The sequence below is a fragment of the Mytilus californianus genome, unplaced genomic scaffold (assembly GCF_021869535.1).
Source record: "Mytilus californianus isolate M0D057914Y unplaced genomic scaffold, xbMytCali1.0.p SCAF_8, whole genome shotgun sequence".
NCBI classification, from domain to species: domain Eukaryota; kingdom Metazoa; phylum Mollusca; class Bivalvia; order Mytilida; family Mytilidae; genus Mytilus; species Mytilus californianus.
In genome coordinates this window covers 85575447-85697342 of record NW_026262734.1, presented here as the reverse complement: position 1 = coordinate 85697342, position 121896 = coordinate 85575447, and the positions used below count along the sequence as shown (strand labels likewise).

The window sequence follows — 121896 nt, the reverse complement described above, 5'->3', positions numbered from 1 at the left end:
ATGTTTTCAATCCGCTTTTGAACAATCCTACAAGTTTAGATTTAAAACTGGTGAAACGTTTTTCAAAGTAGAAAATAATATTTGTTGGCCCTAACTGAGAGCGTTACAAAGATGAAAACAAAAAGGTATCACGAAAATATTGAAAACAATGGATAAAACAATGTCCAGACGTACACAAGTACTATATCAGGGGAATCTTTTATTTTTTTCGGATTCAATTAGGCTAAAACAGAAACTTTCAAAAAAAATATATACATGGATGAAATCCACTGGGAATACAGAAGAAGTAACAGGCCACACCTGTAAACTGATTAAACGAATACATGCACTTCCCCTAGCATTCTACTTAACATAGTACTTTGATTCAAACAATATCAAGTGAAATTTGGCGAACTTTTTCTACAAAAACTAAATATGGAGCTTATGTAATTGAGAACGAACAACAATTACCTATGTTATATTTACTGAGACTAAACAAACTTGTACATTTATGTATTTTTAATAGTTGTCTGTTAAGAAAGTGAAATATTGTTGTAGTAAGTGTTAAATGAAACCAATTTAGTTTAACAACATTAATGAACTCTTTGTGATTCAGGTGGATTTTATGAATATAAATAACATATCTTACAGTTTTCGTTTATTTTATTTGTTTATGACATATCAGTTTGTCCTATGTAATTCTAACTAAACGTAAAATATGTAATAAAATAGATCAGGTTTTTATAACCACGTGTTCAAAAAGTTTTCACGAAAAAAATCCTTTTCTGTGGTTCTTTGTTAATCAAACCGCAATTTCAAGATTTCAATAACAGAAATTCATTAGTCAAGGGAATGTTCAGCTACAGAAACACACTTTAATGAATTGGTACGTTCATATAATAGGTCATTCATTTTCAAAATTTATTTGTTGAATATACATTCCACAGAATCTAATTGAAGGTGTTCAAATTTATGTTTTTATTATTCACTCAATGTTTTGTAACCCCCATTTATTTCCCCATTTATGCTGTATTCTTCCAATTGAACCTCTTTTAAAATAATTTTAACAAGGTAAGTGTCAAATTCATTTCAGATCCGTTTATGATTTGTATACTTTTATAGTCCTTAGGATTAGTTCTACTTATATATTTGATATCAATTATCCAATACATATTTTTCGTCAAAAACTGATTTTAAAATGTTTGGTTTTTGGATATCATGTGTGTGTAGTGATTGTGTTTCATGCATTGACACCCTATTCTTTTGTTTCTTTTCAGGTTTTTTTTTACAAATTCAACCAGCCCATCCCGTTAATTTCCAATAGTGTTGGATGCATTATGCATTACTGCTTGATCTAGACTGAATTATAAAAGTGACGTTAATTTGAATTTCATTCATTATTCTGAATAAAATTATTGTGTGATTTGCCTTTTGTTATTATGATATTAGAAAGAGTTGTTTTATTATGATCCTTATTATTTCTAGGATGGGAACACTGCATTTGACATAGCGGCAGAAGCAGAACATTTCGAAATAGTCAAACTGTTATTAGGAAGAACAACTATAGATCCAAGAAGAGTATATGAGGTATGTATTGTACTGCTTGAGATGATTTTCAATCGTTGCTTAAACGGCTCAGACAATGTCAGACCCAGTGTTCACACATCAGTATGTGTTTCCACCTTATAAAAAAACGAAATACCGAAGAGGAAAAAGGACTTACAGTAACCAAGAAGAAATCAAAGGCATCTACATTATCTGATTCTTTCAAACTCAGTAGATGGTAGACAGTGGTGGTTTTATAAAGAAAGAGTCAGGTGGGATCATCTTCAATTGGAAACAATCAAGTTGAATGTCCACAAATTATTACTAACATAATTTCATTTAATTTATACAGGTTACTTTTATAAAAAAATATTAAGAAAAAAAAATATCTCAATTATCTTATCTGTAACTTCTTTGTTATTAAATGTTGTCTTTTACAGAAGATATGTGAGGCTCATGAATGTTTTACCTTTTGTGTAAGTACTGGTAATATAATAAGATTTATTTTTCAGGATGAAAACAATGTCTTACACAAAGCTGCTAGAAGAGGAGAACTCGAATTGGTCGAATTGTTACTTGAAATATCAAATATAGATCCAAATCAAAGGAATAAGGTATGAGATTCATGGATTTCAATCCGTCGTAAACTTGCACCGTGTGAAGTGTTATGATCATAAAATCGTCTATGACAATCAGTCGATCAGTCTTAACCTTTAAATTTAGTCTAGACTGGTCTGAATCGTCCCATCTACCTCAATTATATATTGATCCTACAAAATTCCAGGTTATTTGGTAATTTGATTCTCTGCTGTCAGATTAAAGGATTTAATTAATAGGTAAAAAAAAGCTAGAATTTTCAGTTCTGATTAAATTCAGATAGTCACCTTTAACTATTCTATAACTTTTTCAAATCAACTTGGATTTTCACACATCTTTACAGCTATCTTAATTATACATTAAGATTAGAGAATGGCAAGTGTATAACCTTTAGTGCGAATGCAGTATTCAATTGAACTTTTGTAGTATCTTTCCGATGAGTAAATGTATAAAATGCCATAAAGGAAAAGAGTTAAGCCAATTAGTTAACCCTTTCCTTTTCCCACCGGTACAGCTTACATATGAGGCAAGTTTGAAAACATTTTTTACAATAACTCTTGTATCATCGAAATTCTTTAACGTACAGATGTGGTAAAGGGCGCAAATTTATCTTCATAATACCCGCTTTGTGACTAAATGTGATTCAAACTTTCATTATTATCTGTTGATGGTCGATATACCTCTTACTGAAAAAAATACTGCAAAGAATACTGTTTTTTTTTGGTTTTTTTTAGGGGGGTAAAAAAGTTTATTTTTAACAACTGTGCAGTGGACTTTGGAAGACAAATGTCAGAACAATAGAAATAACTTGTACACTAGTAAAAAATGTAATTTCTAGTGTACCAGCGCAATTAGAAACCTAAGGTGCGCTAACAATTCTTATAATTTTTTACAGAAATTATTGAAAAAGTTACTAAAACCGCTTCAATATCCTGAAATATTTTTAACGAAGTTGAAATTTAATTTAACCTTATTTTACTGTCTATTTTAAAAAAGAAAACCAATTACATACAGAAAAACTTATATTTCTGTTTGTAGTCTTGTATGTTTTTTTAATATTTGTTTACTGATATGTTTTGGAGTTAAGTATGACATCAATTTCACTTAACTAGTATACATGTTTGTTAGGGGCAAGCTGAAACCCTCCTTCGGGTGCGGGATTTTCTCGTTGTGTTGAAAACCCATTGATGGCCTTCGGCTGTTTTCTGCTCTTTTGTCGGGTTGGTGTCTCATTGAAACTTTCCCCATTGTCCCACTCATTTTTATGTAAGTTTCAAAAGATAGTATGTACCCAGATGCTACCCCGCCCACCTTTTTTCCTTTTAGCTTGATTGGGCTCGGCTTTAACATGTTGAATGAACACGTTTTAGACAAAAATGTAACTAGTGACTTTTGGAAAGATATCACGTGGCCTACAAAAACCCGAATTATCTTAAAATTTTATTTTTTGGGAATATTCGATCAATTATCTTTCATATGAGTCCAATATGGCAAGTTTTTACACTTCTAATTAAGGTGCAAACTTCAAAAGTATTCGGACACATACTTTGATTCATACAGTTGTATAAATGTCTCATATCTTTTGTGTGCCCTAGTGTCCATGGTTATCAGCCGTATCTATATAATTCGCAAAATGTACTATCGACTGTCGAATTTGACTCCGACCACTAACCTATGTTTACACCGGAATTGGATTTCGGTCTTCTCGAATTCTCTTTAAAAAAAAATGTTTGTAGCAATTAAAGATTTGTTTATATAATATATATGTTCCTAAAACAGACAGAGTTGTTTCTGGATCATCTATTGTTTCTATTTCAAGACCTACTCATAACTTACACAGACTTATTAGCTAGTTTTTTCAATAAAAAGGTAAAGAGTAGAAAAACACCACTTCATGCAACCTTCATGCTACCGGAAGTCGTGAATTGATATAATTTATCATGGTAATAAAGGCTGAAAGTCTTCGTCCATTGGCATCTGATAATAAGCTATTGTCAAATCAGGTCCTGAATAAATTTCGGCATTAAATTTTCCTAAAGCATCAAATACATTATCTATAAGAGGCAGGGGATGCTGCTGAAAAATGATTGATTTATTAAGTGAACGAAAAGCAATACGTAATATCAAGATGTTGTCTCTTTAACATATGCTCGCTAGTGGGTTCGTCTGTTATATTCTATTCAAGAAGAAGTTCCTGCCTTTGAATTTCTTGTTTATTAGCTTGCCATGTACTATAAAGATGGGATTTAACAGGCGAGCCATTTCCGGTATTACATTAACGCGTATATCTCTGATATCTCTAAATTGATTGCAAACACATTACTATTTGGTTAAAATTTAATTTTTTATCTTTTTTTTTTGTTTTTGTTTGTCTGACAAACCAGCTTTTGGTTAACATGATAAATCAAATTGAATATCTCTTTGATTTGAATTGGTTTATATATAATTTAAGGTGGAACAGTGGATTTATGTTTTTCGATTTTTGATTAAACATCTATCTATTAGAAAAAAACTTGTTCTTAAATTATTTGAGTGGTTCCGATAAATAATGTAGATGCAGCCATGCGTATTAAAAACTAACACACACATTTCTGATCGTTTTTCGAGGAGTTCATGGATTTATGTAAACCCTAGCAAAACATACTGTTACTTTTATTAAAATGAATGTAATGAATCTTTAATTCAAGATAAACACTTTTTTTTTTAACAAAAACTGTTCCTTAGATCATTCGATGTCTTTAAGCTGGTGTAATATTTTTTTTTTTCATTGATAGCGTATATCGTCGAAAAAGTGTTCAGAAGTAGTTTAATTTTAATTTCACAAAAAAATTAACTGGGTTTAGACATTCATGCATATTTGTAACAAAGAGTTTATATAGTGTTTTTTCTCTCTCGATTTTCACGATTTGAACAACTGTTTTCAACAATGTGTGTCCTGTTCAAAGCAGAAATTAAAACAGGCCCAGATTGCTATTGTGGTTGCATTCTCATAGTAGATATACAAACTTTAGAAAAAAAATTGGATTGTGTTACACAGATATCAAACGATACCATTAACTGGTCATTGGACCCTATTTTAACAAAACCCATTGTAGTCAAAACATCTACGAAATGATGTTTGAGGCTGATTTTGATACGGAATTGGTTGTCAATAGTTTTGATTGGCATCTTATTTAATCTTTGACGTGGAGGCTGTTTTAGAGGTGCCCTTTACCTACTTGATTGATACATTGATTGATTTGGTGCTCTTATGGTATAATGAATTGTCTGTTGTTTGTAAAGACGTAGGATAATCGGATTGTCAGTTGGCCAACATTCAATGAAACAAAAGTAAAAATAAATATTTTACTAAAACTGAACTGAACAAAATCAAACAAAACTTAACACAATTACAACATGGAAATGAACACAAATAAATGTACATGCAAATGAAAGTATGATTACAAACAAACAAAAGTCACAATTCAAACATAATACACACAACAAAAATGTTACTTGTAAAAATTAAAACAAATCAGCAAAATGTTTCATTACAGCTACTACCATACACTCTGTTTGTGGTCAAGATCTAGGATATAACCTTTATCTTCCGGTTTCTCAAATAAAACAGAACTATCAAACAATGTACACCAACTTCCGGTATATCAAACACCAACTTCAGGTTAAGCTAAAAACAACTTCTGTATACGCAAAATACATAATTTCTGCAACATAACATAAATACTGGCTGTTGTATGATACGTTAAGCTAAACCTTGTATTTGGGAAGATCTGTGTCAATAAATGGGACGTACGTTGTCTAACTATTGTCGCTTCAAAACTGAGCATAAAACTGCATGGTCAAACCCCCGAGCAAATTCATTATATTGTCCTGTGAAACTCCATATCCTGAACCGACAATTTTGAGGTATCACCAAATATATTACTGAACTGCAGCAGACTAAACGTCTGTTCACATCAAAATCTAGGTGTGCTCTGCCTAACCACTTTACCTGTATAAAAAACCATGTGCCACCTGTCACATGATTTACCTGGCGCGTAAATTAATGAGTGGGGTGTAAATCAGGTTGCAATTTATACATACCGTTATAAGCCATGACTGTAAGATAGTGAGCTACATTCCATGAATTACAATTTATGAATAATAATTAATAAAGAATAAACATTACATAACACAGTTCGTCACATACGTCCCCCTTTAGAAGACTAAACTATGATTCAGTCCAGCCAACAACAACGAACTTCCAAAATTAATCTGAAATTGATACCTCAATATATACATAGATACAAAATATACACATCAGAAGCTAATAACTGCTCAGGGGTCAAACTTCGTCGCACCTAGAAAGCGCATCTACTGCTAGATCCCTGTGTAATCGTGTACCTAAGCTCTTGTGAAAATAAACTCCAGCGAAGTAAACGCTGGTTGCTGGTTTTCATCCTGTAAAGCCACTGCAAAGGTGCATGGTCACTGAAAATGGTAAATTCACTACCCTCAAAATATACCCTCAATGTCTCTACCGCCCACACAATAGCATAACATTCCTTTTCGATGACTGGATAGTTACATTCTGCACCACGAAGCTTCCTACTGATAAAAATAACTGAATGTCTGCCATCTTCAAATTCCTGCTCCAAATCAGCACCGAGACCAAACTGTGAAGCATCTGTCTGTAAAATAATTTTTCTATTTTAGTCAAGGCTTCTCAAAACTGAATCTTTACAAGTTGCATGCTGCAATGCGTCAAAAGACCTCTGGTGTATATCTAACCATTTGACCTTGTTAGGTACATTTTTCTTGATAAGACATAACAACCAGCTGCACAAATTGTGTTTAATAAAATCTGAACGAATCTTCTCTTATTTAGTACGATTTCCTAGGTGAAAATGAAGTTTTGCTACAAATGGAAAATTAATGTTCAAGTATGTGGATCAGGCTACACTTTAGAGGTATTCGTGATGCTCAGTCTTAAATTTTTATGTAGAGTTCTAAATGTTGTCGTTTGATTTAGTTTTATCCATTGTATTGTCGGTTTTGTATTTTCTGCTTCTTTTTAAAGTGTTATTTCAGATTCTTTTTTGAATTTTCATGCAATGTATATGTCATACTTCGATGTTATAGACCGAGGTATGTTACGATAGGTAAATTACGTCAAGTATTGTCATTTTATTAAACATCTGTACTAAACCATTATATTTGAGTGAAGTTCTATTTCTTTAACGGATTTGTTATTATACTCTTTTTTTCACGGATCGAGAATAAAGCAAAACTTGAAGGGTAGAGATCTGAAATAACAACTTAACATCGCCATATTTCTGTGTATCTGTTTCAAATCAGCAACCTGTAAAATATATGTCCCAAGTCACATGTGTTTATGTTGATCGTTTTTAGGCGTATGTTTCTGTGGTATATCTTTGATTGCCTTACCTGTGAAATTTATTATGATTTGACTAAACAATTAGCTTGGAAATATTGCCCAATTTTAAGTTTGACATATGGTATTGTTACTGTCAATATGTTGTTGTTTAGTTGCTGTTTCATTGACATATACACTGCTTCAATTTTAATCGTGTAAACTAATCTCAACATTATCATTCATTAATGATGAATTGTGTCGTATTTGTTGTGTTTATATTGGAAAACACATGTTTAAGTAATTTGATGGTAAAAGTAAGACCAGTGGTGACAGTTTTGTCTGCAAAAATTAGAATATAACTAGTATGGCTATGTAATGTTTGTAATGGAATCATGTTTGTAATGGAATCGTGTTTATAATGCCATATCTCAACAGTCACAAACAAGGAATGTTATCTTTGATTTTCCTAATGCTGATTATTACTCTATTAATTAATTGCCTTATTTAGAAAAATGAAGTAAATACTTGTGTATGATTTCCAATTATTTGTCATCATTTAAAAGGTAACTGGTGTGCGTGCATTGCGAAGCTTAAATAGATATAAGAAAATGTGGTATGAGTGCCAATGAGACAACTCTCCATTTAAGTCACAATTTGTAATAGTAAACCATTATAGGTCAAAGTAAGGCCTGTAACATGGAGCCTCGGCTCACACCGAACAGCAAGCTATAAAGGGCCCCAACAATGACTAGTGTAAAACCATTCAAACAGTAAAACCAACGGTCTAATCTATATAAAAAAAGAGAAACGCGAAACACTTATGAACCCCATCAACAAACGACAATCACCGAACATCAGGTTCCTGACTTAGGACAGGTTTATTATAAAGTAAATTATTATAAGGTTACATCTAAAAGAAACAGCCTTTTGATGTCCACATAATGTTACTATTATTATAGGTACCAACTCTTCCCAATATACATTTAAGGAAAAAAGGTTTATGCCTCAAATTCAAAAGATTGCTACGTATTCTATAAAATTTTCCAAATACATATTAATATTAAGATTTCTATTATGTTTAAATAAAAAAGAAGATAAGAAGCAGAAAATGCAGAAGTGATATATTTGTGTTATCATTATACCATATTTACACTCGACTGCACCTTCAATTTGAATACTTGTATGTAGTCTTTTCATAGCTGTCCATGTACTTTAACACAGAACAGTCATATAACTTATTTGCTACGATGTACAGTCTTCTGTAATCACCATATATGGGTTCTTTTTTTCATGTATTTTGGTTTGTCTGCCATCTCCTATACACAAAAACGCATTTGCTGAAAGATAGGTCTGCGTAAAATGCAATTTTGGGAAATTATACTTACGAGATTATCTTCACATCAAGTTTCGCTCCTACTAACAGCTGTACAGAAAATGACAAAATAAATTTCACTATCTTTATGCACACTTACATGACTTACGTTGCTTATGAATAGCTAAACATTTTTAAAACATTTCTTTTTCTTTACCAGTGGCGGATCCAGAGGGGGCGTAGAGGGCGTACGCCCCCCCCCCCTTTGCTTGCACTATTTTTTTGTTTTTTTTGGTAAAATTATTAATCAGACTATACTTCGTGAACTGTGCAATTTCCCGTGTATTTAATTTTTATGCGACAATTCTTTACTTATAAAGATATTTTTCGCTCGTATTTACTGTAATATATTATTGATTATGTCAAAGTCATGTGATTCGCTACGGTGGAGTTGACCAGTACGTCGAAAAAACGTCGCTCAGTTATTTTGATATTCAAATTACAGTAACACATTGCTTGGGCTGAGGATGACAAGCATGACGCCTTCAAAGCGACAAAGGATTGATCAAGAACGTATTGACTTCTATTTCACAATTCCACCCAACAGAAAGTAATACTCTAGTACACTCTCGCGAAAAAAAAGTTCCACAGCAATATTGGTTACCTACGTTACCTACGAAAAAATGTTCAACCCCACACGCCCAAGACCATTAATAACATTGCCGAATAATCCCCAGTCAGTAAGCTCTAGATAGATTTAAAGTCTAAGGTACGGACCATTTGATTTGATTTTTTTTTTGGGGGGGAGGGGGTTGCATGTAAATCCCATATCTGACCAGAATGTCTGTTTCGCCGAACTGTTATACTGAATACTTTTTTCAAGGCCCGACTGCAACCTACCTGCTGGGTGTGGTCTTTTTGTATCCATTTGTCGACCGTCATTCACAACTTCATTGTCATTTAAGCTCATTCGTAGCCTATGGTTGATTTGGAACCCCTCACTTCCCTTGCCAGTTGGGTGAAACATTTCAACTAAACATTTGGATATAAATTGCTTGCTTGTCTTTCTACGTGTCGGTCGTATTGTAAATTTCATTGAATAGCCGTATATCTTGTTTACCACAAGAAATCTGTGAGGTTATGCTAACTAACCATACAACAAACGAGAATTTTCTATGTCCATTTTTTACTGACAAATCCCACATCAAATATATTAGTACATAGCTTTGGATCCATCCAATCATTTTATAATAGACAATAAATGGGGAGAATACGGCATCAAAAATGTCCAACCTTTACACTTTAACTATAAAATATACATTTCAGGAAAAGGTCAAAAATTTTTTTCAAGTTTTCAAGTGTATGGATTTCTCTGAAATTGTACTGCAAGGTACCATACCACAAAGGGAAGGCTTGGATTGATTTTGGGGGTAATTGCCTCAAAATTTAGGAATTAGTTTTAGAAAAATGTTTTAAAAAACTTAATCTTCTACGCCCCTCCTTTCCAAAATCCTGGATCCGCCCCTGTTTACTATGCGCTGGCAAGTGTATACCGGGAATTCCTTTCCAATATTAAAAATAATTGATGCTATATAAAACAATGAAATGAATTCTTCTGTATTGTTTGACGCATTCGGTTAAGTTCATGCGATTTCTCCAGTTTGTGTTTTGTAACTTTGATTTGTGTTCTTAATCAATAAATTAAATTTGAACATCGGGAAGTTTCTGTTAATTATGATAGGCTATGGTATAAAAATGGGCAAAACAGATACATAATTACAATAATTTAATGAAGGTGAAATAACATAAACCCATGCATTTGTATTTGAAATTAATCATTTAATTCGAAAAGTATAATACAGTAAATCCTGACCGTATACCGAGATAATTATTTACCCAAGGAATTAGTTTTCTTTTACAAATTAACTATTTCAACTTCGATGGATAACACACTTACACATATGCATGTATCCCACAGCAATGGGACGACATTTACTCCAATTTGTGCGAATTAAGCAAAGGCGTTGAAAGAGAACAGACAAAAATAGAAATATAACACAAATTACCATGCATTGCAATGACGTTTGAAAATTCATATTTGACAACTAAATGCATGGAATACGATATCAAGCTAAGATAATTGTTTTTATTGATGGATTGTTCATGTGATACTGTTCGTGGCAATTGAAATAATTCGTATTCAAATTATAAAGAAAAAGGTACAGATATTGAAAAGATATAAATCAAACGACCGAGTTAAACAGCAATGTTTACCTCAATAACAAAAGAACCTACAATACATATACTGTAATATTTTGTCCGACCAACCAGTATTGTTCAGTGAATTTAATTTAAAAGTGTGTGGTTCAAGATTTTTGGAGTTTTATATTTTTGTCAAACAAAGTCGACAACAAATATAGAAAGCGGATAATTGTAATTATTTAGGTGAACATTCTTACAAAAGATTTACACTCCTCTCAAATATTTGCATATTTCAATAAATGCTTAAATCGATTTCTGCTATTTCACAATCCAAGATGACAGAAGAAACCAGATCTAAATTAGTTGTCTAAATTATTAACATGTGAATAAAAAAAATCAACTGAGACCCAAAGGATGACTTGGTGTTAGAAATATTGTTTGTTTGTGTTCTTCTTCCCGACCGGCAGTAACACCGTTGAACAAGTGGGGCATCAATGTTGATGTACGGAATAAATGAATTCGTTGCCACGTCTCGTTATAATGGGGACATGCAATCCGTTATTCTTGTGCTGAGAGAATGTTACGCTCTCTGCCTGTTAAAGAACATTTGTGACAACTCTTTGAGGGTGGCCATGTTGCAAAGCCAAATGAGTTTCCCTATATAGCATACTAAGTGGAAGTTCAAATTTTCAATTCTTATCTACATCGACTTATATTGCAGGACATTCATTGGATTAAGACTTTATCAAACCAAATTGACTTTATCAGACAAAAATCTGGCTACTTGTGGTGGGTGCTAGGATGACTCTCTATGTTTCCAAATTCTGACAAAAGTTGCAGGGTGAAAGTGATATAATAAATCTTTGACTTAACTAGAAACACAAAGAAAAACATCTTGGCCTCTTGTCGATTCGGCAAAAAGGTATTCCGTAGCATTTCAAAGCAAACGTTCTCTGAAAGCTGACCTCAAATTTTAATGTAAAAGAGATAACGTGTGAACATTCTCATTATGACTATTTAACACCCACGAATGAGTTTGCTGTGAACAATGACACCTTTCTTTTTGAGAACGGTGATACTCTTTTACACGCTGCTGTTCGTGGAGGAAATCACGAAATAGTCAAATTGTTATTACAAAGAACAAGTATAGATCCTACTGAAAAAAATTAGGTAAAAGGTGTAATATTTTCCTAAATTGCAATCCTATGTCAGCTGTTTTTTCAATTAAAACGCCTAAAAAACTTTAATGTTAACGTTCAATAAGGTTGTCAACATTCTATGTATACTAACTTTCCAATTTTATAAAGACTTCAAGGGTAAAAGGAAGCTTAGTTCCAGAACCAAAGAAATGATAACATATGTATATCGGGTCAACGTGTCCGTTTTTTTTGTAAGTTCTTTGAGATGTCATTTATTTACTTGAATAAATATGTAGATTAAGGTTGATAGAGGGAGGGGGTCTACATTAAAATCAATAGATTTTTTTTTTTACTAATTTGCCAAAAGTTTATATCATGATGTTTTTATATTTAAGAATACGAAGTTCTGATCTTGAGAATATTTTTAGTAAAGTGTGTGCGAAATAGTCAGATTTTGTAACGATTATATCTAACAAGACTAGTTTTTTGGAGAGAGAAAAAAAAAAGAAAGATAAGATATCAAAAGAAAACTCTTCTAATATGTTTTTAGAAAATAAAAATGACACGTGAAAGACTCGTTTTCATGCTACAAAATAAAATAGGTAAATTAGTACATATTTCTTTTTTAAAGTCAGACTGTTTGAGTAATCTTCCCTTATATGGCAAAATTGAAAACAATGAATCATACAAAAAATGTGTTAAACAAGGTCGAAAACAAATATATAAAACGCATAATTGTAATCATTTAGGTGAACATTCTTACAAATGAATAACACTCCTCTCTAAATATTTGCATATTTCATTAAATGCTTAAATCGATTGTCTTCTGCTATTTCACTATCCAAGATGACAGAAGGCACCCGATTTATCTTAGTTGTCTACATTCAAAGGAGGATTGAAATGAATTTTGAACCCTACATCTATATTTACTAAGTGAGATAGAGGTACATGTTTGTAAAAGCAACGTGAATCCATCAAAAAAGTTTTGCTTAACTATACAATGTAGACAAATTGGGTATACGTGATTTAAGTCTAATTGTATGTTATACGTGTACTTTGTCGTTGAGGGAGATGTGTATTAATTATGTTTTGATTTGATACATTTCATGATTGCAGACGCTATGTATGTTAAAATTGTATAGAATGATACGGTGTTTTGTTAATCTTCATTCGATTGCGTATTGGGGACACTATGCTTAATGTCCTACTTTAACTTTAACATTTGATTTGTTCCCCCTTGGTATCCTTTCATTTATTTATAAAGTACAATACAATAAATGTATTGGTCTGCTGAACTACTAGACAATTGATATCTAACTCTTACATGTATAACCTTAACGATGTAAACTCACTTGTAATGTTTGAACATGATATCTAGCCGAGAGCATTGTATCAGTCTATTCAAACACACTCCCACTTCTGCCAATCCAAAACTGGTTACCCTTTTTTTTAAAAAGCAAATTAGATCTTCTGCAGCTAATTGAATGTGTTACAGTCAAACCTGGGTAAACTGGACCCTGAATAAACATAATTCCTGTCTATTCCGGCCGAAAATAGAAGTTTCATTTTTCCCCTTTAAAGTCTTTGTAAAAAAACTCCTTGTAAACTGAACACTGTGTATTCCGAATTCCAGTCTTATTATGCAGTCCCAATACTCTTAATTACATTAACAATTACCTGTCAAAACCGACATGCAATCAAAACATATTTGTTTATACAAGATAGTTTTTCAGGATAATCAATTAGCAAGGTGTTAAACCATGAACCTACAGTAGACTCATTGAGCTTTATTATTAAAGCAGTATTAAGTTTTAATTAAAATAAACTAAAACAAACGCCGAATATATCTCTGATAGAACTTAACTTGTAACTCTAATAAATTTTCAAATCCCGGAGTAAGAAATTTACATCGTGTTTTCAAAATGCTGGGTTCCCTGTATTGAACCCCGAAACAAATGACCTGATAATGAAAAAGACCCTGATGACGACATTCCATTGTCGAGTTTATGGATATCGTACATTGTGCGACAATATTTCGATCATGATGAAATTTTGTTTGTTAAAATTCTTGCTTTTTAATTGGCTATACCAACATAGGAAATGAACGATGGAAGTAAAACGAAACTCTCGTCGAACAATTCAAACAATGCGAGGATTATGATGCAAATGAAAAGAAGAACTTAAAATGAAACTGAAACTGACGAGTCAGACAATGATGTTACCGAGGTCGATTTGACATACGAAAATATGTAAAAAAAATCGGAGGACAACCAAAATTTCTGAAATTTCTAAAGCCAATGAATGCAAAGACTCAAAACAATGATCATGCGTAGTTAAATGGTGAAAGACAGGAACACTTGTAATGTCCATGTCACAATGTCTTCACAGAAATCATGACATAACTTTTAATAAATAGTTTATTACGATATTTCTATTTATTAGTTTACAATTTAGAATGAGACAGAACTTTTACATGCAAGATATCTGACGTCACAAGTCAATAACAGAAACCTGAATAAACCGACCCACTGTCCAAACCGGCCCCTTTTCACAGTCCCATAGCCGGCCGGTTTATACAGGTTTTACTGTAATAAGATGATAAAAATAGAACACGAAAATATTGAATGCGTATGATGAAAAATGGTCTCGACGTACACAAAATATAGGGATCATTCTATCTATCCGGGAATATAGGGCTAAAATGAAGAAGAAAAAATAAAGTTGAAAGAGGAAAGCATCAGGATATATAGATAAATACAAATAATAATTTTTGTAAATTAAAATAAAAAGGGTCGATGTTGGCCAACTGGGGCGAAACATAAAAATCTTTAAATGTATGTTAAACAGTAAAAACTGCACATCTCTTATTTCTTTAAAGCTACACAAAACTTTTGTTGGTGATGATTATTATTTTGTATCTTTGATACCAGTGTTAGAAAAATCATAGATACACATTCCTTGTTTTTTGTAAAGAAATATTTGTCTTTGTGACAAACAACACTGATTACTGTTGGATTCATTTATTTTCTCGTGTATCAATTTTCGTAGATTGAGGAAAGCTTGCATTTTCGTGGATATTTATTTCGTGGTATTGACTATCTCTACAGACAAAGCCTATAGAACATTTGGTATTCGCTAAACATTTGAATTCGTGGTTCACCTGTACCCACGAAACCCACAAAAATTGGTATCTAACGAATAATAATGAATCCACAGTAATACAACAATTACACTTAAATCAAAATCCTAATATTAATGTACTTTTTTTAATCAATAACATGTTCGTTGTGTTAAGTAGATTGATATGTCATCAGACAATCGGTATTCCAAAAGGAACCAATGAGATGTCAGATTGTGACATTTCCCTCAATATGGATTTTCATGGCGGGTGGCCTTTGTATAACAAGAAATGCTTACTCTACCCGAAACACCCGATCTAGCTCCATTTAGAGTTGATAAGATTCTCTCATTTTTTTGTGTTTTATCTTGATTTGAATGTTCTTAATGAATGTATGATTTTTTTTAGCATCATTAACTGCTGTTTGCTTACAACTTGAATTTATATTTATCACACACGGAAGACTCATGAAAAATGCGGTTTTTGACAAATTTGAAATGCGAAATTTGCAATATCAACGTATTACCGAGATTACAAAACAGTCAAAAGATAACTGTCGACCGATAAAAGAAAATTGCAAAAAACACAAATGGATTCCATCTACTGTTGTAAAAGATTTGAAATTAAAACCGATACTTGCAAGCTTTTATTGGGAAAATCATAGACTAAGTTATTTATTAGAATTTTTTCTCTAATAATTATTGGCGACGCATTAAATATGATAGACTATTTACTGAAAAAGGAACAACAGATGCATAATTAGAATAATTTGATGAAGGTGAAATAACATAAACCCATGCCTTTGTATTTAAAATTAATCAAAGACATTTGATTCGATAAAGTATCACATAATACATCCAGACCGTATACCGAGATAATTCTTCTTACAATTTTATAATTAACTATTTCAACTTCGATGGAAAACAAACTCACATCAATGCATGTATCCCACAGCAACGGGACGACATTTACTCCAATTATTGAGAATTATGCAATGACGTTTAAAGAGAACAGATTGAATTAGAAATATTTCACAAATTGCCAAGCATTGCAATGACGTTTGAAAATGCATATTTGACAACTGAATACATGGAATACGATATCACGCTAATATAATTGTTTTAATTGATGGATTGATCATGTGATACTATTTGTGGCAATTAGAATATTTGGTATTCAATTTATAAAGAAATGGTACAGATATTGAAAAAGATATAATTCAAACGACCGATTAAAACAGCAATGTTTACCTCATTAACAAAATCAGCTACAACACACATACTGTAATATTTTGCCCGACCAAACAGCATTTTCCAGTGAATTTAATAAACATGGCATTCAAAAGACTAGAAATAAAACACAAAATAACTGCAAGAGTGCTGCATTTTACATAAACAAGAACAAATCAGATCATGTTATTGCATTTGCATGACAAAGTTAATTTGCTGTGCGGAAATTTTTTCAATAACTTATTGTTTCATCTTATTCGTATATATTTTTTTTTATCATCAATCGGTGCACAATCTTGTATGTACATAAACCAGACGAAAAATTTTAGAAACCCCAAAAAAAGGTCTAATGAAAAGATAACATATGTAAAAAGAAGAGAACATCTGTTGATGTCGAGTTTCATTACAAATAAAGCACCAACAATCACGTTTTCCCTTAACAATCTTTGTTGAATACTTAAACCGGTTTTACCTCTGATATATTCAGACGAAAAATTTAAAAACCCCACAAAAGTTCCAATGGAAAGATAATATATGCAAAAAGAAGAGAACATCTGTTGATGTCGAGTTTCATTACAAATAAAGCACCAACAATCACGTTTGCCATTTACAATCTTTGTTGAGCACTCCAACCGGTTTTACCTCTATAATATTCATTGATGTCAATTATGTGTGTTGTCAACAATTGATCGGCGTTATAGTAGAATTGAGTTAAAGGTCACGTTGAAACGTAATCTTACAGCACAAATCTTGTTAATTGTATGCCCTTTTGAAAGTTGGTTTCTTTTCTTTTCTATTTATGTTGACATAATATAAAACTATAGCAGTGTGAATAAAGATAACACGTGGATACTGATTTCCAGCACATGTTTCTATATATTTGCTAAAGCTAATTTAAAAAAAAATCCGCGAGTTTTTTTTTTTTATGGCATGCTAGTTTGTCCTATGGTATAATAACTATACTTAGAATATGTAATAAAATAGAAGCACGTGTTCAAATAGTTTTCACGAAAAAAATCCTTTTCTGTGGTTCTTTTTGATGATAATGATGTTGTAATTGAAAACATATCGTGACTTTAACTGACCGAGTATATAAGACAAACCAGAATATCGTGTGCAGATACTCGTCCCTACTCTGACCGTATTTGATGCAGATAAACATTGATAAATGCAGAAAATCATCGCGGACGGTACAATTTACAAATTCTCAATTTAATCTGCGAACAGTGATTAATACACGACTAAGTTTGTTTCTTCATCAGGCCACGTTAATATTGGGTGATTTTTTCGTCGTCAGTTTGTTTTGATTCACTTCAAAGGATATTTCGACGTTTGCTTATTTTTTTTGAAATAATATAATTTCATAACAGAATCAATGGTTTATATGTACAGTTCTAGGTTACTTTTAGCGTCTTCACCTACATAAACGAACAACCAACCAGTAGTAGTAACACGACATTTCATCTAATGACATTTTGTGAATGCATTCAACGTTCATATTGCAACAATTGATAACAGAAATTCATTAGTCAAGGGACTGTTCAGTTACAGAAACATACTTTAATGACTTGGACGTTCATATGATAGGTCATCCAATGCTAAAATTAATTTGTTGAATATACATTCTATAGAATCTATTTTAAGGTGTTCAAATTTATTTTTTTATTTTTCTCTCAATGTTTTGTAACCCCCTGTATTTCCCCAGGTATGATGTATTCTTCAAATTGAACCTCTTTTAAAATATATTTAAAAGGTAGGTGATAAATTCATTTCAGATTCGTTTATGTCTTGTATACTTTTATAGTCCTTAGCATTAGTTCTACTTATATATTTCATATCAATTATCCAAACACATATTTTTCTTCAAAAAACTAATTTTAAAATGTTTGGATTTTTGAATATCATGTGTGTGTAGCGATTGTGTTTCGTGCATTGATATCCCCCTCCTTTTGTTTCTATTCAGATTTTTTTACAAATCCACTTAATTTCCAATAGTGTTGGATGCATTATGCATTACTGCTTAATCTAGTAATTTTAAAAGTGATGCTAATTTGAATTTCGTCCATTATTCTGAATTAAATAAGTGTGTGATTTGCCTTTTATTATTAAAAGATTAAAAAGAGTTGTTGTCTTTTTAATATTATTACACCAGGGTTTTCGATATCACAAACTAGTCAAAACATTTACTAAATTTTATCATCGGTACATTGACATCATTCGTAAATATAAATCAACATGCAGACATCTTATACGTTCAGGTATTTCAAAGAAATGTGGTGACAGTTTTGTCTGCAAAGATTATTATATAACTAGTATGGCTATGTTATGTTTGCAATGGAATCGTGTTTAGAATGCCATATCGCAAGTGTATATACTATATACAAGTATTCGAATCGAAGGAACAGTCGAGTGTAAATATGGTATAATGATAACACAAATATATAACTTTTGCACCTTCTGCTTCTAATCTTCTTCTTTTTTAAACAAAATAGAAATCTTAATATTAATATGTATTTGGACAATCTTATAGAATACGTCGATATTTGAATTTGAGGCATAATCGTCTTTTCCTTAAATGTATATTGAGAAGTGTTAGTACATATAATACTAGTAACATTATGTGGACATCAAAAGTGCTGTTTCTTTTAGATGTATACCTTTTAATAATTTAATTTAAAATGCATCTGTCCTAAGTCAGGAACCTGATGTTCAGTGATTGTCGTCTGTTACAAATTATGACTTGGATGGAGAGTTGTCTAGTTGGCACTCATACCACATCTTCTTATATCTATTTAAGCTTCTCAATGCACGCACATCAGTTACCTTTTAAATGATGACAAATGATTGGAAATCATACACAAGTCTTTACTTCATTTTTCTAAATAGGGTAAATAATTAATAGAGTAATAATCAGCATTAGGAAAATTAAAGATAACATTTCTTGTTTGTGACTGTTGAGATATGGCATTATAAACACGATTTGTTACAAACATAACATAGCCATACTAGTTATATTATAATCTTTGCAGACAAAACTGTCACAACTGGTCTTACTTTTACCATCAAATTACTTAAACATGTGTTTTCCAATATAAACACAACAAATACGACACAATTTATCATCAATGGATGATAATGTTGAGATTAGTTTATACGGTTAAAAGCGAAGCAGTGTAAATGTCAAAGGAAACAGCAACTAAACGACAACATATAGACAGTAACAATACCATATGTAAATGCGTTTCCCTCGGTTTTAGTTTGTAACTCGGATTTGTTTTTTCCTCAATCGATTTATGACTTTTGAACACCGGTATACTACTGTTGCCTTTATTCGTTCCATTGATGTGGGATACATGCATATGTGTAAGTTTGTTTTCCATCGAAGTTGAAAAAGTCAATTTGTAAAAGAAAACTAATTTCTCGGGTAAAGAATTATCGTAGCTTTTACTAGCAGCTGTACATTTTGAAAAAAACAAATTCATATTTTTTATACACACTTACTTTGCGTACGAATACCAAAAACTTTTGAAAGCATTTCTCTACTATGCGCTGGCAAGTTTATACCGAAAATTCCTTTCCAATATTTATAATAATTGATGCTATATAAAACAATGAAATGAATTCTTCTGTATTAATCGACGCATTCGGTTAAATTCATGCGATTTCTCCAGTTTGTGTTTTGAACTTTGATTTGACTTCTTAATCAATTAATGAAATTTGAACATCGGGAAGCTACTGTTAAATGTGATAGGCTATCTACTAAAAAACGGCAAAACAGATACATACTTAGAATAATTTGATGTATTTGAAATTAATCATTTGATTCGAAAAGTATAACACAGTACATCCAGAACCGTATACCGAGATAATTCTTTACCCGAGGAATTATATTTCTTTTACAAATTAACTATTTCAACTTCGATGGATAACACACTTACACATATGCATGTATCCCACAGCAATGGGACGACATTTACTCCAATTTGTGCAAACTATGCAATTAGGTTTAAAGAAAACAGAATTAATTAGAAATATTACACAAATTGCCATGCTTTGCAAAGACGTTTGAACATACATATTTGACAACTGAATATATGGAATACGATATCAATCTAAGATAATTGTTTTAATTGATGGATTGATCATGTGATACTATTTGTGGCAATTAAAATATTTGGTATTCAAATTATAAATTTTTTTACAGATATTGAAAAAGATATAATTTAAACGACCGATTAAAACAGCAATGTTTACCTCATTAACAAAAACAACTACAATACACACTATAATATTTTGCCCGACCAAACAGCATTTTCCAGTGAATTTAATAAACATGGCATTCAAATGACCAGAAAAAAAAAAACACAAAACAACTGCAAGAGTGCTGCATTTTACATAAATGAAGGCAACAGTAGTATACCGCTGTTCAAAAGTCATAAATCGATTGATAGAAAACAAATCCGGGTTCCAAACTAAAACTGAGAAAAACACATCAACTATAAGAGGAAAACAACGTTACAACAGAACACTGACGTGTAACAAAAAACAAACGACAATGCAACATACATAGAAACGAACTATTAGATAACAACTGCCATATTCCTGACTTAGTACAGGACATTTTATGAAAAAAATGGTGGGTTGATCCTGGTTTTGTGGCTAGCCAAACTTTGCGCAATATTAAATATACTGCTAAAATGACAACACTACATGATGGGAATACAGTACAAATAAATGCAAGAACACTCAGGACAGAGAAATACATAAGTAAATACTATAATAGTACAATTTGACATGTTAACCACAGATTAAAAAAGAAAAAAATCATATCATATTATTGCATTTGGATGACAAACTAAGGTAATTTGCCTTGCAGAAATATTTTTAATAATATATTATTTCATTTTATTCGTATGTAATTATTTGTATCAGCAATCGGCGCCCACATCTTGTATCTACAAAAACCAGCCGAACATTTTTAGAAACCTCACAAAAAGACCTTTGAAAAGATAACCTATGTACAAAGACGGAAAATCTGATGATGTCGAGTTTCATTTCAAATAAAGCACCATCAATACGATTTTCCATGCACAGTATCATTTGGGCACTCCAAACCGGTTTTTACCTCTGATATATTTAGACATAATTTTTTTGAAACCCCACAAAGTCGAATGAAAAGATAACATATGCAAAAAGAAGATAACATCTGTTAATGTCGTGTTTCATTTCAAATAAAGCAACAACAATCACGTTTTCCATAAACAATCTTTGTTGAGCACTCCAACCGGTTTTACCTCTAATATTTCATTAATGTCAATTATGTGTGTTGTCAACAATCATGACAATTGTTCAACGTTATAGAAGAAGTAAGTTAAAGGTTACTTTAAAACGTTATCTTACAGCATAAAGCTGCTTAATTGTGTGCACTTTTCTATTTCTGTTGACATAATATAAAACTATAACAGAATGAATAAAGTTAACACGTGGATACTGATTTCCGGCCCATATTTCTATTTATTTGCTAAAGCTACATGTTATTGTTTTGAAAAAAAAAAAAACGCGACTTTTATTTGTTTATGGCATGCCAGTGTCTCTTATGTAATAATAACTATACTAAGAATATGTAATGAATAAGATAAGATTTTATGAAGCACGTGTTCAAAAGTTTTCACGAACAAAAATCCTTTTCTGTAGTTCTGTTTTAATCAAACCGCAAATTTCAATATTGATGTTGACAAGTAGATGAATATAATGACATGCTTGTAAATGTTGTATTTTAATACATATCGTGACTGTAACTGACCGATAATATAAGACAAACAAAAGCATCGTGTGCAGAGTGTCGTCCCTACTCTGACCGTATTTGATGCAGATAAATGCAGAAAGTCATCGTTGACAGACACAATTTAAAAATTCTCAATTTAATCTGAGAACAGTGATTAATGCCCGACTAAGTTTGTTTCTTCTTCAGGCCACGTTAATCTTGGGTAATTGTTTCGTCGTCAGTTTGTTTTGATTCATTTCAAAAGGATATTTCGACGTGTGTTAATTTGTCTAAAATAATATAATTTCATAACATGATCAATGGTTTACACGACAGTTCTTTGTTACTTTTAGCGTCTTCGTCTTCATAAATTAACATTCAACTTGTGGTAGCTACACGACATTTCATCTTGAGGTAGCTGCACGACATTTCATCTTGTGGCATTTTGTGAATACATTCAACGTCCATATTTCAACAAGATTGCATTGTAATGTCAAGTATCTGTCTTATGCCAGATTGTCATTCAACATCATGAATAATACCGAATAACAGAAATTCATTAGTCAAGGGAATGTCCAGCTACAAAAACATACTTTACTGATTAGGACGTTCATATGATAGGTCATTCATTGTTAAAGTGTATTTTGTGAATATACATTCTATAGATTCTAATTTCAGGTGTTCAAATTTATGTTTTTATCCTTCACTCTATGTTTTGTAAACCCCCCTTTATTTCCCCAGGTATGCTGTATTCTTCCAATTGAACCTCTTTTAAAATATTTCTAACAAGGTGGGTGTCAAATTCATTTCACATCCGTTATTGTTTTTTATACTTTCATAGTCCTTAGCATTAGTTCTACTTATATATTTTATATGAATTATCTAAACACATATTTTTCGCCAAAATCTAATGTTAAAATGTTTTGTTTTTGGATATCATGTGTGTGTAGTGATTGTGTTTCGTGCATTGAAACCACCATTTTTCTGTTTCTTTTTAGTTTTTTTTTAACTAATCCAACCAGCCCATCACGTCATTTCCAATAGTGTTGGATGCATTATGAATTACTGCTTGATCTAGACTACAATAATGAAATTAATGTTAATTTGAATTTCATTCATTATTCTGAATTTAATTATTGTGTGATTTGCCTTTTATTATTAAAAGATTTGTTGTCTTATTATGAACAACGGGGATTAGACAAACTATTCTAAAATCTGTATTTTTAGTGACGCATTAACCCAATTTCATTTCGTCATCAAACAGCGTAAATTCGTGGCAACAGACACATTCCGCCGGCAATAGTATGACTGTACATTTTGTACATGAACATCAATAAGTGTTAAATTGGCGAGGGTTGTTTTTAATATCCTGCTCTCTGGAATTTTCTGTAGCTTTCATTTGTTGGAGTTCCTCTTCAGTGTACTCTGGTTCTAGTGTGTCCCAAATTGACCGCACTCGTCAAAATCTGCCTCACTTGGGGGGGGGGGGGGGGGGGCTTGATACACTTTTAGTACTTTCACTCTTTGGACTAGATATTTTAGCTCTGATAGTATAGATTTATTTAAAGAGCCTTTAACAAAACTAGTTTTTCGTATAAAACAATCATTTCCAATCATAAGAAGACGAAAAACTTGAGAAAAATTTAATTGAATTGACATCTTTTGATCTCGAAAAAAGTAAGCTGGAAAATAAATATTTTTATAATATAATAAGCTTGCGTATTTATGACACATGTGATGCCGTTATTGAAATAACAGGTAATCGATGCAAATTAAGACTTTTTGTACGTGACTTTTTTGTCTGTGACTTTTGCCCTGTGACTTTCTGTCCGTTTAACGAGTCCGCACGCTGATTACACACGGATTAAAAAAAATAATGCATTTATCTTCGTATTTTTTCGATTCCATTCAAATAAGGCAATTTGACCTTAGATTATTTCTATAATGTTTTTAAACATCTTTGTTCAAATAGCTTAAGTATTTAAACGTTGTGATATAGGAAATATTTCACTGTTACAAAACAATATTTATCGGTCATAGTTTTTAAAATTTTCCTTTGATTTTTGATATTTTTGTGATAATTTTTCATATCAGGATATTCCAATGCTATATGGGTTTCGCGTTCGAGTAGAAAGATAATATCTGACGTTAAAAGCATACATCGATCATTTGTCGTTTACACCATAAAATAGCGATAAACATATAACATTTACAAATGGTATTAAAACTTTGAGTATTTACATCGGCTACATCTGATCTCAGGGCTGTCATGTTGTCTTCTTTGCAAAAAATACAATTTGGATTATTAAAAAGGACTTTTTTTAAAAAGTACTTGTACATTTAATATGTATATTTCTTGTACACTTTTATAACGGCAACACACATGCTCTTTTCGTGACTATCAAAAGCTGTTGGGATATCTCTGCTCAATCAGTTTTTTTTTATCTCAACATAAAATTACAACCCATTATTTTGTTACCCTTTGAATCTATATTAGTTCTATTGAGTGAATACATATCCTGAGATCCGCATAAACTATTACAGCAATAATTAAACGAACGAAGGAACACATGAGTGATAAGATTATGCAAATCATATAGATTGCATAGTTGCATATCAAAAATGTTGTAGAACATTAAGTTTTGTTTGCAACTTGCATAGAGAGAATGTTTTAGACTGTCTAATATACGGTTATTCATGAAAAACAAAAACATAAACTAATTAAGTCTTAAATATGACGGGTGTATTCTCTCTTTTGTGTACCCTTCCGGAGCACCTAAGACATCCACCAGTTTTATTTGGTGACGTTCGTGTTTCTCAATCTTTAGTTTTCTATGTTTGGTAAAACTGTGTTATTTTTTGTCAATTTGTTGTCTACGGCTATTGAGTTTGAATATCCATGTAGTATCTTCCACCTATGTTTTGAGTCAACACAAAGGGTGCATGACTTAACTCTTATTATGTTGTTTTCACTGTTGGTCAAAACGTCTATACATATCTTCCTATGGGACTAGTCTTAACCTTTTAAAAATTTTAGCTTGGAGTAGACTTGATGACAGCTTTCCAAGTTAACTTAGTTAATTTAGATCAGAAAACATGTTAACTTCATCAGATCATGCTGACTTTTACTAATAAATTTGGTGTTTACCCCAGTGGTTGTATCTCTTTTCTTTACGTAGTACATTCACTGGTGTCAAATTGATCATGATAACTGCAGTTACCACGATCCAACTATTGCGGAGGTAGAAATAAGTAAAATCGTTTTCTGCTATTTTCTCAATGTAAACGTGTTGTTTTCAAAAATTACTTAGCCGTCATGTTGATCTATACGGTTTTGTTGAGCGTGTGCGTTATAAATAGAAAATATGGCCTCGTTACCGAAATAATAGCCATTGAATATTTTAGGAAGATAATCGAAAAAGAACTCCAAGAAAAGATAATGGTAACGTTTGGAAAATTCACTTCAAAAACAATCGTAATTGAGAATATTTCAATGATAATAGTTGCTGATTTTGATAAAAAAAAAAAAGGAAAAAATTGTGTCATAACAACAACGAACGTGATAGTGCTACGTCATTTTTTTTTCCAACATACCTCAATAGACATCTTAATATGGTATGAAATTATTATGCACACAACTTTTCCAATCTTTCCAAAACAGATTTGATCACTTTATAAGCCTGAATTTAGATTGTTTACAAATTTATGCAAAGAAATGAATCAGACAGGTATAGTTGTTTAACTTTGCAAATAAAAATAAGAAGATGTGGTATTTTTGCCCATGAGACAACTATCCATCATAGACCAAAAGAACGTATATGCAAGCAACTACAGGTCATTGTACGGCCTTCGACAATGTGTAAAACTCACAGAAAGAGCTAGCGACAACCACTAAGTTACAGTCTCCTGACTTGGGACAAGCGCATACAGAATGTATCATGAATAAACATGAATAAGAGCGCTAGTCTCCTTTTTATGAAGAAGCATCTCTTTTAATCCCATATTTCGTTTTCTACTTATTTTTTTCTGTATGCTCTCTTCTAAGTTTTAATTAAACTTCTAATATCTACCTCTCCTCCCCCTCACCCCCCCCCCCTTCCAAAAAAAAATAAGACAAAAAACATCACAAGGGGGACTAGGTAATAGAAATATGGACACCCTTCTTCCGACCGGCAGTAAAAACCTTGTCAAAATTGGGCGTCAGTTTTGGCTTGCGGTATTTTTTTGTTCTCGTTCTGAACCAGCATGAAATATTTGCCACTGGATTTGAAAAGACCAACAATCAATAAATCAATCTTACATCAGCTGTCATTAAAGGCATCCAGTTTTTTTCACATTCAGCATTTTTAATCGAAACCGCATCTGAAGCAGAACAATTGGTACCGTCAATGTTATAACTACCTCCCGGCCGTAAGGCAGAAAGCTTTGTTAGTAGACTATCAGTCCCCGGGTATTTTACCTGCACAGTAGCCACTTATAAGTAACTAGCATTAAATTACGGATATTTTTTTTATTGCTTATACAAAAATTAAGAAACGAAATAACTCCTTCGTGCAAAGCTCAGATTCATTGTCCGTATTTGTCCGTATTTGAGAAAATTGGTGCAGTTAAACTTATAACTGCTACCGGGTCGACATCTCTGTTACTGACTGTAAGTCCAAGAGAGTATCACCAGCGAAGTTGCCAGTACTTTGGGCACACACAAACGGTTATTGATTGATCGATTATTCTTTCTTATAAAACTTTAAATTATTTAAATTAAGGAATACATGTACATTTTCTTTTTCTTTAAGTATACAATATACCAATCAATATTTAACGTAAATTTTAACTTGTGGAATATATAGAATATAGTATACAAAGCAAAAAGTAAATTAGCTGAAGATAATCATTTATTCACTAATTATTGTGACACTATCAAACTGTTAATCAATATGCAGATATAGACGCCGTCCCCATCAACAGATACAGTTGCGATAATGACTGATAAATTACTATTATCATGTCCAAATTACGACTATCTGATAGTCAAGTTACGATTTTCATAAAAAAATAATGTTTCATACTGTTTATGATGTCATTGCACTTTATCCGTTGGATGTGTACCGATTGATACTTTAATCAGGGAAAACAAGAGTTATGTATTAGTTGCAATTGGTATTTAACTACCTTTCAGTAACTGTAACAGTTCTTCGTGACTATTGTTATTGCGCAGTGGTTTATCAGAAAAGGTTAAAAGATTGATATATATTCACAAAATATAAACACATTCTATGATAAAACTGTTTGCGTAGGTACCAAAAGCAGTTCGGAATTAGAATAACAATGGTTTCATGAATGGGAATATGTTCTAGTAGTAGTAGAGGGTAAGCTATTCCTTTCAAAAATCAATTTGAATGTAAGTTTCATTACGAAACTATAGACCAGTTTTGGAATATTATTATGTAATATATCAATATTCATGACAACCGTATACCTTTGACACCGATGTATGGGCCGAATCATGATGTACACGTCTTCTTTGAGATCATTCAAATCAAAATGTTGCCTATAACAAATGTATCTATTGTTGTGATGGGAGATTAGAATGTTGGTTATAATTATGACATAGACATGCAAAATGTAGAAGTGTAAATAACTCCCTGTTGAAAGACTGAATACTGCAAGGTAATGCACGAATTTGATTTATTAGATGTATTTCGCATGTAGCATCAATTTAACATGTTTGATAAGAGGTATATCTGGCATGATCCAGATCACAACGTATTCGTTATTTCATCAGATACAAGGATAAGTTATAAATTGGACCATTCTCTAGAATCTTTTTTTCTATTTTAATATTATCAAGCCAGATTAGAGGAAAGGGTACATGGACATTTATAAACAGTCTTTTGAGGGAAGCTGGATCTGTTAACATCAAACCTGTTATTAAGGTTTATGAGAATGATGCATTCATTGATATTGAGGCAGAAGATAAACAGTTTAATATAAGCTACCAGCTAGATAGGGTCGTGATTTAGATGAAAGTATGTGGATCTGCAATCTCTTTTTCGTCATTTCAGAAAAAAAGGATGTAATAAAAAAGAAAAAAGAAATAAGTTCTCATTATTGTATTAAAAAATGTCTTGGAGAATAACTTGCAATAGGTCACCAATAAATGGAAGGGGTAAAACTATAACTAAAAAAGCAGAATACAAGTTAAAAGGATTCTTGCTTGAGCAAGGTTATGGAAAGAAAAGAAGGAATATGTTACTTATTGCTTTTGTGTTTTGGAAATGAAACATTGCACAGCAAAGTTTCCTAAACGTATTGGGGATAACGATTCTGAGATTACATATCAACGTCATATCAGAATAAACAAAAACAATCTTATACAATTCATATTATCGGTCTAACCCTGTTTTACTTGAATCTCATAGGAAATACATTTATTCTACATGACAATCCCTTCATTACTAAACCTCGTGATGAAGAGGTGTGTCAATTAAACGAAACACATACGTTTCGATCAAAAAAGTACAGCAATCGAATCATTTCATCTAAGAATATTTTAATCAGTGTTGTTCGTGTTGTTTGCCACTCAAAAAGATCTTTCTTTTCAAAAACAAAGAATCTGTATCTACGATTGTACGTAATCTAGTGTCAAAGATACAAAACAATAACCATCACCAGCTAAAGTTTTGCGTAGCTATCAAAGTTGAAATGTTGAAAATTGTCAGAGATATACAGTTTTTACTGTTTAACATGAATTTGAAGATTTTTATTCTTCGTTCCAGTTGACAACTGGGAAGTGGCAGTGTAGAATATTCTGCTACCAATCCCACCTTTTAATGAGAGGATGTAGTGCTCTATTTTTATCATATCTTCGATAACATGTTTTTTTTTTGTACGGACCAGTGTTTTTACTCAGCCTTTTGATTTGCAGCAATAAAAAAATATTGTTGGAAACTGTTTGTCGATTATTTCTAGTCGTGTTTTACTCGTGTAATTCATCCTTTTCTTGCTAGTTGAATTCATCATTTCACGTTGGTTACATGTATCTTGTATTGATTGTTGTTTGCTTTACGTTCAGTTTCAAATATATCATGCATCTTCAGGACATGATCATATTCACAATAAATGAAATAAAAAGGTGATGTAATGGGGGTCGATCGAAAAAAGGGTAAACAAATTTAAAAGCCACTAAACACAACGGTCTTTTGAATTTGGGCAGACGATATGAATTTCAACAAGCCACCTGTAAACCTTCAAAGAATTGTCGCTATAGTTCTTTTACATGCTAAGATCGTTGCACTCTCTCAAAAAGATTTATCGTCCAAATTATATTTTGATATGACTGCGACTTTATATATATTTCTGCACAGACAAACAGACGCCCTACCATATTTCTATGGCATAGTAATCCTTGTGGTCCTAACTGAATGTAAATAAGGGCAATAGTAGTATACCGCTGTTCAATAGTCATAAATCGATTTAACTGAAACAAATCCGGGTCACAAACCAAAACCGAGGGAAACACATCAACTATAAGAGAAAAACAACGGAACAACAGAAACACTGAACTGCTACAAAAACAAACGCCAACATACATAGAAACTAACTATTTGATAACAAATGCCATATTCCTGACTTGTTACAGGACATTTTAAGAAAAAAATGGTGGGTTAAACCTGGTTTTTTTGGCTAGCCAAACCTCCCGCTTATATGGCAATGTTAAAGATACCGCTAAAATGACAACATTACGTGACAGGAAAACAGTACAAATAAATGCTAGAACACTTTTACAGAGAAATACCCAAATAAACAACATAATAGTACATTTCGACATGTAAACCACAGAACAACAACGAACACCTAAACTTAATTTACGACAGTACACAAGTACAGCACAATAGAATTTTGAATTGTGCATCATACGTATGTATTCCATGTATCAACGCCACAAAACAAAAAGTGACGTCACAGGTAAATTTCTAAAAAAATGAATATAAAATTGGGATTAAGTGTGTAATGGTGTTATTTTATGTATTTTCTAACCATTACAAGAATATTAATAGATTTGTATAAGTAATGGGTTTTTTTTTATTGTCTAACCATGTTGGCTTTTCCTCTAAATCAAACTGTGTAAAAACAAATAAATACTGTGCATATAGTTGCTCCAAACTAAAAACCATAAAAATGAACTAGCTCATTAATTATCTTTACTTTTACATACATATAGAAAAAAAAATAGAATTAAACCACAAACAATAAGACTTAACACAATATCCAACTAGAATTACAAATTAAACATCATAACTAAATACATGAATGTTGGATGTATAAATACCGAGACACATCTAATAGCAATGCGAATTCACACTCAGGAAAACAGTCATATTCGGGAATAGGTCATCTTTAATTACCTGACAACAGTATCGTAACTATATCCCTTCTGAATAAGTCTGTTTAAATGTTTGGTTAGCTTTTGAGGGTGAATGACGACATTTTTGTATAGCATACTGTAATGCACTACTCTTAAACTTTAATTTACATTTGCCAACTACATTTCTTCTAATAGTAAAATAACTAAAGAATCCCTTTTCGTAAAGAATTTTTGAGTTCCTTTGGGTCAGTCGAGAAATTAAACAGATTCTTATGGTATTTTGACATTTTTTAATTGCTCAATAGCTCTGGCGTCCAAACATGAACATAAGTATAGATTTAAAAAAAAAAGTAGTCTCATATAAAATGTTCGTCAAGTGAAGTTAATTAGAATTCACTCATTGCTTTCCATTGATACGTTTCTGCATTTTAGTACTGTACATATTTTCGTCAGCATTGATTTGATATAAAGGCCCTTGCATGTATCATTTCCAACCCTCTTTTTTCAATGGACAATATGCCTTGCAAATGTTTTAGTTTTTTGTTTTGTTTTCTCATTTCATGTAAACGACCAACTATTGAACAGTTGAGTATCGTCAACAAACACATATTTTTCTTTATGATCACTGGTTCTATTAAGAAGTGGTATCCCTTCTATATAAAAGCTGTTTTCAAATGCTACTACTTGCACTATATACAACGTTACAATAAAGGATCATTTGGGTATCCGTTTCAAATTAAAAGAGCTATTGTTACAAATCTAGAAGTAAACCAATATGTTTCAATTGTATCTTATAGAATATAAACTCATCATATATACGAGGATTAAAAGTGTGTACGCCAGATGCATGTTTCGTCTTTAAAAGACTCATCAGTGTCGCTCAAAAAAATAAAAAATCCAAAATAAAGGAGTTGAAGAGCATTGTTTTTGAACAATAGTTTAACCCAACTCTCACAATTTAAATTTTAATAAAGACCAATATATATCCATTTCAACTCCGTCCTACCAGATGTTTTTTGTCGGTCCAAAAATAAAATGAAGCCGTCTCACCTTCTTATTGAGTATACTCTATTTAATCTTGGAGTAATCTATTGCAATGGAAAAGTTGCCCTTTTGTAAAACAATTAATGCATATGCAGTGACGACTTATTTAGGAAGTTTTGAGGAGAATGTTATATTTCCCTGGAAAGGAGACATGCACTTCTTTTTCAATCAAGTCTTTTTTAAGAAAGAGTTTGCTCTCATTGCAACAACTGTGCATGTCCCCTTTCTCTAAATATTAAAACATAAGTGTTATCATACCTCTGTTCTAAAAATCACAGAACACTTTTTGATAACTGTATATAAATAGAAACAATAAGCATAAAGTTCTTATTTTGAAATCATTTATATCAAAACAATCTCAAACATAATACTATGGTATATTCTATAAAATTCCATAAAATTATTAAAATACATTTAATTTAGATTTTTATTCTGTTGAAAATTAAAAAAAAAACAAATAAGGTGCAGAAGGTGGAGAATCTATATTTTTGATATAATTAAACAATATTTTCATACGTCTGTAACTTTAATTTAAAAAAATTTCAAAATAGATAAGTCATAGAATTGTTTAGCTAAAAGTTACAAACTTTGTATACTCACAAAATACGGCTGCTGTCCTTTCATGCATAATGGTTTGGCTCAACTCACATAGACTAAACCATATGCTGAAAGATAGGTCTGTGTAAAATGTAATTTAGGAAATTGAGCTTACGAGAATATTTCCACATCATTTTGTATAAGCAGATTAACTGAAATCGACAAAATAAATTCCAATGAAATTAAGCACACCTATAATACTTACGACTAGCTTAAACCTTTGAAAACATTTCCATATTATGCAGTGGCAAGTCTAAACCGGCAATTCCATGCCAATATTAATAGTAGTGCATGCTATCTAAAACACTGAAATAACTAAACTTCTTCTGTATAATTCCACGAGCTCCCTTTTGGTCCATCTGAAGTTCAAGCGATTCCCCCAGTTTTTGTTTGTGACTTCTTAATCGATTAATGATATTCAAACATTGAGAAGCTACTGTTATCTATATTTATATAGATTCGAGAGCATTTGTTGTTGTTACATTTGCCCGAGAGTGAAATCACTCTTACTTAAGCTGATGCGTCCGACGCGCTTTCGTTGTTTTATCATCATCAGAAAGGTCAAAATCAAACATTAAATCTAAGGATGCATACATACCTAGCCACCTGAGGAGCTATATGACCACACTTTTACTTTTATGAGAGAGGGTACTAGAAAGATCCTGTGCAGAATTTATAAATTAACAGCCACGGTTGGTTAGAACGGAGATGTCAAATGAAATGACTCGTGTTTAGAGCGTACCATGCTCTCTGCCACGCTCTGTGTGCGTTCAAGAAACCTTACCATAACTATTTGGGATTCCAACGCTAGTGACATTGTATCCATTATATCTGCTACAGAATAATTTTGGCATATTGTTTAATTCTGATACTTAAAACCAAAGAATTTACCTATAATCCCCCCCTCAAAAAAAAATACAAGCAAAAAAAAACAAATACCCTACAGTTTTATTGTCTAATAATATTTTCAAGCAAAACAGTGGATGAAGTTCGATTTAAATGATTCTTTGTACGGTTTCGTTCGTTGACGTTATATAAATACACAGCAATTAGGAACACTTCACTATTATCACGAATTGGTTGATCTATACGATGTGTCTGTGTCTAAACCAACTAACGACATTTAACCACGTCTTAGATTGTGGTTTACCATCTACGTCGTCTGGTCTGCTAAGTACTTAACGTGACCTATTCCCGAATATGACTGTTTTCCCGAGTGTGAATTCGCATTGCTATTAGATGTGTCTCGGTATTTATACATCCAACATTCATGTATTTAGTTATGATGTTTAATTTGTAATTCTAGTTGGATATTGTGTTAAGTCTTATTGTTTGTGGTTTAATTCTATTTTTTTTTCTATATGTATGTAAAAGTAAAGATAATTAATGAGCTAGTTCATTTTTATGGTTTTTAGTTTGGAGCAACTATATGCACAGTATTTATTTGTTTTTACACAGTTTGATTTAGAGGAAAAGCCAACATGGTTAGACAATAAAAAAAAAAAAACCATTACTTATACAAATCTATTAATATTCTTGTAATGGTTAGAAAATACATAAAATAACACCATTACACACTTAATCCCAATTTTATATTCATTTTTTTAGAAATTTACCTGTGACGTCACTTTTTGTTTTGTGGCGTTGATACATGGGATACATACGTATGATGCACAATTCAAAATTCTATTGTGCTGTACTTGTGTACTGTCGTAAATTAAGTTTAGGTGTTCGTTGTTGTTCTGTGGTTTACATGTCGAAATGTACTATTATGTTGTTTATTTGGGTATTTCTCTGTAAAAGTGTTCTAGCATTTATTTGTACTGTTTTCCTGTCACGTAATGTTGTCATTTTAGCGGTATCTTTAACATTGCCATATAAGCGGGAGGTTTGGCTAGCCAAAAAAAACAGGTTTAACCCACCATTTTTTTCTTAAAATGTCCTGTAACAAGTCAGGAATATGGCATTTGTTATCAAATAGTTAGTTTCTATGTATGTTGGCGTTTGTTTTTGTAGCAGTTCAGTGTTTCTGTTGTTCCGTTGTTTTTCTCTTATAGTTGATGTGTTTCCCTCGGTTTTGGTTTGTGACCCGGATTTGTTTCAGTTAAATCGATTTATGACTATTGAACAGCGGTATAATACTATTGCCCTTATTTACATTCAGTTAGGACCACAAGGATTACTATGCCATAGAAATATGGTAGGGCGTCTGTTTGTCTGTGCAGAAATATATATAAAGTCGCAGTCATATCAAAATATAATTTGGACGATAAATCTTTTTGAGAGTGTGCAACGATCTTAGCATGTAAAAGAACTATAGCGACAATTCTTTGAAGGTTTACAGGTGGCTTGTTGAAATTCATATCGTCTGCCCAAATTCAAAAGACCGTTGTGTTTAGTGGCTTTTAAATTTGTTTACCCTTTTTTCGATCGACCCCCATTACATCACCTTTATATTTCATTTATTGTGAATATGATCATGTCCTGAAGATGCATGATATATTTGAAACTGAACGTAAAGCAAACAACAATCAATACAAGATACATGTAACCAACGTGAAATGATGAATTCAACTAGCAAGAAAAGGATGAATTACACGAGTAAAAAACGACTAGAAATAATCGACAAACAGTTTCCAACAATATTTGTTTATTGCTGCAAATCAAAAGGCTGAGTAAAAACACTGGTCCGTACAAAAAAAAAACATGTTATCGAAGATATGATAAAAATAGAGCACTACATCCTCTCATTAAAAGGTGGGATTGGTAGCAGAATATTCTACACTGCAACTTCCCAGTTGTCAACTGGAACGAAGAATAAAAATCTTCAAATTCATGTTAAACAGTAAACACTGTATATCTCTGACAATTTTCAACATTTCAACTTTGATAGCTACGCAAAACTTTAGCTGGTGATGGTTATTGTTTTGTATCTTTGACACTAGATTACGTACAATCGTAGATACAGATTCTTTGTTTTTGAAAAGAAAGATCTTTTTGAGTGGCAAACAACACGAACAACACTGATTAAAACAGCAAATATTCTTAGATGAAATGATTCGATTGCTGTACTTTTTTGATCGAAACGTATGTGTTTCGTTTAATTGACACACCTCTTCATCACGAGGTTTAGTAATGAAGGGATTGTCATGTAGAATAAATGTATTTCCTATGAGATTCAAGTAAAACAGGGTTAGACCGATAATTTGAATTGTATAAGATTGTTTTTGTTTATTCTGATATGACGTTGATATGTAATCTCAGAATCGTTATCCCCAATACGTTTAGGAAACTTTGCTGTGCAATGTTTCATTTCCAAAACACAAAAGCAATAAGTAACATATTCCTTCTTTTCTTTCCATAACCTTGCTCAAGCAAGAATCCTTTTAACTTGTATTCTGCTTTTTTAGTTATAGTTTTACCCCTTCCATTTATTGGTGACCTATTGCAAGTTATTCTCCAAGACATTTTTTAATACAATATTGAGAACTTATTTCTTTTTTCTTTTTTATTACATCCTTTTTTTCTGAAATGACGAAAAAGAGATTGCAGATCCACATACTTTCATCTAAATCACGACCCTATCTAGCTGGTAGCTTATATTAAACTGTTTATCTTCTGCCTCAATATCAATGAATGCATCATTCTCATAAACCTTAATAACAGGTTCGATGTTAACAGATCCAGCTTCCCTCAAAAGACTGTTTATAAATGTCCATGTACCCTTTCCTCTAATCTGGCTTGATAATATTAAAATAGAAAAAAAGATTCTAGAGAATGGTCCAATTTATAACTTATCCTTGTATCTGATGAAATAACGAATACGTTGTGATCTGGATCATGCCAGATATACCTCTTATCAAACATGTTAAATTGATGCTACATGCGAAATACATCTAATAAATCAAATTCGTGCATTACCTTGCAGTATTCAGTCTGTCAACAGGGAGTTATTTACACTTCTACATTTTGCATGTCTATGTCATAATTATAACCAACATTCTAATCTCCCATCACAACAATAGATAAATTTGTTATAGGCAACATTTTGATTTGAATGATCTCAAAGAAGACGTGTACATCATTATTCGGCCCATACATCGGTGTCAAAGGTATACGGTTGTCATGAATATTGATATATTACATAATAATATTCCAAAACTGGTCTATAGTTTCGTAATGAAACTTACATTCAAATTGATTTTTGAAAGGAATAGCTTACCCTCTACTACTACTAGAACATATTCCCATTCATGAAACCATTGTTATTCTAATTCCGAACTGCTTTTGGTACCTACGCAAACAGTTTTATCATAGAATGTGTTTATATTTTGTGAATATATATCAATCTTTTAACCTTTTCTGATAAACCACTGCAGTTTATACTACCAACTATAGTCGACAAACTATAATAAAGTGGTTAGACGACAATTGCATATACAATATAAGTATTAAACCAGCATTACCAAAACATATATCTGAGCATCTATAGGTGAAATGTGTTCCACAATGATTAAATATTTTATGTAAAATTACAAAACCTTTTTGTCAAGAGCACCATAATGTAAGATTAGCAACTATGTTTGTGATGAAGCATAATATCAAAAGTAAAAAAAATGTATTGCAATATTTTGAACTTCATTTTCCAGATTTTTTCTTGTTGTCTTTAATACGTGTATCATGTGTATAAAAAGTAAGCAGATAAAGAAAAGTAAATAACAATAACAATGATAATAACAATAACAACAACAAAAACAAAAACACAAAAACAAATACGCAAAAGCACAACATTATATACTTCAACACAGATATACTTATATAACACAGGCAAACATATATACACACATGCACCAACACAAAGACACATATAACAGTATATATATATATATCTATTCTAAATTGAGGTAAATTATATGGCCTTCAAAATACCGTTTCGATCCCTAACATCACAGAAGAGACATTAATTGTCGAAATCCGGACATGGTGTATACATTTTTTTTGCACCTCATGTTAGCGATATACCATCTTTTCGCAAGTTTATTGTGTGGTATTAAAATTAATAATTAAGATCCATGTAACATCTGGTGATCAATTTTTTTGGCAATCGCTAATGGCAGTCAGGAGAGTTTAAGAACATCAGTTGTTCGACCTGATAGTCAAATGCGTTTTGTTTAAATATACTTTTCACTTTTTGGTCTTTTGGAAAATGTTGTTTGTGCTCTATTACAATCCCTCTACCAAGAAATTTGTTTTACATGCACACGTATACAAATTGCTGTTTTTATCGAACGCAATCATAGGTTTGAACGTTGTTTTCAATTTAGAGTTGTTTGTACTTTTTCGTTTGGGCTTGTATTATATTTTCCTTCAGGTTAATAGGATCCGTTCATCCTATTTCGACTCTTTAAAATTCAAGAGTCTATCCTAAATTGAGGTAAATTATATGGCCTTTCCAATACCGTTTCGATCCCTAACATCACTGAAGAGACATTAATTGTCGAAATCCGGATATGGTGTATACAATTTTTTTGCACCTCATGTTTGCGATATACCATCTTTTCGCATATTTATTGTTTTCTGCTTGGTATTAAAATTAATAATTAAGATCCATGTAACATCTGGTGATCAATTTATTTGGCAATCGCCAATGGCAGTCAGCAGGGTTTAAGAACATCAGTTGTTCGACCTATTAGACCCCTCCACCAAGAAAATTGTTTTACATGCACACGTATAATAATTGCGGTTTTTATCCAACGCAATCATAAGTTTGAACGTTGTTTTCAATTTAGAGGTGTTTATATTTTTTCGTTTGGGCTAGTATTATATATTTCTTCGGGTTAACATGATCCGTTCATCCTATTTTGACTCTTTAAAATTCAAGAGTCTATCCTAAATTGAGGTAAATTATATGGCTTTCCAAATACCGTTTCGATCCCTAACATCACTGAAGAGACATTAATTGTCGAAATCCGGATATGGTGTATACATTTGTTTTGCACCACATGTTTGCGATATACCATCTTTTCGCAAGTTTATTGTTTTTTGTTTGGTATTAAAATTAATAATTAAGATCCATGTAACATCTGGTGATCAATTTATTTGGCAATCGCCAATGGCAGTCAGCAGGGTTTAAGAACATCAGTTGTTCGACCTGTTAGTCAAATGCGTTTTGTTGAAATATACTTTTCACTTTTTGGTCTTTTGGAAAATGTTGTTTGTGCTGTATTTAGACTCTAATGGCCTAACCATTAAGCATAATCAACGATTGGGCTCAAGCAATAAGACTATCAGGTGCTGATAATTTATTCCCAAACCAATCTAACAAATGGTAAAAAGCTGAAAATACAAAATAAAATACAATTTTACAATGTGTTCAATTAATGTTATAACGTATGAATGTCAAGTGTAGACAATAGCAAGGTCCATAGAACGCGAAAAAGGCTGCAGTTATTAAAGGTGAAGTTTAAAGTATGTCACGGATAAAGAGTTCAATTATGTGAAGCACGATTTGAAGGCATCAAATACAAAGTTATAAATGTAACTCACTCTGTGGTTAGCCACGAATTGTGTCCTAGATGACGTTTGTACTTCTCCGGTTCTGGAATGACCTTGCAAAATTCAGTTCGAGATACGTGTAAGAAAGGGAAAGGTAACGATGATACGATGTTTAAAGTTCTTACAAGCTCTTATAAGGTTAAAGATGAATAATCCTCCTTAACTGGAACACATAAACAGATTAAGAATATAATCAAACGAACTATATAAATTGAGGAAAGGCGTAACAGAATACTCCCCGTCTGATGTCTATCTGATATCACTATTCCATAAATTAATCGCATATGAATATAAGATAAATAAATAAATTCCAACATAAATTGAATATGTACAGGTGAAATGTCAACTATTGGTCGTGTGAGAAATATCAGGTCTCAACTTACGACTTTTCACTATAACGTTTCCTGAATAAATTCATTCCACGTGAAACTGGGTTTGGCACAGTTTCGTGTCCTTTGGAAGAAGGATGTCTCGGATGAGATTGATGTGTTCTGTAGAATGTTCCATTACTGCTGTATCGATAATAGGAACTGTTTTCTCCAACGTTGTAAGACGGCGATATCCTTCGGTAAGTATGACGGGAGTTAGTACTTGGTCCTCGTCCGATTTGGCGAAATCTTTGTGAGTCTCAGACGAAATTAAGCGTTTCGTCCTAACGTTTCATCCTGCGGATCTTGTTGCCCTATCTGTAAAGTGGCGTTCTCGAAGTTTGATTTTGTCGTAGTAATGTCCCACAAAGGGTTTTGCTTTGTGATGGTGTCCAGATAAGACCACTGGTTCCTTTTCACTTATATCCAAGTTAGACTTGGCGATATTGCTTCCTACTCGGAGTAGATGTTGATTGTTTACAGGCAGATTGAAATTGGCAATCGGTCCTTCTTTCGTAATAGATTTGTAAATGCGACTGATTGAGTCTCCATGAACTTCAGGTCTTGTTGATTTCGGAATGAAATTTTCTTTATCCATAGAATTTTCTATAGAAGTCACATATTCTGCTTTTAGTGACACGAGTGCTGTCCCTTTAGAGAAATTCTTGAGTTTACCAGATTTGGCACTAGATCCAGTACACTCAAGGAATTGTATGGAGTGCATTTTTGCAACCTTTACATCTGAATTTAAGTTTTGGTAGTTTTCTTCACCAACGATTGGATTTTCGTCCTTGACGGATATTTCCGGTCTTGAGGCGTTGAAAAGTTGTTCTGGTTTCGTGATTGAAACGTTAGTTATCTTTGTGTTGACTTCAAGCGTAACAGTTTGCTTGTCAATGTATGTATTTCCAATTATGACCCAACCAAGTTTCAGTTTTTAGGCAAATGGAGTTCTGGATGGTCCTAGGCGTTCTTCAAGGACGTGATGTGCCTCTATAAGGTCTCTTCCAATTAAGAGTAGAATTTGGCAACGTTCCTCTATCGGTGGAATGCTTCCTATGAGTTCTTTTAGATGAGGATGATACATTGCGACTTCAGGAGTAGGAATTTCGTCTCGATTATTGGGAATATTATTACATTCAATTAATGTAGGCAGATCAAATTGTACGTCACCATGTACAGATTTGATGATGAAATATCTTCCTCTTTTCCGGGAAGTAGCTACTCTGCCGGAGCATGTTGTTAGAGAGTATTTTTCCGGTTTTTCCCGTACGTCGAACAGACTGAAGAATTCAGGCGAGGCAAGAGACCGGTTGCTTTGGTCGTCAATAATGGCTTACATCCTGATAATTTTGTCATTCCTGTCCTTGTGGTACACATCCACAGGTAATATCTTGGCATAATATTTCTCACTCTTATGATCCTTGTAGATCTCTGTGCAGGTAGAACTCACAGAGGTTAACTTTGTTTCAGCTGACTCTGTCTGCTCCCCGCCGTAGATTGTTATAGGCGAATCACATTGAGAAATGGTGTGTGGTTGCACCCTTGTTATGTTTAGTGCAGTAGCGTGTCGTTGACTTCCACATTCATTACAACTGATACTTGCGTTGCAGTCCCGACTTCTGTGTGTGGTTGACTCACAGCACTTGTAGCAAACATTATTTTGTCTTAACAGTTCCTTGCGTTCTTCAATTGATTTGGCTCGGATTTTGGTATTCGTTCAAGGAATGCTTTGTCTTGTGTAGGATACACAGATCTTGTTGTTGACTGCTGTCTTCAGGTTGCTGTTCAACAGCCGTCATATGGACGTTGACTTTAGAGTACGTCTGAGGTGTGAACCTTGGTGCAGCACCTTTTGTATTTGGTGTGACTTTTGACCCAAAGATGAAACCAGGATCGTTCTTAATTTTACTTATTTCCCTGATGAAAGCAGATAATTCTGTGAAAGGCGGAAAGGCAACTTCGTGTCTAGACTTGTATCTCGAAGCCCTTGTTATCCACTTTTCTTGGAGTCCGTATGGCAGTTTTTCCACAATAGGATTTATCCCTGATGAAGATTCGAAACAAGCTAGCAAACACCCCAGCTTGGGATTTTCTTTGTGATACTCAATTTCTGAGATAATATATGACAAATCGTACACGAGTGAGTTGTCTTTATTTGTCAGTGTTGGAAAGTTGGCAAGTTTGTTGACGAGAGACGCCTCCAACATTATTGGAGCACCATATCGGTCGTCCAGTCTCTCCCATAGTTTGTGTAGGCCCCTTGTTGGGTTGTTGGCATTTGATGCCCTTATACTCATGGCATGTTTGGCAGACTCTGGTCCAAGCCATTTATTAAGTAGGTCTATCTGTTCCGAGTCTGAAACTTGTAATTCATCTATGACGTTTTTAAAACTGGCTTTCCATGTATGAAAGGATTCTGCCTGGTCGTTAAAGCTTGTTAGCCGGGAGAACAGCAGGTTCTTGCGTAGGAGAAATTTGGTTATCTCTAACGTAGGATTGATTTGTTGCAGGTGTGCAGAAGGGGTTTCTTGTATAACGCCTTGTTTTTTTGTGTGAGACAGGGATCTTTTCTATAACGCCTTGATTTTGTTGTGAGACAGGGATCTTTGCTGAAACGCCCTGTTTTCCTATGTCAGTTACTGTTCCCAGATCTGGGAATACATTAACTTCTGCTGACTTAGCATGTGCAGGTAAGACAGCAGGTGTCTCTGACGGCAAGTGCAATGCCACGGATGGTACGAACTCAGGTGCTTCATGACTTAGCTTTACAGGAGTTTGTTTTTTTTCCTTAAAGGGCAGCAGCTTCTTTCTGCGCTTCAAGAATGTTAGATTTGGCTTTCAGCTCGGCTTTTTCCCGGCTGACACGTGCGGCGTCCTGTTTAATTTGTGCTTTCCTGCGAATGGCCTCTTGCTCTGCCTCATGTTCAATTTCAGCCTTTAAACGTGTGGCTTCCTGTTCAATTATAGCATTTTTCCGTACGGCTTCTTGCTCCATTTCAGCCTTTTTGCGTGTGGCTTCCTGTTCCAATTCAGCCTTTTTGCGTTCTGCTTCCTGTTCCATTTCAGTTTGTCTGAACAGGGCTTGTTCCTCTAACGTGGCCTCCTGTTGTAGGATAAGTGCATGTTGTTCGACAAAGGTTAGTTTTGATTTAGCGGCCTCTGCTTTGGCACGCTTCCTCCGTGCTTGGCTTGACATGTCAGACACGTTAGAGCTACCGCTATGTGAGGTTTTCTTACTCTTTGAGGTCTTTGTTTTAGTAGATTCAGCCTTTGTCAGGTCGAGCCGATGTTCGTGCAATATTTTAATGTTTCTAGGGCATAGTCCACTTTGGACAGACGAATATCCAATGTGAGATTGCATGCGTCTATGTCTTTTTGACTGTCCAATTTTCTGGTCCTTTTCAGAAAGTCCAGGTGCTCATCTGTGAGCCTACGATAATTCGTGCAGGTTTTAACAAGGTTATCCTGGGCTGTCAAGATATGCTGGATCTTGTTAGTAGGCGTGGTGACTTCCGATAACTGGGACTCTACATCTGATCACAGGGCCTCTAGTTCCTGACAGAACTTGTCACGTTTTTATGTGAAAGCTCCTTTACCTTTTTCCGTGAGGTCACGTCCTCGCCTCGTCTCGGGATTTTCATCTAAATGTGTGGTATAAGACGGATTCTCTATAAGTTCTTCAGGGACATCTCCCTCTGGGGGCTGAACCTCTTCTTGCTGTTCCGCTTGACTGGGATCCATGATGGCTCAACGTTGTTGGTTTGCTGCCAAAACACAAGCTGTGTTGTGTAGTGTCAAGGTAACAGCTACGAACGATGCTCCGTTGTTTTTCCTGATCAGGAGATGTGTAGACAAGTTGTTGTCAATTTACTGTACGTCAAGGGATGACGCGTTCTTGCAGGCAGGTTGTAGCTGTAGAACTGACGTGGAGTGGCGGTATCTGTGAGACACAACAGGCAAGTTGTAGACTTTTTACTGTAATGGCCTGACCATTAAGCATAACCAACGATTGGGCTCAAGAAATAAGACTATCAGGTGCTGATAATTTATTCCCAAACCAATCTAACAAATGGTTAAAAGCTGAAAATACAAAATAAAATACTATTTTACAATGTGTTCAACTAATGTTATAATGTATGAATGTCAAGTGTAGACAATAGCAAAGTCCATAGAACGCGAAATAAGGCTGCAGTTATCAAAGGTGAAGTTTAAAGTATGTCACGGATAAAGAGTTCAATTATGTGAAGCACGATTTTAAGGCATCAAACACAAAGTTATAAATGTAACTCACTCTGTGCTTAACCACGAATTGTGTCATAGATGACGTTTGTACTTTGTAGTTCTGGAATGACCTTGCAATATTCAGTTCGAGATACGTGTAAGAAAGGAAAAGGTAACGATGATACGATGTTTAAAGTTCTAACAAGCTCTTATAAGGTTAAAGATGAATAATCCTCCTAAACTGGAACACATAAACAGATTGAGAATGTAATCAAACGAACTATATAAATTGAGGAAAGGCGTAACAGAATATAGACCTTCTACCAAGTAATTTGTTTTACATGTACACGTATAAAAATTGCGGTTTTTATCCAACGCAATCATTGTTTTCAATTTAGAGTTGTTTATATTTTTTCGTTTGGGCTCGTATTATATTTTCCTTCAGGTAAATATGATCCGTTCATCCTATTTCGACTCTTTAAAATTCAAGAGTCTATCCGAAATTGTGGTAAATTATATGGCTTTCCAAATACCATTTCGATCCCTAACATTACTGAAGAGACATTAATTGTCGAAATCCGGATATGGTGTATACAATTTTTTTGCACCTCATGTTTGCGATATACCATCTTTTCGCAAGTGTTTTGTTTTTTGTTTGGTATTAAAATTAATAATTAAGATCCATGTAACATCTGGTGATCAATGTATTTGGCAATCGCCAATGGCTGTCAGCAGGGTTTAAGAACATCAGTCGTTCGACCGGTTAGTCAAATGCGTTTTGTTAAAATATACTTTTCACTTTTTGGTCTTTTGGAGAATGTTGCTTGTGCTGTATTTAGAAATAAATGCACACGTATAAAAATTGCTGTTTTTATCTAACGCAATCATAGATTTGAACGTTGTTTTCAATTAAGAGTTGTAAATATATATATATATATATATATATAAATAAGTCTAAATTGAAAACAATATATATAACTATCTATGACCACATATTAACTTATTTCCTACATTAAATTGTAATTTGTTGAGTGTGAAACTGACATTTTAATATCTAAAGTTGTTTTCGAATTCGAGTGTTAGCTGGAAGCATGATAGTATATGTTAGAATATATAAACGTGCAATAGTACTATTGTACTAGTTTTGTAAAATAGAGTACACAGAAAAACAAAAACAATTTAACACCAATTGTTCAGAAAACAATTGAATGTGTTTCCACCCGAAATGAAACATGTTTTGAGAAGAACATATTAATTTTGGTTTAAAATGTAAATTCTGGTGTCAGATAATAGAATAACTTACGCTGAATCCAAAAATATGTAGATTTCTATTAGCTTTTCCTCTTATTAAAGTAGTAAAAAAGGCACTTCCAGTTTACAAAATAACACTTATAGTTACATTTGAACCTGACTGCTCACTGCTTCCAAAAAATTAAAGTTATAGTACTTTTTATATAAAATTATGCAACAATGGTAACTTAAAGTCTACAAAAGGTCACTTCCTGTTGACCTTCTTGAAGGTCATATGTCTGTAACCCAACGTAGAAGACCCTTTGATTTTGGCATGTACCAATAAGAAGTTACAGCAAAGGTCAAAATCTAAAACTTCAAATTAAACTTTGACATTGGCTTCAATTTCAAGGTCATAAGCCAAGGACCTGCAATCAATAGACAGTAGATCTTTATTGTATATGCTTAATGAGTTATATTACCATACGCGTAATGTTCAATAGAAGGGTGGAGAAATACCTTACAACCAAAATATATGTTTTACAACAAGTCGCAACTAACAATTTATTAAAACATGTTGTTGATATCTTATACGGTTTTGTTTAAAAGAAGTGACAGTAAGCCAACATCAAAATTTGAATATACCTTTACCTTTTATCGTGACCTTATTTTCATTTTTTTTTGGACCAAAGACCTCCAATCAAAAGACCCTAGGTTTCTATCACTAATGGATTACCAGTTATAAATGCATTTCACTTATATCAAATGAATGAGGGAAATAACTCTCACATGGAGTGTCCGGATCGCTTAGTTCAAATTGATCATCCTTATCCTGAAGATATAACGAGCAATTTTGTAAAACAAAAATAATTCTGTTTCTTTAACGGTTGCAAAGGAGTAGTTGACATAAGAAAAACAGTGTTTAGGGAGATAACTTACGAAGAAAAGTGTTTGTTTAGCGGTGTCAGTTTCAAAGGCGTATACACTGTCATATGCGAAATTTCTAAGCGACACCTTGTGAAATAACTATTCTGCGCAAGAAAAATATGAGACGGAAGAATAAAAATTTAAAATTAAATACCAATTGTTCAGAGAACAATTGAAGGTCTTTCCACCCTGGACGATATATTTTGATATAAATAAATTATAATTCGGTTAAAAATGTCATTTCCAGTGTCACATGATAGCTTTTTGTACGCTGAATAAAAAATACATGGTTTCTATACATTTTTTGATTAAAATAAGGGAGATAATTTTTTAATTCCGGTTTGATAATGTCACTTCCTGTACTATTTGATAGTCTACTTGACTAAAATATATGGTTCTATATACAATGTAGTTTTACATTAAATAAATACAAAAATTAGCTACTTCCGATTTACACAAGGTCCTTTCTGGTTGTCTTGTACAAGGTCATATGGCTTGCAACCTAATGCATAAAGTCCCATGCTTTATCATGTATACATATGAAGTTAAAGCAAAGGTCAAAATCTAGAACATCAAATTTTCCTATGACCTTGACCTCAATTTCGAGGTTATAAACCAAGAACCTCAAATCAAAAGACCCTAGGTCTTTTTTATATATGGTTAGTGATTTATACCATCATACGTGTAATATTAAATTAAAGTTGGGAGAAAACTCCCCTTTTTGTCAACATACCTGTACGGATCACATCAAATAAAGTCGAGTATGCGGTTAGAATTATACGTATCTTTATTCATCAAAATAACATTTGGCAGTATATCGTAACAACCGATTCTCCACAATAAAATACAAATACACATTAACATACATCGTAAGTAAAATATATAAATTAAAACACTAAAAACATAATACTAAACAAACAATAGGATTCACTTTCTTTCACGCTTCATAAATAACTTGTTAAATTAAAAAGTTAATTGAAATAAATATTAATTTATAAGTTCTTTTACATTTCTTTATATTTCTTCTATAAATAAATATTGTTCTTAAAAATGTACATAAATAATTCTTACCGATTATAATCTCTCTATACAAAATACTGATGTGTCTCCGAATAAAAAATAACTTGCAATGAATAAAAAACTCTAGACAACGTAACGTACGTCAAAGACGAAACGTCATAAAACTTAAAAAAACGGGAAATATTACACTTTATATGAGTGCAACGTTACATATGCGCAAATACTCAAAAATAGTATCTACAAGTATTATAAATAAAATAAATAAATTCAGTAATAATAAATGGAAGAAACCCAACAATTTGGAATAACATTTCAAATCTAACAGTACCCTTTCCACTAAAATTTATGTGTTACGACATGTCGGAACTAACAATTAAGTAGACATATTTTGTCGGTATCTTTTACGGTTTTTATAGAAAAAAAAGTGATAATAAGCCAAAATCAAAATTTAGAATATGACCTTGACCTTAAACCTTGAGCTTATCATTACTTTTTTTTTGGACCAAGGATCTCAAATCAAAAGAACCTAGGTCTCTACCACTTATGCATGTTATGGATCACCAATTACAAATGCATATCACTTATGTTAAATACATAAGTGGAAATAACTCTCAAATGGGGTCTCCGTGTCCCTTCGGTCAAAATTATTCTCCTTATCCTAAAGATATAACAAGCAATTTGGTAAAATAAATATTTCGATTTCTTATACGGTTGCGATGGAGTATTCATAACAGGAAAAACAGTGTTTTGAGAAGTTAACTCTTACAAAGAAAATTGTTCGGTTAATCGGTGCTGGTTTCAAAAGCGTATTAACTGTTCAATATCATATACCAAATATCTAAGCGACATCTTGTGAAAATAAAATACTGCGCAAGAAAACAAAATTAGACGGAAGAAAACAAAATAATAACCAGAACAAAAGCAAAAGGTCTTTCCACGGAAATGTGGAAAGACCTAATAAACAGAACACAATCAAAAGATCTTTCCATGGAAAAGTGGAATGATCTAATAAGTTCAATACTCAAAAGCTGTAGTAACAGAAAACAACATATAGCATGGGCACATGTATAGACAATAAAAAAAATCATATAGTGTCAAAGAAGGTAAAATGTGTCTAACAATATTCATTTAATACAGATACTACTTTCATACATATACTACACATCGATATAGGTACAGAACGGATTGACAAAAAAAGAGTACTCAGCTGACGTGTGCAAACACACTAACAGATATACATTGAAGTACACATATGTGTATACATCAGAGTTGATACGCAACTACGATAATGCTCACTCTGTATATGTTATTGCTTTTTACAGTGCACATGTGGATTATAAGGTCAAAAACATATACTACATGTGCACGTATAATTTTAATCAGAAGGGTTTTACATGTGAATGCTGATTCTTTCCTTAAGGAATTGTTATGAACTATAGAGACTTAGTTTTTTCATAATAGTTTTTACAATGAGTTTGACACATTCGTTTGAAAATTCAGTTGTAAACACAGGACAGTTTCTGGTAAAATACATTTATGTATTAGGCTATAGAATATTTCTGTCAAGCTGGTTCATAACTTTAATTTTAAGTGTTCTGTTAAATGAGATTTGGTCCACGATGTATTATTCAGAAACTGTACAAAAAAAAAACATATAAAAAAAAACAAAAATCTTTTTGACAAACTGGTGTATAAATTGGCAAGAGTTCGCTTGCATAACGATACTTTAACAGTGGCTCTGTCGTTCAGGTCATGGACAATGAACAATTCATTTGAAAATAGCATAGTGTTATACGCCTTAAGTCCTAATTGGTTTTTGGAATTATTTATTTGCAAACTCTATGTGTGGTACGACCAATCTAAGCGACAATTTGATTTAGTCCCGGTAGGTCTTAACATAAACATTTGGGTACAGACGTCCGGCTGGGATTTAGAAAAACACCCTTTTTCATAAATTGAGTTATGCGAAAATCCCTACCCGTTCTTATATTTCATAGTAAATCAAAACCCATTTATATACATTTCCAAGATATTATGACATCTGATTTAGACGTTGACCACATTGGATCATTCATATTATTCGATAAAAAGATAAGAACACAGTTTTTACAGACATCTTAATAGAAGATGAACATTTATGACCAATTGACATATAAATTCCTACCCATTGTTATATTACTATCGTGAAATTGCACCTCATTGATATATTTGACATTCCAAAAAAAGTGACCAATACCAGTGGCAGTTCTGTGTATGCCTTTATATAGGAAGAGACCTCACCCGGGTTTAATTTTGATGTTAAAAATCGTTACGAAATCCCCTTTTCGTATAATAACGATAAGTAATCTAATAAATCAATGAAAAGTAACATGTAAAGGAATAAACCAAAACTTTTATTTGATTGTATTGTTGTTACTCTTGGGTTTACATGTTCTAATGTACTATTGTATTATTTGTTTAGGTATTTCTCCGTGCTGAGTGTTTTTGCGTTTGTGTGTACTGTATTCCTGTCACGTAGTATTGTCATTTTAGCGATATTTTTAACATTGCCATAGAAGCAGGAGGTTTGGCTAGCCATAAAACCAGGTTCACCCCACCATTTTTTCTTAAAATGTCCTGTACCAATTCAGAAATATGGCAGTTATTATCTACAGTCCGTTTCTATGTATGTTGGCGTTTGCTTTTGTTGTAGTTCACTGTTTCTGTTGTTTCGTTGTTTTTCTCTAATAGTTGATGTGTTTCCCTCGGTTTTAGTTTTTTACCAGTGTTTGTTTTTGCTTAATAGAATTATGACTAGTAAACAGCGGTATACTACTGTTGCCTATATTTTACAAGTTTTATGTTTGCAATGTTATGATTGCCTTAAACAATAGTTTGTACTCGATATTTTCTTCTAGCAGTTGTTAATTATTCAACTTTGTTTCTGAATATACGTTCGTTATGTTACACTGTCTTGTTTGTTGGCTTTCACTTGACATCTGCGTACAGAAATTATATCATCTACATTTACTAACTCTAGGTTGGTATCGGTCTTTGTGGACAGAATTAAAACTGTGTCTGTTTTTCTATCACCGATTTGACACTGTGTTTAGTTTTTTGTTATTGATTTTAGCACAATGCATAATGTTTTCTTTATGATTCGGCTAGTGTTTTGTGTTCTAATTATGATTTAGCTGTGTGTCTAATGTTTCATTGATGATTCGGCACTGTGTCTTAAGTTCAATTTATGATTTGACACTGTGTCTCATGTTTTATGCATGATTCAGAAGTCTGTCTAATCGGTTATAAATGATTTAAAATAGTGTCTTGTTTTCTATGAATGCTTAAGCACTGTGTCTTATCGGATAGGAATGATTCAGCACTAGACTAGTCTTACTATTTAATAATTATGCAGTATCGTGTTTTACGAGTAGTTAAGAGATTACCATAATTGTGATTTTCTTGTTTTTGTTTTTCTTCAGCAAAATGGCACTGAACCTCATAGTACATTGCAATTTGAATATCTGGCGAACTAGTGTCCAGTGATTCAATTTATTTCACTGTATGTCCAACAAGTATATACATATTACTGTAACATTTATCCGCTGATTGTTTGTTTTATTGTATTTCAGTTCAACAAAGCACCGTTTGATTATATACATGAAAACAGCAACGATTCGGACAAAGAAAGAGAAGACAAAAATGCAATTAAACGATTACTTAAGGTAAAGATGTCTGTTGTAGAGTTAATTGATTTAGTGAGATAAATTGAAATATTAAAAAAGATGAATGAGTCGACGAATGCAAATTTTGATGATTTCAGGAAGAGATATATTCATCAAATGTAAAATCATCTGTTAACGCTTTAACACTATCAAGTTTACTGCATCAGTTGAGCTTTTTTACAATTACTTTATCTTCCTTTAGGAAGTAGTAAATGTTCTCTTTGTTTTTTATTTAATTTTCGTTAATGCTTCTTGTCTCATAACTGAATGTATTAATGATAGAAAAAAGTCAACAAATTTATTAGGCTTATAACTTTAGCTTAACATTATAATAAATTAAAAATAAACTGCTTTGTTCAATTCATATTTCAATAACGAATCAAAACGTCTATGCGAATATCATGGTTTTGTTAAGTTCATTAAAAAAGAAAATACTAGTTTGTTTTCTGTAATGCTCCTTTATGAGTTTTTGAACTGACTACAATAAGAAAATAAATTGCAGAATGCAGGTCATCTTAGAACAAACACGGTGATAAGTCTAATTCGGTAGATCACATTCGGGGTAAATTGGAGGAGATTGTAGTTAATAAATTCAGTAAAAAAAGAGACCGGATTCGTCAACAGATTTGGTGTTTAAATCAATAAGGTTTAGTACAAGGCAAAAGTGAAAAGAAGACAATTGACTTCCTCGGTCCGAAAGTGTTTTCAAATTTCGGTTCATCCTACATGACAGATGTATTTTAAAAAACAAATGTATCTGCTAGCTTTAAAGCATCATTTAAGAACTTTTAGAAATTTTGTTAACTAGAAACTATTGTCTGATTGGTTGTCAGGGGGAATTTTTGAAAGTGAATAAAAGTTTAAAATACTTTTACGTATTTTGTGGAAGGGCAGACTAAACATTTGCAGAGGTTGAAGAGTAGTTACCCTAGATAACACACACAAAAATGCAAAAAGTCAAGGGCTGTTTGTAAAAAAAATCAAGGGGTGTTAATAAACGGTGTGTCCGACTTATTTTTTACACATTTTATGGATAAAATAATGAATATGCCTAAATGTATCCTTGAAAAATAAGTGAACTAAAGTAAGTAAGAAATACACATCCGGTTAAATCATTTGAAGTAGCATGAAGCTTTTCTTTTGTTTTTCAAACACACATAATCTTTTGTTATGACATATTAGAAAGGTGTTTCACATTACCCATATATTTCATGCTTTTGTACTGTGAATTTTGTAATGTTACTATATCAAATGCAGCCTAAATATTTAACAAAATGGATCTGAAGCAAAATGCTGTATCAACAAGTTTTGCCGATACGTTTTCAGAACAAAACAGTCAAGTAAAATATGCTTGAACGTAAAAAGCTGTACGCAATTTTCTCTTTTGATTATTGCCCATTTTTATTATCTTTTCCATCAAAAAATTACATGAAATGTAAATAAGTAATAGTAAAAGTTCAATGATAAGTTAATATTGATATTAAAAGACCTTCGAACAAAAAGGGATGTTGAGATCCCCGGGCCCGAAACTTTTACTGACATACAAACCGTCAAAAACATAAGAAAAGTACGCAAAAAAAAAAAAAACCACTTACAGAAGCCTTATTCCCCTGAATTGAACGAGTCTAAATATATTCAGCTTACATTATAGTTAAACAGTACTCAGACTGATATATACAAATAACAGTTACCTAATTGCATTGGAAACGGACCGATTAAATAGCAGTACATCATTTGATTATTTATTCATTATGAACTTTTTAGCATTAAAATAACACTATAGGATAGTTTTAAAAATTAAGGGGTAAATTTATATTTTTTGAACTTTTCAAAATAACGATTTTTTTATTTTATAAAAAATATGAAGTTGATTGATTGTTGTTTATTTTACGTCTAGTGGCAAATATTTCATGCATGTTCATGACGAGAACACATCAATTTTAAATACAATAGGTAGGTCTTGCAATAGGAGATCGACAGTGAGGTTGGACGTGAAACTTGGAATACCACTGGAAAATGAAGGTATATTGAATAAGGACAGAAATTTAGCCTTGCAACAGCTGGCCACATCCAGACCCCTCAAATAATTGGTGCAAGAGTTTTTAATTTGCAGAGAGTGTTGATCCGTGAAGTCTATTCTGAAATCGGTCATCGATATTTACGTGTAGTTTCCAATATCATTTAACGCATCTAATTTAGGTTAGATACTTTTAGCTCGCTTCAGTAAATATGAGAATTCTTTGACACTGTATTGTTTACTGTACTTCGGTTTTTGGTATGATATTCTATACTACCGCTCTCCTTTTTGGTCTCGTGGGAGTGTGTTCGCCTCGAAAGCGGGAGGTTGTTGGTTCGAATCCCAACCGGGCCAAACAAAGACGTAAACATTGGTATTTGCTGTTTCAATGCTAAACACGCGGAAATGATGAGTTAGAATACAGACGTGTAGGCATTGAGTTAGAAATGTGTCCGGTTAGGGTGACTTTTCTTCCTGCGATGCGAACTGTTAGCGAACTGTTAGCTTGTGAACTTACACGTTAAAAATACGGCTCAGCGTGTTGGTCTAGTACAAAGCAGGGCTAATATTCGTATTATACTAAATTTACATGTTTTCGTCCTGAATATGCATTTAATTTGCCTCTGAACGTCATCCATTACCATCATTTATTTTACCGTTACTATACAGTCTAATGGTTTATATTACACCTTCTTCAATTTCTACCGATCGAAATTAAAAAAGGGCAGGTGATATTTTTCAAACAAACACTTGTTCCTGTTTGGATATCTTTGACGGTAAATATTATTAAATTAACTTCATATTTTTTTAGTCATGGGGCGGTTTTGAGCTTATTATTCTGTATAGGCATCTTAGATTTCTATTACAAAATACTGTATGCTGACTCTTAATATTTTGATTTGTCTGTGTTGTTGGGTTGCTGTCAAATTAATGTATTAATTAAACCAAAGAATTGACTTGGGTATAGATATATTGACATCTCTAGACTTCTCCGGGACGACAGTATACCCTTGTTAAAGGGGTGCGTCCGTTTGTTTGTTCGGATGTATAAATACGCAGTTTCGTTCGGTCGAAATAGAAATGACGTATATCCGATGTCTGGTGTAGTGAGAGTTTCACGCTAACTATACGTTGAAGAACCATTTGAATAACTCTTTGAGGGGGAAATACGATCTACGCACTAGTCAAATGACTGAAATCTCTAAACAACAATAAAGGTCAGCCAAATCTATATATAAGTCGCATGGCTGAATTTAACACATTTTTGCGCCTTTTGCAAGGACAATTGTAGATGAAAATTAACTTTTAATAACAAAACCGTTCAGTAAGACAATATCTAAAGATAAATTGTTGCAAACTTTTTTTTTTTTTTATTATTCATGTTTTCTTTTATGACAGCTATACCAGATATAAAAAAAAATGACATTTGTCACCTAGACGAGACTGCCGTCGTTGCACGCTTAAATATATGAGTTATTGCCACTCAAAGAAGACTGATTATGTTCTACTCCCCTCCTCCTACTTTGGCTGAATAGGATTCAATGTAACCCCTGATGTGGACTACGTTAGTTAATGTTTAAAAAAAATAAATGCAAAGAGAAAAATGAGGAAAGACATGCTAGAATTTCGCTTCAAATATCAAATATGAATAAAAATCAAATATATAAAAACTGTTTGAGACAATTATCAACTGAAGACTAATGATTATACGTCACTAAATGAAGCTGATTAATTGATTGCTCCATTAATGTTCAGTGGCAAATATGTCATGCATATTCACGACGAGATGCAAAACGGATCGACCTGAAGCAAATGATAACAATTTTAGAGTGACGCTTTAAGGAGATAGAGCGTTGACTAGAGGTTAAATGTATATCGTACTAGAATAAAGTTGAACCATGACCAAAATCGTAAGTTAAGCTATTAGCGCCCTCCCCCCCCCCCCCCCCCCAACTCCCCCCCCCCCCCCCAACAACCACCACCCCCACCCCACACACACCCCTTTCAAATTTCTCCAGTTTCACTCACAGGTTCTAAAATTTGTTTTTCAAATCATTACTTGAAATTTAATATTTAACATTTTTATCATATTAAAAGTTTGTTTTAAATAATTTAACGCATACATTTCCATAAATTCAAAATTATATTCAGCGTTACGTGTTGCTGTTGAAGACATATGGATACAAAATTGCAAATTATATATGTTTTTCTCAAATTTTGCAATGAAGGATATCGATTACAAAAAATAACTACGTAGTGTTCGAAAGACAATACATAGCATTAATGTCAACATAATTTTGCTTTTGGTTACCGATGAACTTCCTATACATCTTAGGAATAAATACTAAAAAGCAAAAATTTACACAAATGGAATTTTATGATGTCCTTAGTCGTTTATAAGTTTGTGATATGTTTATAATTAAGCGATTATATTGTATAAAAAATGTACAAAAAGGGCTGTGGTATTATGAATCTCAGTAAAGAATGATCTATACCTTTTGAAAATAGCCCTGGTGTGAAAAAAATGAAGGATAATCGGCCCAACCTCTTCTACATGTTTTAGACTTTTACAGCGGCGGACGACGCTAATCAGAATGAAATGATTTGTATCCAATAAACATTTGAAATATTGAATATATTTACTTTATATGTAGAACTCTGAACCGCGATGATACTCCGAATCGCGATGTTCACGCTGAATTGCGATGGTTTAAAGCATAAGTCAATTTTCTATCACGCTGAAGTGCGATGATGGCGTTGTGACGCTATCTTGTTGATAACTACGTCGAAGTGGGTTGGTGGTACCGCTGAAGTGCAATGGATTACATAAACTATATTTTCATAGTTTTTCATGTTCACATGTTTATAAAGACGTCAGTTTGAAGAACATTTTCAGGTTTCATCGAGAAATGGCAGCAACATGAGATAGGAAGATTTCTCATCTAACATGAAACTAAGTTACATATATAATTTAAAATATATTTTTTTTGCATTTCAAATGTTGCAATTACCGTTCAAAAGGGTGTATATTAAAGGTATGAAAGATATAGATGAAACTATAATATTAGCAATGTACTAACAGATGATATTAAAACAGTATACGATTATCATATAATTTTGAGTTGGCTTTTAAGTCCAAAATACATGATTTTTTTATTAGTAACTTTTGGCTTTGAACTACAAATGTAGCCGTCAGTAACTGCAAGTACTCTTAGATCTGTACTTTGTGTTGTGATGGATGTATGAATACCCTGCCACGTCCGGTTTGTGTTTTTCTGCTTTATATCAATCTAATTATTTTCAACTGATTTTTATAGTTTGTTCTTATGTTGTACTGTTACATCACTGTCCAAGGGTAGGAGTAGGGTTTGTGAATCAGAGCCAAAAAAATAAAAAATTGATATTAATTAAACATCAGTATCAAGACCTATTCATCTTAAGTAAAAAGAACTACCAATACAATTACCAATTGTTTCCATAATAATAAAGTTGTATTATGTTAACAACCAAACAAATTTGGAAGATTCGTCTAAATTATCAAAGTACTAGACATATTCTAATACTCATGATAACGATGTAATCTTACTGTCTACAAGTGAAAGTGAGACATATTGGCTATTCCACTAAACAGTTTCACATATAGTTTATAAAAACCACGACGACAAGTTGTTGGTGACCGATAGTATTCACTCTGTCTATTTGTCCGTCCGTCAAAAATTGTGAAAGTCGTGATATTAGTTTAGATGTCTCGGCCAATTGTATACAGTTTTGAAATTTATTCAAGAAAGGTCCCTTTCTATTTTGTTTTCTACATATATACAATCTAGGGGTAAAAAATTTATTTTGTGAAAAAATTATAGAGATTTTCAGAAACTCCTTTTTGTGCTTGAATTTTAACAAAAATAGGTAATAATAATCTAGAGAAATTTGACTCCCAATATCAAACAAAGGGGAACAAATATGCTGATACAACGGATTATTCGTTTAAAGATCACAATTGTTTTGCTTTTTGTGTTTAGTTTTCAACAACAACAAAATTACTTATAGGTATAATATGTTATTCGAAATTATTTGCTATTGTCATCAAAAAAAGATATTTTTGTAAACAATATTTTAATGCTAGGATTTCAATCAAAATTGATATTTAGGTATAATATGCTATGCCTTATTGATTCTTTGTTTCGAGTATGGTAAAAGCTTACTTTTTGTTTAGAAATTCACAAAGAGTTGAAAAATCTTTCACCAAAATTTGATACAAAATCTGATATGTTTTCGAAACTTATTCACCATATCAAAGTTCTAAAAAACATAGTGTTGGTTAATACATTTATAAAATGAAATGGCCGACAAAATTTCTTCACAAAAACGGATTTATGTATATATTCCCCGAGCAATTCCTGATCTCAAAACTAAAGAAAATTGATAATTTATGAAAAAAATTGTATTGCTTGAATGAGTATTAATCATTATTTTTGTCTGTGCAAGCCTTTGCTTACAAGTCAGTTTTCTATAATTTACTTATTCGTTGGTTCATAGTTAATTTTGATTGACTATAATTAAAATATTTAACTGCTGTGAAGATTTTAAGGTACATGAAAGAGATGACAAGAAGACCTAGAAAGACAATTACGAACTTGGGATAACTGCATATATTATTGTTGATGACCCTCTTAATTTCTCGATCATTTATACCGAATAAAACATGCTATTGTTATCAAACGTTGTATGTGCTTACATGTGAAAAACAAATTTGTTATGATGGAATGATTGTACACCTCTTGTGTGTGCTTGCAAGGAGTAGCATTCCAATCATATTCAACCCAATCACATTTTTTGTAGCTCTATCCGAAGCCAGAGCTTTTAATTCTGTTGTTGTCGTCGGTTGCTGTCTGTCATCTATGTTTCTTTCGCTTATTGTTAATCATAAAGGGATGACCATTAAATATTTTGATTGGGAGATACGAATGGTAGACTGGTTTTGAAAATGAAAAGTCTGACCTCCTATAACTAATATAAAAAAAATAGTATTAAAGTAACCATGAAAAAGAAAAACGAAAGAATAGCAACACAGGTGAAATGTGCTATTGTTTTCTCTGTTAGACCCTCCAGATAACCCAAAAAGTGCTTTGCACTCAATAAATTTATAAAGTTTTCCCATTTGATCATTCAGTATGGGTTTTACTCTTTTTTGAAGGCTGGACGTTGACCTGCAGTTGCTAAGATCGACGTTATGTGGTCTCTGATAAATTGTTATAGGCAATCATACGTCCTCTCTTTACTATTATACCTATCATTTCAGGCCTGAACTTCAATAATATGCCAGAGTATGGCTACTTATCTTTTTTGTTATTCCTGGTGAACCGTTAGATAGTATTCTTATCCCTGATTTGAAGTGTGAACTTGCGGACTTGGTTTCAATTGATCTAGATAAGATATGAGAGATTGTCATCCTGAATCCTTGTGTAGTATTTGCTGATTGACCTTATTCATCAGTCCTAACCATCTTAGGTTACCAATCTTTCAAAACTGTAAAGTGTAGATCATGCACCCTCATTGATAAGATTGTTCTTTTTAATTTGTCGATTTTATCTCCGATTTAAATACCATCGATCTAATAAACGCTGTGTATTCTTTAACGGCCGGGATAGTTGTCTCATCAGTTAATGTTGTATAAGGTTTTGAATTTTAAAATACTTTGGCCTTGAGCATTACTGATACATTAATTATCGAACTTGGCCTATTGTGCAGTACAATTGGTACCGTTTATATAACTAAGTAGTAACCTCCCTTGTTAATGTGATATAGCAAAAATATATATATATTTATTTTTACTATTTTTATAGTATATTTAATTCAAATTTGTATTTCATTTAAAATTAAAATATTACATTTTTATTTCTTTGCTATAAATTCATGAAATTAAAACAAGAACGTCAGATAGTCATTGTATCATTAATCACCTTATTTCAAATCATAAAATCAGGCGGTCTATTTCGTCTACATTTAATTGGAATACCAAATAATGATATTGCGTATTTAAAACGAACCACGATGAAATAATTCAACTTTGATTACTATGAGACAAACAAAGAAAACATTATTAATGGTTAAACAAGAAATACTGGAAATTCAATTCAAAAATTGAATCCAAATGTCGTTTTTGTTTTTGTTTTTGTTTTGTGATATCAGAACCAAAAAAACGAAAACACTTGGAAATCGTTTTTTGTGTATTAAGATATCAAAAACGAAAAACTTAAACACTTTTGTTTTTTCGCTCTTTGTTTTTGATGTCTCAAAACGAAAAACGAATGGACTCAAATATACACGGACCTTCTTCTCGAAGCGAGCGAAACGAACCCGTTTAGATATATAATCACCACACGATGGTGCCAAGGGAACACAATCATCTATAAACTGATGATTAACAATAGAAAATAATATATCATCTCTTTTATCGCATATTGTAGTAGTACACTTCCCGTTAACGATATATATCAAGATTCAGGAAAGGGCAATGTGCGTTGTTAGCATAAGCTGTATTTAAACTAAGTTTAACTGAATAAATCTCTTTAGTGTAATTACTAGTACTGTAGTTGTCATTATTGAGAGCCAAACTATCATTCAGATATTTAAAATTGTATCAGATATTGTTCTGATTGGTCTTTCCTGATTTAAGACATACATTAGGATTCGTTACAATACAGAAACAGGTCTGCAATAAGTGGTGCACAGTAAGTCCCCCTTCAAATTTCGATAACTTGGCGATATAAGAAATTTTTTTCGAACACAAATGTTATCTAGTAAATGCAAGTGCAGTTATCATGTCAAAATAGTTACAATTGACAAATCTCTTGTTTCTGAAAAATGACCTAAAAGAGTTTGAACATATGTATTCACATTCTAGCTACTTAAATAGAAACAAGAAGATGTGGTATGAGTGCCAATGAGACAACTCTCCATCCAAGTCACAATGTGTAAAAAGTAAACAATTATAGAAAATACAAATAATTACACCATTACTAACACAATTCTATATTAATATTCTTATAATGGTTAGAAAATACATAAAATAACACCATTACAAAATGAATTCAAATTTTATATTATATTTTTAGAAATTTACCTGTGACGTTACTTTTTGTGGCGTTGATACATTCGTCCGACGCACAGTTCATAATTATAGTGTGGTGTAAATGGGAGGTGTCCATTGTTATTCTGTGGTTTACATGTTTTAATATACTATTATATTATTTATTTATGTATGTTTCTGTCCGGAATGTTCTTGCGTTTAGTTGTAATGTATTCCTGTCATTTCATTTTGTCATTTTAGCGGTATTTTTAATATTGCCATATAAGCGGGAAGTTTGGCTAGCCATAAAACCAGGTTCAACCCAAATAGTATGTTTCTATGTATGTTGGCGTTTGTTTTTGTAGCAATTCAGTGTTTATTTTTGTTCCGTTGTTTTCCTCTTATAGTTGATGTGTTTCCCTCGGTTTTGGTTTGTGACCCGGATTTGTTTCAGTTAAATCGATTTTTGACTATTGAACAGTGGTATACTACTGTTGCCTTTAAAGGTCAAAGTACGGTCTTCAACACGGAGCCTTGGCTCACACTGAACAGCAAGCTATAAAGGGCCCCAAAATGACTAGTGTCAAACAATTCAAACAGGAAAACCAACGGTATAATCTATATAAAAAACAAGAAACGAGAAACACTTTAGAACCACATCAACAAACGACAACCACTTAACAACAGGACAGGTGCAAACAAATGCAGCGGGTGTAAACGTTTGAACAGGCGCCAACCTTCACCCTAGCAAGTATAGTATAGTATAGTAGTGTAACATTACAACATAGAAAGACACACTATTAAATATCAATTGAAATGGCAATACTCAATCAAAAATACATATTAACAAAAACAAGTAAACATACACTGAACGAATAAATTTGATCTATGACACAATATAAAAACAATATTAAATAAAAAGGTGGGTGTAAAACAATGTCAAATAGACAACTATAACCTTGGCGAATTGCCCATTTAATAAGGTGTGTGCATCTTTTTGAATGTGATTATGAGACAAAGTGGTATATAGAGTAGAAAAATCAAAGCTTTGAACAGATTCGAAAGCAACAAACAAGTACTTGCAAGAAATGTTTGACATCATTACAATAGTATTCAATCCCACTATTTTAGTATACCTTATTCGAAAACTTTATTACCAAGTATACTAGTACGCAGAATCAAAAGTAAGGAGTGGAAAAATGGCTTAAATACGAAATAAATATATATTTGTAAGGTGTTTTGTGCAGCTTTCGAAGCAAGTAATTATTTATTTGGTTTTGCTTTTAAAGAGGTAGAAGATCGTTAATGTTTATGAAAGAAATTATTTTCCAAAAATTGAGTCAGTAGAAATGTAGGTCAATTTACGATTTCCTGCCAGGAAAAAAAATCCTTGTTGGGTTCTTTAAGCTTATATTCGATGCGAGAGATAGGGTAAGTATGGTTGTTGTAAGGAGTAAAAAAAAAATTAAATGTTAAGTGATAGTATCAACTATATGCACTGAATTGATAAATAATCTAATGATTTTTTGTCAGCTTTTTCTCGTTAAACCATTTCATTCAGTAAGTATGGAGTGAGGTCGTGGATGATGTCACTACACTCATTCCACTTTATAATTGACGGGGGACAAAAGTTAGGTACTTTTGTAAGGAATGATTTCAACTCTCGATCCTGGACTATGAACATAGAAACCGTGGGCCATGAATGTATTTAAGATACTGCTATTTCATGATATCATATTTTAAAATATGTTCTCTTGTTTCCATTTAAGCATTACAGTATGCATACAACTTTGTTCGATAAATGATATTTTATCTGCCTACAAAAAAATCGAAGAAGTTTGTTGGCCGCATTGTAACAAGACAAAACGTTTACTAACATTACATATTTTATTTCTATATTTGTACATTCTATACAGAGGGGTGCAGTCATAACCTGTACAGCAAATTAACTTGCTAACCAGTAATTTAGACTGGTCAAAATTACCCTGCGATAGGAGTTATGACTTCACTGACCAGTCCTAGGACCAAAATCGAGTTAACTTGAAAATTGGACTTGATCCTAGGACTGTTCTTATTACTGCCGGAAAAAGTTAACTTTAGACAGGCACTACTATAACGTCAACCCATTACATTCCCTTTAAAATTCTGTTAAAATCCCTTTGACCCATAAAAAGCCCTTTCAAAATTTGTAATGACATTTTTAATAGGTTCTAAAAAAAAACAATTATAATCCTACTTAATTGCCATTAAGTCAAGCTTTTCTAGTTAATGATACCATTAAATAGCCATTATTATAACTTCAACAAAACCGGTTTTTATATCTTTGCCAATATTGTTTGTATCAAAAAATAAAATAATGGTAATTGTATGCCAATTTTTTCTTACACATATGATATGATGGCCGATAAAGGAATGTCCATTATGTTGGTCTTTAGCGTAAACATTCAATGGCCATTAATTGTACAAATAATTAGCATTTAAAAAACAAAACGTATAGTAATGGCAATTAAAAGTGTCCAATTCTATAAAATTTCAAACTTAAAAATTTGATGGCCATTCAATTATTTCCTGTTAATACAATTATTAATTACTGACCAAACCATGAAACCTTTTCTTAAAGATGTAAATTCTGATTTCCCCAAAGTTCACATATGTGCCTTGCTTTTAATTGTCGTCCGGCATATAAAAGAACTTAGAAAAATCTCATATCATTGATAAATTGTCCATCGTAATCGTTATTTTCTCAATGTATCTAAAATATAAACAAGTCATTACCACCTGTTTTTTTGTGTGATGGTACTGAACAGTATTCGGTATTTCCGACACATGACAATACCGTCTTGAATAATGAGGCCACTAGTTCATCCGGATGAACCCTGTGCCGATGAACACACGTTCTTTTTATTCTAAAACGTTTTAAAAACTGCTCCAGCTGAAAGATGTTTTTCAATGGGACACCCCTGATATATTTCTCATACGGAGACGGATCAAATTCGGTCAATATCATATGGAGCATGATCGACAGCTTGACGTGAAAGTACTTTATAGATTACATCATCACATGTGATTATGCTGATGGAGATTCAAAATGGAAAATCGGATGCAAAGATGTTTTGTTATTCTATTTAACATATAATGATTATGAAATATATTTTGTTGAGGCAATATGAAATTTTTATGGTTTTATTTTGAGCAAATCAACATCAAAATGTCTGACAGCATAAACTGAAAATAGATATTTATTATTATACAAAACAATGAATAATTGTTGTCACATTCTTAACAGGCATAACTGGAAGATATGTAAAAATTAAAGTGAAATGTGTGAATGATTCCTTGGTAAAAATAATAAGTCGCCTGTTTTTTATCTTCAGGGGATAAAAAAGAGGGTTAATTAATTTGATTCAAAACGGCTTCAAATGTAATACATATATGCAATAATTATTCTATTGAATTTGTTGCTTCATAACGTCTGGAATAATTGATGTTTTGTACTTTTATGAGATTAAATTATTAAATGAGCTGCCAATAATGATATTAAACAGATTTCAGGCAGACTTCAGTTACCTTTATTAAGCAATTCTAGTTGAAAGTACAGAAACAGCAAGTTTAATTACAGAAAGGATTAGAATTTTACAATGAACATTACATTGAATAACAAATCGGAGGACTTACCTTGTTTGTATTGAATACCTAAGCTTCACGAAATACCGTACAAACAACGGTACATTGCCGGCTCATCTGCAAGTTCCACTAAAGAATTGTCCATTAGGTTGACTAAAATTGTGTCCGCAGTGAAAGAGGGTCATTAGAAACTGTTTACTCGCGTAGTGGTATTAACCATATGTGGATTCTTAAAAGTTCTAATGAACTTCTGGATAGTTTTAAATCTCGGTCTTTTTCTGAAATTAGTTCTATCAAAATTTTGATTTTTCAACCCTGCATACCACCATTCCCCATGTGAAATTGAAAAATCGCCTGAAAGAAATAATCCACAATGCCTTCAACATAAAAATGGTAGCATACGCTATAAATTTATTACTTTGGGATATAATAAGGCATATTTTGTTAATAGTGAAAAATAGGTAAAACATGTTACACAGAGGAACAAGTGATCAGTATGCTGGAGTTTCTTATCGACAACATATTTGTTGAATTTGGAGGTAGACTTTTTCAACAAATTGTCGGCATTCCTATGGGAACGAATTGTGCGCCTCTCCTTGCCGACCTCTTCTTATTTTCATATGAATCGGAGTTCCTTCAGACACTTGTCAAAAACAATAGATCAAAGAAGCCAGATTATTTAATTTCACTTTCAGATATATTGATGATGTTCTTTCCATTAACAATCCGAACTTTTCTGATTGGGTTCCATTAATATATCCCCCAGAACTAGAAATTAAAGAAACAACAGACACGGCTTCCTCCGTCTCATTTTTAGACATATACCTTTAATTTGACATACACAGTCATCTCAGTACCAGAATCTATGACAAACGAGACGATTTTAATTTTGAAATTATCAATTTCCCCCACCTTAGTAGCAATATACCAACTTCACCTGCATATGGGATGTACATTTCCCAACTTATTCGATATTCAAAAGCTTGCAGCTCCTACTCAGACTTTGTAAAACGTCACCAGTGTTTAAGCAGAAAGTTGATGAACCAGGGGTATGTCAAAGAAAGTCTCGTCCTTTTTCTAAAAAAAGTTCATCGGAAGGTACCAAGACCTTGTTGATAAATATTCCGTATCAACTTCACAAATAATACATGATGGACTTGATGTATAGATTCTGCGTACTGACGTTGCTTATCATCTTAATAACGTGTTATTTTGTTCTTTTGTTTGTCTTTGTTCTATTATAAATATTACTTTTACTGTTTGGTCTGTTTTCTGTGATATCCATTTGACGTGGCTCGGTACTTATACATCCCGTCAATGTTTTTGTATTATCTTTCATTTTTGCTTGTGTGTTTTGTACGTATGACTTTATGTGTTTCTTTGGTACATATGACGTGGCTCTGTACTTTTAAAGATCCCGCCATTTTGTTATTGTTCTATTATAATACCATTATGTTATTGTTCTATTATAATTTTGAAAATACTTTCAACGACAAAATTGTTTTACTCGCGTAGTGGTATTAACCATATGTGGTTTCTTAAAAATTCTAAAGAACTTCTGGATAATTTTAAATCTCGGTCTTTTTCTGAAATTAGTTCTAACAAAAACTGTTCATTTTTAACTCCGTATACCACCATTCCTCATGTGAAATTATAATTATGAAAATACTTTGAACGACAACATTATTTTATATTTCTTCCTGTGTGACGTTTACATTTTCTTTCGTCAAACACGCGACTCTACACTAAGAGTAGATGTGAATGCATTCACAGGATTTTAAATATTTCAATCCTTTATGGGTTGATTTAAAATACATATATAAGTAAGCAATGAATGTGGTTGTTAAATTTGATAGATGCTTTTTGTGCTTCTTTGTTAAATGTTTGTTTGTTTTGAGATTGTGACACAGTGATGACTGTTGTACCCATATTTTGACAATGTTACCTATTTTTTTTAGTCTGTTTTGTTCACCCATCGTTGTAAATATAATGGAATTTGATGCGACTGTCATACAAGTGAGAAGTTTAGCGCTATAAAACCAGGTTCAATCCACCATTTTCTACATTTAAAAATGCCTGTACCAAGTCAGGAATATGACAGTTGTCCATTTGTTTGATGTGTTTTATCATTTGATTTTGCCATTTTATTAGGGACTTTCCGTTTTGAATTTTCCTCGGAGTTCGATATTTTTGTGATTTTACTTTTTACATAAAAAAATTATATCCTTTATATCTGACACATAGTTTTAATATTAATATTCAGATTGGGGGTGAGGTTTAAGCTGAAATCAAGTCACTGTTTAATAATGCTCGCTGGTCAGTTTAAAATTTTTGTCAGATTTTCACTTTTGATCCGTTTGAATGATATGAGCCAAGGCACAGAGCATTTTGATTTTTCAAGGGGGGTTGGGAGTTGTAGCAAGCATGGTTTTTTTTTACCATGCAAACCACAAGCATTCAATATTTTTTTCAGTCAATCCAAAATTTTGATTTCATTTACCTTGTGTCAGTGGGATGAAATTTGGGTTTTTGTTACTACTGTCATAAAATATTGTATGTATGGAAACCCTTAACACACTTATATTTTTATTTGGCTGGTCTGCTCAACACTAAGTTAACTTGTGACCAGGACTGCTCTTCGTCGATTATTAAAATTTTTTTAAATCTGTTTGTTTCTTGATAAAAACAATACAGATTACATGCATTTGACCAGGACCGCTCTTCGTCGATTATTAAAATCTTTTTAAATCTGTTTGTTTCTTGATAAAAACAATACAGATTACATGCATTTGTGAATAAAGTACGCATAAAACTTTGCTTGTTTTATAAATTTCTCTGTGATCTGCCTTTTTATACATTGAAAACGATATTGGTTTCACTGCTAACGTGCATAGAATATATTTTTTGATAAATATCAAATTCTTCAAGTCGTTTATATTTTATATAAAATGTTTAAGTTCTGATCTATTTTAAAATGAAGAATTAATCTTTAAAAAAATGTTTATCAGATAGAATCGATTAACAATAGCAATAACGCATAGCACATATTTTGTTTGAAATAATCATGATAAATAAAAGCAATATTGGTGTACAGTTACTAATATTTATTGTCGGGTTTGTTCAGAGTGTCCAGTTTACTACTGTTTCTTTTTCTGCCTCAATTTAGAGTGCCAGCATGTCCTCTTTTTATCCAAATTATTGACTCGTCACAAAAAATCAGTATGTTTTTTTTTTATCTCAGGCTGGCTCCTTTAACAAAAATATTCGACCGTATCAACCAAAACTGACAATATTTGCCTTCATTATGAAAATTAATATAACTGCATAATAAATCAGTAAAATTTTAAACTCAGAATGGATGGTATTATACTAATGACAGCAATATTTGCAAAAACTGACTACAAAATTTTGTTGGTATCAATTTAGAGTACCAGTATTTCCTTTTTTTATTCAAAATATTGACTCGTCACAAAAAATCAGTAGTTTTGAAATCTCAGGCTGGCTAGTATATGAAAAATATTTGACCGTATCAATAAAAACTGACAATTTTTGCACTTCATTATGAAAATTTATATAACTGCATAATAAATCAGTAAAATTTTTAACTCAGGATGGATTGTATTGTACATGTTGTACAAATGACAGCAACATTGGCAAACAATGACTACAAAATTTTGTTGGCCACAATTTATAGTGCCAGTATTTCCATTTTTTAATTCAAAATATTGACTCGTCACAAAAAATCAGTAGTTTTGAAATCTCAGGCTGGCTAGTATATGAAAAATATTTGACTGCATTAACCTAAACTGACCATATTTGCACTGTATTATGAAAATTTATAAAGCTGAGTAATAAATCTGTAAAAGTTTTAACTCAGGATGGATTGTACAATACAATTGACAGCAATATGGGCATTTAAAGACTACAAAATTGTGTTGGCATCCATTTAGAGTGCCAGCATGTCGTCTTTTTATTCAAAATTTTGGCTCGTCACAAAAAATCAGTAGTTTTGTTATCTCAGACTGGCTCGTATAACACAATTATTTGATGGCATCAGCCAAAACTGGCCATATTTGCACTTTATTATCAAAATGTATATAGCCGCATAATAAATCAGTAATGTTTTTAACTCAGGATGGATTGTATAATACAAATGACAGCAACATTGGAACACAATGACTACAAAAGTTTATCGGCATCAATTACAAGTGCCAGCATGTCCTCCTTTTATTCAAAATATTGACATAATATATCAGCAGTTATGATATCTCAAGCTGGCTCGTAAAACAAAAGTATTTGACCGCATCAAGCAAAACTGACCATATTTGCCCTTTATTATGAAAATATGTATAGCGGCATAATAAATCAGTATTTACTTTATGTAAGGAGTGATTATAAAATACAATTGACAACCATTTTGGAACACAATGACTACAAAGTTTTGTTCGGCATCAATTTAGAGTGCCAGAATTTCCTCTTTATATTCAAAACATTGACTCATCACAAAAAACAGTAGTTTTGATATCTCGGAATGGCTCGTTTAACAAAATTATTTGACCGAATCAACCAAAACTGACCATATTTGCATCTTAATATTGAAATTTATGTACCTGCATAATAAATCAGTTTTTTTACTCAGGATGGAAATTATGATAATAATGACAATTATATTTGAACACAATGACTAAAAAATGTTTAAGGCATGAATTAAGAGTGCTAAAATGTCTTATTTTATTCCAAATATTGACTTGTAACTAAAAGTCAGTAGTTTTGATACCTCAGGCTGGCTCGTATAACAAAAATATTTTACCGCATATTTTATAATAAAAATTATGACGTGGACGGGTGGTATCATCTGGGAAACGTTTACTGATTGACCATATTCATGATCATTTGCACTTTATTATGAAAATTTTATAGCCGTATCATCAATCAGTGAACTTGTTAACTCAGGATGAATTATATTAAATAAATGACAGCAATATTGCTACACATTGACCATGATGACTGCATAATTTTGTCTGCATCAATTTAGAGTGTCAGCATATCCTCTCGGAATTCATCAAATTGAACCGTTACTTAAGTCAGTAGTTTTCATATTTCAGGATGGTTTCTATAACAAAAATATTTGACCTCATCATCAAACACTGACATGACTGACCATATTTGTACTTTATAATGAAAAGTATGAGAAGGTATCATCTGGGAATAGTATACTGACTGACTGTTAGTGTATTATGCCTGTTGATTGCTTGGTTGTTGATAGCTAATCGTCCAGGGGCAAACATTTCATCTATGTTCAGAACGAGTTTATTTTGACGGACCTCCCAAATATCATTTATAATCGGTAAGATGAATCTGCAGAAATTGACGAGATGGTTCATAACTATACAACACCTTACATATCCGGACAATATACACCTTTCGTATGAACATTTCGTCAACAATAGAATCGTAAATCCAAGGCAAAGAAGGTGAATTACGATGAAAAATCGATGTAATGCATAGAATTATATTTAGGAAGAAACTGTAGAAAATGGAAAACGCAGCAACGTTAACAATGATGTGTATATCCCATCATATAAAAATATTTTTCTTAAGCGTTGGATAACCCAAGGATTAAAATAGTAATACACTATATAAAACCTTGGCTAACCTTTTTATCCGCCTTTCAATTAAAAAGAAATATGTCCTTGCTTTAATGGTAGCTGCATGTATATATCATGTATATGTCGATCAACAAGTGTAACATTTTACAGCAATTATTTTATGTATATAAGAATATAAAATGAAAACAATCAAAACGTAGCCTCCAAGTTAACTTTCGACAGGTTTGGGAAGCACCCACCTATAGCAGTCTTTTATGCATTTTTTAAGCATTGGTTATCATAGCATCGATTAACAGTACCAATAAGTGTTATATTGACATCAAAAGTTTGATATTTTGAAAGTGGTTATCAGAGATAAATTGTTTAATATAAACATGATAAATCACAGGATTATTTATATAAAATCTTTTGTCAGCTTTAACTCAGAGTGCCAACTTTCATATTTGTTATTCAAAGTAATGAACGAGTACAACAACAAAAAATGATAGTCTTCATATCTAAGAATGGTTTGTGTGACAATATATTTTCCAACATCAATTGACACTGGTCATATTTGTACTTGATAATGAAAATTATATGCTTGTTTTAAATTTGGTAACTCTGAGCGGATTGTATAACAAATGACAACAATATCATTACAAAATTACTAAAAAATGTTGTCAACTGTAATTAACAGAGACAACATTCCAATATTTTATTCAAAATACTGAATCGGCATTAAAATCTGTAGTTTTGATACATCATGATGGTTTGTATAACACCAATGTTTGAACGTACCAATCAACACTTGCTATATTTGTACTCAAACAATGATTTATGTCTTTTACATTAGTTAATTTGGTAACTCAGAATGGATTCAAATGATAATATAAATGACAGAAATATCGGTACACATTCACTACAATACGTTTGTCGGTTGAATTTAGTACTAACATTTCCTATTTTAATTCAAAATACTGAATCTTCTTTTCAAATCATAAGTCTTGATCATGATGACATGTCAGTTTTGTTTGTACAACAAACGGTTTTGTCAGCATAACAAATCAGTAGTCTCGATATCTCTGGATACGTAAGACAGAGAGAGACATTTTATTGTTAAAATCTCTCATTTCAAACTTGATATTTGTCATTTCCATGTTCACATTTCTCAATACATTTTTCTCGCATACAAACGTACAATAGCTAATATAACCGAAATTAGCGAAGAAGTTCAAACGTTCCTTCAAAATACATAAAATACCTCACAATTATGGGCACTATACAACTTTTTCTTGAACACTTTGTTTACAATAGAATCGTAAATCCAAGGCAAACAAGCAAACTAAAGAAAATGAGTTAATCTGTGTTTCATCTTGTCTGCAACATTGTTTAAAGCTATTCTTTTTTTCCGATTTAATAAAAAAAAATAGATTCTAATAATTCACCTTTATGTTCAGACCTGATTATCCTGGCAATTGGAACTACGGTTTCGCCAACATAAGAAATTTGGCGATTTGATTTATTGACCATAATACGTATGAAATGTTAAAGATTGAATTTGACCTCGTATTTTCAGCATACATACAAAAAAAAACGGAATCCTTTCATAGATAACTGTTTTATAGTCTGGAATAAAACAATCACGGCATTACAAACGATCCCAGACTAATCTATAACATAAGCCCTTCAATGAAATTCCATAATAACAGTAGCAAGTATACTGATAACTTAAAGCATTGAGACATCATATATTACCTAAAAACTAACCAACAAACATGACTATTTTGATTCCTCTTTCATGCAAAAGAAATGTACAAAAGTAATAAATATCGAAATATGGAAACAACGGTTACAGAAACTAAAATACTATTTATAGGGGCAAATTTGCCCCAAAGATTTAGTGACTCGTGGTATTGAAAAAAAAACAAACACTTTACCACTAAATCATTAAGTCAAGAAAAAAAGATGCATTGTTATTCCCTTTATTGAAACATACAATTCGTACAACCCTATTGTAATACGTAATGCGAACAAACCTTCTTATACTACACAAAAGATAGATCTATAGACACTTTTCCCTGCAGATTCAAACTGAAAAAAAAGAAGGACAAAAACTTTTAAAAAAGTTATTTCTTGAGCACGTCTTGACGGCGCTATATGAACAAATGTTCTTCAAACTGCTATGGACCACAATTACATCGGCTCAATGGGCGCCAAGAGGAATAAGAACGTCAGAGAATATGTGATTTTGAACGTAGTACTAAATGTTGTCTCTTGCGAATTTGTTCATTTTATTCATATATATTTATAAACAGCTGAACTTACAATGTTGTTCTAGATATATATACACGCATATTGTGTAATTAAACTTTTCACAAGTTTTGAAATATTTGAAATTAAGGAATATATTTTCCTGATGCAAAGTTACGATTCCTTGCCCGGCATTGACTTTTTTTGGTTTAATCTGCTCATCAATTTCCTAATTAGTTTTGGATTTTTGAATATTTTTAGATATTAAATATCAGATACAGATAAAGAGACAATTATTATAGAAATACACATATTGTACAGTAAAATTGGTAGCGTTAATGTTATTCCTACAACTCGGACGGTACATGTACCTGTGCTGGAATACTGCTAATTCCGGAGAGTGTTTACGACACAGTAGCCATTACTTAGGTATTGGCATGAAAATACGGATATAAGTTTTTAAATTTGCAGTTTAAACATCCTTGAAATTATTTGAAATTAATTAAAATATCTCCCTCATGCAAAGCTTTGATTCCAAGCACGGCTTTTGCTATTCATTTTGTCTTTTGTTTTTGTTTATAAAATTTTCAATATTCTAATAAGTTTTGGATATTCAAATATTTAGACCCAAAGCATCACCGAAGAGACATTTGTTGTCGAAATGAGCATTGATTCAGTAAGAATGGTACCGTACATGTTATTATATATGGTATGATTTATGTCCTAATAAAACACAGCAGTTTTATACTATCAAAGTTGTTGCTTGTGAGGTATTAAGAACTCAACGGAACGGTTACAATTATGAAGTAACACAAAAAATGTAATCAATCAAATTGAATATTTGCTTGACATCTTTTGCAATGGACATGGCATTATATAGAATAAAAACAACTACAAAAAATTTGAACTGACTTTTTTCAATTCTAAAATACATAAACCAAAACAGAAACCACATGTCATGCTATTGGATTTGGAATATGTATGTGCCTGTTACTTGTCAAGAACCATTTTAGGTGTTTTTTTGTTTTTGTTTGTGTTTATATTTCAGTTTAACTTTAACGAACTATGCTGTTATACAACTATACAGTCTCGTAGCGATACCTGTTCTTCGTTTTCACAAATCTTTTCAGACTGTAGAGTAATAACCAATTAATTTATAACACAAACGTGGGCTTTTCTGTTTAATAGACATTGGATGTTTCCCATGAATAGTTAACATAATAATTTACCGAAAACTGACAGCAAACCCGGCGGAAAAGCAACACCTTTTACCTTAGAAGACAACCTTAGAATTAAACATATCAATTATCTTTCGTCTTATTGAAAATGTTCCGAGTGTCCATATCGAAAATAAAATCTTGCCGTTAGAATTTGTTTTCTACACGGGCTTATTATACGCTCCAGATCGTTGTGTACAGATTTATCGATCATGTATAGATTTAATTCCCAATAAAATCTGTGTACGCATATCCCGTAAATTATTACTTCTTTAATGGTGTTGGAAACTGTTTAAAGGGAAACCAAAGGTAAGACCATAATTATCTATTTGATTAAAAAAATAAAAAACACCACATAGATTGGAAAAATACGAGCTAAGGAACGTGTATTGCTTTAACTGTTAATTAAAGTAGATACCAATACAGTCTTAAATATCTCCAATCATATGTTTTGTTTTCTTATCTAAACAAATTCAATCTAATGGATTACTATTTTCTACAATTTAATTATACCAATTTAAGGTTCTAGTGATATTTATACATTGTATTTATATGTTGCAGTCAAATATGACCAATGACAAAAGAGGCCCTAAAGACACTCCGACTGTTATGCAACAAGACGAAACACTACAAGAGACGTCTGAAAACGAGGGAGGTAAACTGTGTTTCAACATAAACCTTGTCATGTTGATTTATGAATCGTACATATTTATAGAATAGTAAAGCATTGTTCGTTAAGTTATGCAGTTTTTGTATATTTGATTTTTTGGATTTTTAGTTTTCAAAAGTAGGAGTTTTGTTTGCAATGACCATGTCGGAACGTATCAAACTGCGTTTCTCGTAAGAAAACAACATAATTGGTCAACATTGTCAAAGAATGGAGATAAATGCTATTTTCAAAATGCTATCGTTTGTTATAGTTATCTAACCATATTTTGGAAAGTAAGGTATCCGGTTGACATATGTAAGTAAAAAAAAGATATCTTTGTTCTTCTGAAAAGCAGATGCAAAAAAAAAGGAGACAGACCACTAGTGTATTTGTTTCTTCCTTAATTTCATTCTTCAATTTCAGGTAGTCATATTGTAGCTTGTGATGAAATGAACTGTAAAGTATAAATTGCTACACTAAGAACAAAACAAACTTAAAACAATCAAAATATAATTTGAACATAAGCTGTCATTTAGCTATAGAAGAATGTTGTTATTAATCTAAATTCACAATAATGCAAACATTGAAACTTCAGGTTCTGTATATACTGTATGACCACAACAGGCTGAAAAACATATTTTAATAATTTAAGGACTGTAATTTGACATTAATAGAATATTGCAGCAAACAAAGACGATTAAACATGATAACAAATATCAAATGTGATCAATCATGATGGGAATAGGTATCACTTCTGATATTTAAGTTTCTTGTGTTTTTCTTTATTATATATGTGATTGGAGGCAAAACACTGGCATGATCCAATGGCTTTGTATATTAGATTATTTTCAAGCCACAAAAGCCGTTTCATCAAAAGTTTAAATATAGGGATAGTCATTTCTTGTCATAGCAATACCTTATGCGGAACAAATCAATATAGATTCAGTTCGCTGTTTTCAGAACCCAAAGGATTGCGGGTAATTTCATTGTTCGTACCCCTAAATGAAAATAGCGTCTTGTCATTGGTTGAAATGTCATTGTATAGAGCGTTCTTAGCCAATCAAAACCTTTTGGTGTACGCTTTTGAAAATAATCCCAGAATGCATTAGATTCTGAAACTTCGAATTGCATTTAAGAACCGAAACTTCGGAAGTACCACAAAAAAGTCCCAACCGTAATGAGAAACATGTCACATACATGTATGTCCTATTTAAAGTTCATACACAAAAGTATCGTATAATCTTGTGACATTGAATCCTCGTTCTTCAGCAGTCATTTGTTGGTACCATCATGACAAACATATTCTACATATTATGAAAGTTTCAAAAACTGTTTATTCATTAATATGAACCATTTTCTTGTTTTTCGTTCTAATCGGTTTGAAATTAGTTCAAAAGTATATGTTTACATCCAAGTTGATCACCTATTGCAGGACCTACCTAAGGCACTCATTGGATATTTTGATCTCATACTGACTATGCACGAAATATTTGCAACTCGGTGTAGAACACAAACAAAAACAATCAATCAACCAATTGTCTTTTCGACTTTCGAGAAATGAACTACTTTGAATTTTTCATTAATTTTAAGGTCATTACTGTCTTTCTTTTATTTTTGTAAACTAATCGTCTAGATTACGAAAAGTTTTGTTTATCGTTGGAATTACATGTGAATATAGAAATCAATATACCAAACAACACAAAGGTGCAGGAAGGCAGCAATGTTAAGTGTGTCACTATGCGTACAAATGCGAATAATTTAGTGCAAATTACAGCTTTCATGGGAAACACAATTTTTGAATCTCAAATGAAAACCAATACCCCAAGCAAATAACTTGTTTATATCTATGAAAAACAATCAATAGTAAATGTGATAAATTGTGTTTTAGTGTCTAGGGCTTTTATTCATCTGAATGGACTTGTCAAAACTGTTAATGGACTGTTATTGAGAACGTTGTTGATGAGGTTTAGTAACAGTATGTCATTGTTTACGCTGTACTTGCAGTAGGTAGTGAGCATCGGGGTAATTGCTTTTATAACAAAGTGCTCAATTTCTTCTACGTTTGCATTACTTTCTCTATTTCATTTAAAAAACGGTATCATTTAACATTTCTATATATCATCTAAAACGTTGGTGGAATTTTCCGATATTGGGGATTTTTTCTGTGTTCTTTGTGCACATGAACCCGTTCACAAATGTTGTTGTTGGTCGAATCTATATACTTTGTTGGACAATTCAGGGAAGGGATCCGTAAAAGTAAAAGTGAATGACTTACATCATGTATCTGTACAGGTAATATTTGCGTTTTATGGAATATATTCCCATTTAGGATTATTTTTACTGTTGGTTTCTATACAAAAACTGTATCCGTTTGAGCATACACTGGATCTAGTGTCATTATATTCTTTCACTGAAAATTAACCCTGATTTGTGTCAATTGTGGCCCTTGTCAAGTGCTTCTTCCGATTTGTAGGATTCCGTCGACTGTATATTTTCTATTCTTTGGATCTATTTTTTTTTTTTTTTTATTCTCTCGATTTGATTGAAGGACGGGATAATTGATCGCATGGAGTTAAATATGTTATGTAATTTCGGGTAATATGTGTAAATAAATAAAATACTTGTGACATTTTTTCAATTTTCCTTCGGAGTTATTAGTTCTTGTTTTGGTAAACGTTTTGCCTTTTGTATACCATCATGAAGTAGTTGTTTCGGAAACCACTGTTGAAACATGTCTGTCGTTTATGTAATTAAAGAGTCAGCGTCTTCCATTGGATAAAATGGCAAATATCCTTTTGGCCATTCAAAATGTTATATTCCCTTTCGTACAATTTTGTCAAAAAAGTATGACACGAATAGATATGTAAGTATTGATGTGTAATAGGAAAGAAAGGATATTTGGTATCCATCTATGACACAAAATTAGTATGTGAAAAGCAGAAAAAAAATAATAAAGGAACAGCGTTTGTTTTGCTGTTCTTAATCTCGAAGTCACATTGAGGCCTTCAATACGAAACAAAAACACTCTCTCAAATCACTGCAAGCTTGAGGCGGTCTCTATTACCGGTTTAATCGGAATTCTTTGCAAGCTAACGATCATACCAGAACTGTGAATTGATGAACAATGCAATAGAGAAATATCAATAAAATAAATCTGCCTAGAAAACAAACATGTCTAGTTATAATATAACCCGACAATCACACTGAAGCTTGCAACAATCAATGCAAACATTTAAAAAACCACTGGGTACATCCAGATAAATGTTAAATAACTTGTTAGAATACTGTTATAACGTATGCATAGGGCAACTGATTCGGATAGACTATGTTATATGTAACAGCACAACTCGGGCCTGGTAAATAAGAACATTCAGGAAAATAGAATATGTTTAAAACAAAAAAAAATTCTGTGCATAGGTGTACATATCAAGCTATGTAAAATATATTATGGTAAGTAAGGTATCAAATGAGAGGTGAAGTACTGGCGATCCTTGTAAAACACCTTTTTGACTGATAGTTTTGAATAATAAAAAAAATGTATGAATGAATTTTAAAATTGAGGGTATATATTGCATTTTTCTCCGATATGAAGTTCTTGGTTTTGAGTTTCCAAAGTTCCAGTACCCAGTACGGTCTGATGTGTAAATAACGGTATAATGACCCCAACTCGTAAATGTTTGAAATTGAAAAAAAAAAGTGTCCGTAAGTTTGCAATATATATCAGTGATAACTTTTCATAATGATTGTGAATGTTCGAAGACGTATGTATGGTAATTAGCAAGTCTCGAAACTTTTACGGGTCTTCTTTTTATCTGCTCCAAAATATAATGTCATCGTCGAGGTATCGGTTCTAATTATTTGTTACGTAGTTTTGTAAGTCATCATTCAAGATTCCCGCTACTATTTTTATACATTTGCTGGTCTGAAACAAACCAACACACGATTTGCATAACTTTTATAGACCTTATTTCTTATGACTGTACCTTATATTAGTGTTGTCTGGATACAATCTGATTTATTTTCTAAGATACATGTAGCGCTGGACTAAAAAAAGTGTCTAACAATTTTTAATGTATATATATGTATATCGATCCGAAACGAAGGCTGATTTTTATAAGTTGAAGTTAAAGGAGGCGATGAATTTAAACGATCGTAGCTTACCGATGATCAAATCTCGTAAATCGATTAAGAAGAGACAAATAAAAGTAACAAACAAAACAATAAGGGAATTGAAACAACTCAAAAAGGAGCGAAACTGGAAACGCAGACAGGGTAAGTGTCTCCTGATATGCATGTATCACCCATCATGCGAATCCACAATCAGTCAACATTTCATAATTGGGAATAATACACAGTCAGTAAAATTAAACATAAGACGACTATAATGGTATCTAAACTTGAAAAAGCCAATTTATAGGTTGAAGGCTGTGCAGTCGTTGTTACATATAAGAATTAAAAAAAACCATAAAAAGTTTATGAGGACTTATGCTTCATCTATCTTCAATTACAATCAAGTGTTCCTGACCATCTGATCTTTATAATTGTGCGCTTTATAATTAGTATTGCTATCATTTTTCATTATTATGCAACTGTATTTTGATAGCATCGATTGACGGCTGCATTATTTGACCAATATCTATTTTTTTTGCGTTGTATTTTACAAACATCAATATTTGAAATCAAATTTATCCCGTATCATTGATATCATTTCCAAGATAAAACAAATATATATAATATATTGTCATTGGTAAGCAATGATCTTGCCAGTTTTCAAACATTGAAACTCCAGTCAATCCACTGTTTGAAAATAAAAATATTTGTAATAATTGACACAAATACTGCACTAGATTACTGGATAGAACATATTATGCATTATTCAGTTTATACACAACAATGAACTGATAATGATTCTCAATTTATCATTTTAGTAAACCCTTTTCATTTATTTCCCTTTGCTGGCACCTCTGAAGAATTCAGCAAACTGCTGTCCACTGGAACATATGAATCGTTTGAAAATAGAGTTTTCCTTTGTGGAAGTTGTGCATGTGGAAAGTCCACCCTAGCAAGTGTTCTTATTGGTAGCCAAATACCACTTACATGGAAATCAACTGATGGATTAGTCATACACTTTGGGCGTAATGGTATCAATTTGGAAACTTTTGAGATGGTTCCTTTAAAAGGAGGTACATGAAATGTTGTTTGAAAATTGTACTGAGTGAATATGGTTAATTGTAAGAAAGAGAATTTCATAACACAGCGAAAGAGAGTTGAAGTTATTCAACATGAATAAACAAAAAAAAATTATATAATAATTAAGTATAACGATAGTGTATTTTCTCCCTTCTTTTTTTTATTAAACCACTTTCCCATTTAGGTTAGAGACACATAAAACCTGAAACACATTACATCTAAAAAGCTTTGATAAAGTAATCTATACATAAACTCTCTGATCTTGTTCATCAAATAAACAATGCAATATGCACATATATTTTTGTGTCATTATTGGTTTACTTCATTATATATTTGATTTCCTGAGATAAACGATCCCAATTTGTGTCTAGTATTTCCCGAAAAATTTAACAATCTTTCTTGTAGAAGATAGAGGTCAAAATGTGTTGACCAAGGTGGTAATGGGTAGGCCAAATCGTGATACAAGCACTTGTCAAAGTTCTTACACTCACATGGACCAGCAGATTGTGCCATCAGCTACGTCATCTGATAATATGGAATCAAATGTAAAGATGATAATGAAGGATATCAGTCCAATTTCCAAAGTATCTCATTCATCCGATGCTTGTATAAGGGAATCTCAAGATTTACCAGGGATAAGTACCATCATATCTGAAAGAAAAAAAGCTACATCGATCAGTCTGCCAAAAATGAAAAAAATTGAAGCCTATGCAGTACGTGACGACATTTTGAAGGAAGTTAAAAGTGGTCAATATAAAATCAAGATTGCACCTTCAGATCTGGTCGACTTTGGTGGTCAACGATCGTATGATATGACCCATCAGTTATTTGTTCAGCATGGCGGGACATTTGTCGTGATGTTTGATGGTAGTAGGGATTTTCATGAACCACTGAAGGAATATCCTACGGGAGACATTTCTAATGAATGTAAGTATAACCTAAATGACAATGGACAATGTTTAATTTAATTAAAACATAGATCATTAAAAACATAAAAACAATAATACAAATGGCATTTATTAACATATCTAATGTAAATTAATGTAATGAATCTTTTGCGGTTACTTTATTTCATCAAACAATTAGAACGATCATAAACTTAATCCAATTATTGTGTTGAAAAAGCACAACTCTTAAATTAAACAGGGTATTAACAATCATTGAGTGGTTTAAACTTTTAAATTGCAATTTACGCCATTACATATTTCATTATACACGTGTGTGGCATACGCGATACACAGTTCACCTTTCCTTTCTCAAATTTATTTTGCAATACTATTGTGTATATTGATGAATTCATTTAAACGAATATTCATAAAAAAAATAAATATAACGTATGCTCAGTTAAAAAAAAATAACCCGTTTCAATACATGATATCTAAGTACTCTGATGTTCGGTATAGTTATATTCAGACAACAAGAGTTTACCGATGTTAAAAGCTCATAACTTGTTTAAGAAGACAAATGAAGGTAACAAGCCACAGGCGCTTGGTGAATTGAACCCCCCCTTTTTTTAATATATTTAATATTTTTTTAGTTATTTAGTAAATATTTCTTAAATTATCTTACTAATTTCACCTATTTAATGTGGTCTTATCTCATTCATCATTATTGTCAATAACAGTAGCTTATATAAGTTCCCAATGTATTCGTATTTTCCGAAAGACAGTACAATTTAAATATTGCTATCTGCTCGCCTCCGGTTCATTTTATGCACCATATTTCGTTTAAATCCCACAAAACAAGACATGTATCAACAACAAAAAAGACTTGACTTTTCGTTTATATCGGTGGTTTGTATATACAATCACTCAGCTATCTAGAAATTACAAAGTTTCAATCTGCAGTAGCTTTAATTTCGTCAAGTCCATTAATGATGACGGAAGTGCTGTAAGAAATGGAAAAATGGAACATGTAGTCCAGCAAGTTCGAAGGGTTGAATTGTGGTGTCTGTAAACAACTTTCAAACTTATTTTTTTCTTAGATGTTTTTTTTTTTTAAACTAGGAAATTTGATGAAAAAATGGTGAATTGTTTTATTAAAATGAAAGGAATATTTTCATCGATTCAAAATTGAAAATAAAATGTTATAGCAGGTTTGATTGATAAGAAAAAAATTTTTTTTTATAAAGAAACGAACACAGTATTTACCTTTTTTCTTTTGCAACAAACAAACGGTTTTTTCTTTCTCTCTGAAAGCACATACTAAGAGCTTTCTTCTTCTCAAATATTTTTGCACAGCCTGCACCTTGCATAAACCTCGATGACGCAAACGTATTATTACATTTTTTCTTCAAAAAAGACCATCCATTAATTGAGCAGAGTAATACCAATTTTGATACATTTGATTTAACGAAAGTAAGAATGAAAATAATGTATTTTAGTGTGACAGAAAAATATTACAAAATCCGTTTAGACTGCTTTTATAACAAATATTATACTCTACCTTTCAACATAACTTTTGTGAGTGAAGGATTTTTTGTTGTTTATTATTGCAATGTAGACTTGCAACTTATTGTCGTATTTATAAAGCACACACCTGGCAGTCATGATAGTATATATTTAAAAAAACAAAAAGATGCGGTATATTGATCAATGATTCAATAATCCACTTTAGACAAATGACGACGATATTAGCAAACACAATTCACTGTACGACCTTCAACAATGAGGAATATCCATCCGTATAGTAAGCTTTTAAGTATCTAGCAATGCAAAATGTTTTGTTCAATTCAAAGACAGTTTTACATTCTGTTTTCATTATTCGTACATGTCTGTTTTTAAATGTCTTAATAAGGTTGATTTATATAAAGATGTTAAGGAAACATATGGTAAGTGGCCCGGTAAGTATCGCATAGGTAATGAAAGCAAACGAAAGGACGATATTAATTGTAGTATTCATTTTTTTTCTAGCTATTGTGCGACATTGGGTCAATTCAATACTCACCTACTGTGTCGATGATAGTGATGTTATGCCTATGATTCTGTTTGCTGCAACGCATAGCGACCGTCTTTCGGAGGTAAGCATTGGTTTATGTGCATGTAGTATCAAAAGACTGATCTCAAAGACACATTTTTTTTAAAGTAAAAAAGATACAGACACAAATATCCACATCGTTACTAACACTATTCTAAAAGCAGTACATGAAAGTTTGAAAGCAAAACGAAATGTCTTTGTACTTAGATGTTTGTAGTAAATAAACAGCACCTCGGATATGTTAGTTAAATTCCTTCCTGTTAGTCGATATATAGAAAAGCGAGCGGGTGTATGCTAAGCACAACCCTGCGTGCAATCCTATTGAAAAGTAAATGGGCTTTATTTCGTATTAATGGCAGCGTTGCAAAAACACTCAGTTGAGCATTGGTGCGGTTTAATCTGATTATATGTCCCTACTTATAATATATTGAAAACATGTGTCATTGAATGTTGATTAATACTTTTAACTGAGTACATATGAATCTTTGGCTGCAGTTTGTCTCAGTATAGGTTATTTAAAGTTAGCAGTTTATGTTATGTTTTACTTTAGTATCATTTTACTTCCAGGATATGCAGAAGAAGATGAAAATTGAATTTGGAAAGAAAGTCACTGAAATGTTTGGTGCCCATGAAAGGAATAAACACTTTGTCTTCGATCCCATTTTCTTCATAAATGGTACAGACAAAGACGATCAGGAAATTCAGAATTTGAAAAACCAGCTAGTCAGCATTGCCCGTAACCAGCCATCTTGGGGAATACGACGGCCTATGGTTTGGGTTCCTCTCGAGCTTCTGATCAACAATATGAAGAAAGATAATGTCAATTTTATACTTAAAACACATTTAGCTGAAGCAAACACAATGAATGGAGATCTAGCACTCTCTGACAAACAACTAGACGAATTTCTCCTAACACAACACGCATTGGGCAAAATCATGTACTTCAATCAACCAGAACTTAATAATTTCATTATCCTTTATCCACCTGCCTTGGTCAACATCCTGAGGTCATTCATCACAGATGACATCTTTTGGCCCGAGGATGACATCCTTAGAAACATTCTAAGTAGAATGACGGATACTGGAAAGATATACAGAAGAGATCTCTTGAAACTTTGGGAACAGAAAACATTCAACGATCACTTTCCAGATGACGACTTCAAGACGTTCGTTATACAGGTTCTCGTACATCTCGATGTTTTGGTGATACCTAAAAGATACTCAGTTAAGAGTAAGACACAAGTAGACTATTTTTTAGTTCCATGCACAGTCAAGCACAGAATGCCAATATCATTTCTGAATGACAAATCGTTTTCAAACAGAACAATATCTTTGGTCTATCGATTACAGAAGTCGTCCATACCCTCAGCATTGTCTTTTAAACTTATTGTTGCGATAAGTGGTATCTGGCCCATCAAGGAATTGAACGACTGTCCATTATTGTACCACTCCTCAGCCGTCTTATGTGTTGATGAACAAACCGAATTACGAATAATAGTAGAGGATAAGAGGGTCATCATCTACCTTACACACGAGTTATCTAAGCATTTCATCTCTCCAAATATTGCTGCAAGTATCCAAGAATGTTTGACAGTGACTTTAGAGGCTGTTTTAACATTCTATATTAGCAGTATTGGAAAGAGCTACCGAAAAATGAATGTGTCAAACCTCTTTCCGATTGACATTGGAGAGGTTTGTGACAGATCTCCATGTGTAGTGTCCATTTCAAAGGCAGTACACGCTTCACACTGGGTCTGTGACAAAGGAATTAATCATGATACCAAATGTTCTCGGCTATGGTTCTTCGATAAGGTAAGTAACATCTTCCGTGTCATTTAACAAAAATATATTTTTAATTATGTCGTTGGGTTCTGTTTTATAGACGTCTTCCAAACAGCTCAGATTATTGATGTATATGTTGATAAAAGTGGGTACCTTAAAAAATGTTTCTACTTATGACAAATCGTGCTGATTTTACCTGATCAGCCTATACTCCCGATACATCGCCGTCTCTTAAACGGACAGTATATCTTATATGCAGAACAAATGGTGTACTGTCTCTTCAAATATTCTGTAAGCATGCAAGAAGAATTTCTATGGACGTTGATATGATATACGGCTTGTGGGTCTGAATACATGAGCATGATTAGTAGTAAAAAACATACATATCATTATATAAGGAGGCTTAATACGATGAAGATACTTTTCTAAATAGCAACAGTGCATTTCATTAGATTAGTTATAGAATCTACTACAATCCTCGCTTTTCAAACACAAACCCCAATAACAAAACTAGGATGATAAACAACTTGAGCATTTAAAATGTTCTTGTATCATCTGGGGGTAACGCTTTTAGATATTGTTTGAACTGTGACGGTTTATTTACATGTTTATGTGCAAAATATGATACAAAACCGCTATGAGGTACTTTAAAGTGCAATTTTCGTTTTTCAGGCACAGAAAAAATGTCAATCAAATTGTACAGGTAAATAATTTAAATAAAGAAAACGGTAGTTATATAGTTTACCGATGTTCAGATCTCATTGAGGAACAGATCAGACGACTATTTTGGTATCTTTAGATCTAAGACTTTTAAATAACCCTGAGTAAATTCAACTGTTTAAGAAAATTAATCGAAACCTACACTTACTGCTATTTCAAGTTGTACATAACATCGGATGTTGTCAAGGACTCAACAACTCCTAATGAGATATATTGTAGGTGTCCCTAGGATCACATCAAAATATGTCTTAAAAACGACCTTGGTTTAGTGGTCAGATTCCTCATTGACGACCTAAAAATATTCAGACCATTCTATCTATATTCGGTCATGTTCCGTACAGTTCAAATATATATTCGGTTTCAATGACAAGTTGCAGCATTGTTTTATTTGTAAATGTAATTGTAAAAACTGTAAAACTGTGATATACTTATTATCTATCGATACCTGTTTTCAAAGTAACTTGACCATCAAATTCTGTAAATACAGACCATTTTCAATCGCTATTGACATTGCATATCATTTGCCATTTTAAACATGTGATAACTACATTCAATGATGATGAAAAAACGTAGTTTGTTCAAGTAGAGATCGCTGAAAAAGGTTTGTATGCTCGCCATATTAGCAATATTTTACGTCATAGATCAACTGGAAAAGAACTTCCGGTTACTTATTTGTGCAGTTGAGGACTTTGCCAGAAAATGGATAACCACATCACTAGACATTTTATCCGAATTGACCAAAGCTGTTCGGTAATGAATTCAGATGCGCATTCGTGATATACGATATGAAATGATCATACGTGTCTCTAATACTTTTGAGAGGAGCGAGTTTGTTGATGCTTTTTTTTCTCTGTTCGACAAACGTGTTGCTATTCCATCAAAAAATGCCTCACTCAATATAGTTTTGATTTGTACATATCAATTTGTTATAAATAAAAGATGGTGAATTCAAAGCAAAACTGGGGACCCGCGTATATCCCTACATCAATTAGGGGGACAAATCCGGCCCTCTCTCTTTTGTATCAACAGTAAATAGGATGATGACAATCTCACATCTTTATACTTCCCATTTTTTTTTATAAAGAATGATATATAGCCGGGTCATCAAAATATTCAACTTAACATCTTTTTTAAGTTCTAACCATCTTTTTTTCCATAGCAAAAGATTGCCGTCGGAAAAACTGTGATGAAGTTTAATTAACCACACGTTGAAATCATATGAGTAGTCTAAAGATCTGCTCTCAAAACCTCCAATTACAATCTTTGATTTTTCTATCTCTAACACTACTATCCCCCATGCCAAACTGAAAGATCGACTACATCGTCTAATCAAACAGAGCTTGTCGTACAAAATAGGACTTGAAGATACCAATTCATTGGTTTGGGGTCATGAACAATCTTACGTTGTAAAGAAACACACAAATTCCACAAAACAAATACACCAAGATGATAGCATCAAAATGCTGGACTTTTTGATTGACAACATATTTCTTGAATTAGTTGGATTAATATTTCAGCAGGCAGTCAGTAACCTAATTGATACTACTTTTGCACCACTACTGACCGATTTGTTTTTGTATTCAAATGAACCAAAATGTATACAGACACCTCTTATAGACAAAAAGAGAAAGCATATTGCAAAATTCTTTAATTTCAAACTCAGATATATTGATGATGTCTCTCAATAGCACATATTTCAATGAGTGATTACAACTAATTTATTTAAGTGAACTTTATGTTAAGCAAACTACCAAAAGTTCAATTAGGTGCTCTCCTAACCTGTTCAAACGTTAACTTTGATCAGAATTGTTGACTGTTTTCCAAGTTAACTTAAGAAATGCTAAGCAGACAAACAAGTTCACTTTGACATTGGTAGACCAGACCTAGGTCTGGTTGTATAGGACTGCTGCAGACCTACTAAGTCTGCTCCAAACCAGATCTGTGAATAGGTTTTCTTTTGAGCAGTCCTGAGAACAGGTCTGCTCCAGACCAGACATAAGGACAAGTTTGTGTTTGACAGATTGCCGTGTTTAAGACTTTTTATATTAAAATATAAACCTTTGGTTATATAAACATGATAAACGATAATCTTATTGTTGTATTTTCTAAAACAGCAAAATACTATACTATGTAGCGACTCTATATTCACATTGACATCTATTCTTTAATTATATATTCTTGTATACATAAAATAATGTCTATAAAATTTCACTCTTTTTGATCGATATATATATACATACATGCAGTTATCATTTGAAGTTGGATACTAAGGTTATCTACCTCATTTGGAAAAAAAACAGATGTATATGATGGGATATTACCAACACTGTTTAAGTTGCTTCGTTCCCCATTTTTGTAAAATATTTTCAAATATGACGGCCTCGAGCATCACTGACATTAACTGTCCAATTGCACATCTGATGCAGGAGAAGTTTACCGTTAATGGTATTAAGACTAAACCTCAATAAATCATATATTGCTGAAACATAATTCTTTATATGATGTAATGAATGAATCGTTTGTATTTGCATCATTGCAACGTCTATTTACGTAAATCAGTAATTTGTTAATTATCTTAATTCATAGGTCTTGATAAAACCATTCTGATAAAGACACCAACAGACAAACACCTTGCAAGACTTGCCAAGCAGCTAAGTATCAATAAATGTAAAGAATTAATGGTGTATCTTGGGATAGAAGCGACAGAGTGGGAAGACATTGAATATGTCTACCAAAAGCAGCCTCTGATTATGAGATTTATGGCATTGAAGGAGAAGCCTTCCAAATCATTTAATGATTTGCTTAAAGCACAAGAACACATTAAAGATGGAAGGCATTTACTTTGCAAGGTTTGATTTTTCCTTTGTTTGTTTAGCAACGTTATCCAACGAAATGAGCTAACAAAGTCTCATAAATAAACAGGTTTCACAAAGTATGTCAACCCCTCAATCGCCCCAAGTGTAAACACAAGTAACGTTTGACAAACTCACAAAATATCGTCATAAATAGCAAAATCCTAGATAACAACCTATCAAGATAGTACATAATAAAATCACTAACACGGTTTTGTCTTGATATACAAATATCAGGATGTGATGTGACTTATTGTATTGCATCAGATCTTACCTTCCATGTTTAAGTCTCGATCAGTGGAATAGAAACATATGCATCATAGAGCATACAATACAAATTTAACTCTAAAGTAACTGCATGATACATCACACAAAAGCTCATATATGCGAAACAAAACAGTAATATGCAATATTATACGGTTTAAACGCTCACAGGTACTGACTGCAGGCTTAATGTATTCAACATGGCGTCCGTGACATAAATCTTTTCTTCTACACTTTAAACTATTGCGATAGGTGGCTGTACGGCATATACAATTCCATACAGCAACATAACAACATCATTAATTGTACAAAAATAAACGGGCTTGTTTCCAGCAACAACGGTATAGAATTTAAATTGAGAATATCAAAATAGCATTCTGATGTTGCTTCAAACTTGTTGTCTTCATTTTTTCGAAAGACGAAATGAGAAAAAAAACTTAAATATTTAATGATTTATACCGATTTAACCGGTGATTTCACATTTGTGTATGGTTGATGGAACGATTTATTATTTTATTATTCTGAAAATATTCTATTGCACAATTCATTTTCTTTTTCATCATAGTGAAATCCTTATACTATTCGTTTTATTTAGTTACGTTTCGGACGCATCGAATGAATAAAGTGTTATTTTGGTATATACGCATTGATCGATAACACTGCTGTTAGACAGTGAATTCCAGAGGTTATTAGCTCGGTACTGATATGATTTTATTCTCCGTTGATAATTAAGATTTACAAAAAAAAACAAGGTTGCAACTTCATCAAGGAAAATAGACATAAATGGATATGGCTTTTCTTTTCTTTTCTTTTTTGGTGTGATAGCTCCTACATTTACACATGTAGTTTGGTGCTCATACATTCTCGGCGTTTTAATATTTCCGGTTGATCGTTCCTAATGACGGTTAATCCAGGTAAACGATAGGGACACGCACTTTTTACAAACTGATAATTTCATATAGTAAAATTCAAAAAGTAGGTTTGTAACTATGTTGTAGGTTCACGAATGGTCAATATTGGCCCTAAAATTCAATGACAAACTAACTTCAGTAATCAAAGTAACATTTGACTTTGATGAAAAGCAATATAATTTAAAAATCTGACATGTGCAGTATCAACATAATTAAAACATAATTAGTAAGGATACCAGAGTGAACTAATAATATTGCACTCTAAATATGGAAATAATAATGTTTTATATTTTTTTGGCACAACTATTGCAATTGTTGCTTCAAACAACATTGGTCAAATGCATTGGCCATTTCTTATTTGATTTGTCAAAACCCTTTTTAACAACACATTAAATATAGAGACATTTTTTTTTGTGATCTTTTCTTCAATATTGACACAATTTGACGACTTCAAACACGATTCTATGACAAACGTGATGGTTTCATCTTTCAAAATTTAACTTCCCATTTCTCAGCAGTAAATTGCTCTCCGTTCCGTCGTATGATGTTAACATATATCAGTTAATACTCAAAGGTCGTGCATGTTAACACTATACTGATTTTGTTAACAGTTGTATGCTCACTAAAACTGATCAAACAGATTTATGAGGAAGAACAACAAAAAATCGGCACTGCATCACACATTGGTTGACCGATACGATGTGTCAGTGTCTCAACTTAATAGAGACACGTTTCCGCAGTCTAAGATATGTATATACAAGTTGATTGATCTGTAATTTACCGTTTGTGACCCATTCTCGATTGTGACATGTTGACTAATTGTGGATTTGCACGGCAGATGGCGCTAACCTTATTGATGCAACAATTCTCGCCCCTTTTGAGCTTCAAGTAATTCCTTCAGTCTATACATACTGTAAACATTACACACATGTAGTTCATTTAACTCTCCATACTTTAGACAGACAATAAAGACTTGTTTATATATGATATCACTTAATCCATTATATTTCACCTAATATAGGCCTTCCTTGCTTTACTTCTTAGTGTTTAACCAAACAATGCAATAAAGAATTATTTTAAACCTCTTCTTACAATTTAAATTTTAATACATTTACTTATTTGTTAGTTATAGAATGCATAATTAAGCACTTGCTATAAGGTAAGGTATAATCAAATTCACTCTCTGCATCAATTTCCATACAGGTGTTCAGAGAAGACACAGGTTTAGTTGGTAAGACCTACATTACTATAAGTTACATACGACACAGTACTGACTTATAATTAAGTTTTAACCATAATTGTTGGCAAATATACTCAGTGTGGCACATGTGTATCACATGATTCGATAGTTACACGATGTTCACTCTTAGTACAGATTGTATACGTATAAATGTGGTACAGCGTTTTCTTTTCACTGACTTGGTGTTTTACTGAAATTCTAAGTCACTTACTTTGTAATCCGATTTATATAATGACGACACATAATTTGATGAATTCAGTCCAAGCGCACAGGTATTCAAAGGTCAGTCGGTCGACATTCAGTATATCGTTTTAGAGACACTATGCTTTGAGGCGTCAGGACAATCTTAGAAACCAAGTTTTGATAAAGCCCAATTGGATGCGGACGATCTCTTTGGAAATTGGAAAGAGCTTTTAAAAAAAGCAAACGGCTAGAGGCTCTACAGACCCTGTTTTTCAAAAATGACCAAAATATCGTTTTTGTTGATCTTGTGTTGCTGATAATGTTTTGGTCTACAATTTCTCTATGGCTGCTTTTTATTTTGACAAAGACGCAAAACAAAGATTAAAACAGATCATTTAAGGAAGGGTCATTCATTTGTTCCGTCATATCCCTCATTGTTTAGATGTTGCATGGTTCATAATTGTCCTGGTTACAAATTTCACCAATCTTAAATAATTTTCAAGTTACTGACAAAATTTTGAAAATGTGTCATAACGTGTCATTTAAGGTCAATTACTCATATATGGCGTCATCTAATGGTTCAGTTATATACTTTAGTAAAGCTCTTCATTACTGATTCATTGTTGATGTGTACAGTTTCTACCAAACTATCAAAGATTGTCGATATAATTGACAAAAACAAAACATTCAGTCGCATAACGCCACTTAACTGCTCAAAGGACCCTCCAAATGTTTTGGTCCTCTTGGTATTCTTTATGACTGGGGGAAAGGTTTCCCATTAAGTAATTTTTGCCACCATGGTTATTCATACGTGTGTGAGATGGCTGTTCTGACCCATATACATACTGTTAACCACATTTACATTAAAGCAGACAATAAGTGCTTGTAATTTGATAAGTTACATTGTGAAACATTGTGTTTGTTTTTCCAGTAAATGACTGTTGAATGTCAGGCTATGCTGTGAAAATGTCTAAAACTAACACCATGACCTCGAATTAGACTTTTCACAAAATTAAGAATTAAACAATTCGGATACTTAGATTAGCATGAACACATGGAGTAAATGAAATACAATTTATGAAAAACAAATATGACAGACATAAACCAACGACAACCACTGAACTACATGCTCTTGACCTGGAACAGGCACTTAAAAAATGGCAGGGTTCAAGATGGTTGTGAGCGATCAACCCTCCCCTAACCTGGGACAGTGTTATAAATCAGAATGTTAGTTTTCTCGTTTACATCATGTGTTAATCGTACAGTTTAGCGTTTCGTCTGTCGTATTCCATATGATATTTTCCTTTTCATTAACTCCATTTCAACTAGTATGTAAAAGTGCAAGATACATAAAAAGTTTTTAAAGAGAGGCAAAAGATCCCAAAGGGACATTCAAACGAGAATTTCAAACTAAATATAATGAAATTGTATGCGACTGCCATACAAGTGATATGTTTAGCTAGCGTTAAAACCATTTTCTACATAAGGAAATACCTGTACCAAGTCAGGAATATGACAGTTGTTTTCCATTCGTTTGGTGTGGTTGAGCTTTTGCTTTTGCTATTTGTTAAGGGACTTTCCGATAGGAATAGGAATTATCCAGTTTTACAAGTTAATAAACATAAGGATGTCATCATCACTTGGGTAAAACAACAAACTTTTTATCATTGTTTGGGGTTCCAAAAACACATTTATTAATCATAAACGGATTTACCCAAGGTATGTGAAAGTTAACATGAATACATTTTCCCATTTAATCGGTTATACCTTTAGATGATAACTTAAAAATCATATTATTGCAAAAACGATACAAAATATGTTATGAACGATGCGCATGTGCAATACATCATATTCTTTCGGTTTTTTTTTCCTTTAATCAGTATACATTGTTTGATATACCATTGTCCAGTGAGACAAGATAGGCTTACAACTAAAGCTTTACTGTCCATACAGAGATTTCATTTAGAAGTTAACAGCAACTATCAATAAATCAACCGATAGAATTTGATGTCATGATGGATTGTATAATACAAATGACAGCAATAGTGGAACACACTGGCTTCAAATTTTTAGAGTGCAAGCATGTCCTCTTTTTATTCAACATTTGGACTCGTCACAAAAAGTCTGTAGTTTTGAAACTTCATACTGGCTCGTATACCAAAAAAAAAAAATGACCGTACAAACTAATACTTACCTTATGGCTTTTTGGCTGATGAAACATACCAGATTGGTTATAAAATTTGAAAATTTTATTACTCAAAAATTACTTATTGTAAGTACACCATTTTTTCACAGAGTTTAGTTTGATTATAATATTTATATATTTATCGATATTTTCCACTTGTATCACATGTTTTGGAAATAATTCGCAAACGAGATTTCAACGAGACTAAAACCTCAGAAGAATACATCTTTAACATTCAACTTTTATTAAGCAAAGCACGTGCAATTGGAGTATATTCATTCCCATCGGTAAAAAATCGAGGGCTTCCATTTTCTGGCGGAAATGCCTATCCGTACTGAGCATCTGAGTTTTTACTGGTTTTTTGATGCTCAAAAAGTAGTTGTTGAGAAATGTTTTAATATAAAAAAGAAGATGTTTGTTTTACCCACAGTTTTGTGTCTGTTGCTTCAGTCCATTGATGTTGATTGGTTTCAAACATGTTTTCAAAATCTCATATCTTAAAAGTAAACCTGTAAATATTTGTAGACATTTTTATGACTGATAATATATGGTTTCTTAAGCTTAAGTATTTTAACGACAGACATACATCTATGAAATACTTACTTAATACTTTCAGAACATTTATTATACTATATAAAGTAAATATGTTCTGGTAGATATTGCAGATGTTCGACTGCAAGAAATTCCACATGATGATGTTTTAAATGGTTTGTCCAAGCACCTTGGTAATTGCGCCATACTCTTGGGAATTGAGCTAGAAATTACTATCAGTTCCATAGAGGAGACAATGACACGGTATCCTAGGGATATGTACCTTCAGATAGAAGACATCCTGAGAAAATGGAAATCCTCAAGAAAAGTAAAACCTACAATATACAGGTTGATGCTTGCTGTGGAACGTGTATATAGTGGTGGTTTGGGTTATTTAAAAAAAATATATTTTAGACAATAATCTTTGTATAATCTATGTTAAGTAGTGAATGGTATTCTTTGAATCCTTTTTCTTCAACTTTGCATGATACCGTTAGTGTCGATCAAAGTAACTGTGAAATAGAAACTATAAAAAAATGTAAAAAAATGAAATATTAATAATATTATTAGATTGTATATTAGGCAAACATATTGTTTTACTGTAAATTTTTGAATTGAAAAAAAAATGGAAAATCTTAATATAAAAAAGAAAAAAAAACCTCTATTGACTGATCTGTTATATTTTGGCATTCAGTCACGTCTATCCACAAATGCGTTTTTGTCCGCGAATATGTAAATCTACCAAAGATTGAGAAAAAACCAGTAATGCTGGTGATTTTTTCCAATATCCTTATTCTTGGGCATAGCAATGTTTGGTTATTCCAAGTATCTGTTGTTTAACTGGTATGCGACGTTTTGATAAAACAAGTACTTTAATATTTTTCCTACATATCTACATTATGGATAGAATGATAAAAATTTGTGTGAGATTTTTGTAATTTTTGTATTTCAAGTTGGTCTTCAAATATCTTAAAAGAACCGCAATATTGGTACACCTTATATTATGATTTTAGTTTCAAATTTCGATGAAACTAATGCTATGTGTGTATAACATTTAAACACTCAATTTATTTAAACTCAAGCAATCAATTTGGTTTTGAAATGCCTCACTCTGACTTTGAGATAAAAAACAGCAATAAAAGTAACTTTGTATGTGTTTTTTTTTGCTGTGCATGTACTGATTTTGTGTCGTGGATGGATACCCCATTTTCTTTGTTTTTCTATTTCGTGTTCATTAACATGTTATTTGTATTTAATCTTCCAAATTATTAACACGAATGTAGCGTTGTAGAATTTTAAATAAGAATAATTGTATAGGACCGTACTTGTCTGTTCATGCATTTTTTGTTGATATATTTTCTAATTATAACTTAATTCATTGTTAAAGTTTCCTCATTCAAACTGGCAATCCTGTGATTCCATATATTTTCTGCCCCATAAGTCTGTTTAAAAACAAACGATTTACATCTAAAGTTGTTCTAAATATAGGTACTGTTCATGTGTTTTTTAGTCAATATATTTTACAGGTACTCATTTCGAAGATGTAAGCTTGTCAGTAATTTAGGGGAGTCATAAATGTTATAAAAGACCCTATATTCAATTCAGCATGTCTATTTTATCTCACCATTATGAGAAATTATGTCTAATTGAGATTTACTTTTAACACCTCTTGTTATATCTAGACGCTCATACATTTGTACACCGTTCTTCGTTTTGTATTGTTTAAAATCAACAATATACTAGTCTTCCCTCTTTGGAATATGGTCCATAAATCTGAAATCAAAAACAGAAAAATACCATTAACAAAACCGATACATACATTCCCTTTAGGTTTTTTTTTATAAAAAAACAAGTATTGAGACGTTGAAAAGTGTTATTGATAAGAAAAATATATATAAATACTTCGTTTCAAATCCTTCTTCCAGTTTTAGCTATTATTTGGTTTTGAGGTTTTATGTCATATCTTTATATAGTATGTGCTGGATTTACAAGTATAGTTGGCCTTGATCATCATTGTATATATACTATTTGTTGAAATTTGCATCTTGTGCAGTGAAATTAGAACCATGTAATGAACTTATATTTTCGCAATTTAATATGCCAAACAGGTGCTCTGGGTTTTATTTCAGGTGTAATATTTTAAAATAAAATAAGATATATAATTGCATGAGAGGATGTATTCTCATTTTCATTTAAATCTCGAAATAACAAAAACATATACTCTCACGAAAATTGCAAACTGCGATAAAAACGTATATTCATTTTTGTTAACGGAAATTTCCAAATTAGCATTCCTACAAACAGTAAAATTAAATAAGCAAGTTGTTACTTTTCTTAGGAAAGGAAATCTGAAAAATGGTGAATCAAAACAGACACTGGCTTCTGGATGCATTGGTTGTCATCGTATCATAATGAAACGATATACAGGTATATGAAGGACCTGCTATATCTCATTAGTGGAAGCGAAGGTTCTAATAATCAGAGAAAACAATCCCGAAAATATGATTTAATTAGGGTTCACTTAAACCTCTGTTACATCATTTCTGGTTTATATTTTTTTATATGTTCCATAACGGTTAGCAGTTCATGCACTACTCAATGTTTTTCATTTGTCAGTGTGTCCTCTTTACAAAAAAAAACGTCAAATGATTCACGAAAATGTGTAAATGAAATGTGTACCTTTTGTAAATACTTTGTCTGTTATTGCATGATCATTTGTATTCAGAATTCACTGTTCAATCTGTCGAAATAAGATACCGCTGTTATATGCAGTTTCACATATGAAAACAGAACTAGGTGTGCTGATGTTATGAGCACGTGTTTGAATCCATATATGGTTATACAAGCACTGTATAACGACTGCACTATAATGCATTATAATGTATATACAGATGTAATATGTGATTGACCTTTGAGATTGTAATTAACTTAATTTTTTTTTTAATATATATTCAGTATGTATATTCAAGCTTGTACACTTTTTTTAAATGTGTTGTACCTAGATTGTTAATCGATACTTGCACCAAACTAAGCATCCTTGGTGAAAGTTTTTTATTTAATTTCTTAGCATGTTCGTTTTAAATATCTATAGAACGAATTTACATATGTTAATGAAATTGGTGTCTTTGAATAATAAGTTCATGCAATAAGACTTTTAATAAATCATTTCTTTTTTTCAGAATAACTTGAACTATATTTCTAACAATACATGTACAGTTTTCCTTTATCATCGACCAAAGAGTATGTGTGCACTTTGAGTTTAGTTATGCAAGAATATATAAATAAACAGAAATACAAAGAAAAAAGGCAAGCGATAGTTAAACATAGGATTTGCTTCGGCATTTCTAATAAATTAACACTACATGTTTTGTCGTATATTTGCACACTGATACATGTACCTTTTCAGGGTTTTTGTTTACAACTACTACTTTTGTTACATTATCAATCCGCTGTTATAAGTGTTTTTTTTTAACTGTTTTGAACATTTTTTTTTCTTTTTAAGACCACTGTCAATAACTGTCGTCATTCGACCCAGTCTACCCCTCCGATGATTTATTTTTGTTCCAGTAAATCACCAATACACAAACTGTAAAAGCTTTGAATGTTGAAATATAGAAAGTTGCTGTAATTGATAATCGTGACAAAACACAAAAAGGTTACAAAATTATATAGCGTCTAAGTTCAAAGAATTATTTATATGAAATTTGTTTCGTTATTCTTTTGGTATGTACTAAAATAAAGGAGAAAAAAACTAAATAATTGTGAAAGGAAGGTAACATGATATATTTTCGAACAAAACATGTAAAAGTTATTCCAATTGTCTATGCATTCGTAAATATGTGTAACTAGAAATATGAAATGTAAAATATTGATGACTTTGATTTTAATCAACACCACATATATATGTAATCATTGATGTAACCTATAATCATTTTTTTATTTTTTGATAATTAGTACTGTAAAAGCATATAATTTTATAATTAATATTTTTTGCTTGCGATAAAAGTGTGGCGTTTAGTTATTCTTGTTACTTGTTCTTGTAAATCCCATTTGCAAGGGAAAAATAGTAGCACAACATATGTATTATTGAACCCATAAGACACACGATACTGATTCATAGCTTCAAAGACAATGCATGCTCGAAGTCGTCAATCATAAGCAGACAATCGCATTAAAGTTGGTTGAGAAAGAAATTTTACAACATAGATAAAATATGATGAAATTGGTCTGACATCATAATCAGACCATTACGTAATGTTATTTGTTTATTTATGTATTTGTTTATTAAATGAACTGATATAGATCAAAATAACACTTAATTACTTCTGTGCGTCCGTCTTGCTGATAATTTTTGAGAGTTTCTATCTTTCAATCTAAAGCATTCAACATAATTAGTAGAAGAAAAAAAATAAGAAGGTGAACATCGTCATTTAAGGATCATAACTCATGTAAGGAATCAATAGATGTTTTCATAAATTTGACTTATTTTTAGATCTTGTCTTGCTTATTACTTTTGCTATTAAAATTTCTATGTATCTATTTACGTTTTCAAGATAATGGACAAAACACAAAAACAAATGGTACATATCGTCATTAAAGGACAATAACTCCGATAAGAAGCTGACTGACGGTTTCGGCCAAGTTGACTTGATAGTAGATCTTGTCGTTGCTGATCATTTTTAAAGTTTTTTTCTATCTACATGATCGATAACAATTGTCAAGATAAAGACAAACTTAAAAACAAATTGGTAAAATTCATCACTAAATTGCAATAACTCCGATAACAATGTTGTTATCAGACTGACAAAAGATCTGAACATTCTGAACATTTCTGCTCTTTCAGAGTTTTTGTATCTATAGCGGTTTTCAAGATCCCATTCGTTCCTTGTGAGGTTAGGGGCATCACGTTATTACAAAACACACATACACAAAATTTTGAACACAAATACATGCATCAGTGCACATAAAATGATCGAAATTGATTGTTCACATACATGTATTAATAAATTTTATATATAGATATAAGATGATGTGGTATGAGTGCCAATGAGACAACTCTCCATCCAAGTCACAATTTGTTAAAATAAACCATCATAGGTCAAATTACTGCCATATGGCCAAAGAATGCCTTAACTTTATTAACTTTAAAGCTTTATATTGATGATTTAAAATGTTGTTAATCAAAATCAGGTTTAAAAGAAAGATAAGATATATAAAATAAAGGAGTGTAAAGGGAGTTTATAGGCTAACTTTATAACCAGTGATTTTAAAACTGTTTTTTAGTAAACACAACACTATATTTATTCGTTTTAAATTTTAATAGCACAGTGATAAGCATAATATACTATAATACCGTACGGTGACTATAGTTGTTAATTTCTGTTTCATTTGGTCTCTTGTGAAGAGTTGTCTCATTGGCAATCATACCACATCTTCTTTTTTATATATATCACTCAAATTGAAAAGTTAAAAGAGTGAAATGGTGAGGCAAATGTGTTAGTAGTTAACATTGACATGATTGATGCTTACATTGAATAACATTTTCTGTAACAGTTGCATTGCCACGTTTTACTAACTTTAATTAGGGTAAGTGTTTAGGTTTACTTCTTTTCAGAATTGTGTTTGTGAAAACAGATTTACCCTCTCAGAATAACATGACATAGAAATAAACGAAGAATGTGTCCAAGCACTACAAACTGCTCAGCGACTGAAAAGACCTCACTGGTCGACCATACATTGTACTTGACAAGACTCGACATAATCTCGATAGTACTTAACTGTACTAAAATGTACTCGACTTTGGTCTCGATTTTACTTAATAAGTCGGATTGAGTACTTGATTATCTTAGTAAAGTCTGAATATGGTCTCGACAAATGCTTGACCAGTCTCGGCCAGTCTCGACTCAGTCTTGACCGGTCTCGACCTATCTCGTGTCTAGACTCAGTCTTGACCTTTAGATTTAGTCTCGACTTGTCTGAATCAGCCCATCTAACTTAATTATATATTGATCTTACAAAATTCAAGGTTATTTAGTAGTTTGGTTCATTGCTGTCAAATTCAAAGATTTAACTAATAGGTAAAAAAAGCTAGAATTTTCAGTTCTGATTAAATTCAGATAGTCACCTTTAATTATTTCTATAACTCTTTCAAATCAACTTAGATTTTCATAAAACTTTACAGCAATCTAAATTATATATTGATCTTACAGAATGCCAGGTTGGTTGGTAGTTTTGTTTATTGCTGTCAAATTTAAGGATTTAATTTAAATAGGTAAAAAAAGCTAGAATTTTCATTTCGGACTAAATTCAGATAGTCACCTGCAAATTTTTGTTTATAACTTTTCCAAATCAACTTGGATTTTCATATAACTATACAGCTATCTGAATTATATATTGATCTAAAGAATGCCAGGTTGTTTGGTAGTTTTGTGTATTGCTGTCAAATTTAAGGATTTAATTAATAAGTAAAAAAAGCTAGAATTTTCAATTCGTACTAAATTCAGAGTGTCACCTTTAAAAATTTCTATAACTTTTTCAAATCAACTTGGCTTTTCATCAAAATCTACAGCTATCTCAACTACATATTGATCTTACAAAATACCAGGTTATTTGGTAGTTTGGTTTACTGCTGTCAAATTTAAAGACTGGTTGAGACTGGTCAAGACTGAGTCGAGTCTGGTTGAAAATTTGTCGAGACCATATTCAGACTATACCAAGATTATCAAGTACTTAATCAGACTTATTGAGTAAAGTCGAGACAAAAGTCGGGTACAGTTAAGTACAGTTAAGTAGTGTCAAGATTATGTCGAGTCTTGTCAAGTAAAATCTGTGCTCGACCTTATTGGTCGAGCACAAAATATGGTCTTTTCAGGCTCTGAGCAGTTTGTAGTGAAGGGACACAGATGATGCCCCCGCTTGAATATAACGTTATAAAGGGACATTACTAAAGATCGGTAAGAGTGACGCCACCTAAATTGCAAGTTGATCTGAGTTTTGTGGTAATGATCATTGTGTATAAGTTTCATTATATTAGGTGAAAGCAAACTTTAGATAAAGAACGGATACGAAAAATTCAGCAGGTTTTTTTTCATTTGTAAATGAGCATAACTGAAGAACGGGTAAAAGTGACGCTACCAAAATTCAAACTTGATATGTGTTTTGTGGTAATAAGCAGTGTGTTTAAGTTTCAATTTATTTGGTTGAGGCAATCTTAACATACTTAAGTTAGAGAACGGAAACCAACAAGACCAATTTCGGGGCATACGGACGTACACACCGACAAGGATAACACTTAGTGCTCATTCTGCTGCAACGGGGGCGAACCAATACATATGTTGCATCATTTCTTTATTTCAGTCTTCATCAAGAAAAATGTGTAAAGGTTTCAATATAGATTTTGTAATGTAGTGTTGTCAAGATAGTTTTCAGTCAAACTAGTTGGCTTAACTTTTTTTACATCTACGATTATATTTACATTTTTTTACGTACGTACGGACGGACAAGGGTAACACTTAATGCCCCTCCGCATCATAACTCTTACACTTACTGTAACCAAAACATTAAGTATAACCCTAACTCTTATCCTAACTAAAACCCTATTCCTTGACCTGAATATAACAATGAATATAAACCTACCCTTACCATTATCCCTTCTATAACCCTAAACCTAACTACAATCCTTATCCTTGCACTTACTATAACCCTTACCATTAATCTAACCCTATCCTTAACGCTAACTCTAACCCAAACCATAACCCTAACCCTTAATATAACCTTAACTTCAACCCTAACCTATACTATAACCCTAACCCTACCCTAACTATAACCCTATTCCTTCCCCTGAATATACCAATGAATATAACCCTACCATTATCATTATATTTACTCTATCCCTACATTGTAACTACAACTCTTACCCTCACACGTACTAAAACCTTTACCCTAATCCTAACTTTACCCCTTAACCTTTCCAGGAATATAACCTTACTTTATACCTTACCCTTATACTTACGATTTCCTTATCCCTTACACTTACTGTAACCCTAACCCTAACTACAACCCTTGCTCTTACCATGAATATAACATTAACCCCTACCCTTAGTATAACTCTTACACTTACCTTTGCTATAACCCTAATCCTTACCCTAACTATAACCCTATCCTTTTCAATATACTTTCTATAACCCTAACCCTAATTACAATTCGTACCATTAACCTTACTCTATCCTTAACCTTTAAAATAACCCTAACCCTTACCATTACTCTTACCCTACACTTATTACAACTCTAACCTATACCTTTACTTACATGTAAACCCAAATGTTTTTCACTGCCCTACTTGCTTTTAAAATATAGGATGGTTCCATATTAAGACTTATGTTGTTCACCTGTTTGATTGAAAACTAGTCTTGTCACATGTTTGGCTGTATAGTGCTAATGCTTTTGGCAAGTTCTTCAACGTCCTCCCACAAAAGCATGTCTGCGTACATTAAATTTACGGGCACATTACATTTGCGCGCATTTGAGAATTAAACTAGTTTACGTTTGTGAGCATTTATTTTACAGGTAACACAGGTAAAAATAAAGATAACATAAATAAATATGTTAATAGTTGTTATGATTTTTTAATTTCAAATTATGTATTTTGCAAATTGACTTCTAAAAATATATATTGATCATGAGAAATCCCGTAATATCTTAAGACATACATATAACTTAAATTTTCGAATATTTCAGAAAGTTGAATTGTATTCCATTTCCTGATTTCATCGAATAGTAATCGATTTAGTAAATATTTTAAGTCAATTTGTGAAGTTGCATCAAGACACAAACATAGAGTTTCGTTTGTCAGAAACAAATCAGGAGAAAATCATTAATGTACGAATGATTTACTTTCCGTATCGAGAGAACACTTAAGTCATGGAATATTTCATAGCGATCAAACCGTAGATATAGGGAAAGATATTTCGTCAGATTCCCTATTTCCTCCTTGGGCATCACTACCGTCAGAAGAATGTAGGCGTACTACAAACTGTCTGAAATCATTCAATGCTCACTGCAATGAGTAATTTTATTCAGCATATCCATGTAGTTTTGTGTTTCATAAAGCAGTGGGCTTCATATATTCAGCACGTTACGACATGTAAAATCAGTTCTTTTCATCTTTAGATTTGCTATGTTTTTACATTTTTATCAAACTGTATATATTTCCAGGACTAAGTGCTTGTGCATAATAAAACGGACTTCTCCTGAGTTTACCTGTAAAACAAACGCGAGCAAATGTAACCAAAAGCTGCTCGCAAACGTAATGATTTCTGCGCGCAAATGTTATGATTATGCGCGCAAACGTAATGCACAGAAATTTACTATTTTATCAGTAACCATTTTTGAGGATTTGATATTTAATGTTTTCATTTCCCTCTTTTTTGAATATTTTAGATAATATTTTCTTTCTTTTACAACAAATATCTAAGGAATGACTACATATTTTTTCTGTCTAAGAAGAGATAACATCACAAATGTTGTGCACATACACTGGTTATGATATAAGAGTGTGCACTACATTTTTTAGGTTATTTCAGTCATTCATGAAAACAATTTATCTAATGAGAAGACTTGTTACATCCAAAATTCAATTACATGTATATGGTAATAAGAGTGTATGACTGTTAGATAATCTGAACCAGTTTATGATCCCAAACCTTAACAACAGGACATTCTGATAAGTCACCAATAGTTCCTCGTGTAAAACAAACAAAGACAGAAGACTCTTTTGAAACAATGTTCAATTTTTAAATCAACACATAGTCCGGAAAGAACTATTTTCTTAATTGCATAATTTCACGAGATCTCTTGCATCTTGCAATTCTTCTTTTCCAGCTAAAACAGTTCTTGATCTTGTCCACCATCTTCTCCGGGGCTTTTCATCTTTAGTATTTTTCATCATGTCATGCAATGGACAATATATCTTTTATTTTAAATCATCTACATATATATCAACTGGTAAAACAGTGATATTGTACAATTATCACTCTGTTCAGGTAGTAGTTCTAATTTTCAATCTTTGCATGTACCATATGACTTATATTTTACTTCCCCTTCGTTTGTGTCAAATTCTAAGTTTGTGACTGAGCTGGTAAAAATTAGGCCTAAAACGATGATGTATGTTATTAATACATGTGGTGTATGGCTAGCCGTTTATGTATTCATTCAATTTCGAGATATCTTATAATTTTATTGATATATCTAATTAAGTAAATACTAAATATATTCTTTGTTAGATATCTTTTTAATTTAAAGTTGATAAAATATCTTATATACTTTATAAGATATCGTTTTATCCTTATGTAATATCTAATACCTTAATACAATGTCTTTTACACTAAATTATATATCCTATATAGTTTATAAGATATCATATATATTCGAAGACATCTTTTAAAGAAATACATAATGAGATATTTTGTCTAGTTTATAAGATATCGTATTAATTTTATTGGATGTCTTATTAAGTATATTATATGATTGGTTTATCAGATACGATAACTCAATTAATTTATTAGATAATAAAGAACTATATAAGATATCTCCTAATTTTATTTGACTTTGTTTGCTCTTTTCTAAGTCGCATACATGAAAATTAAAAAATGAATTAAAAAGAGCAGGAAATATCTGTAATATAGGGACAACATGATTTGGTCCACATCTTACAGAAGATAAGCGTTTCAGATAATTCATGTGGTTTTTTTCAAAATTTAACCACGAATTTCGAATTGATTGGTCGCTACTGACCACAGAAAATTCCAGGCTGCATGGTTTACCCCCGTTTCATTATTGTGTTTGTCCCACTCTTTCGACCTAACATTTCGCTCAATAAAGCGCTCGGCATTTTGGAGTAACAGTAAAAACTTATACCGACCCTCAGTATGCCAAAAAAGTAGAAGGATTGAGTGACATGTCTTTCCAAACACTTTATCAACAATACAATATTTTCTACTGGACGTTAAGCAATAATCAATCAACAAAATGGTTAAACACTAATGTATTCCCTCAAATTTTGTTTTAGATTTATCTATTTTTTTTACTTTATGGCTTCTTAAAATCTGTATCCATGTTGGCAGATCGATTCTTTGAACGTAGATTTCGTCCTATCATCTTTAGTCTTTTATCGATTGCATAACGATCACATATTGCCTTTTATAATTGATTTCAAGATTAAAGTATTGTTGCAATTGGTGAACGATTGAATCAATGGTGTCGCAATGTTGTGCTCACCTCGAATGTGTGATGTTACGGATTAGATTCCAGTCGGATCAATTCGGATTCATTGATATTTGTATCTGCTTTAGACTAATTCTCCGATATACATACAGTTTTTTTAAGAGAAGGACGTACTTTTAGTATCTGGGGTCAGAATAATGTGTCTTCAGAGTGCTTCGTGTGCTCCTTCCACCTTATTAGGTAGCACGATAACACCCGACTCAGCGTGTTGTTTTTGTAAAAGATGAATACATTCATATAACATAAATATGGTTTCTCCTCGGATATGTAATAGTTGCAGCTGGACGTTAAGTGCCAATCTATTATACTATATAGTTGTTGACATTTGAATAATGACTGCCTTCAGTTTTAATTATATCAACAACAACTTGTTAATTATTTTAACGATTGTTCCAGTCAGTTGTGAGGTAGTTCTTATAATGACATATGTTTTGTGTTGTCATTATGTTTGTTTTCTTGTCTCTCTTATAAAGGGCTTGCATATAAGCTTAGACTGCAGCCCAATTCTTATTTAAATTACTTTGAAAACAAATTGTTGTAACTAGACTTATAAATCTTTGTCATAACTGAAATTAGGTATACATTTTTTAAAGTTCATATCATCGATTAACATATATATGTACTATGTACTGAGTTGATGTGACCAAACGTTATGGTAAACTACTTTGGTTGCTTTTTATACGACCGCAATATCTTTGCGATCGTACAATGTTATGACATTGTCAGCGTCGTCATCGTTGTCATCGCCCGAAGACATTTGGTTTCCAGACAATAACTTAGATAAAGGTGCATGGATTTCTATGAAATTGTACCACAAGTTTCCATACCACAAAATGAAGGTTTGGATTGATTTGGGGATAAGTTGTTCTTACTGTTTGGGAATTAGGGGCCCAAAACAAGCTTTGTTCTTGTTTCAGGACAATAACTTGTGAATAGGTGTATGGATCTCTAAGAAATGGTACCACAAGGTTCCGTACCACAAACGGATTTTCTAGTTTCCGGACAATAATTTGAATATTGGTCTATGGATCTTTATGAAATTGTCTCACACAAGTTTCCATAACAAAAAAAAAGGAAGATTGGGATTGATTTTCGGGGTTATGGCCCTAACAGTTAAAAAAAGGGGTTGAAAACAATACTTTTCTAATACTGTGTATGCCTGGCTTATTTCTTGACCAATTTCAATGGGGTTTAATTCAAAGTTTTTGAATTCTTGAGGTTCTTTAATATGTTTAATCTAACCGTGTATTTAGAGTTTGGATTGTTGGCCTCGTTTTAAAAATTGGTCAACATTGAGGAACAAAAATTAACTTTGTTTGATTTCATAAACAATAGAATAATTTTGGTTCTTTTATATGGTGAATTTAACGTGTATGTAGATTTTTTATTTTGGAGCCCGTTTTCGAATTAATCCACATTAAGGTCCAAAGTGTCCAAAATTGAACTTTCATTGTTTCATCGAATATTTAAGTTCTTTGATGTGCTGAATCTAATGGTGTATTTAGATTTTTTATTTTCAGCTCGGTTTTCAAATTTGTCAACATAAAGTTCCAAAGGGTTCAAATTACTTCGTTTGATTTTAAAAAGAAGTCAATATAAGGGGTTCTTCGATATGCTAACTCTAAACATGTACTTAGATTTTTCCTTTTGGGCCCAGTTTTTAAGTTGATCCTAATTAGGGTCTAGAATTAAATAAGTTTGTTTGTTTTCACCAAAAGTTTAATAATATTGGATTTCTTTATATGCTGAATTTAACCGTGTTTTTATTTGGGTCCCGTTGTTAAATTGGTCCACATTGAGGTTCAAAGGGTTCAAAATTAAAGTTTGCTTGAATTCATCAAATGTTGAACTTGTGTTTTTTTTTCATAACAATGTACTTAAATTTCAGATTGGACCACAATAGGTAAATGTCCGATTTCAAGTTCTTACACAACATTCTGTCTGTCTCAGAAACCAATGCTATGTCAAATATTTAATCACAATCCAAATTCAGAGCTGTATTGCACAATCAATAGAATAGAGAATAAATTATGTGTGAATATAGTTTGAAGTTTTCTTATCATTATTAGAATTTTTGAAAATGATGAATGGTAAGTTTTATATATTTTTCATAGTGTATTAATGGTGAATGATATTTTGGAAATTGTTTTATTTTATTTTTTTTTTTTTTTTGTACTTTTAAAAAAAAACATGATAGGTTTGTTTGTTATTCTGTTTTAACCAATTTTGATGAAGCGAACCCCTTTAAAAACTTAGATAATATTGTACATTAACGAAAACATAAATTCAATTATTTGTGTATTTGGATATACTGAATTGAAGCGTGTATTTAGATTTTGGATATTGGACCATAATAGGTAAAAGTCCTATTTCAATTTTTTGTAATTCTTTGACCACATTTATTCTGTGTCAGAAACATATGTTGTGTCAAATATTTAATCACAATTAAAATTTAGAGCTGTATTAAGCTCTAATGTAGTGTCAATAATTGCCCCAGCTGTTCAGGGTTCGACCGCTGCGGCGGTATCAAGCTACGCCAAGCGGAACATTTTATTGTCATATGAATTGATTTTCGTTTATTGTTTTAGCATACACTAGGCCGTTGTGTTTTTCTCCTTTTATCCTGTTGTGATAGTTCATTTTATAATATGCGTTTTGCTATGAGCTGATTGATTGAGAAGTAATTTCTGCATATAGTGCATTTAGTTAGACATTCAAAGTGTGTCTAAATTAAGTCTAACTAACTTATTTTGCGATTTAAAGAAACACATTTCTAAATGTTATTCCTGAAAGTTTATATCAAACCAGTTAGCCTCTTGTTATATATTAAATTTAAAAAAAAATCGTTTCGTTTCGTTTAGTCTCGTTTCATTTTAGCAAATATCGTTTCTTTTCGCAATTTACAGGTACCTGATAAGGATACCTAATATGTCATCTTATCGCCAGTTTTCTATTTTTAAGTTTTTAATCAAAAATAAAATAAAAAAGTGAAATGATCAAAATCGCTCGTTAAGTTTAGTATTTTTGAAGTTTGATTAAATAATTAAGCTACCAAATTTTCAAACGAATTTTAGAATTTATAAATTAATTATTTGGTGAAATTTTCTAAATTTAAAAAAGCTTTAAAAATTTGGAATGCTGATATCTATTATAACTTTGATAAAAAAATATATAAAAACAACAGAAATTTGAAATTTGAAAACTTTTTAAAATTTAAATTGTTAAGTGTTTTACGGACCATACAGTCCGACAAGTTCGAAAGGTTTCCCCGATTTATCCAGGCTTAGAAGTTAAATTGGAAAGGATTTGTTTTTTTTCAAACATATGCCGGACTTCATTGCGGTAGTATATACATTGCTCATGGCGCGCTAATACAACTTGCTTACGTGTTTGCATCTTTTGAAAGAGGGACGAAAGATACGAGAGGGACAGTCAAACTCATAGATCGAAAACAAACTGACAACGCCATGTCCAAAAATAAAAAGACAAACAGACAAATAATAGTACAGACGACACAACATAGAAAACCAAAGACTAAGCAACACGAACCCCACCAAAAACTGGGGGTGATCTCAGGTGCTCCGGAAGGGTAAGCAGATCCTGCTCCACATGTGGCACCCGTCGTGTTGCTTATAATATTACAAATCCGGTAAATAGTATAATTCGGTAAGTCACATTCGTGAAAAGGGAGGGTATTGTAGTTACGACATAAGGAACATATCCGATATCATCTGTGAAACGGTTATTCCATAACGGTCAACCATCTCGTGATGGCGTCTGTAAAATTTACGAAGGGATGACTTCAACTTCACCATTTGGAACTCTTGATTTAATAGCTTCCTTGTGAGCAGCCATACTCTATCAAGGAAATCATGATAGGAAACACAAGCCCGGGAATATCGTATCAATTTGGAGATATATACTCCGTATGCACGCGCTGCTGGAATGTTGCTACATAGAAACGGAAAGTTCACAATTGGGAAGCTGAAATCATCTCTTTTGTCGTAAAGTTTTGTTTTCAACCGACCCTCAATGTCAATTTCTAGATGTAAGTCAAGATATGAGGCAGACTTAACTGTATCTGTAGTATCCTTTATCTCTAGTTCGATGGGATAGATTCGTTCAACATAGTCACCAAATTTTGTATTATTTAGTGAGAGAACATCATCTATATAGCGGAACGTAGAGTTAAAGGATACTGCTAACTTTTTATCTTTCTTCCTAAGAAGTTCCTGTATGAAGTCGGCCTCATAATAATAAAGAAACAAGTCGACAAGAAGAGGGGCACAATTGGTTCCCATTGGAATTCCGACAGTCTGTTGAAAAACACGTCCTCCAAACGTAACAAATATGTTGTCAATCAAGAAATCAAGCATCTTGATAATGTCAGTTTCAGAGAATTTTTTGTTTGAATCAGAGTGATTCTTTACAAAGTAGGATTTATCCCTCCCCAAGACAAGATACTTGTATCTACGTTCGCCATTCTTTTTAATGAAACAAAGTAATACCAACTCTGTCAATTTGTCTTTACGTTTGGAATGGATAATACTTGTGTAAAGTGTAGAAAAGGCAAATGTTTTAATACTATTGCAAGATGAGAGAGTCTTAGATTGTTTGTACTCAAAAAGATCTTTGGAATTTTTTAGTATCCACATCTGATTCACGCCACCTCTAGAATAGGCAGTTTCACAATAACTTTGGAGCCCGGCTTTGATTGCTGATAAAATAGATGTTAATAATTTAGAAAGAGGTTCCGTGGAGCACTTGGAAGACCCAGCAATATACCGTTGTTTGTAAGGACACTTATGTAGTTTAGGTATCCAATACAGTGATGGAAGATCCACCATCGAGACCTTTGTTGGCAAAGGAAAGTTTAAGAAAAGATATTTTCTCTTTTTCATCTTTTCCAATGCGAACTGGTTTGAAAAGTCTGTGACTTGCAATATCCGAAATGATAGCTGTAAGTTTGTATTGTTTTGATCTTCTTCTTCAAAAATTGAATTTATCAAAATCTAGAAGACCGGGGAGTTAAAACAACAAATATGATGGTGATGATGATGGGTGGCTGCTTAACGTTGAGTGGCAAATTAATATAAAATTGAGAATTGAAACGGGGAATGTATAAAAGAGACAACAACCCGACCAAGGAGCAAAAAACAGCTAAAGGCCACCTACAGGTCTTCAACACAGCGAGAACAATCCAGCACACGGCTTCAGCTGGCCCATAAATTCAAAGTACGGCCTTCAACACGGAATCTTGGCTCACACCGAACATCAAGCTATAAAGGGCCCCAAAATGACTAGTGTAAAACAATTCAAACAGGAAAACCAACAGTCTAATCTATATAAAAAACGAGAAACGAGAAACACTTATGAACCACATCAACAAACGACAACCACTGAACATCGGGTTCCTGACTTAGGACAGGTGCATACCAATGCAGCGGGTTTAAACGTCTTGATAGGCGCCAACCTTCACCCTACCTGAAACAATAGTGAAACATCACAACATAAAAAGCCAAACTCTAAAATATCAATTGAAATGGCTTAACTCAATCAAAATACATACTAGCAAAAACAAGTGAACATACACTGAACGAATAAATTTGATCTATGACACAATGTAAATATAAAATTAATAAAACAAGGGGGTTAGATGTAAAACAATATCAAAAAGACAACCATAACCTTGGACAAAATGCCGCCAAATAAAATAACGTACCCAGGTAAATAAAATAAATTTGTTGTAAGGTATACATGCAGTACGGAAATATTGTTTACAAAATAAATAATTTTGTTGTTCAAAGTACGAGAATAGAAGTGAACATTTATCGTCATACCAAACACTTATCAAAGGTGGTATATATTAAAAATAGTGAGACGAGATATTACACTAAATAAGTAAACATTAAATAACAAAAATGCAATACAAATTGTATTAACAGGTCAAATTAACACGAAAGTACGATTTGAGAGTACTCCCAATTACTGAAAGCTAGTTAAAAGCCAAGAACAATTAATAATAAAAAATCATGCATCAGAGTCTAAAATCAACTAAAACACATCCCAGGGATTTAGTGTTTTAACGTCATGTACAGTCAAAGAAGACATGACTTGTGCAATGCCAAAATTAAAAGTTTCGACAGGCAGTAGGATAGTTAGGAGTTAACCTTTTAATAAATATATATAATGTTATATATAGATAAAGTTATCTCTATATAGAAAATGAACGTGGATGTGTATTCATACATCCCCCCCCAAAAAAAAACGTTTGAAAAGAATACAAATTTAGTTATGTTTTAATTTGCTGATGACAAAAACGATATTTGTGCCAATGTAAACTATATTCAAAGATCTAATAACAACATTGGTAAGATAACCTTTTCTAATAAGTTCGATGAGTTTACACGGATCACATAGTGATTTCCACGCTTTAAGTACAATATTACCGTAAAATTTAGGATGTGAAATACCGTTTTAAATAGGTTTTCTACAGGTACAGCCAAATATACTATATCGCTTCCATTTAATTTCTAAACAAAAGTATTTTTTCATTTATTATAAAATGCTTTGATAAAACAATCCCTAAATATGTTGTTTTTTTAGAATTAAGGTGTGTTCGATTAGGGATTGTTCTGTATTAATGTGTTTAACGGGAATGCTAGTGGAGTCCAAATACAAAAGTCATTTCCAGACAGTTTTTTTTTAGATCCCTTGAAGTAAATTAACGTATACCAATTTATCCATTTTATTGATAAACAATTAGAGGGGATGGGTCACCGAATTCATTGTACTGAATAAATCATTAACGGAAATGTGTTAGGTAAGTAACATTGAACAACATAATGCAATAAGATTTCGTTGCCAGATGTGGATCAATGATTTTGAAAGTAGTGTTGGTGGTGGTGGTAGTGGTAATGGTGGTGGTGGTGGTGGTGGTGGTGGGGCGGGGGGGTGGGGGGGGGGGGGGTGGGGGATGTTGGCAACGTTAAAAGTGGAACAAAAAAAATAGAAGTGTTAATATGATATATGGCCATATATATAAGTGTTTGTTGCATATGTATATGAACAAGACTTTGTATTATACCGCCGGAAGACATGTCATCCTACCTAGACACATGATTTCGACACCGGACCGACTAATCTTTGCTCTAACTCCTAAATATTGCGTGCTTGGCAGAGAGGCAGCCAATTTTTGATTTGAAACGGGCGAGGATCGAGCCCAAGACTTCCTGCACTCGAGCAGTGATGTAGATTTCATTGACGCAATAAGATAATCGCCTCACCAAATTATTGACCATTCAAAAGAGAGATAAAGAGAATTATATACCATGTTCGTTATAGTATAAATAAACTCATCATTGATACGAGGATTGAAATTTTATATTTACGCCAGACGCGCGTTTCGTCTACAAAAGACTCATCAGATACGCTCGAATCAAAAAAATATTAAAAAGGCCAAATAAAGTACGAAGTTGAAGAGCATTAAAGTATACTAAGTGACGACGGTTTAAAACGTTGACTGCTTTACTCTTTACTCACTCATTCCTCATTATTAACGTCTTGAAAACTTTCTTTCATAAAATGAACAAGGTAGATGCAAATATCTGTTTTAAGTAACAAAGTATACCTAACAAAAAACTGATTGAAACAAGAGGTCATAACTGTGAAACTAATATGATGCTTGATTTTTGTTTTGACAACGAACTTGTTACTTTTGGTGGACAAAGTTTTCAACAGACACTTGGCATTCCTGCATTTTATGTAGTTCTCTTCTACCTTGGTTAATATAAGCAAGACTTCATAGTTCACCTAGTTATTATCATCCATACATTTTTACAAAAGCTAAACGTATAAAGTTATAAGACATAGTGGATCTTTAACTTAATATCCTCAAATCTGTACAAAGCATTTAATAGGAGGTCATACATATAATTCTGTCAATTATTTTTCTTTTGATCAGGACCTGTCTAACTGAATACTGAGAATTAAACCTTTAACCAGTATTTCATTGACATTTATTGATTTAACGCGCACTAAAAATATTATTTCATGATAAAATTCCACGAATCTGGTTTTTTAATAGACAGGATCTTTTTTCCAGTGTGTGACCTATCAAGAACATGATTACCTACACCTATTTTGCGATTCATGTTTTCAATTAATCGTCTACTCCCTATTGGCATTGACGTAATAATCAGATTAAAGGGATAAAAGAAATTTATAAAAGACAGCGAATTTTCAAGTACCAATATTGTTTTCCTTCTTTGCATTTGGTACGGGGAAACATAACAAATCATTTTGCATTGAATTACACCCAGTATTGGCAGTAAACATCAATGTAATACATATGAGTTGCATTCCTTAATCGTATTCTAGGTGACAACTGAATATCTTAAGGGTGTTTTTTGTAGTTGGGTTGCTTGTCTAACTATTGTCCCGGACTATTGCATACCCTGTCCAAACATTTACCCTCATGTATATTTACACAAGATATTATTTACTTAGTAGCATGTATGACTGGCATATCACATACCTTCAGTCGGTTGCATATATTTTATGTGAAAACAGTTTATTTGTTTTTCCAATTTTGGAAAATATAAGAAATATGTTTTATCTGTTGTGTCTCAAATTTAATATTGAAATGAAAATCTTTTTTTTTTTACATTTTATTTTTTTCTAATTTGTTTCATTATGAAACATCATATAATATGTAACTTGTAATACTAATTTATATGGTTTGAAATTGAAAAGACTCAATATTTTAGAAGAACAAATTAGTCACATTACTCCTTTCGTGTAGTTAGGGTACCTTAAAATGTAAACTTTAAGTGTTTAAGTATTATTACCTAGGGCATATTGGGTTGGTGTATTGGTCAATAAATTAAGAACATTTATTGCTTTCCCTGAAGCCCTCCATACAAAAATTAACAAGATATTAATAAGATGTTTCCCTTTAATATCTTAGGTTTTAATTGAAAAATATATATTAGTCATTAAACTGGAGGTAAAAATGTTCTTTTTCATTCGCATTAAAATATTGTTCTTGTCTATGCATGGCTACTAGTTTAACTACAATCTTTATAATTTAATCTGTTAAAATATCAACTCCTTTCCCATTTTATTCCAATTTATAACAAATTAAAAGGACTGAACATGCACATGTATTAGCTTGTGTATTTTATAATTTATTTTAATCCAGCTTGCTGTGACTCTGAAACTACAATAATAGTAATCTTAGTGTGACTGGACTTAAAAAATGTTGTCTGCAGACTTGGGAGTGCATGTTCAAAGACTTGCACGGTCTTAATTATTTGAAGAAATACAATTAGAAGCATTTTATACCTTGTTCCATTCACCAAGAACAGTTCTCTCAGTCATGTGTATATTTTGTGTTCATAGCTTCGAAACATGCACATTATTTTACTACAAGCACATGACATCTCACATGATATTACGACGTAAGAAACGGAATCCCCATTTTAATTGATTACCTGAAGGCAGTCTTCAAAGGTTAATTTATTTATAAAATAGAATTAAAAATCAAAACAAAAATGGAGATTTGCATGCAATCTCATTTTTGGACTGAATAAATGTTTGCCGTGGCCATTTGCAGGCACATTTGAAGAAATAACGAAGCAACAAAAAGGTTAGCTCATCAGAATCTGAAAATGGCAACTTTCAAGGAAATGTTGGATTAAATACTACCTTAATGGCCGCATTGATATGCAAATGATCGCATATGAGGTCACGGAATAAATATTTGTAATTTTCACAGGAGAAGACCTTTTTCGAAACATAAAACATTAAAATAAACGGCTGTTGAACCCATGTTGCTCCACGGAGGAAGCCATTAATTTAACACCGCCATGAACTAAGTTTTAACTGTATTTTTCTTATTTTAAACCGTACGATTGCACAAAAAGAAGCATAGAAACACATTTCATAAAACGCTTCTTGACTGCGTTAATTTTCTCTTTCATTCGCCCTGTCATTTCGATTAGAAACTGATTTTAAAAATACCGACAATACGATGCCTCAAGGCATCCTTGGGCCAACGCTAGGCGATGCCTTGGGGCATCGTTGGGCACGCGCCAGGTGATGCTTCAAGGCATCATCGGGGATGAAAGGGTTTAGGCAGTCACGTTTTGGCCAAATTATGTTCAGTCTTGTTTACTTATTCTTATTTGATACATACAAAATTTTGCATCCTTAGTACCATATGGTCCGAAAAGGCGAAAAAGGGGAGGGTTGTGTGCATGTTAAACTGGTTTAACCCCTAAACATATTGTTTATGTACCAAGTCTAACTAGTTTTAATTTAGTTTGAGATATTGTATGAGGTGACATCATCAATGGTCAACATGGTCAAGCCAAAATTTTAAATGAATCAATAACCATGATAAGTTAACATCAATAATTAAGAATACGGGCTACTGTTTCATTAAAATTAAGTAAAGTTATCGATTGTTCATTGAACATTTTTAATTTGGTTCACAAATGATATCTTCGAATATTGATATCCCACAAATATAAAACTCAAACTGTAGTAAATCTCTATAGATCGTTCTCGTTGCAACATTTTCAAAGTGCCGTTTGTTAATTTGTACAAATTTATTTTCTGAAAAATCACACTAAACTAGTTTATTCCTTCTTGTGGTAGTTCACTCTGCATTCAGAAGGTCACTTTCATATTCATTGAAGTTAACTTCCTTCCAGGCTTGTGACTGGCAAGATTTTACATATCTTGGCTGCATTCCCCACCCACCACCACATTGCAAATTTCAGTCCAAGAGGAACCCTTTTTTATACTTTTCACTTTAACAAAATTGCTGGGTAATAATTAGTTAGGTTTTTATTTATGTATAAATTATAATTTATAGAACAAAATGATTACACAACTTTCTCATGTTTGCTGCCCACCTAATTTTTTTAGTCTGAAGAAACTATAGTCAGTTTACAATTACTTGTTATTTTAATGATGTTAACAAATTAAATGCTTACCATTATTTGAAGAAATACAGATTGTTGACACGCAGACATTCTTTGAATTGATTTTTTAAAAACAATGACCTGTTTAATTTAAAAAAAAATTGACTTATTCACATATTTATCATGTACTTTTATTTATAAATAACTTTTGTCCAAGCAGAGAAAAACATCAGTGTCATTTAATATCAGAACTTCCTGAAGGTGATGGACTTGGACTGATGAAATAATGCAATGCAGAATATGGCATGAACTGAAGCATGGAGAATTTTACACAGCAAGAAAACCCTTAAATGCCTTTTACATCTTCTCTGAAACCACTTTGTTAGCATTACCTTTTTTAGAACAATTTACTGGATATGACCATCATATACTGTACATATGCTGGATATAAATATATGGTGGTCACATCCGGTAAATTGTTGTCGTATCCAGTGTATATGTTGGTCATATCCAGTATATGTACAGTTTATGGTGCTCATATCCAGTAAATTGTTGTCATATCCAGTATATGTTAGTTATATCCAGTATATGTACAGTATATGCTATATATCTAAGGGACAGTATGCCGCCTGATAATTAATCAGGCGACAGCATGGCAAGTCACACGTGGTTGCCCGTTAAAATTGACATTATGAGACTTAATTCTGGGTAAATACGATTATTTATCGCTTGAATTACAACTTACACATTGACAATGATCATACTAGCCATCCACAGTCACTTGTCTGCCAAAAAACTACAAAACTGCAGCAAATTTCACGTTAATACTTGAAAATTCCTTTCTGTAGAAAAACCAGACAGGTGCACGACACCTTCATACTGCAAGCATCTTACCGACCCCGAGAAAATTTTGATTGGGCGTTAACTAAAAGAAGGCGGGGCCTAATCCGCGATAAAAAAACGGCTAAATTTAATAAACTTTACATAAATCTTTGAATATGAGGTTAAACGTCAGTCATAAATGCATCATATTTCAATACTTTTATAAACAATTGGGCATCTAAATAAGATCTACTAACAAATGTAGCCTTCCGACGCCGAGATTTATTTGATGACGTCATGAATAATAATGCTGAAAATAGAGTTACCTGCGCTTGGTAAAAACTCCGGGAAAAAAAATGGAAAAAACTGCCTTAACGTAACCGCGTAGGGTTACAGACATCAGTATGGTTAGGGTTACAGACAGGATTAGGATTACAAGCAGTATAAGGATTAGGGTTACTGACAGTATTAAGGTTAGGAGTACAGACAGTATTTGGGTAAGGGTTACAGACATCATAGGGGTTAGGGTTACAGACAGCATCAGAGTAAGGGTTACTGACAGCATTGGGGTTAAGGTTACACACATCATTAGGGTTAGGATTACAAACAGCATAAGGGTTAGGATTACAGACAGCATTAGGGTTAGGTTTAGGATTTCAGTCTGCCTTAGGGTTAGGGTTACAGACATCAGTATGGTTATGGTTACAGACAACATTAGGGTTAGGGTTACAGACAGCACTAGGGTTAGGTTTACAGACAGCATTAGGGTTAGAGTTACAGACAACATTAGGATTAGGGTTACTGACAGCATTAAGGTTAGGATTGCAGACATTATTAGGGTTAGGGTTACAGACATCATAGGGGTTAGGGTGACAGACAGCATCAGAGTTAGGGTTACTGACACCATTGGGGTAACGGTTACAGACATCGTTAGGGTTACGAGTACAATCAGTATGAGGGTTAGGGTTACAAACAGCATTTGAAATAGGGTTATAGACATTATAAGGGTTAGGATTACAGACAGCATTAGGGTAAGGGTTACAAGCAGCATGAGGGTTAGGATTACAGACATCATAAGGGTTAGGATTACAGACAGCATTAGGTTTAGGATTACAGACACCATTAGGGTTAGGGTTACAAGCAGCATTAGGGTTAGGATTACAGTTTGCATTATGGTTAGGTTACATACATCAGTATTGTGAGGGTTACTGACAGCATTAGGGTCACAATTACAAACAGTATCAGGGTTAAAGTTACTGACAGCATGAAGTTTAGGATTACAGACAGTATTAGGATAATATGGCTACAGACGTCATAAGGTTTAGGGTTACAGACAGCATTAAGGTTAGGTTGACAGACAGCATTAGGGTTAGGGCTACAGACAACATTAGGTTTAGGGTGACAGACAGCATCCGAGTTAGGGTTACTGACAGCATTATGAAAAAGGATAACAGTCTCCATTAGGGTAAGGATTACAGACAGAATTAGGATTAGAATTACAGACACCATTAAAGTTCGGTTTACAGACAACATTAGGGTTAAGATAAGAGACAGCATTAGGGTTAGGGTTACAGACAGCATAAGTGTTAGTGTAACAGACTTAATTAGGATTAGAATTACAGACAGCATTAGTGTTAGAATTACAGACAGCATTAGCATTAGGGTGATAGAAATCATTAGGGTTTTGGTTACAGACAGCAAAAGGGTTAGTTTTACAGACAGCATTAGGGTTAGGGTTAAAGACATCATTAGAATAAGGATTACAAACTTCATTAGGGTTAGGGATAAAAACACCATTAGTGTTAGGGTTACAGACAGTATTAAGGTTACGGTTACAGACAGCATTAGGGTTAGTATTACAGACAACATTCAGGTTAGGGTTAGATACAGCATTCGAGTTAGGGTTTCTGACAGCATTAGGGTAAGGAATACAGACAGCATTAGGGTCAGGGTTACAGACAGCATTAGGGTTAGGATTCCAGTTAGCATTAGGGTTAGTGTTACAGACATCATTAGGGTTAGGATTACAGACAGCATTAGGGTTAGGGTTACAGACATCATTAGTGTATGAGTAACAGACAGATTAAGGGCTAGGGTTACAGTCAGCATTAGCGTTTGAATTACAAACGTCATTCGTGTTAAGGTTACAGACTGTACTAGGGTTATGGTTATAGTGAACAGTAGGGTTAGGATTACAGACAGAATTAGTGTAAGGGTGACAGCATTAGGGCGCTAGATTTACAGACAGCATTAGTGTTAGAGTTTATGACAGCATTAGGATTAGGGTAACAGACAGCATTAGGGTAAGGGTTACAGACAGCATTAGTGTTAAGATTTATGACAGCAGTAGTGTAAGGGTTTATGACAGCATTAGTGTTAGGGTTACAGATACCATTAGGTTAGGATAACAGACAACATTAGAGTTACGGTTGCAGACAGCATAACGGTTAGGGTTACAGACACTAAAGTGGTTAGAATTACAGACAGCATTAGGGTTAGAGTTACAGACAGCATTAGGTTTAATGTTTTAGTCTGTATTAGGGTTAAGTTTACAGACAACATTAGGGTTAGGCTTTCAAACACCATTAGAGTTAGGATTAAAATCAGCTTTAGGATTAAGGTTACAGATACCATTTGGATTAGGATCACAGACTCCATTTAGGTAAGGAATACAGACTGGTTAGGGTTAGGAATACAGTCATCAGTTGGGTTAGGGTTAAAGACTTTATTAAGGTTAGGGTTAAAGACACCATTAGGGTTAGGGATACAGACATCATTAGTGTTAGGGTAACAAACAGATTTAGGGTTAGGGTTACAGTCTGCATTTGGGTTAGGGTTACAGTCTGCATTAGGGTTAGTATTATAGCCAGCATAAGGGTTAGGATTACAGACATCATTAGTGTTAGGGATACAGACAGCATAAGGATTAGGGTTACATACAGCGTTAGGGTTAGGGTTACAGACATCATTAGGGTTAGGATTACAGTCAGCATTATGGTAAGTGCTAGGATTACAGACAGCATTAGGGTTAGGATTACAGACGTCATTCGTGTTAGGGTTACAGACTGTACTAGGGTTATAGTTATAGACAACAGTAGAGTTAGGATTACAGACAGAATTAGGGTTAGGGTGACAGCATTAGGGCTTGATTTACAGACAGCATTAGTGTTATGGTTTATTAGAGCATTAAGATTAGGGTTACAGACAGCATTACTGTTAAGGTTTATGACAGCAGTAGTGTAAGGGTTTATGGCAGCATTAGGGTTAGGGTTATAGATACCACTGGGTTAGGATTACAGACAGCATAAAAGTTAGGATTACAGAGAGCATAAGGGTTAGAATTACAGACATCATTAGTGTTAGGGATACAGGCAGCATAAGGGTTAGGGTTACAGACAGCATACGGGTTAGGGTTACAGACAGCATTAAGGTTAGGATTACAGTCAGCATTACGGTAAGTGCTAGGATTACAGACAGCATTAGGGTTAGGATTACAGTCAGCATTAGGGTTAGAATTAAAGACGTCATTCGTGTTAGGGTTACAGACTGTACTAAGGTTATGGTTAGAGACAACAGTAATTTTAGGATTACAGACAGAATTAGGGTTAGGATTACATTCAGCATTAGGGTTAGAATTACAGACGTCATTCGTGTTAAGGTTAAAGACTGTACTAGGGTTATGGTTATAGTGAACAGTACATCAGACAGATTTAGGGTAAGGGTTACAGTCAGCATTTGGGTTAGGGTTACAGTCTGCATTAGGGTTAGTATTACAGCCAGCATAAGGGTTAGGATTACAGACATAATTAGTGTTAGGGATACAGACAGCATAAGGATTAGGGTTACATACAGCATTAGGGTTAGGGTTACAGACATCAGTTGGGTTAGGGTTAAAGACCTCATTAAGGTTAGGGTTAAAGACACCATTAGGGTTAGTGTTACAGTCATCATTAGTGTAAGGATTACAGACAGCATTAGGGTTAAGGTTACAGACATCATTAGTGTCGGAGTAACAGACAAATTTAGGGCTAGGGTTACAGTCAGCATTAGGGTTATGATTACAGACAGCATAACGGTTAGAATTACAGACATCATTAGTGTAAGGGATACCGACAGCATAAGCGTTAGGGTTAATGACAGCATAAAAGTTAGGGTTACAGACAGCATTAAGGTTAGGATTACAGTCAGCACTATGGTAAGTACTAGGATTACACACAGCATTAGGGTTAGGATTACAGTCAGCATTAGGGTTATAATTACAAACGTCATTCGTGTTAAGATTACAGACTGTACTAGGGTTATGGTTATACACAACAGAAGGGTTAGGATTACAGACAGAATTAGGGTTAGGGTGACAACCTTAGGGCTATATTTGCAGACAGCGTTAGTGATTGGGTTTATGACAGCATTAGGGTTAGGGTAACAGACAGCATTAGTGTTAGGGTTTATGACAGCATTAGGGTTAGGGTAACAGACAGCATTAGTGTTAGGGTTTATGACAGCATAAGAGTTAGGATTACAGACAGCTATGAGGGTTAGGGTTACAGACAGCATTATAATTAGGATTACAAACAGCATTAGTGTTAGAATTAATGTCTGCATTAGGGTTACGGTTGTAGCCAGCTTTAGGATAATGGTTACATACACCATTAAGGTTAGGGTTACATACTGCATAAGGGTTTGGGTAAAAGACAGCCTAAGAGTTAGAATGACAGTCAGTATTAGGGTTAGAATTAGAGATCCCATAGGTTAAGGTTACAGACACCATTAGGGTTAATGTTACAGAATGCATTAGGGTAAGGTTTACTGACAGCATTAGGGTTAAGGTTACATACTGCATTAGGGTTAGGTTTACAGACAGCATTATGGTTAGGATTAAGGTATGCATTAGCATAAGGATTACAGACAGCATTATGGTTAGGATTACAGACAGCATTAGTGTTAGTATTACATACACCATTGGTGTTAGGGTTACAGACAGCATTAATGTTAGGGTTACAGATAACATTAGGGTTAGGTTTACAGACAGCATAAGGGTTAGGGTTACAGCCAGCATTAGAGTTAGGGTTACAGACAACATAAAGGCTAGAGTTACAGTCAGCATTATGGTAAGTGCTAGGATTACAGACAGCATTAGGGTTAGGATAACAGTCAGCATAAGGGTTAGAATTACAGACGTTATTCGTGTTAGGGTTACAGACTGTACTTGGGTTATGGTTATAAACAACAGTAGGGTTAGGATTACAGACAGAATTAGGGTTAGGGTGACAGCATTAGGGCTATATTTGCAGACAGCGTTAGTGTTAGGGTTTATGACAATATTAGGGTTAGGGTAACAGACAGCATTAGGGTTAGGGTTATAGACATCATTAGTGTAAAGGTTTATGACAGCAGTAGTGTAAGGGTTTATGACAGCATGAGAGTTAGGGTTACAGATACCATTAGGGTTAGGATTACAGACAGCATTATAGTTAGGATTACAGACAGCATTGGGGTTAGCATTACAGTCAGCATTAGGGTAAGAATTACAGACGTCATTCGTGTTAGGGTTCAATACTGTACTAGGGTTTTAGTTATAAACAACAGTAGGGTTAGGATTACAGACAGAATTAGGGTTAGGGTGACAGCATTAGGGCTAGATTTACAGACAGCATTAGTGTTAGGGTTTATGACTGCATTAGGGTTAGGTTTACAGATACCATAGGGTTAGGATTACAGACAGCATTAGAGTTAGGATTACAGACAGCAATGAGGGTTAGGGTTACAGACAGCATTAAGGTTAGAGTTACAGACAGCATTAGGTTTAATGTTATAGTCTGTATTAGGGTTAGGTTTACAGACACCAGTGGGGTTAGGCTTTCAACCAGCATTAGAGTTAGGATTAAAGTCAGCTTTAGGATTAGGGTTACATATACCATTTGGGATAGGATCACAGAGTCCATTCAGGGTATGGAATACAGTCATCAGTTGAGTTAGGGTTAAAGACACCATTAAGGTTAGGGTTAAAGAAACCGTTAGGGTTAGAGTTACAGTCTGAATTAGGGTTAGAGTAAGAGACAGCATTAGGGTAAGGGTTTAAGACAGAATAATGGTTAGGGTTACAGACAGCATTAGGGTTAGAGTGACAGACAGCATTAGGGTCAAGGTTGCAGACAGCATTAGGGTCAAGGTTGCAGACAGCATTAGGGTTAGGATTAAAGACAGCATTAGGTTACGGTTACAGACAGTGTAACAATTAGGATTACAGACACCATCAGGGGAGGAATACAGACAGCTTTCGGGTAAGGATTGCAGACAGCATTAGGGTTAGGATTAGAGACAACATAAGGTTAAGGGTTACATACAACATTAAGGTTAGGGTTACAGACAGCATTAGGGTTAGGATAACCGACTGCATTAGGGTTAGGGTTACAGGCGCCATTAGGTTTAGGGTGAGATACAGCATAACGTTTAAAGTTACAGACAGCTTAAGGGTTAGGATGACAGTTAGCATTAAGGTTAAAATTACAGACACCATTAGGGTTAAGGTTACAGACATCATTAGTGTTAGGGTAACAGACCGATTTAGGTTTAGGATTACAGACATCATTAGTGTTAGAGTTACAGACAGCTATGAGGGTTAGGGTTACAGACAGCATTAGAATTAGGATTACAAACAGCATTAGTGTTTGAATTAATGTCTGCATTAGGGTTACGGTTGTAGCCAGCTTTAGGATAATGATACTAACAACATTAGGGTTACGATAACAGTCAGCATTATGGTTAGTGTTAGGATTACAGACTGCATTAGGGTTAGGATTACAGTCAGTATTAGTGTGAGGGTACAGACAGCATATGGTTTAGGATTACGGACATCATAAGTGTGAGGTTTACGGACAGCATAAGGATTAGGGTTACAGACAGATTTAGGGTTTGGGTTACAGTCAGCATTAGAGTTAGGGTTACAGTCTGCATTAGGGTTAGGATTACAGATAGCATAAGGGTTAGGATTACAGACAGCATTAGTGTGAGGGGTACAGACAGCATAAGGGTTAGTGTTACATACAGCATAAGGGTTAGGGTTAAAGACAGCATTAGGGTTAGGATAACAGACATCATTAGGGTTAGGATTACAGACAGCATTAGGGTTAGAGTCACAAAGAGCATTAGGGTCAAGGTTCCAGACAGCATTAGGGTTAGGATTACAGACAGCATTAGGTTAGGGTTACAGACAGTGTAAGAATTAGGATTACAGATACCATCAGGGAAGGAATACGGACAGCTTTCGGGTTAGGATTACAGACATCTTAAGGGATAGGTTTGCAGACAGCATTATGATTAGGATTGCAGACAGCATTAGG

At 32.7% G+C, this 121896-nt stretch overlaps 1 protein-coding gene and 2 long non-coding RNA genes across 3 annotated transcripts; all 3 read left to right on the top strand.

Annotated features, from left to right (window-relative positions):
* Positions 1-2043: 2043 nt before the first annotated feature.
* LOC127711999 (uncharacterized) lies at positions 2044-72695 on the top strand. Its single transcript, XR_007986921.1, has 3 exons — positions 2044-2138; positions 50183-50275; positions 72602-72695. It is a non-coding gene; the product is annotated as an uncharacterized LOC127711999 (long non-coding RNA).
* A 5793-nt stretch (positions 72696-78488) lies between these two features.
* Positions 78489-83044, top strand: LOC127712877 (uncharacterized). Its single transcript, XM_052219480.1, has 4 exons — positions 78489-78806; positions 80792-80898; positions 81423-82667; positions 83036-83044. Exons 1-4 carry the CDS (start codon positions 78569-78571, stop codon positions 83042-83044), a joined length of 1599 nt encoding a protein of 532 aa, XP_052075440.1. The 5' UTR covers positions 78489-78568.
* Positions 83045-85949: 2905 nt separating this feature from the next.
* LOC127711527 (uncharacterized) lies at positions 85950-92601 on the top strand. The gene is made up of 3 exons (XR_007986779.1): positions 85950-86206; positions 88588-88615; positions 91649-92601. It is a non-coding gene; the product is annotated as an uncharacterized LOC127711527 (long non-coding RNA).
* The last annotated feature ends 29295 nt before the right edge of the window (positions 92602-121896 follow it).

What these genes read in the sequence shown, in the direction of transcription:
- LOC127712877 (XM_052219480.1), top strand. Translation starts at nt 78,569, where the DNA reads ATGAAAAAAATTGAAGCCTATGCAGTACGTGACGACATTTTGAAGGAA. An exon ending in GGGAGACATTTCTAATGAAT is followed by an intron (nt 78,807 to 80,791) that starts GTAAGTATAACC and finishes TTTTTTTTCTAG; the next exon opens with CTATTGTGCGACATTGGGTC. An exon ending in ATAGCGACCGTCTTTCGGAG is followed by an intron (nt 80,899 to 81,422) that starts GTAAGCATTGGT and finishes TTTTACTTCCAG; the next exon opens with GATATGCAGAAGAAGATGAA.